Genomic DNA, 144,179 nt, shown 5'->3' with positions numbered 1-144,179 from the left:
TGTTGCGGGGGCAGGGGGGGTCTATTGTAAATGGAATGGCGTTCTTCATTTGGCTCTCAGCTTGAATGTTATTGGTATATAGAAATGCCATTGATTTTCATACATTGATTTTTATATCCTGAAACTTTACTAGAGTTAGTTATCAGTTCCAGGAACCTTCTTGTGGACTCTAGGGATTTTTAGGTATAGAATGATACCATCAGCAAAGAGAGATAGTTTGACTTATTTCCTATTTGGATGCCTTCTATTTCTTTCTCTTGCCTAATTCCTCGTACTATGACTTCCTGACTCAATATTTGGAAATCAGTCAATGTAATCTGCCATATTAACAGGTTAAAGAAGAAAATTACATGATCATATCAATCCATGTGTGAAAAGCATTTGACAATATCTGACACTCGTTTATGATAAAAACTACCAGAAAAATAGGAATAGAGGGGAATATCCTCAATTTAGTAAAGACACTTAACATCAGACTTAATGGTGGAAGGCTGAAATATTTCTGCATAAGATTGGGGAGAAGGCACGGATAACCTCTGCCACAACCGCTATTCAATATAGAACTATGGTACATCCATACCATGGGATACTCATCAGCAATAAAAAAAAGTACAAACCACCAATATATGTGACAATGTAGATGTATCTCAAAAACATTATACTGAGGAAAAAAACCAGATGAATCTCAAGGACATTAAGTTACGTTAAAAAAAAAATCTGAAAATGTCACATGGTCTATGACTTTTTATGCGTATAACATTCTTGAAAAGTGAAAATTATAGAGGTGGAAAACAGGTGAATGGTTGCAGAAGTTAGAGATGGTGGAGGACAGAAGGGAGAGGTAAGTATGACATAGAGAGGTAGCACAAGGAAGGTCTCTGTGCTGATGGAATAGTTCTGTATAGTAATTACTATAGTGGTGGTAACATAAATCTACACATGACAAAATCACGTAGAACTATAAACACAAATGCTACCAATGTCAAATACCCGGTTTTCATATTGTATTATGATTACATAAGATGTATCTTATTGTATTGGGAAAACTGGATGCAGAATACATGAGTCCTCTCTGTACTATCTTTGTAACTTCCCGCAAATTTATGATTATTTCAAAATAAATAGTTTTCATAAAAGGTCATTTTGGATGCGGTACAGAGAAAAGACTGAAAGGATGAAATGGTGGAAAGATGCTGGTGCCAGGAAGGTGACAAGAAACCAATTAGGAGGTTTCCTGCAGCCATTCATGACAGTGCACATTTGCTTTGACCAGAGGAGAAGTGGCAGGAATAAAGAAAGTGAGTGGACGTGAGAAATTTTTAGGTAACAAGATGGAAAGTATCTCCTTGGTGATGGTTGAATATGGAATGAAGGAGAGGAACTTGTCATCCATAACGCCCAGAATCCTGGATGGCAAAGGCAAGTGTGGTGATACCACTATGAGACAGAGTATGGGAAAAAGAACAGGACAGGTGTAGGGATTTGGTGTGAAGGGTGCACTAGTTTTAGACACATCAAATTTGAGGTTTTTTTGAGATAGCCACATAGATCTGTTGAGTTGATAGTTTGGAACTTAAAGTTAAATAATGGGAAGTCCAGACACAGAAATAATAATATTTAATAATAAAAAGTCATGAGTAGAAGGATTGAGGGCCTAGGATCTATTCTTAATAAATTTACAAGATTTCATAGCTAGACAGAGAAGGAGAAGTAGACAAAGAATAACAAGGAGGAGGTGTCAGAGAAATATTAGGTTGGTGCAAAAGTTATTGTGGCTTTGGCCACTATTTTCGGTGGCAAAAACCACAATTACTTTTGCAACAACCAGAAGAAAATCCAGAAATTGGGTAGTATCAGGGAAGCTGAGGAAAGAAAGTATTTCAAGGAGAATGTGACTCACAGTATTCAGTGGTCTGAGAAGTCCAGTCAGATCAGAACTGAAAATGACTGCTGTGTTTTGTGGCATAGATGTTATTGGGTGGCTTCAGTGAATGGTGAAGTAGATTAAGGAGCCAGTGGAAAAGGAAAAAATGAATATAGAAAATATATTAAGTTTTTTCCCAAAGTTTGGCTGTGAAGGGTTAGAGAGAGCTATAAAGGAAGATTTTCATTTGTTTTGTGTTTGTTTGTTGTTTCAAGCTAGGAGTGACTCAAAGATGCGTAAATGCCAATGGAAAAGAATTGAAAATACAGAAGTGAAATGATGTGATCTAGTGCCCAAGAAGCCAAGCGGCCACAGGGTCCAGATCACAGGGATAGAGACATAGCTGGTTATTTTTCCCAACTAGAGAGAGAAGTGCCTCTCATTCAGCAGTACGAAGATGTTGGTTGTAATGGTAATTGTGGCAATTGCCTTTAGTCTGTATTCTTCATTTGAATAATTACTCTTTCATTAAATTATGGCTTAGTAAAGTTAGAAGACACATTGGAGATTACCTAGCTGGACTACTACTTTTACAAGTCGGAAACCCGCGGCCTGGAGAGGATGGGAGGGGTCACTCCTCCCAATGATACATTGGTCTTGGGCTTAAGTCACTGCAACCCCTTGTATCCACTAGCGTCTTCTGCAGGTCAGTAGCTTCTTTAAGTCCATACTTCTTCATGTGAAATAATTGGACCATAATTGTTTTGGAAAGGAACAATCTGCTTTTATGTTGATACTATTTTGAAAAAATATTTTACTTCTCTAGTCACCAGCCTTTGAGTTTGAAGCTTATAGGTCTTAGAGGTAAAACTGGTCAAGCAACATTATTACAGTTCAGCAGCTGAGGCACCCATGCTATACTGAAGTATAAGCATGTAACTGGGTTTTAGGTGTACTTTTTTTTTTTTTTTTGAGGTGGAGTTTCACTCTGTCACCTGATCTGGAGTGCAGTGGTGCAATCTCGGTTCACTGCAACTCCACCTCCCGGGTTCAAGCGATTCTCCTGCCTCAGCCCCCCGGAGTAGTTGAGATTACAGGCACCTGCCACTATGCCCAGCTAATTTGTGTGTGTGTGTGTGTGTGTGTGTGTGTGTGTGTGTATTTTTAGTAGGCAGGGCGTGGTGGCTCACACCTGTAATTCCAGCACTTTCGGAGGCTGAGGAGGGTGAATCACTAGGTCAGGAGTTCGAGATCATCCTGACCAACACGATGAAACCCTGTCTCTACTAAAAATAAGTGTGTATTTAAAAAGGATTAATAGCCCATTTTTACCTGGATAGACAAGCCCTGATGTCCAGAATTTTTGCTAAGACTTAGGCCATCACCCAACTGGCCGCATCAGAATTAGGCTCCTCAGCAAGGCAGGTGCCTGTTCTGTGCTTGATGCTGTTGCATCTGCTGGGACCAGGGTGACGCTTCTGTTCTTCTATAAAATAATGAAGAACTCAATTTTTCTGAGGGTCCATAGGCTAACAGATCAATTCTGTCCTCTCCTCACCCTCTTCTTCATGCTTTGAAACCTGCCTGAAATTTTAAGCCTTTTCTATGCACTTTGCATAAAAATTGTTTATCTTCTTTTTATTTATGTATTTGGGTTTTTGTTTACTTATTTATTTATTTTAGTGGTGTTTTCAACATTTAGTATAGACTTACAGCCAAGTTGTAAAAATAGTCCACAGAGCTTTCATATATACTCACCTCCCAGCTCTTCCATAACTGTAACTGTAGTACAATTGACAGACCTTATTCAAATCTTGCCAGTTGTCACACTAATGTTTTTCCTGTGATCTAGCATCCAAACCAGTATTCCCAAATTGCATTTAGTTGTCATGACTCCAACCCGGGAGGCACTTTTCTCTTTGATGACCTTGACACTTTTGAGAACTGCCTCTCAATTCAAGTTTGTCTGGTGTTTCCTTAAGCATACATTCAGGTTATACATGCTTCTCCCTTGTAAGCACTGGGTCTTTGGGGTCTGGGAGCTGAAGTTCGTGTACTCCCCATTCATCAAGAGCCTGTGTTCTTTGTGAAAAGCACATTCATTTAGAAATAAAGAATGGGTTTCTAGCTCCACATCTAGAGCTATAGCATAGTACTTACTGCAACTAATACAACACTTATGGTTCACCTCCAGGGTTAAGTACTGCATTGTTTAATGTGCTATTTAAAACAGCTGATTACCCGGAGGTGTCTGTTCTAAATCTCTATCACCAGTTATTGTTAATTCACTAGGAACACAGCTGAGTCATTCAAACCTGATGCTTAGACCAATTACTGTATCAACCAGAATTCCTACAGACTAGAGTCACCCATAAATAACTTAATAGTCTAACAACTCCTTAGGCCAAATGCACCAGTAACCAGTCGTGGGCATCAGAGAGGGGCTGACTTTCCAAGAGATGTGCAGGCTGGGGTACCATCACCCCAAAATGGATATGAGAAGAAGTTGGCAGCAGTCAAAACTTTCTTTCAAGCTTCTAATTCAAATGCCACATGAAAACTCTAACTGGGCCAAGAATCAGAGCATGATTCTAATGTCCCAACTTATTACTGTGTCACCTTAGTCAAGAAGCTTATCCTCTCATTCATTCATTCATTCATTCATTCATTCCAACAAATTATAGAATGTCTTCTATATGCTACACTCTATGTCAGGTGCTGAACATCTTATGGTGAGTCAAAATAGATAATATTTTTTCGGCAAAACAGGTAAGGAATGATGTTCTACATGGGGTGGGGGTGGGGGAGGAATAGCGTGAACAAGAGTCATGTGGTAGAAGGGAGCAAGGGTTCTGAAAAAAGACCATTGTAGTGGATGGCAAAAAAAAAAAAAAGAAGAAGAAGCAAGCAGAATAGAAAGTGAAGCTGTGGCGTGTGGAAGGGTGAGACCAGGAGAGCACCATAGGCATGTTAGGGAGTTTTTGTCTCTTCCTAATAGGATGGGGGAAGCCACCAATAGGTGTTAAACACTGCGAACATATAATCAGATGCTGGGTCTGTGCTGCAGACCCTGGCTGACAGATGAAATGATTACTCAGACACAGGTATGCAGTGTAAGAGCAGCTAGGTGATTGCCTGGCTCTAGTGGCCGGAGAGCAGCCCTGAGAAGCTGGAGCAGCTTGCTTTTATTCAGAAAACCTGGAGCCCACACAACCTGTAGGTAATTAACATTTACTGTTCCTCTTTCAGGGAATGTCATGCACAGGGATGATCAAAGGTCAGTTCCTGGTCAACATAAGTAAACAAGCCTGTTGAAGGTAAATTCCCCCACATTCCCTTGTACCTACCCCTTGCCCTTTGCCTCAGGGTTACAGGACAGCTGCCTTCAGGTATTCTCCCCTGGGGCTCTGCAGAACCTTCCGACCTTTCAGAAGGCTTGCATCCTTTCCCTATAGTTTTCCCCACCACTCTGGCGGATCCCCCACAATCAGATTTGGGTTTTGAAAGATTACTCTAACTCTAAAGAAGAAAATGGTTTGGGAAATAGCAACACCAATTACATGGTAGCTCAGGCAAGAGACGATGCTAGCTTGAACTAGAGTGGTTGTGTGGAGACCTAAGTGAAGATGTAAGGGAGTAGAAGTATTTGTAAAAAGGCAGTAGTGTTTCCATAGGATGTGGTTCACACTGCTGGTTTTCAATCACTTACCCTATGACCTTGAAAACTTACTTTACTTCTCCATGCCTGTTTCCTCAGCTGTACAAATGAGATACAATAATGATTTCTATATCATAGGATTATTGAGAGGATTTAATAGAAGTAAAATGCTTAGAAAAGTACCTGGAACACAATAATCACACATACCATATTCTACATATACATACACACATGCATAAACTTACTGCAAGTAAGAAGCTATTTAAAAAATAAAACTGACAAGACTGGGAGATAAGTTGAGTATCTAAAGAAAGGGAAAGGTAGATGTGTATCTGCCAGACCTCTGACTCGCAAACAATAGATATCAACTCTGTTATATAAGTTGAAAGAAACTGATAAGGAAAGGAATTGGCAGACAAAAGGTGCACTTCCTACCAAAATGGAGTAATAGGGAACCATATTTCCCATCCTACTTGGAATGACTAAGAAATTGGACAAAAATATATGAAGAAACAGATTTCAAGATATTGGACATTAGGCAATGAAGGGCAGGTATTTTTAAGAGATGGGGATGCCTTACAATTCCTTCAGTTTATCACCTTGAGAGAATTTCTAGACTGTGGTGCAGCAAGGGTGCACCCAAAAGGAGTCTGCTGCTCACCCTGAGTTGAGGAGGTGGCGCCTCCAGAGAGTTCACCGTAGTTAAAGTTTTCAGGTTACAGCATCAGAGAGGAGAGAGCTGCATGGAGTGATAACTCTGAAGATGTGCATAGGGTCCTTCTTGAGTCCTGAGCACTGAGCCTCTGTACTTCTAGAGAGGTACTCATTCTGAGCAGCACACATGGTAAAGAAAAACTACCTGAGACCAGAGAAAAAACACCTCAAAGGAAGAGAGGGTAGTCAGAGTCAGAGCTCACACAAGGCTGGGAATAGTGTCTGTGCCCGGCTAGACTGGAAAATGGGTCATGGAATAGAATACTTAGGAGGGTAATAATAGTGACAGCAAAATTTCTACTGGAAACAATCTAAGTAAAAGAAGAAAAACAGCTTTAAAATTCTAAAATGAAAAAAATCAACTGCCAATCTATCATTCTATGGTGAAAATATAATTCAAAAACAAAAGTGAAGAAGGACTTTGAAGACGTAAAAAAGGTGAAAATATTCATCACCACTGGATCTATACTACAAAAAAATACTTAAAGATGTTGAAGTAAAATGTATGGTAAACATAGCACAAAGGCTGAGAGAAAGAAAATGGACATATAATATCATATTATATATGAAGTGGTATGAGCATTACTAGAATGCAGACTGTGATAAGTTAGAGATGTATACTGTGTACTATAAATGCTAGAGTAACCAGTAAAATAACAAAACAAAGAGATCTAGCTAAGGAGCTAGGAGATGAAGTGGAATAATAAAAACGTTTGATTAATACAAAGGGCCACAGAAAAAGAAATATGTAACAAAGAACAGATAGAAAACAAACAGCAAAACAGTAGCTTTAAACCTAACTGTATCAATTATCAATTATCACATGAAATGTCTAATTACCTCCATTATAAATTAGAAATTGTCAAATTATATACTGCCTGCAGAAATCTACATTTAATATAATGATATAAATAGGTTAAAAATAAAAGCATGAAAAAAGATATAAAATGCTAACACTAATTAAAAGAAAACTGGGATGACAATATTGCTATCAGATAAAGTATATTTCAAAGTGAAAAAAATTACAAGATAGAGTCATTTTATAATGAAAAAAGTGGTCATTTTATCAAGAGAATATAGCAATCTTAAACTTGTATGCACCTAATAACAAAGTTTCAAAGTAAATAAGCAAAGAGAAATAGACAAGTCCTCATTTTTAATTGCAGATTGTAATATTATCTCTCAGTAATTGATTAAACAAGATAGAAAATTGGCAAAGCTATAGAAAGTTAGAAAATCACTATCATTAAAATGCAACAGGATGCGATACAAGGAAAAAATTTAAAAAATCACTATCAATCAACTTGACAAAATTAGCATTTATAGAGCACACTACACAATAACAGAAGAATAGACATTCCTTTCAATGCATATGGGCTATCTATTATGATAGAACATATTCTGAGCCATAAAACAAGTGCCAATGGATTTAAAAGAATTCAAATCATGGAAACTGTGTGATGTGATCACAATAGAATTAACTTAGAAATCAACAAGAGAAAGATATCTGAAAAGTGCTTAAATATCTGGGGAAAAAAATAATACTTTTAAGCAACTCATGAGCCAGAAAAAAAATCAAACAGGAAATTAGAAAGTGTACTGAAATTAATGAAAATGAAAACAACATATTAAAATCTGTAGAATACTAGAGTAGTACTTAAAAGGAAATTTATAGTACTCCATGTCTCTATATGTAAAGATGAAAGGTCTTTACTTACTTTAAAGCTGGTATGATAACAATTGGCATAAAGATTGACAAATAGGCCATTGAAAGAGAATAGAAAAACCAGACCCATACATATTTGGGCATCTGATTTTCAACACAGAGACTAGAATTGTAGTTCCTGCTACCTCCTGAAACTAGATGCAGCTGCTCTATCTCATCTCCAGAAGGCATCTTGCTTTTCTATTCCTCTAACTTCTGATTCTGGGGCTGAGGCAGGGGGTGTTTCATAGCGGGGCTATGTGCCTATGTCTTATCTGAATTAGAGTCCGGGAAGGTGCGTGCTTGCCGGGTAAGATGGAAGATGCTCCAAATGCTTCAAGAGTAAACAGAGGTCAGGTAGCCAAGAAGAATAACCAACATAAGGAGTCGGTGATGCCCTTAAGCTTACCCTCAATGCCTCAGTTTCCTTAGCTAAGAAAGAAGTATTTCATAAGATTTCCGTGAGAATCAAATAAGATCATATATGTAGAAATACTTTGCAATTTTAAGTATAAATGCAAAATGTTATTTTTAAGACCCATAAAACTTTGCAGCTGAACTCTTTTGAACTAAAGCCTTAATGGGATAAGCAAGAGTTAAGCAACTGACGGAGAAGGCCCAGGAGGAGAGTCCAGGAGACAGAAAAAGGTCTGGATACCAGGTTGTGATGTAACCAGTTGTAGATCAAAAAGAGGGAAAGAATGGTTAAGTAGCTCCCTTAAGGACATTCTTTATATAGATATTTCCATACCTTTAAAATATAATGATTAGTACCTTAGCAAAAGAATTACAGTCAATACATTTATATATCTTGTGCAGGTCTATTACAAATAAGTTAAACAAGAATTCTCTCACAGTTGTCAGGAAGTATTTTTTGTTTATCTGTGTGCATCTGTGTAACATGAATTACTAATTCAAATCTGGGGAAATGCTGTTGCTTTCATTCTAATTTAATTGTTTATTTGACATTATCCTACCACATCTTCTCATCCTCAAAAAACAAAATGAAAACCACAAAGTTTGATTATTCCAATTAAGCTAACTAGATACTTTAAATCCACACATAACTTCTGTCTCTTGGTCTCACCTTTAGTTTGTACTATAATGACCAACATTGAAAAGAAAAGCATTTATTTTATAGAGACACAACTGCATTTAGAAGATTATACAGTCACATGTCACTTAACAAGGGGGATGCATTCTCAGAAATGTGTCAGTAGGCAATTTTGTCATTGTGTGAACATCAGTGTACATCCATAAACCTAGATGGTACAGCCTATGACACACCTAGGCTATGTGGTACAGCCTATTGCTCTTAGGCTGCAAACCTGTACTGCATGTTGCTGTACTGAATACTGTAGGCAATTGTGACATATTTGTAAATATCTGTGTCTTTAAACATAGAAAAGGTAGAGTAAAACTATGGTATTATAATCTTATGGGGACCATCATTGACTGAAACACTGTTAGGTGGCATATGACTGTATATCTAACAACACCTGTAATATTACAAAACAACATTACTTTAGGTAATTATTTGCTGTTTTTAAATGTAGCCTTTTTATTCTAGAACAACTTTAGAATTACAGGAAAATTGTGAAGATAGAACAGAGAGCTCCCATTCCCTCCAAACCCAGTTTCTCCTATTGTTAACATTTTATATTAGAATGGTATAATTGGTCCAACTAATAAACCAGTATAGACATATTATTATCAACTAATATCCATACTTTATTGAAATTTCCTTAGTTTTTACCTGATTACTCTTTCTTTTCCACAATCCTATATAGGATGCCATAACACATTTAATCGTCACATCTCCGTAGGTTCCTCTTAGCTGTGATAGTTTCTGATTTTCCTTAATTTCGATGACTGTTGACAGTTTTAAGGTTTCCTGGTCAGGTGTTTCGCAGAGAGTGCCTCAGTTGGAATTTGTCTGATGTTTTTCTCATGATTAGACAGGGGTTATGGGTTTTTGAAATGAAAATCACAGGATAGTGCCACTCATCCTATCATCTCCAGGGTGCACGCTATCAACATGAGCTATCAACATGACATATTACTGTCGACATTGACCTTGGACACTCGAGTTAGATCTGTTCGGTAATGTATATTGTTTGCTCTGCACTGCTGCCATTCTGTATGACTTTTTTTTTTTTTTCATTTTTTCCCAACATTTTGTTGTGAGAATTTTAAAAAATACTACAAAGTGAACTTTTAGGTTTTTATAATAATGTTTTATACATGCTGCCACTTAGATCCTACCATCCATCTTTTACTACCCTCACTTTGTCACATCCCTGTCCATCTACTCATTTTGCCATCCATCCCACTGAACTATCTTATTGCTTGAGTTCTGTCATTTATTTTGGGTTCTATCTATTTTTCTCTGCAGCAGAAGAGAAAAATAGAACTGGATTTACTGGAAAGAAACAAAGAAGGAGAATCATGGTGAATTTTAGAGTTCACGTTTTATAGATGTGCAGAGAGAGGCACATCTAAGAAAATAGTGAAGGGCAAAAATTAGTCTGCAATTTAGGAACTGGTAGAAGTTATTTGATATTATGAAGTATGTCTAAAATATCACTGCCACTCTGAAAATTGCCAAACAATTGTACAAAAGAAAGCTAGAGGAAACTATGGGCCAAGCACGTATGACCTCAGGGGACTGGAAGGGAATGGAAGAGCATTTGCCAGTTTGGACCAACAGCAGCGTGTCTCTAAAGGGACTATGTCAGAAAGACCCAGAATTGTATTTCCATTTCCAAGAACCCATCCTCAGCACTAACTAAATAGGAATTTCTGGAATACACATTTTGTTTATCCATTCCCCTAATGCAAAGAACTCTTCAATGAATGTCCTTTACACATTTCTTATCTGCAAGTATGAGAGTTTCTCCAGGAGAATTCTCTTTGTATTAGTTTGCTAGGGCGCCACAACAAATTATCACAAACTGGGTGGCTTAGAACAACAAAAATGTATTGTTTTACAGTTCTGGAAGCCAGAAGTCCAAGATCAAGGTGTTGGCAGGGTTGGTTCCTTCTGAGGATTGTGGTAGTAAGATCTGGCCCAAGCCTGTCTACTTGGCCTGTAGATGGCCATCTTCTCCACGTGTCTCTTTACATCATTTTCCCTTTCTGTGTATCTCTGTGTCCAAATTCCCTTATTTAAAAGGATGCCAGTCCTATTGGATTAAAGCCCACTCTAGTGACCTTGTTTTAAGTGGACTGAATAACCTCTGTAAAGACCCTATCTCCAAATAAGGTCACATTCTGAGGTAGTGAATATTAGGACTTCAACATATGAATTTTGGGAGGATGCACTCTAGCCCAGCCTTCAAATTTATTTCTTGTATAACCTTTAAAGGAATTTGTAAAAACTGTCTACTCCTTACATATTTTAATATTGACATTGAACAATTTAGATCATAGATTTAAAGAGTTTCAAAGGATAAAACTTCTGACTTTTTGTAATTATTGATGCTTTAAAATAAAATGGTTATATCACTTTCTAAAATGTATTCAAAGGAATCTAGATACCATAACAATTTAATTCAATTCTCATAATCCATTATAAACATGCATGCATAATCTCTTGTGGAAATCTTATAACTTTTCTTTTTCTCCTTTTCATTCCAATTCTCCCACAGAATTTTATCTTATTGTAATATATTTTTGTGCCAGAAAGTCTCTTTTTTGACCACCCTATCTTACTTCTCTTTGACAAAATTATGGATAGAAATTGAATTTTTAAAATGTCTTATTTCCTGGGGCCATAAGGCAGTAAGTGTTAAACACTTTCTTCTGGCTTGAGTTATTGTAATTGTTACACAGTTGATCAAGACACCAAAACCATAAAACTATAATTAATTTATAGTTTATTAAACAGAAAAAATAAAGTTCCATAGAAAATTCTTCTCTTAATTATAGAAATGGTGCTTCTCTCCCCAGTTAGTTCATGTATCCATTGATGAATGGCTTCATGCTGGAACAATACAGATTTCTGTACTCATTTTTGTCCCTCCCTCACTTTTGTAGAAGTAAGTGCTGAGAAAATATATTCATGATAATAAATAAATGGGAGCAAATGGCATTCGTTTAAAGCAGTTTCCTGCAATTCTATATGTTCCATTCAAGTCAAATACCCAACACCACCTAGTAATTTACTGACAAAATATTTTTAGTGCTCTTGCTAAAAATTCTATTATTTAAATTCATGAAAGTGTCAAAAACCACCTAACGTGCAGACAATCTACTGCCCAATTGTAAGAGTTATTCACATTCTTGAATTCTGAGAGGTACACAAAAAGAGTTTACCAACCCTAATCAAATAACTCTTAAATATACCTGTTGCTCTTTTATTTAAAGGCCCCCTGCGTAGAATGGATTGGTGTCTTAGTTTGGGCTCCCACAAAAAAGCAGACCCTAAGATGAAGTCTTGAGTTGAAGAAGTTTACCTGATAGGTGATTCCAGAAAGTACAGCTGAGTCAGTGAGGAGAGTGAGCCAGAGAGGGAAAAAACAAGATAAAAGTGAGTTAGTGAGTAGGTTGCTACTGTAGGCAACAGAGCCCAGCCCCACCTTCTGCATATCCTGCAGAATGCACTTCAGAACTGTCCCAATAAAGAATAGAGAAGCGGAGAATTCATCCATGGACTTCCATCTTTCATTACTTTCCCTGGCCCTTCCGGTCGCCCTGTACAAGGCGGAAGACTAGAGAGAGCGCGAGTCCTCCTTATGCCAAGAAGCAGAAAGACTTGGGTGTTTAAGACTCTAGAAGGTACAATGAGCTCACAGGTGGCTGCTGGAATAGGCAACAGAACAGCAATAGTGCCTCTAACAGCTGGAAATATAGAAAAATACTAATTTTATTACTGGTAAAGATATTTATCTTATCAAATGCTGTAAAATATATTTTCATCTAAACCTTGAAACAGAAGATTTATCTCACTTAATTTATCAAAAATATCCTCCCTATGTTGGTAAAGCCTATACCTTTTGTTAAACCTATCAGCAAAATAAGACTTTTTTTCTGACAGAAATAGTCTAATTTCATTCTTAATTCAAATAAATATGTTAATATAAGATTTTAAAATGCTATCAAGTAATTCTCGAATTTAATTTGCATTTAATATTGAGTAAATGTTAAATATTGCTGGTCGGGCATGGTGGCTCATGCCTGTAATCCCAGAACTTTGGGAGGCCGAGGCAGGAGGATTGCTTGAGCTCAGGAGTTCGAGACCAGCCCAGGCAGCATAGTGAAACCCCCGTCTCTACAAAAAATACAAAAATTAGCCCAGCGTGGTGGTATGGGCCTGTAGTCCAAGCTACTTGGAGGGTTGAGGTGGGAGGATCGCCTCAGGAAGCGGGGGCTGTAGTGAGCCATGTTCACACCACCATCACACCCCAGAGGCAACAGAGAGACTCTGTCTCAAATAAATAAATAAATAAATAAATAAATAAATAAATAGTGCTAAAACTACTGATAAATAAATTTCAGAATGCATACTGTAAAGAGATTAAAATAATGTAAATATAGTACCATTAATTAATTAATTAATTTTAATTTTTATTTTTTTTTTGAGATGGAGTCTCGCTTTGTCGCCCAGGCTGGAGTGCAGTGGCCGGATCTCGGCTCACTGCAAGCTCCACCTCCCGGGTTTACGCCATTCTCCTGCCTCAGACTCCCGAGTAGCTGGGACTACAGGCGCCCGCCACCTCGCCCGGCTAGTTTTTTGCATTATTTAGTAGAGACGGGGTTTCACCGTGTTAGCCAGGATGGTCTTGATCTCCTGACCTTGTGATCCGCCCGTCTCGGCCTCCCAAAGTGCTGGGATTACAGGCTTGAGCCACCGCGCCCGGCCCCATTAATTTATTCACTTTTTAGTAAGTTAGAAAATCATGATGCTGTTTCTGGGTATGTAATTTATAATAATATACTTTTAAGCTAAAATTGTAAGTTATGTTTGAAGCGAGGTATATGTATTTCTTTGGTAGATGTGTGTGTATATACTTATTGTTGGAGTTCTGCTTTGGTGAATAATTAAATTAGAATCAAATTTAAATATAACACATAACACCATTCATTTGTAGACCTCAGGATAATGCTTTCCCTAGTATTTAAAAGAGGCGAAAACTACCTAATGCTAAAACTCATCAGTCTGGAAGAAAGCATGTAATTTCATTTATTTTTTTGTTTATAGGTATAGAAAGCGTTAATAATTTTATAAGTAAAATTAGATGATGATAAACTTCAATTAGAATACATGTTTAAAGATGTGCTTTAATAATGTGGATTTTAACTGCTTTATCAAAGCGCACACACCAAATCTGAGATAAATTATGAAAGTATTTTATTTGTGGATTTTATCTAATTTACTCTGGGAAATTTGATAATTCCAGAAAACATTTTAGATGTGTTTAGAAGAATCAGAGTCATCAACATACTTCTTTGGCTAGCCCAAGGTGCTTTTCTTTCCAGCTGACAATACTTTTTAGGCATAAACGTTGAGAAAAGTGAAGCAGAATTGCCTACACTTAAAGATAGGAAAAACAGCCATAAAGTATTCAAAACATTTCACCCCTGATTTGCTTTCCTAGGCTCTCTTGCCGCCACCACTATTATAATTTCTGACAGTAGATTGTCATCACCTCCATCTCTCTCTACCATGTATCTGAGTATCTCATTTGATCACAAAGCTTCACTCTTAACAGAAATGTGTGTGATATAGGAAAGACGACTAGAAGCCCACAGGCTTTTTGGGCCCTAAGTAATCATTAAAGGAAGCAGCTTCTTTTTCAGTTACCCAAAGGGTTTTGAACTCAGGAGCAATGCCCTAAAGCAAGATATGGCTGGGTGTGGAGAGGGCTTTTCTGAACATCGGCAGGCTCTTAGGCCAGTCCATAAAATTCTTTATGCTCAGGAACCCCTTGGATAGTGCAGGTGTGAGGCTACCAGACTCTTAGATATGCATGTGTTCAGTTTTATTAAATATTAACTATAGCTCTCCAAAGTGGTTGTGCAAATTTACACTTCCACCGCCCATGAGGGTTCCCATCATGCTAGATCTTTGCCAACTTTTGATGTCATCAGACTTTGAAATTTCTGTCAATTTAGTAGGTAAGAAATGTTATTTCATAGGTTTTACTTTATATTTTCCAAATTATTATTATTATTATTATTATTATTATTATTATTATTGAGACGAAGTCTCGCTCTGTCGCCCAGGCTGGAGTGCAGTGGCCGGATCTCAGCTCACTGCAAGCTCTGCCTCCCGGGTTCCCGCCATTCTCCTGCCTCAGCCTCAGGAGTAGCTGGGACTACAGGCGCCCGCCACCTCACCCAGCTAGTTTTTTTGTAATTTTTTTAGTAGAGACAGGGTTTCACCGTGTTAGCCAGGATGGTCTCGATCTCCTGACCTCGTGATCCACCCGTCTCGGCCTCCCAAAGTCCTGGGATTACAGGCTTGAGCCACCGTGCCCGGCTATATTTTCCAAATTATTAATGAGTTTTTAGCTTATATGTTTGCTAGCTATTTAAGTTTCTACTGCGGTTAATTACCTCATATCTTTTCCTCATTTTTTGGTGTTTTTCAGAAATTAAAATTTTGACTTTTTAATCTATTCTATATGCTAATCCTTTGTTTTATATGCTGTAAAGACTGTCTCACAGTATATCACTGTCATATAACTTCAGTCATGGAGTTGTCACCATCATGATTATCATCATTTTAATACTACTAATGATAACAGTATTATTAAAATATATTGAATATTTACAATGTGCCGGGCCTGTTTTAAGTATCTTACATGTGTTGCTTTATTTAATTCTCACAAGAGCTCTATGAAGCAAGCACTTATATTCCCATTTATACCGACTAAGGTAGAGAAAGGAAATTGATCGAGAGTGTTCACCTGGTAAATGGCAGAGACAAAATTTGAACCTAGAAACTAATTTCAGAGCACTCATCCTTCATCACTATGCTATCTCATATAACTTCATCTTAATACAACATAAAAAATATTACCATTTTCAAATAACTTTACCTTGGTTTTCTGTAAACGGTATTGCATTTTATAGTTAAAAGCTATATTCCACATCACTTTGATAATTGACATTAAGTTCCCACACGGGTCATATATTATGCTATACATGTGGATTTAAAAAAGGACAGTTTCTGCCTTCAAAAGCTTACAGTGTAGGAGGTAAGAGAAACAACTGCAATACCGTGTGATGAACATTTGTAACAGGATTCAGCAAATGATGCTATGAGAACATTTAGAAAGTTTCCCTAACATACAATTGCATGTGATGATATAGATAACTACATCATATGAATGACTTAACTGAACCTACAGTCAACAAAACTGCCAAATCTTTGTAACATATGCCAACCTTCTCTCCTCTTACTCATTAGTTTGGACCTAAGTGATCTAATTAATCTCCTAGGTCTGCTTGTTGAGATCTTTATGGATTCTGATTTGCCCATGGAAAGTTTTAGCTAGCCTTTCACCACCATGTCATTTATAATTATAAACTTGCTCAACCCAGGATCGATGGTATCATTCAAGTCACTGGCATCACCCAGATTGATAAGACTCCTAGGATAGATTTTGCAGACAAGTCCAGGCAACAACCAGGTCACCCATCTGCATTCTCAAGATTGTTCATCCAGCTCCCTATCTGCTCCCAGAACAGAGGAGGGTTGTGGGGATGGGAGGGGGAGTGAGCAGAGGAGGGGGATGGACGGAGTAAGGTCATGATAAACAACTCAGGCAGCAGAGGTGGGGGTGGAGGGCAGTAGTAGTGGTAGCTGTTGCATCTTTGCCTTTTATTTTCTTTTTCATTCTTTTCCCCCCATAAAAGCTGCATAATCTCTTCCACAGATAAATGACTCTTTAAGTTCTTAGGTGAGCTGAAAATGAGATATCACGTAAACTGCCGACACCTCCATTTATTCTTCTTTAAAATGGAAAAGGTAAGGCTGGACACTAAATGAAAGAATTTATCCTTGGTATGTTTTGGAGGTAATAAAGATTAAGAAATGCCAGAGATTAGTTTTGCTTTTAAATCTTTGTGGTACAGAAGGGGAAAAGTGCATCCAGCAGTAAAGCCACTTGTGACTTCATACCAGGGCAGGTGCAGTTTTATCTGGATTTTTCCTATAATGTCATTCCAGATTGGTTATTTTTAAGCACATGAGCACAAATAAGTTATTTCTTGGCTGCTAGTTTTCTATCTCACCTCATTGCTATTTTAGCAATTGTCCTATAAATGGACAGTGCCGTGATCACACAGATGCTGGGAAAGGGAGAGAAAGAGGGCAGAGACAAGCCTATGGATGACATGATGGGAAGGCAGGCAGGGAGTCTGCCATGAGCACTGTTAGCAGGCAGAGGGAGCAGGGAAGCAAGCGTGAAAATGCCAGCCCCCAGGATGGGTTCTTTGCCATTTGGGGAAGAAGAGTGGGGTTCTTTACAATTATGCAGTATAAAAACATATAAAAGCTGCCTAATATTTTCACAAACTGGGGGCTTACTTCTCTGCATGATGCTTTCAGTGAATCCATAAAAGATCTGACTATTATCTGTTCCCCAGGGCAAATTCACTCCAATCAATGACCGCAGATCCCTTTAGAAAAGGTTTGCAGGAAGGTGTATAGTATGTCCTATGCTGCAGGTTCCTTCTTTAAGGGGACATGGTCCTCCCTTCAGCCAAAGGGATCTGGATCTGTGAACTGGTTTGGATCTAGAAACCAGGTGAGAGGTCATGGTCATCTATTGTACATGACTCAAGTCAAGTTTTTAGCTCTCAGACCTGGAGTTACATTATATTGTTCAGGGGTTGGACAAAGGAAAGGGTAGTCCCTGGCCAGATCTGGCCTGCCTTCTGTGTTGTAAAACCCATGACATAAGAATGGCTTTTACATATTTAAATGGTTGGAAAACATCAAAAGGAAAATAGGCTTGGTGACAAATGAAAGTTTTATGAGCAATGTCCATAAATAAAATTGTATTGGAACCCAGCCACCTTCATTTGGTTACTTGTGGTCTATGAATGATTTTACACTACTATGGCAGAGTTGAGCAGATGCATCAGAGACCAGATGTGTCTTCATTGTTTATAAGGTGACACTCAGCACACTATAAGTTAAGGCGATGCGATTATAATGTGATGACATTTTGAGTGCCATATGTATCCCTCCATGGTGAAATATTTTTAACCAGTTCATATAATCATGTCATGACAAAAAAATAATAGTGAACTTTGCATGCGTGCTTTTAAGGTACAGTGAAGGGTGGATTATTTTGTTATCAAATTAAATGGCAAAGCACTATGTTTATTATGCAATGACACAATAGTTTCCAATGGTTCATTTGTTAGCCAAACAAGCAAGGAACGCCGTTTAGTAATGGTGGATTCATTAAATTATGTTTGATCATAGCAGCCAAAGAAATGAGTCCAGAGAAAATAAACTTGTTCAAGACTATTAGCATTTCAGCAAGAACAGTTGCTCGAAGAGTTCAGAACATTGAAAGTAACACCAATGGTCAAATAAAAAACAAAAGAGATGATTTCAAGTGGTATTCTTTGGCTCTTTATGAATTGACAGATGTTTACGATACTGTTCAATTGTTTAATTCAAGGCATCAGTACTTGACTAGTTTGAAGTGACTAAAGAATAAGCCAGTATGAATAGTCTGTGTGGAACGAATGCAGGTAAGCATATGTTCACAGATGTTAAGAAAACACGAATCTAGCATAACATGAAGTAGAATCTGCTATGATGTGTTATAATTGAGGGCAGTAAAAATATAACTGGAGCAGAAAAAGACTCAGACAAATTTGCAATGCTTATAAAGATGTAAAAATTTTTAAGTCTATGTTTATTTGTTGTAGTATCTGTTATAGGTATCTTGTGAAAAGTACATGAATCTGTTATGTATTATTAAACCAGTAGTACCAGTGGTGAACTTCATTCACAACTGCAGATTTTATTGTTGGTTCCATGAATTTTTGTCAGAGATAGAAGCTAAACATTAAACATGGCAATTTTATGGTTTAACAGTGATAAAGTTTTATTGCAATAAAAATTTTAAGCTGAGGGATGACATTGAATTTTTTCTGAAAGAGAAGAACTAGTTTAAACCATTATTATCAAACACTGAATAGCTTTGGAAATTAGCCTTTGCTACAGACTAAATAATGTTTATTAATGAATTCAACCTAAAATCATAAGGCAAATGTCACTTATATATGTGAAGCTTAACTATAGTAAAATTACTTTGACAACTAATGTTTGAACTGCAATTAATGTCAAGCTGCTTTATACACTTTCTAATCTGTCAATGGTTAAAACAAGAATGAGATCTCCATTCCCACATAAATTTGCAGTAGATACATTCTCAAACTCAGACAATGGTTACAGCAATGTTTTTCTGACCTCAATGGAAGTGCAAAGGAAATTTCCGTATTTCAAAATTGATTTAGTTGTACAACTGAGGAACTTCTTGCAATGTAATGACCTGCTAACAGGCAAATATAAGAGAAGAGTCTAGTAAAATTCCATAAACACCTTCTAAGCAATAAGTATACTCAAATAAAAATCCATGCTCCTGAATTTCATGTTAATATTTGGCAATACCTATCTGTATAAAAATGTAGTTTCAAGTATTAGATTAAATATATAAAAGTTCATTAAAGATCAACATGACAGATGATATTAGCAAACACTTTAATGATAGAAAACACTAATTTTGAACCTGAATTAAGTGAAATGTTATCCCCCCAAAAAATTCCTTTTCCTTATTCATAGACCTGTATTACAAAAAAAAATTGTACTCATTTAGTAGTATTATATTTTAAATTTCATCAACAAAAATTTTGTAAAAATTTGTATTATCTTCTGTAATATAGTACCTCATTAATTTTGCCTCTTGAAGTGAAAAGTGTAAAATATTTACTATCTGTACCTTTCCAGGGAGAGTTTGGTAAATCCTGACATAGATTAAGTAACATTTTCATGGGTAGCCCATCTATTTCATTTCCAAGGACACGGTGGTCAGCAATGATCACTGTAAGTCAAAAACTTTCTAATTATCACTTTGTCTCTGCTATACTTTTCTGTAAATGCATTTCATCTTTCTTTGGTAGTAAAAACTACCAAATGACCTATGTCACTCTGGGAGCTCATATTCCCACCAAAATATCAATGTGGATTCCTCACATTGAGGTCATTTGAGGCCTACAGATGACAGCCACCATATAACTAACATTCAAGGATGCTGATGCTCTCTTCACCAGCAAATTTCTCAATTGTGAAGGAAGTATCTTTGGGCCACCTTGGGATGTGGAGAGTAGAGGCAGGGTGTTCAGGCAGCACACAATAAATGTGCTTCAATATTGTTGTATTTCTAAGACTCCAGGTTCCTTCACATTTTGCCAAGGAAATTCAGACATGTCAATCTCATTAAACATAAGCCCATAGTGAGTCAATATATAAACCAGGCAAACTGTTTGAGCCACATCTAGCTTCACGAGATACAATATTAAATCTGGGGTTTCCGGTAAGTGCACTCACATCAATAAGTTCGATAAAATCCAGTCCACTTGTTATATTTCATTCTCCTTGGTCTAATACTCTAGGAATCCACTCCCACATGTATTTTTTTCAGGATTCTGCCATTAAAATTAGCATAACCTTACAACTATTTTAGCATGTAAGTTATTTCCTCCTGGGTCAGACTTTGTACTTGCCATTAGAGAACATGCTGAGATCGAGTCCTCATTATGGGCATAGTGACAAAAGGAATGGTCAGAATGGGTTTTGATGAGAAGAGGTATTTCATGCAAGGCAACTCTCCCATTATTAAAGTTTATTCAGGAAAGAGAAGGCTGATCTCTCCAGATATGTGAGAATAGGCATCTTCTGCTGGCAAAGGAGGTCAGGTGACTCAGGGGTTCAGAATTATGAGCATGCTGTGAATCCATCCTGATGTCCTTCTTTCGAGTCTAAGGGGCGTTATCTTTTCTAGTTGATACCCAACCTTCACTTGAGAAACTTGAGAATCTATAAATTCAACTTTCAGCTCTGAAATCTGCACAATTAACTTTTATGTCTTATTTTCAGCAAATAAGAAAAAGAAATGATATTCTTTTAGGACTGGCCTGGAAACTTCTTAATTATCTAACTGTGACTCAAGCTCAGAACTTAAAGAAGCAGGCTTTTTTTTTTCTTTCCTTGTTTCTTTTCTTTTTTCCTTATGCAAGTGCTTTAGGGCATTCAGAGGGAGCCATTCCATACTACCGTCCATCCGTGTAGTCATCGTTGCTGCCGCAATAGTCAAATGCAGAGGACATTTGGTTCTCCCAAGGCTCTTGCTTTAGTAAGCACTTGAAAAGCAACCATAGGTATAGTTTTGTTAACTGTGATGTCACTGCATGCCATTGGTTACTGGAATTCCATTTGCCATTAGCAGGAAGTTCAGCACTGCATTCAAGATGAGGGACACAACCAAAGCAAACCCTGAATTCCATCGTTGATGTTCTGCTTCCTAGGACCATAAGTGGTATAAATTTCTGGTATAAAAATACATTCCCTTTGAATAGAGATAATTCAATGTAAATAATTATTGACTGGAGAACACTATGGAATCCCAGAAGTATCAACTGCAGGAAACGGTTATCTCTCCTAGGGTTGGGGGAACAAAAGTGGAGGTGGCAATTACTCAAGCATAGAACCTTGGAGTAAGGTACCCACAGCTGTAAAATTCAGACCTCTATGAAGGAGCATTTTTTTTTTTTTAGCTAGTGCTGTTGTCTTTGGGCTTGGAGGAACGGTCCTACTGATTTGGGTTCTAGATCCCCAAGGAAAGGATAGCCACCTGATAGTGTTTCTGAGGGGGCATGAATATTGGAAAACTACAAACTGGAATCTTCTGCTACTTCCCTAACTGTCCCTGACAGGGTGAAGGAGTGAGGCTGGGTGATAATGACAGCAATGGTACGCAAACAAGAAGAGTGAATGCCTTCTTCTGCTCCAGCCTTCTGGTCTTCCTCCACCCACCACTATTAGAAGAGGCACACCTGGGGCCAGGCACATTGGCTCGCGTCTGTAATCCCAGCACTTTGGGAGGCTGAGGTGGGTGGATCACTTGAGGTCAGGAGTTTGAGACCAGCCTGGCCATCATGGTGAAACTCCATCTGTAGTAAAAATACAAAAATTATCCAGGTTTGGTGGTGGGTGCCTGTAATCCCAGCGACTCAGGAGGCTGAGGTGGGAGAACAGGAGAATCGCTTGGACCTGGGAGGCAGAGGTTGCAGTGAGCTGAGATTGCACCACTGCACTGCACTCCAGCCTGGGTGCAGTGAGACTCTGTCTCAAAAAAAAAAAAAAAAAAAAAAAAGGGGAAAGGAAGGCACACTTGGAGGGAGCTGGTAAAGCAGAAATGGGATTTGCAAAGTCAGCCCCAGAATCACAAAGCCAAGTACAGAAGCATGAGTTTGAGTTTGAAACCGAGAGAATAGCTTCATAACTGGCTCACTAATAAAGTGCACTAGGATGAAGTTTTAGCCACTTTTTCATTTAGTACACTTGTAAGACATGGTTAGAGTCCGGGCCGTAATTAAGGATATAGGAGAGGACATGTATTTTCCCTGGAAAAGAAAATATTATTGGTTTCCCTGTGAAAATGTTTCTTTTTAAAGTAGTCTCCGTGGAGTTACTCATTTACACTGTGAACATTATTTATTAGCTCATGGATTTATAGAACACAAGTCAGGATGCACCTTCTAGGCGTATGCTGTTTGCTGCTGGGGGATTCTGTAGAATGGGAAAGAAACCTCATTTAAGCTAAGTTGTGTTTTCAGCTGTGCCAGTAGCCAATTCGTTTGAAGTTGACTAGAGTCTTAGTCAATTTTCTTTTACCACAGTCCATTCTTTATCAACAGAGGTCTGTGTTAAAGAGAGAAAAAAGATGAAAGAAAGAAAAAGAAAGGGGAACATAATTTAAAAATATAAAAACACCTCATCCCTGCTCCTTAATCCATTTTCACAATCTCCCAGGGATTTGGGGAGAGGGAAGGAAGTTTGAGTCCCTTGCTTTAGGCACTGATTATATAAGGTGAGATTAATTTTCCCACATCGTGTACGGAATCCATCTCCTTGCTTGGCAGTCATAGTTCTGCCTCACTTAAATCTATTTGCATCTAGCTAAGCACACAGAGGAGGGTGTAGCTTAGAATAGAATTTTGCCTTTCCAATGCTTCTTTGGGAACTTTTCAGGATGATGATAAAGGAAATAATATGGTTAGCTTCATACGTGCTTATAATTCTTCTGCAACAAAATTTGAAAGCGAAGGGTTGACAGGACGGAAGAGAACTGGCTATCTTCTGGGTCATGCTGGAATGCACTGTTGGTTTTCAAAGTGTGAGGAGTGTTTTAAGATAGTAGGGATCATGGACAGGCCAAATGGACCCTGTGATGGGGGCCTCTCTTATCCTTCCCTGCAGTTAATTAATAGCCTAAGGGAGAAGATAAAGGAGAAGAGAAATGCTTTAGAAAATAAATAAATAAAACATGGGTACAGGGTCAAGTAGTGCTCTCACTGTAGAAGGAGATGATTATTGTAATTAGCAGCAATGCATATGAATTGTGCCAATTTGTGAAAGCTGTGAGGGTGTCGTATTTCTTCTATTCTCTCCTCCTACGATCTCTGCTAACTCGGCTACTCCTGTTAACCTGGTAACTCTGCTGTCTCTGTGTTTCTTCTCTCTCTCTCTCTCTCTCTCTCTCTCTGTGTGTGTGTGTGTGTGTGTGTGTGTGTGTGTCTGTAGGCAGCTAGATACATGGCTGTGGTAAATAGTTCTACAGTAGGCAAATATCCCAAAACAGCCAAACGGGCCAGACAATGTTCTTAGTTGAATGCGACTCAAAATGCAACCAAGTTCATGGTGGCCTGTGATTAATGTGAACTAACCCCCTCCCACTTGAGGATGAGAGAGTGAGAGAGGAGGATTGCGTTGTCTTAATATTCACAATTGCTCATTATCTCGCCTATCAAAGAATGACTGAATTTTAAAGCTGGAAGGGCTTTAGAGATCACATCTTCTGACTTCTTATTTTTAAACATGAGAAAGCTGAGGCAGGATAGGCTGAATTATGTCTCTGAGGTAACACAGCTGGAGGAAAGCTGGGCCAGCATTGGAAAACAAAGGTTTGCCAGTAACTTTATTGCTGCTTCTTACATGTGATATACATATGAATAGAAGAGGGTAAATACAATATGCATGCATAATGTAATATGTAAATACATCCAGCTATATTTGAATATGACTTTTTTTAAAAACTGCTCTTTCTACTTTTTTTTATGTACAGACACGAGTTCAAAGACCTATTGAGTTTTAACGCATACATTCTTAGGTAAAAACATTTATTTGTTGAATATCAAACTATATCCTTGATAACGTCACTCCTTTTATCTTTCTATATTCTGCCTTTGAACAGCTTCTATGAGAACTTTTCAGGATAATGATAAAGGAATTAATGAGGTTAGCTTGACACATGCTTAAGTTCTCTTTGATAAGCCTGTCTAAGGAAAGGTTCCTCGGAGACAGAATGGTCTCTGAACTACGAAGAGAAGAACAGAAAGCAAAGGATACACAGACAGAGGTAGAGGTAACAAGAGAAAACTGTGGACCTGGGCGCTGATCTCTAAGTTCCTGCTTGGTCTCTTTTGGAGACCTTTGCTACTTCGCGTATTCACCTTCGAAACTTTCTCTGGATTGCTTCTTTTAAAAAGGGCAGTCTCTTTTCAAAACAAGACGTACAGACAGCCAACAATCATATGAAAAAAAGCTCAACATCACTGATCATTAGACCAATGCAAATCAAAAACCACAATGAGATACCATCTTACACCAATCAGAATGGTCATTATTAAAAAGTCAAAAAATAATAGATGCTGGTGAGGTTGTGGAGAAAAGAGAACGCTTATACACCGCTGGTGAGAGTATAAATTGCTTCAACTGTTGTGGAAGACAGCGCGGTGATTCCTCAAAGACCTGAAAAACAGAAATACCATTGGACCTAGCAATCCCATTACTGGGTATATACCCAAAGAAATAGAAACCATTCTATTATAAAGACACACACACACGTATGTTCACTGCAGCACTATTCGCAATAGCAAAGACATGGAATCTGCCTAAATGCTCATCAATGATAGACTGGAAAGAAAATGAGGTACATATACACAATGGAATACTATGCAGCCATAAAAAAGAACAAGATCATGTCCTTTGCAGGGACATGGATGGAGCTGGAAGCCATTATCCTCAGCAAACTAACTCAGGAACAGAAGACCAAATACCACATGTTTTCACTTGTAAGTGGGAGCTAAATGATGAGAACACATGGACACAAAGAGGGTAACAGCAGACACCAAGGCCTACTGGAGGGTGAAAGGTGAGAGAAGGGAAAAGATCAGGAAAAGTAACTAATGGGTACTAAGCTTAATACATGGGTAATGAAAAAGTGTGTACAACAAACCCCCATAATGCATGTTTACCTATACAACAAACCTGTACATGTACCCCTGAACTTAAAATAAAAGTTAAAAAAACAAATAAATATAAACAGCAATTGTGTTGTAGATGCAGGTGGTTCTCTCTGACCTCACACAGCTCCTGTGTTTTGTTGATATTGATTCCCATAACTCAAGAACAGCCTTCAGTAGCCGGCATAGGCTCATTAGTCATCATTTCCTATCTTTACTCTTCCTTTCTTGTTTTCTATCAGAACCTGTACCATGATTGTCAAGTCATTTACTTTAACAAATCTTTATATATTTACCTTTGAAAAGAGCACCATCAAAAATCTTAATTTCAAGTTCCACTCAGTCACTTCACTGTATGGCTACAACCAAATCACCCAACTTCTCAGAGCCTTACCTTTTTCCTCTGTAAAACTGAAAAATTTATGCTGGATCTGCTACTCTGATGAGATAAAGGGGGAGGTGCTTGTTATTTTTTGGTAAGTGTGGTAGGCAAAATTCAAAGATGAGCCCCGAGATTCCCAACCCCTGGTATATGCCCTGTGTAATCTTTTCCCTTTGAATTTGGGTGAGACTTTAAGTGAATATGATGGAATCTCACTCCTATGATTTGGTGGGTAATCAATCAGCTGACTATGAGCACAAGGGAGAAAATCCCAGGAAGGCCTGACCTAATGAAAGGAACACTTAAAAAGGAACTGGACCTTACTTGACAAAAGACGTGAAACCAGGGAGATACTCCTGTATCTCTGAAGAAGGAAACTGCCTTCTTGTGAATTACCTACCGAGGGGTGCACCTGTGAATGAGGGACGGGTCTGAGTGTGGAGCTGAGAGTAGCCTCCAGCTGAGAGCTGGCAAGAAAGTGGGGACCTCAGACAGGTAGCTGAGCATGAATAAATTCTACGACCCCTTTATGGAGCTTGGAAAGAGACTCTTCCCCAGTCAAGCCTCCAGATGAGAAAATAGCCCTGCTGAGGTTGTGCTGGAATTCTGACTCACAAGAATTGTGAGATAATAAATTTGTGTTGTTGTAAGCTGCTAAGTTTGTGGCAATTTATTATGCAGCAATATAAAACTAATACACTGAGTGCAGTGGTGGGTGCCTCTAGTCTCAGCTACTTAGGAGGCTGAGGCAGGTGGATCAGTTGAGCCCAGGAGTTGGAGGCTAGCCAGGGAGACATAGCAAGACCTCATCTCAGATAAATAAATAAATACAACTTAAAATATGCACAATAGCCTAAAAATAAACAAATAGAAATCTTATATAGTTATCCAGTACTGCATGCCAAGAGGTGAGGGGTAAAGAAAGTGTATATTCTTTCTTCTCACCTCCCAGCAACTAGAGGACAGACTTGTTCAATGAGATACGCCCAACTAGAACTATGAATCTGGAGGGAGGAACATCCAGACCCAGAGACCAGTGGCAGTGGCAGCAGTGGCAGATGCTAGTGGTGCTGGAGGTTGGGATAGCTTTCAGGTCGGATGTGACTATGGCACGACTTTGTGCCGCACAGGACCAGGTTCCCTTAGTTCCTGAGTGTTCTCTACGCTCTTGGGCTTACATAAATTCTGTGAACTATTCATCATTTTCCCAATACATTTATTTCTGCTGCAATTAATCAGACTTGGCTTCTCTTGTTTGACTCTAAGAACTTGGATTATTATGGACCATATATGTAAGAGTGCCTTGTAAACTGTGACATACTATACTATAAATGTAATGCACTATTTTAATTTTTTCTCTGCTCTTGTTTTCCTTTATGCTCATATGTGTGACCTTAAGCCCTCTCTGAGCTGTTATAATTGTTGGTGTTATCCTGCATGCTGATATTCCCATAAATAAGTGTACCTTTATTCCAATAAATACACGAAAATAACGTGAATTTATGTAAAAATGAAAAGCTTATTGACAGATCAGATAAGTGAGAACATTTAAGGACTCAAAGTAGAGACCACTTCCTGAAGGGCTCGTTTAGGTTTAACAAACTTGCTTTCAGCTGAACTCAAAGGTCAAACAAAGCAACCTCTGTTTCTGTCTTAAACCACTGAGAAAACAAATGTCTGCTACCATGAGTGTCTCCGGGGAAGAGGTCTCCTTGACCATTCTTTAGAATGAACTGGAGTCTCAGGAGTATGTATTCTGACGGGTTTAGATTCACATCTTCACTTGCCAGGAACCAGAACAGAGGTCTGTATGTATCTTTCCAGACCTCTTATAAATTCCTTTTATGAAAGGTGCAGAACAGTGAATAAATGCAATGAAAAGTTTCATCTTTGAAACTTAATTGCAAAGCACAGTTAAAAGCAAGACAAAACAAAAACCGCTGTGTTCATCAGAGCCATCTCAGGAGCCTTGCACGGGGTGGGGGAAAGAAGGAACGAAGCTTTGGCAAGTAACTACACTCAATCCTTGCAGCTGTGCTCTTAGATTTGCATGTTGAGGTTTTGAGCCTCTAAAAACTTTGACAGTACCTGCTAGCAGATCTATTTGTTTTGATTATCTAAACCCAGAGCCATTGGGTAAATTTACATATGGCCACTGTGGCTCTGTAAGGCAAAAGACTATAACGATGACTTCCTCCAGTCACTCCATTTGCATCTAGTCTTCAGCAAGGGGAAATATGTTTTTTGCCTCTGATCCCCGGGAGGAGAGCTCCAGTGAAGCAGAAGGCTGAGGTTCCGTCAGAGAACACGCATTTTCTGAAGCACAGGGAAGGAGGTAGGAAAAAGAGGAATTACAATGGCGTATGGTGCTTTGCTAAATAGCTTCCCCAGGGCAATGATATGAGGACTTCATTTAAGTTCCTAAACACAGAAAAATGCTGTCAACACAACCTCAGTAGAGAAAGTTACAAAAGCTAATGAATACAGCTAATAAATACAAGCAGTTTACTTGTAGCACTTGGAACAGAAACAATGAATGCACCAGAAAGTCAGCTGCCATGTGGCGGTGGGAGGGTCAGAGTGCATTGGTAGTCAAAGCTGCTGCTGCAAGGAGAGGCAGAGCAAGGCCAACTGACCTCATGGGTATCAGAGCCAAACTGGAGAGGACTCCCCTGGGAGCTGTCCCTGGCCTGCCTATGTCTTGGAGGAACCTGTTGCGCTGATGTTCCTTAAGTTGATTTAACTTTAATGGTATATCCTTCAACACGGAGGGCTGAGTGTGGCCAAGGGACTTGGTAGTCTTAGAGTCCTATGTCATCTATGCGGTCTGATATGGCTTGGCTCTTTGTCCCCACCCAAATCTCATGTCGAATGTAATTCACACGTGTTGGGGGAGTGGCCTTGTGGGAGGTGATTGAGTCATGCAGGTGGACTTCCTTCCTGCTGTTTCCTTGATCGAGGTCTCATGAGATCTAGTTGTTTGATAAGTGTCTGGCACTTTCCCCTTCTCTCTCTCTCTGTCTCTCCTGCTGCAGTGTAAGACCTGCTTGCTTCCGCTTTGCCTTCCACCATGATCGTACATTTCCTGAAGCCTCCTACCCATGCTTCCTGTTAAGCCTGTGGAACTGTGAGTCAATTAAACCACTTCTCTTTATAAATTACCCAGTCTCAAGTAGTTCTTTAGAGCAGTGTGAAAAGGCATTTGAGACTTTCATTTCAGAAGCACAGGCTTGGCTGGAAATAAGGATTGTGTACCACTTGATGCAGCAGAATCCACCTGGTAATCAGCCGCTTTTGGTTGATACAAGGCCAGAAAATCTGTGCCTGTGTCCCTTCAGTCTGCATTTATGAACATGGGCTGTGACTTAGTGAGACCTTGTAACTTCTAAATTCCCTGTAGACATGGTGCCTCCAGTGAAGGATAGTATAATTTCAGAATTTCAAGGCTCAAAAATAATAAAGCAGAGCTAAACAAAGTTTAAATTATATCTCCTTGTTCATATAAAAATGAATATGGCTATGAGTGAGGCACTTGATGTTCAGAAAAATTGATCACCAATTTATACACATTGTTTACTTTATTTACATTACTGGAAAATCAGAGCTGCAACTTTTAAACTAAAAGGCTTAAAGTTATATGAGAGAATAAGGAATGCCGATATTTGGAATTTCTTTGACTTACTGCTGGAACCCAGTGTGATCAAGACATTGTCAATGGGCATTCTAATTGGTTGCTTTGGCCAAAGTTTTGATGTGACTGAGAGAATGGGGATGATGAAGCCTAGTTAGGAGCTCTCCTACCTACCAGGGAGTGACAACGTGTCCCGGAGTGAAAATATGAACAAGAACCATGATGTAACAGACCAAGGTCAATAGCAGTGGCAGCTCTGTATGGAGCATTTATTCAATGTTAACTACTGTGCTGGGCTTACCTTCACAACAAGACAGTGAGTATTACCATCACCATTTTACCAGTTAACAGTTACCTACCTAAGGCCATACTGCTAGTAAGTGGTCGAATGATAATGATGATGATATTAACAATCATCATGAGAACTTACCTGGCATTGTGCTTTTCTGTTTACAGAAGGAATTTAAATCAATAATTGCATTTGATCCTTATAGTATGTTGGTGATGTTGGCGTTGCTATTATGATTTTCATTCTTTGTGTGGAAAAACTTGGACTGAAAATTGCCTTAAAAAATAGCACATATTAAAATAGTAAGTCAAAATTCTTTCTTTATATCCATTGGAAGTATACCAACTTTCAGCTGTGTGACACTAAGCAAGTTATTTAACTTATTTAAGCCTTGTTTTCCTTGTATTGACTACTCAAGAGTACAAAGAATGAATGCAATGATTGTCTTAAATTGTTTGGTGTTGTTGGGGCTCAATAAATATTAGCCATTTTAATATTATTATTATGAGAGTTTCCGATTTTCTTGGGAACTTTCCATGGGACTTACTTTACAAAACCATCAAAAGAACTTTTTAATAAGGTGCTCATATCCTTGAAACAGTATCCTAGTGTAACCAAGGACAAACTGGATGGAAGATGTATTGTTTACTTATGTCTTTTTCTTAAAGAATATTTTCTCCTCAATATATTGATTCAAGAAATGTATAGTTAATGCCTCTTGTGTGTCCTTTATTGTGCAAGACATTGAAGATAAGCCAATAAACCAAACCTGGTCCCTGTTTTCAAAGGGCTTTCATTCCAATGGAGCAGCCATTTATATGGATAACACCAACACACTGTGGTGAGTGCATTTCAGTGCAGGTGTTTCACTTCTAGGTATTTCCTCAAGAGAAGAGAAAACATATATCCAGTAAAGGCCTTGTAAAGGAATATTCATAAAAGCTTTATTAATAATGAATTGAACTGAAATTGACCCAAATGTCTAAAAAGAAGGAAATGGATTTACAGATTGTGATGTATCCATACATACTAAAGCAATAAAAATGATGAAACATGAATGCCAAGATATGAATGAGTCTTTAAAACATCATGCCTATACCAAGGTAAAGAAGTCAGACTATGTTTATCCTACACAACTTATATGAAATTCTATAATGACATTAATCTATGGTGAAAGGAATCAGAACAGAAGTTGCCTGGAGTTGGAGGTGAAACAGGGATTTACCAGGAAGTGGCATGGGAGCTTTCTGGAGTGATGAAAGTGTTTCATATCTTGACAAGGAGAAAGGGACATGGCATAGGATACAAGGTGTATGCATTTGTCAAAACTCATCAGACTGAGCACATGAGATCTGTGTATTTCACTGTATGCAAATCCTACCTTAATTTAAAAATTTCTGAATATTTTTTGTTTTTATACTATTGTAAATTGTATTTTTGGACATTTTATTTTCCAAATCTTTGCTATTAATATGAAGCAATACAACTGATTTTTGTATATGAACCTTGCACTTTCAGACACTGATAAATTCACTAATTATTTCTAGCAATTTTTAAAAATATAACTTTTTTTGGATTCTGCATGATAGACCTCCTTCAATCTTTCATGTCTCTTAGCTATTCCCTTATGTTTCCCATCTTTTGTCTCTCTGTGCTACACTTAAAATAATTTCTTTTAATATTTTAGTTCTCTCTATTTTTGTCCTTTCTTCTCTCAAACACATCTGTTAGGTTTTTTATTTCTATATTTGTATTTATTTTATTTATTTATTTTGAGACACAGTTTCACGCTTGTTGCCCAGGCTGGAGTACAATGGCACAATTTTGGCTCACCTCTGCCTCCAGGGTTCAAATGAATCTTCTGCTTTAGCATCCCAAGTAGCTGGGATTATAAGCACGCACCACCACGCTTGCCTAATTTTTGTATTTTTAGTAGAGATGGGGTTTCGCCACGTTGGTCAGGCTGGTCTCAAAAGTCCTGACTTCAGGTGATCCACCCGCCTTGGCCTCCTGAAGTGTTGGGATTACAGGCGTGAGCCACTGCTCCAGGCCTGTATTTGTATTTGTATTTCTAGAAATTTTACTTGGTTATTTTTCATATCTGCTGGGTCCCTTTTTTTTTTTTTTTTTTTACAATTTCCTATTTGCTGCAAATATTTTCAATCTTTATTTCTTTAAACACAGCTATTTTGTAGCTTGCATCTAATTGTTCCTATACCTGAAGTCTTTCAGGGTTTGTTTATGTAGTCTATTATTGCTGCTGTTTCTTTCTCATCATAACTTCCTTTCTTGTGACTTGGTTACCACGAACTGCACTGCTCATTGTCTAGAAGACATGATTTCTGGTAATTCCTGTGACTTGGGTGAAGATATCCTTCTCCAAATAGTTTTGCCTTTGCTTCTGCAAGACATTTAGGAGCACTAACTCTCTGTAACCAATTTATATTAAAGTTATGGCTTGAAGTTTTCTGGTCCACCCTTGGGTTTCAGATTTAGGCTAACAATTCTCAGAAGTTAATCTCTAGACAGACTACTCAGGGACAGGTTATGTGGTGTTGTTGTTTTTCTCCTCTATTTAGCGTTAAGACACTGCTATCTTGGGACTTTTTTAAACAAGAGGAACCGGTACTTTTTACTTACCGAAGGTTTTACCTTTGGGATTCTAGGTTAATGTAAGTGGGGGTCTAATATTAACATTCCAATTTGGGTGGGCTCTAGGCTTTTGACTTCTGTCACTCTTACTTTGTGAGTTCTCCATATATTCTTAGGACAAAAGGCTTTGTTTGCCTGTGTCCCCACCAAAATCTCATATGATGTGGTTTGGCTGTGTCCCCACCCAAATCTCTTCTTGAATTCTCACGTGTTGTGGCAGGTAATTGAATCATGGGGGCAGATCTTTCCTGTGCTGTTTGCGTGGTACTGAATAAGTCTCACAAGATCTGATGATTATATAAGGATATAAGGGTGAAGGATATCTTCACCCAAGTCACAGGAATTACCAGAAATCATGTCTTTCTCTGCATAAGCTCTCTTCTCTTGTCTGCCGCCATGTGAGACATATCTTTCACCTTACACCATGATTTTGAGGCATCCCCAGCCATGTGGAACTCTGAGTCTATTAAACCTTTTTTTCTTCCCAGTCTTGGGTATGTTTTTATCAACAGTGTGAAAATGGACTAATACAGTTTCTCTTCTAGGTAACTGGAATCTCTTAGATCTTGTCTGATAATTCTTTATTATCTTGTCAGTTTCTTGATGCTTTAAAGGATACTGTAAAATTATTGTATTCATTATTTTTAGTTGATTTTGGAAGGAGAGTTGACCAAGGCGGCCTAGCTCTTTATTATTAGAAATGGAGGAAAATAAAATTTGGAATTTTTTATAGTCTCTCTTTCATCATTTCTAAGTATAAAAGTAATCCCTCAAGTTGATAAATTTCACTATGTAAATTTTTTTAAAAATCTGCTTGACAAAAAAGAAAACAAAGAAAAAAAAAAGAAAGAAAAGAAATCACAAAGAGGACTAATGGATACTCAACAAGCAAGAAAAAGCATTTAAAATTCTAATCAAGAAACTCAAACTCAAGAGAAAGAGACCGATTTTCTTTCTTTTTAAAAACTTTACCATTTTATTTATTTAATTCATTCATTCTTAGAGATGAAGTCTCACTATGTTGCCCAGGCCAGACTCGACCTCCTGGGCTCAAGTGATCCTCCTGCCTCAGCCTCCCAAGTAGATAGGACCATAGGCACACATCACTACACTTGACTTAGTTTTCTTAATATATCAAAAACTCTATATTATTATCAAACTATATCATTATCTACTCTATATTATCAATTTACAGTATTTTATCAAGTGTCAAATATTGCCTCAAAACTTAGTACCCTAGGGCAACAAATATTTATAATCTCAAAGTTCCTGCGGGTCAGGAATCTGGGAGCAGATTAACTCAGTGATTCCAGCTCAAGGTCTCTCAGGATGTTGCAGTGGAAACATCAGTCAGGGCTGGGTCCTTCTAAGGCTTGCCCAAGGCTGAAGGACCCCGGCAAAGGTCATTCGTGAGACTCTCAAAAGAGCCTCTGCTTCTCACCACGTGGTCTTCTTTATCCAGGGCTGCTCAAGACCTGGCTACTAGTGTACCCCAGAGCAAGTGAACTTGAGAGAGCCACCAAGACAGAAGCTGATTGCTTTTTATGAACTAATCTTGGGAATGACATACCATCTCTTCTGCCATATTTTATTGGTCACACAGAGCAACCGTGGTACAATGTGGGAGGGGGAGGTATGTCAGCGTGTGAGTACCAGGAGGTGGGTTTAATCTGGGGCCATCTTGGAAGCTGCCTGCCACAAACTCCTACAGTTCAATAAAACAAACCAAAAACAAACCCCAAGCGGAAAAATGAACAGGAGATATACTGAGACACATATAAATAAATACATGTATAGTAAAGATAAAGACAAAGGTATATCTTTATGTTAAAATATATCTTAAACATATAAAGGTGCTTGGCCTCACTCAAATTAAGAATAATGTAACTTAAAACTGTATTGGGACACCATTTCTACCCATAAGATTGGTAAAGATAAAACACAAAGTTCTAACTCACTGTATAGTTGAGAATTTGGGGAAACAGAACCTCATATTTTGTCAGCGAGCGTAGACTTTGGTAAAACCTCTATGAAGAATAACTTGGCAATAACTCTCAAAAGTAAAAATATACATATCCTTTGATCCAATAATTTCACTTCTAGGAATTTATTCTAAGTATATTCTGGCACATGTGCAAAAATGATGTCTGCATGAAGATATTTATTGCAGCACTGACTTGTAATAGCTAAAGATTGGAAACCATCTGAATTTCTATCAATAGAGAATTGATTAAATAAATTATGATAATATACATATAATAGAATTCTACGCATCTCTTGAAAAAGAATGAAGCAGCTCTCTTTACACTGATTTAGAATTTTCTCCAATATGTACTGAAAGATGTAAAAGCAAGGCACGGAACTGCATGTCATCATTTGTGGGAAAAATACGTACATGCTTGTATGTGAACCGAATATCTCTACTAGTATATCCAAAGGGTTGAGACGTGTAGCAGTTTTTGTAGAAGGGAACCAGGTGGTTAGGGTGTAGGAGTGTGAGAGAGACTTACCTGTTATGCATTTGTAATTGTGTATGTTGAATTCTATACTATGCACATGTATTAACCACTCAAAAATAACTTAAAAATACATTTTTAAAAAGCATACTGTAAGCCTGGGCAACACAGGGAGTACCCTGTCTCTACAAAAAATTTAAAAATTAGCCCGGTGTGGGGGCACATGCCTGTAGTCCCAGCTACTGAGGAGGCTGAGGCTAGAGGATTGTTTGAGCCCAGGAGGTTGAGGCTGCAGTGAGCTGTGATTGTCCCACTGCACTCCACAATCAGTGATAGAGAGAGACCTTGTCTCAAAATAAATAAATAAATAATAAATAATAAATAAAATAAATAAAAGGATATAGTAATGTCCTGAAATTTAGGTGCCCTAATCTAAGTTGGCCTCAATAGAAATAAAGAGAAGTAGAGTCGGCAGGACATGGTGAATCATGGGATTGGAGAGTGGGTGAAGGAAGAGGTCAACTTGATGATCCCATTTCTGCTACAGGCACCCGGGAAGATGGAAGATAGGGAGCCCAGGAGAATGCCTCTGATAAGAAAACTTATGTATTTGATAAAATGACTAAAGTTTATAGAAAAAAACCACATTTTTAAAAAGTCCAGACTATTCTTTTTTGTACTCTACTATCAGCTTCTTGCAACTAGATATTATATTATAAATTTTCTTATAGCTCCTACAGTACTTAGAATGGTGTCTTGTTATAGGTGCCCAATAAATATTTGTTAGATGAGTGTCTGAAAATCAAATTTCTAAAACACTGTTTTATCTTTTCAGAACGTGGATTAAATATTTGCTTAAATGCAAAATGTGAGCATCAAAGAGGTTGAAAATGTTATATCTCATTATCTCTTTACTCAAGGGTGAGGGGACATAAGTGGAGAAAAGATGAAGTTTATGCAGCAAATTGCTAACTGGAACAAGGCATAGGATTTTCAAAACACAAGATAATTAGTTTTACTATCTCTTAAAAAAAAAAAGAAGAGCCCATTTAGCCACCAGAGGGCTCTCATCTTCCCATTAAATAGCAGGCCTAGACCCAAACATGAGCTAATGTAAAAATGCAGTTGAAAACCACAAGAGAATATATATATATATGTTCAACTGCATTTTTTCATTTTATATTTTGTATATATATAAAATACACACACATATATAGGTATTTCCTTTCCTCCCCATGAAATGTATACTACAATTGTAAAAACATCCTGCCAAGCCTTCTTATTACAACATAAGAAGATAGACATTCATCAAAAGTGCTTCAAATACTCTACCTCCAAATATCAAGGAGGGCCTCCTTGTCTTTTGTTAATTGCTAAATGAGGCCGGGCGCAGTGGCTCACGCCTACAATCCCAACAATTTGGGAGACCTAGGAGGGTGGATCGCTTGAGGTCAGGAATTTGAAACCAGCCTGACTAACATGACGAAATCCCGTTTCTACTAAAAATACAAAAATTAGCCAGATGTGGTGGCAAGTGCCTGTAATCCCAGCTACTCGGGAGGCTGAGGCATAAGAATTGCTTGAACCCAGGAGGTAGAGGTTGCAGCGAGCTGAGATCGCACCCAGGGTGACAGAGCAATACTCCATCTCAAATAATAATAATAATAAAACAAAAAAGCAAAATGAATTTGTCTCTAGGGCTCTATAAGACCATGACTGCTTGGGAGGCATTCCTATACACCCGTAGGAAGAAGGAGGGCGCTACAATGGACTGCTTTCCCTTTGCGCAAGTCTCCTGAAATTGGGTTATGTGTTGAAATGTTAATGCTTTGCATAGACTTAGAGGGTTCTAAAATCTAGGATTTCTAGACTCCATTGCATTTACAATATTTCATTGCCTTCCTTTATTTTTATTGTGTTTGAACTTCAAGTTGGGGAATGGGTGCTGGAACATGGGATTTGGAACCCTCTTGTTGATGCTGTGAAGCCACGCGGACAGTAAGTGAGCTTCCCTTCCATGAACGCCGTCTGCATCCTAGTGCTGCCATCAGCTCCTCTATACTATAATTTCACACAACATCTCCCAGGCGTTCAAATTATAACCCATAAGTAGCCTCCATTGGATTAGTAGAGGCTTTTAGTTAAGAGAACAGAGAAAGAAATGGGTGTTTATTGGATGCTGACACTGGGTTGAATGTCCTCAGCCTATTATTATTATCAACATCATCATCCTCCTTCTCAGTAGCACTAACACAAAGCAGGTATTGGGTTCCTCCTCTATATATGAGGAAACCAAGCTCTGAAAGGTTGAATGAGTCACCCAAGATGGTAAATGCTGTGGAAATGGGACTAACCGAATTTAGAGTATCTGTAAACTTTGTGTTCTTTCATTCTGATGCTGTAGTACCACCGTGATGTGAACGTATACTTTGGGCTTTCTTTGTCCCTGGGATACCACCCCCTGTCGATGGCATTCCGGGGTCTCTGGGGCCATAGCTTGTAGGTGGAGTTTTGAGGCAGAATGTCCCATGGCTCTGCAATGTCCACTGAGAATGTCTCTTAATGGTGGTTGCAGCAACACGACAGGGGCCCCTCTATATGTGTGGTAGGAGGGGAAAGATAGTGCCGCCTCAATCCTTCATCCTTCACAGGAGGAAGACATGGTGGCCCACAGCTGAGAGAACACACACTCAGAGATTTTCCCTGACTGCTCCTTGCCTTAAGCAATGTCATAAGAACAGGGTGGTGGCATAGGGTTGGTTGTGAAATCTGCAGCCATGCAGGACAGTGGCCTTCAGTAGCTTGTTCAGGAGGCCACGCCCCAGACCACCATCTTGCAGGCATCACTAGCCACATAAGACCACGTGCCAAACGCAGACCTGTGCAGAGCAGAGGGAGCCCTGGAGCCTGTGGAACACCAAGTCCCCTCACTGTCACGCATGGAACAGTCTCCAATATGAATTTTCAAAGGAACACTCACACAGACAGAGTTTTCTTTCTGGAATCTGCTCCACTGAATGGCTTCATCCTAGGGAGGAGAGACTGTTGTTTCCTTGATGGGATGATGTGGGATTTGGGGAGACTCTTGAATGAAGAGAGGAGAGTTTGGCAAGCCGAAGCGGAAGGATTATTATAGGCCTATGAGTCACAGACACTGCAGGCAAACGACGCAGAGAGCGGAGAGTGGGCGGATCCAGAGAAAGGAGGTGAGGCCAGGGGAGCCAAGGAAGAGGAGTGTAGCAGTCAGCGATCTCCAGAGAAGCTGGATCAATGGGATGTGTACATACCTAGAAAGAGATTTATTTTAAGGGCTTGGTTCACGTGATGATGGAGGCTGGCAAGTCCCAAATTATCAGGGCAGGCCAGCAAGCTGGAGACCGAGGGGAGAGCCCAGGCCACAGTTCAAGTCTAAAGGTCATTTGTTGGCACAGTTCCCACAAGGTGCCTTCCCGGTTCCAGCAGTCTGGGCTGTTGCTAGGGAAGTGCACTGAGGCCCCAGGGAGACAGGAGACAGCCCCACCAGAAAGCTTTGCAGAGGCATCTGAGCCATTCCCAGAGTCTGGCTCCACCCTCCACCTCAAAGTCTGTTGCACCCAAAGGGACCAGGCAGTTGGTCAAGCCACAAAATGTGCTGGGCACTTGCATGGCTGGGCAGTGGCTTTGCAAGGAAGCTAGGAGCAAAGGCAGTGGCTCTCTCAGATGATGTTCAAAACAACCTGAAGACCTCAGCTGCTGCCATAGGCAAGGAAAATGGACAAGAATTCCCATACGTCAGGAATCCAGGCGGCCTCCAACCTTGGCTGCACATGGGAATGACCTGGAGGTGGTGCTTTTAAGATTCCCAGTGCCCAATCTGCAGCCCAGACCAATTCAGAATCTCTGGAGGAGACATCTGGGCATAAGTACTTTTAGAAGGTCCCCAGGTGGCTCCGAAACTGCAGGCGAGGCTGAATGGCTCTGCCATATACTCTTAGTAGCAATTCGTATTTCCCCTTTCCCTTCGAGGTCTCCTTCTGTCCGTTTACCCACTCGTATGCCTGTTAAGGCTCAGGCTCAGGAAAGAGGGCGTTTCCACAATAACACTCGTCCCCAAGCCTGTACCCTTCCCACAGTGCCTCGGAAGATTTCAAATGAAAATGTTTAATGTTTTGACCTTGAGGAGACAGAAGGAAGGTCTGGTGTTCCAGACATTGTGAAGGGAACAGAAGCAGGATTTGGTAGAAGTTGTGTGGTTTAATGGAAAGGGGGTAGGTGTCAGAGCCAGCCAGAATGAGCTCTGTGCTGTCACTGGGTAATTCTTTGTTGACAGAAAAATCTGTCAACCTTGCTGAGCTTCAGTTTCTTTATCCTTAATATTGAGAGAATGATGCCTGAATCCCTGAGCATGGTGAGGCCTAGAGATAATGAACTGCAAACGCCTGTCCTGCAGTGGGCACTCAACAGATGGTATAAATTACTGGTGACTCCTTGAACCAGGAAAGACACGTGAGAAGAGTTAAAAGCTGGAATTTAGCATCTCAATCCCCTCATTTGTCAAATAGGGATAATGTATTGGGTTGAATATGGTCTCACCCCTTGCACCCCCAATACGCGTGTCCACCTAAAACCTCAGAATGTGACCTTATTTGGAAATAGGGTATTTGCAGATATGATTAGTTTAGGATTCTGAAATAAATGATCCTAGACTTACAGTAGACTCTAAATCGGTGACTAGCATCCTTATAAGAGAAAGGACAGGGAGATTTGAACACAGATTCCAGATTCTCTGTAAGGTAAGAGGTGCAGAGACACACAGGGAAGAATGCTATGTGGAAACAGGCAGATATTGGAGTGATGTGGCCACAAACCAAAGATTAGTGGGAGCCACCAGGAAGAAAGATACTTCCTCAGAGGCTTCAGAGGAAGCATAGTACTACTGACACCTTGATTTCAGACTGCTGGCTAGCAGAACGGTGAGAGGATACATTTCTATTATTTATTTATTTATTTATCTATCTATTTATTTATTTATTTATTTTTAGACAGAGTCTAGTTCTGTCACCCAGGCTGGAGTGCAGTTGCATGATCTCAGCTCACTGCAACCTCTGCCTCCCGGGTTCAAGCGATTCTGCTGCCTCAGCCTCCCGAGTAGCTGAGATTACAGGTGCCCGCCACCATGCTCAGCTAATTTTTGTAGTTTTAGTAGAGACGTTTCAAGGGGTTTCACTGTGTTGTCCAGGCTGATCTCGAACTCCTGACCTCGTGACCCACCCGCCTTGGCCTCCAAAAGTGCTGGGATTACAGGCGTGAGTCACCACGCCCGGCCACATTTCTATTATTTTTAAGCCACCTAGTTTGTGATACTTGGCTGTAGTAGCTCCAGGAAACTAAAACAGATAATAATCATAACTATACTACTTCTAGGTTATTGTAACTAAAATAAATTTATATTGCAAATATAACTGAATTTAGTAGAAGTGAAATTTTAGTTAAATATGAATTGGAATTATTTAGATGCTAGGTAAGCAGTCTAAGGTGATGATTTCTGTGCTAGGAACAAAGGCCACTGGCGCTTGGAGGGTCTTTCAAGTGTGATGGTGTGAGGGATACAGTGAAATGGCAAGGGTTGAGTTTAGGAAGGGAGAAGGTGAGACGCAATAAGTCAACACCAAAGAGTGCCCTCTCGGGCACCTCCACTCACCAACCAGGGAGGAGCGCCTGGCTATCCTTTGATCTCTATCTCACAAGCACCTCATGCTCAAATAGCTTAGCATCTTCTTGGCTCTCATCTTGGGGATCCCCCTTAAAGTTATGCTTTCAATCCCATCCCCAATAAGCAACTGCAGAACCACGATTCATGCAGCTGTGGCATTTTCGTTAAGCCCTAGAATGAATGGGTAAGTTTACCTTTGTCATTGTGTATATAGTCATGCCAATAATCCCTGTCTTCCACGCTTAGGGTCTAAAATGGTTCCCAAGTGGACTTAGAGGTGTTCACCTGTGAATTGGAAGGACATTTTGGAATGGTTCTTTCCTTTCCCTTGATTTGAGGATTGCATAGAAATCCACATTGCTGAGTGGGAAAACTGAATTGGTGTCCAGCGGTTCTTTTGGCCTCTTCCTCTTAGTTTGGTGATATGTGAGCGTAACAAAAGGTCATGATGGCAGGATGAGTCTGGAAGAGGAAAAATACTGGCAGTGATAATGCAATCTATTTAACAAGAAAGAGAATTTTATTTAACCACATGATTTTAAAAATTGGCAAACTTGCTGGGTGCGGTGCCTCATGCCTGTAACCCCAGCACATTGGGAGGCCAAGGTGGGTGGATCATCTGAAGTCAGGAGTTTGAGACCAGCCTGACCAACACAGTGAAACCCCATCTGTACTAAAAATACAAAATTAGCCAGGCATGGTGGCACACGCCTCTAATCCCAGCTACTCGGGAGGCTGAGGCAGGAGAATCACTTGAACCCAGGAGGCAGAGGTTGCAGTGAGCCGAGATCATGCCATTGTACTCTAGTCTGGGAAAGAAGAGCAAAACTCCATCTCAAAAAAAAAAAAAAAAAAAAAAAAAAAAAAAAAAAATTGGCAAAGTTGAGTTAATGCATATATATAAAATGGCAACATAAGCGCATTTTAGAATGTAGTTAGAAAAATTTTCATAAGGAATAAAACATGTCTAGATTTGGAGTCTTCAGAATCATGCACCAGATTCCTGGCAAGGTATTGTAAAAGTCATACAGTACATATTTTCCTAACTCTACGTCATCTAACTGCATTATTAGAATCTTAATAAAATTTAGTGTTGAGTGAAAACAAATCCCTAAAGTGTAACCAAATATATTTGCTCAGGCCAGACTTAAGCCTCAGCGGAAGGTTTTGTAAGCTCTTATGGTGGAAGGGATCCTTTTCTTCTTCCTGTTAGCATCTCAGAGGAGCTGAGTCTAGCAGAGCAGCTGCTAACAGAGGAAGCTGGGAAAGCCTGGCTTGGCTTCTCAAAGGAGAGGCAAGATGAAAGCATGCGAGCCTCCGACACAGCCCTGCAAACGCCAGGCGATGACCACCATGTCCCTATCCTCAGGCCATGGCATGCATATCGCCAGGGACATACACATAGTAGGCACTTCATAATGATTTGTATAATGAATGAACGAGTCCTACAGTGTGGTGGAGTGTAGTGTTGTCCAACTTACTGAACTAAGTTGAACCCTATTATTATTATTATTGGCTTAAGAAATTCATTATTTTTGGCCAGGCGTGGTGGCTCATGCCTGTAATCCCAGCACTTTGGGAGGCTTAGGCCAGCGGATCACGAGCTCAGGAGATCGAGACCATCCTGACTAACACGGTGAAACCCCGTCTCTACTAAAAATACAAAAAACTAACCGGGCGTGGTGGCGGGCGCCTGTTGTCCCAGCTACTCGGGAGGCTGAGGCAGGAGAATGGCGTGACTCGGGAGGCAGAGCTTGCAGTGAGCCGAGATCGCGCCACTGTACTCCAGCCTGGGCGACAGAGCAAGACTCCGTCCATCTCAAAAAAGAAAAAAAAAAAAAAAAGAAATTCATTATTTTTAATAACACTATTATTGCATTAAGAAATCAATTTCGTGGTCACGACATATTTTAATGGAATAGGAAACAACATCATAGAAAATAAAGTGGCATGTCACCCATATTAAAATCGAGTATGAGTTTATGAAACTTTTCACAGAAGTGTGTGTGTTGTATGTGTGTGTTTCTACTGGATTATTATGTAAAATGTATTTCTGAGCGTATCAGTCAAGAAATACTTCTCTCAGAAGTATTATATGTTAAATCTGGCTCTCCATATGAAATGGGCGGCTTTATTGGTGAAAATATATATATATTTTTTTGTATATTAGCAAGATATTTAGGGTGGCAGTGAGAACAGAGGCCCTTTCCATGGCCCGGAAATAACTACACCATGTAAGAGGCTGACGACATTATGGTGATGATGATGTGCTAGTCAGACTAGACCAGGCCTTAATGATAAGCACTTGCCATCTGTCAGGAAGGGGTGAGAAGTCACCTAAGGTAAAATGAATTCTGATGTAAACAAGGTTTGTCTTCAACATCCCCCCACCTCCTGTTTAAGGATCAGTCTTCTGACTGGGACCCTAGTAGCCTGTAGGCTCGAGTCATCAAGGCCATCTAATCGTCCATTCTAGAGCTTCCCTGCATGCAAGCCATTTATCCTCCAGGCCATTCCTCATCTCTTTCTCCTTTCCATCAAATGTATCTGCTATGCGTCCTATTCTATCAATGTTCGTTCACTACCAGGTCACATAAAACTGTAATTTGCTCGTCACTGTAAATAGATTTGTGGTATGTAAGATGGAGAGAGTATCTGAAATGAAACAATGACTCTAATGTTGAGACTATCAGCTTCCAGGGAAGCCTAGGGTGGAAAATAACTGGTGATGATGCCTGTAAGGTTAAGAAGCTATAAGGAATCCCCAAGTCCGTCTGTATATTTGAGTACTTTCTAATGGTGCAGAGTTAGGCTTTGTGGAGATATAAAGAGGAAGACATGGCCCCTAGTCCCAGGAGTTTGCAATCAAGCAGGTGGGATGGTGAATTAGGCCATTCTTGCATTGCTATAAACAAATACCCAAAGCTAGGTAATTTATAAAGAAAAGAGGTTTGATTGGTACACAGTTCTGCAGGCTTTACAGGAAGAATGGTGCTGGCATCTCCTAGGCTTCTGGGGAGGCCTCAGGAAGCTTACAATCACGGCAGAAGGTGAAGTGGGAGCAGGCACGTTATATAGTGCGAACAGGAGCAAGAGAGATGGGGGAAGGAGGTGCCACACACTTTTAGACAACCAGATCTTGCCAGAACTCACTATGACGAGGCCAGCCCTAAGAAGATGGCATTAAATCATTCATGAGAAATCCACTCCCATGATCCAAACACCTCCCACCAGGCCCCACCTCCAACACTGGGGATCATGATTCAACATGAGGTTTCGAGGAGACAACACCCTAACTATATCAGACGGAGATCTTGGGTGCCAGGCACTTGCATCCACCACTTTAAATTACCTTATTTAATTGTGGTGGTGTCATCATCTAATTTTGCAGACAAGGAACCAAGGCTCAGAGGAGTAAACTATTTTTATCCAAGGTGAGTCCCTCTCCAAGGGGCTGACTAGTGCCCCTCTTAGGACAGTAGCAAGTTGGAATAAAGTTGGGCATGCCTAAGGTCTTTAAGGAACAGGGGATGCTTACTTCCTTTGCATTCCTTTGGCCACTTACATAGCATACTTAAGCTCCTTCTGGATAGACTGTGTCCTCTTATTCACATGCTGAAATTGTTATACATTTTTAAACAATAAGCGAATAATATATTTTTCTAAAAAGTAACTGATTTTCTCTAGGTTCAGTATAGATAGCCAGCCATGGGAGTCAGAATTTGAACTCAGATCTGGTCTGGTTCTGAAGGCTCTGTTCTTTCCAGCTTTGAGACAAAGGAGCAAATGTGAGAAGTGCCTTTTGCTCACTTCTGCTTGCCAGCAGAATTTCCCAAAAGCCCCGGACTGTGAAGATGTGCAGCTCTTTGGAAAGATGCTTTGAAGACGAAACCTTTAACAGGGTTAGTGCCTATGCCTCTGTAATCTACAACCAGATGCACTCTTATACCCAAGCCTTGATGGGATTCTGCTACGATGTAACTTCTGAGCAAATTTGATGTGACTGTGCAGGTCCTGAAACTCCACTTCCTGTCTGTAAGCAGTGGACTGAAATCCTGGGCTGGAGCAGTCTCATAGGATCTCTCTGAAAGGCTGTTCCCAGGCTGTAGGCCTTGGTCTGTAGTCCACAGTAAGACTTCTGAATACAACTAACTTTGATTCTTTAAAAGCTTGACTGTTTTCTTTAGTCGGCATGGCATTCCATACCATTCCAGAAACAGCAGCCAGGGGGATATGTGAAGGAGAGAGCGATGGCGATGGCGTAGTGTGTGGAGCTGCTTAGCTGTTAACTAGTGGAGTTAAGAGAAGGCAGCCGGCCAAATGCCCTGGAGGGGCGAGGCAAAGCTTTTCAGAGAGCTGGGAAGTGGCACTCCAGTGAGGTCTGAAGCCATGAAGGATGACTTATTTATCCCACAGTAGCTAGAAGAAGACGGGTCTTTCCAGGGAGTGTGACCAGTTTAAGCAAAGGCTTAGGGGCAGGAATAAAAATGTGCTGGGCCGGGTGCGGTGGCTCACGCCTGTAATCCCGGCACTTTGGGAGGCTGAGGCGGGCAGATCACGAGGTCAGGAGATCGAGATCATCCTGGCTAACACGGTGAAACCCCGTCTCTAGTAAAAATACAAAAAATTAGCCGGGCGAGGTGGCGGGTGCCTGTAGTCCCAGCTACTTGGGAGGCTGAGGCGGGAGAATGGCATGAACCCGAGAGGCGGAGCTTGCAGTGAGCCTAGATCCCGCCACTGCACTCCAGCCTGGGCCACAGCAAGACTCCATCTCAAAAAAAAAAAAAAAAAAAAAAATGTGCTGGAAGTGGGAAAGGGGAGCTGGTTAAGGGACTAAAAGTTATTCCTTGTGGACCACCTTCTCATCACACGCTCTTTGACCTCATTGTAGTTCAATGGAAGGAAAGAGAGTCAAAAGCTGGAGGGAAGTTTCTCTCCAAGCGGACAGGGGCTCAGCAAACCCAGCCTTCCCCGCAGTCTTACCTGGAGCTATTGCCTGGGGAAGAGGGTGTTCAGGGCACAGTAGCCCAAGGCTGGAGGCACCTTTGCTCAGAAGCGCCTGTGGTGCTGCTCCTCGTGGGCCTCCTGGGAGGAAGGGCCAGGGAGCCAGGCGCTTCTCCCATCCCCTTCTGGAATCCTGGCCAGTTTCCACGTACATAACCCAGCTTAATCCATAGAAACAGGAGCTGCAAGGCATGTTCTTTCTCTTGTTTTCCTCTCCAAGACACGGAAACCTTTATTTTCTCCCTACACCACAAACCGGTACTGTTCAATAATATTGGATAATTGCACCTGTCGCACTCCCCATATTGTGCTGAGGAAAAATAATTGCTGGTTTTCTGCTTTGCCGTTGAGCTGTGACTCCGTCATTTGACTCGGAGCATGTCATTTTCTCCCATTTTAGACTGTGTACAGTCAAACCCTGTGAAAGGACTCACAGACAGCGGCCCTGCGTGTGTGAGTGGGCGCGGGCCTCATTCAGCAACGATTTCTAATTTATACAGCATTGAAAATCCACAGCTATAAATAAACAGTTCTGACTGGCTTTGCTGCCTACTCAAATGCTTTATTAAAAAAAAAAAAAAAAGTCACCAGCAACTGCATGAGAAAGGAAAACAAGAATGTCTGGAGGTGGAGTCTGGCTTCTGAATCCTGGGCTTGGGAGGGGGAACGCCCCACTTTGGGACCGGCTCAGTGCTCAGCCCCTCCAGGTTTTGGAAGGCCTGGCCTCCTCGCTCCTTGCTCAGCCCCTCACGCTCTCCACGTGTGGGTGCAATGTGTTTGGGGATTACAGTCTATGAAACTGGCTTCCTGTTATGACAAGCATTGCAAGTGAGTAGGTGCGGAGGAACTGAAAATAGCTTAAGAAATGTAGGACCCTTCTGGGGAGAGAATGGGGTTAAGGCATTGTTTAGGCAACAAGACAAGTCTTCTACCCAAATTCAGAATTGGTTTCAAATGTGAGACAGCAACACTGGAACAGAAGCATGAGTATAGGCCAGTCCCTGGGGTAGCGGTGGCAGTGTCCTTCCTCCTCCTGTAATGGGGACAGTTTCCACCAATTTGGGATCTCTTGACCACCTTTCTTTTGTCCAGCTCTGCAAGATGTGGACACGTTTTTGTTTTGTTTTTTAAATAAAGGTTTTTGGATGACCCGGTACTGCTTTGCTCTGTAAGAAAGAGGAAGGAAACTGGGCTCAGGAGTCAACTCTCTGTGTGACCTTGGAGTTGTCATTTCCCTGCTCCGAACGAGAGGTGTGCTGGAGCCAGTCTGCACAGGCTCTCGAGGACTGAGTGGTTGTGCACATCTCTTCCCAACTCTACATTCAGCAGCATGCTGCCAGCTTGAAAAAGGCCATGGTGAGAGTGTTTACACCATGGAAATGAGCACACGTTATCAATCAGAGCCTGACATCTTTTCCCCAGAGAGCTGGTTGTTAAACATTTCCCAGCACACCACCATCAGAAACTCAGTTTGCTCATTTGTAAAATGAGAACGTAACTCATCTCCTACTTACAAAGTTTCCGTGGGCTAAAATAAGTGAGAGTGGTGATAAATTACTTGACACTATACAAATATTGCTAGAATCATCATGTGGTTGCTATAGTTGTCATCTTCTATTAAGGGCCTAACATAGTACTATGTAATTTGCAAATACCATGTGCCTTACAGTAAACGTTTAATCAGTGTGTTATTGTTTTGTTGTTGATCCTTTCTTAAGCCACTGCAGCACCCACCATGCTCTTGTGTGCTTAGGTATGTGCTCAATGGGAAATGGTTTCGAGACATTTCGAGTGTTGGAAGAGACACTGCACAATGGCCAGGCGTGCTGCGATCAAGGTTTAATTTGGTCCTAGGTCCGGTAAATCCACAAATAGAAACTTGCAGGCTCGTCCCCACCAAGAGCTTACTGTGACTGCAAGTTTACGCAGCCCGAGTCACCTTTGGGGTGTGGAAAATTTGGGTGATCCCCCGAGGGCCTCATGTTTGGGGAATTTCCACTGTGGCAACTGCTTCTGAGCTCCTGCTGAGACCAGGTGCCTGGAGCAGTGAAGAGGCTGCAGTAGATGTGGGGAAAGAGGTGGTATTCCCAGCTCCATCTGGAAAAGACTCGAGGCCCATATTAACAGAACAGTAGAAAAAGAAGTGGGGATTAAGCAGGTTTCTTGGTGCCTGTCCTGGTCTTCCCTTGGGCTGCCTTCCTCCCTGAGATATTCTGTCCTCTTCTGTAACCCTTCAAGACCACTCTTGCTCATTTTTTACCAAATTTTTCCTATATAATGTTAGGTTGGGAAGTCCAAGTGCAATTTTCTTCAGTATCCACACCCCAACCCATATGAGCCTAGTGACATACTAGTAGACTCAAATATGTTTACCCACCAATAGACATTTGCCATTTGTGCCAGGAAAATAACACTAGGAAAATCACAGGAGGGATCATGAATCCTTGTTAAGCATCTGAAAATCAGCTTTGTTAAAACACACACTCATTCAGAAAACTGCTTTGTAGCAAAGCAATCTCAACAGCTCTCATAATTCTATCACTTCCCATCCAGATTCTTGTGCAAGTAAAAGTATTAATACACCATTTATTTGATGAATTAATCAATGATCAAATGGAAGAGGTTTTGACAATGTCACTAATACCTGCCCTGAACGCTTGCTTAGAAGAGAAACAGATTTCCCAGTATTTTTTATAACTTACTTTCCCATTGTCTCCAATTAATTTGCTATTATCCCAAGTAGACAGACAACTTCAGTAGTAGCTATCACCCTACATTTTTAGATCATTGAAAAAAAATGGATGAGCAATCCACGAAAATAACTAGCTTACTGAAATGCTTGGTTTTTAAAGGAAAATTGGTATTATTAAAAAAAAAAAAAAAAAAAAAAAAAAAAGGCCCAGGACTGGTAGCTAGGAGATCCGGGAGACAGAAGCCATTGCTCTGGTTCTGACACTAAGTAACCCTTTTGCCTTGTGCAGGTAACTTCTTATCTAGGTCCTCAGCATCCTCCTCTGTAAACTGAAGAGTTTAAATGACTCTAAGTTCCTCTCTCTCTCTCTCTAGATGTTCTCTAACACCAAGTTTATGTGAGTTTCTTTGGCCAGGTTTTAACCAGAGACCATCCTCCGTGAAGGTCAAAGGTCATCAATTCTCAGATGGCAGGAGTTGTTTTTGGCATGTACAGTCAACCTTTCAAAAAACCAAGAGTTCTCAAGTTAAGCTCCCTTCACGAACCTCTTTTTAAATTTAAGTATCACTCTCTGTCCCTCCTGATTTCCTATGTTGCTCCACCACCTCCCTCCATCAGAAAAAAAAAAAAAAAGATGAGAAAAATCTCTTGTGTTTTCTTCCTTCTTGGTTCTTGGAAAACGGTGTGCAATCACTTCCTCTTCTTCCGTGGCTGCTTCATGTCACCTGTACAAACAAGAACAGAGACAGACCTCAGGCTTCAGGCTTTCCCTAATGGGTATTTTTGCTGTGGGTAAAGATTCACTCTGATTTGGGGCAGTGGAAAGTCGAACACACTTTTCCCAAGGCGACAAGATACAGTTTAGGGAGTTATGAAAAACAGCTGCCATGACGACAGGGGCAGAGAACAACTCTGCCATCCTCCCTCCGTGCCGGGTTCACAGTTAGCCAGGCACCCATGATGCTGCTTGCCTTCAGGTGCTCTGCATAGCTAAGAGGAAGCATATTGCTGTGGTTCTGCGTGAGTGTTTGCAGGCTACAAACAATCCATCAGCAAACTTTGAGACTTTGCAGATGGAGATGAAGAGACCACATCAAATTAGAGAGGAAATAGAAGGGTGGATGTTCACCTAATTGGGGTCATTCTGTGACCTCTTAGCAAATGAATTCATCAGCCTGGTGGAAAAGTACTGGCATATGGATTAGGTCTGAGTAAGCTCATTAGAGGGGCATTATTCTACTGAAATTATAGCATTAGATTTGTAGAATGACTTCTATTCAGCCAACAAGTTGGTACTCCATATTTAATGATCATAAATCTTTGTGTAAGCTCTGCAATTTATGAAATTTCATTAGCTCATTATCCTTTGCGCTTGTTGCCAAATACTATCAATCCTACTTTAAAAACTTCTCCATTCCAGAACTTAGAGCCCTGGTAGTTCTGGCTTGATATTCCTGTAGCAAATCCATGCTCCTAATTCCACAGTTCACCCTTCAGACCTTGCCACCTTCATCAATTCTATCCTTAACAGTAAACACTAGATACCTTATACTAATTCCATTCTGCTGGAACTCCACTTCTTAAAGGCTATCGTGACTGGTGACTTTTGAAGTCCTGTTTGTGGCCCCTTAATCACACTGATTTCCTAGGATGGCCACCTCTTGATCACGCAGTCCTCATAGCTATCCTTGTATTCATCTCATGCAAGATTTTCAAGATCAAAACTCTCTCTTCTTCATCTGCTTCTCATCAATCTAGACTACCCCAGTCATCAGCCAAGTCTTATTGTTTATCAAGCTTTATGGGTTTCACATTGTTTTCATTGGTGGGTCTACTTTTTTCTCTTCTGTTTTTCTTTCTTTTTCTTTTTCTTTTTTTTTTTGAGACAAAGTCTTTGCCCAGGCTGGAATACGGTGGCATAATCTCAGCTCACTGCGGCCTTGAACTCCTGGGCTGGAGTCCTCCAACCTCAGTCTCCTGACTAGTTGGGACTATAGGTACACATCACCATGCCCAGCTTTTTTTGTTTGTTTGTTTTTTGTTTTGCTTTTTTATTAGATACAAGGTTTCGCTATGTTGCTCAGGATGATCTTGAACTCCTGGCCTCACCACGACAGATCCTCCCATCTCAGCCTCCCAGAGTGCTAGGATTACAGGCAAGAGCCACCACACTCGGCCTTATTTTCCATTTTTGATGTGAATTCTCTCCTCCCTAATTAGGCCTTCTCTTCTCTACATTAGGTCTATAAGTACAAGCACAGTACCACCTCTTTCTGTAGAGTATACTCTGGGCCTTTAATGAATTCTTTTTCAATTAAATAACCAGCTTACATACAACAGGGACAATATAAACTTGGTCAATATAAACTTCTCAAATTTCTACCCCCTGGAGTCACTCCGAGGGTTCCTAAAACTTTTTTTTATCCGTGTTGTTTACCATTCCTCAGGCCCTCAAGCCTAACTGTAATCATAACCTCAGTCCTTCCACGCCAGGTGTCAAGGACTGAAGTCTCCCTTCTCCATTTAAGAAATGCAACAGAACCCGAACGTTTGGAGAAAGGCCACCCAGGAGCGGACATGGTGGTGTGAAGCTCTGCTGGGGGAGGAGAGCAGGTGGCTCCTTCCATTGGATTAGAGTCCTCTGTCCAAAACCAAGTAGCTAGGAGGAACACTAAGAAGTGCCCACATACCCATCCACATGCTAGAGAGAACGGACTGTCCCCAAATGGGTCTTCGTGGTGCTCCCAAAGTCATTTTATTCTGTAGGGACTCACACGGCGTGAACATTGCAAAAATCATGTTTCTTTTCGCTTCTAGCAGCTGGGAATGGCGAGTGGGGCCTTAGTCTTGAATTCTCACAGAGCTAAGCAGTTTCTAGGCTTCTTTAAGTCTTTGGAATTTATCTCTGATGGTGCTTTTTTTTTTTTTTGAGACAAGGTCTTGCTGTCACCAGGCTGGAATGCGGTGGTGTGACCTCGGCTCACTTCAACCTCCGCTTCCCAGATTCAAGCATTTCTGCCACCTCTTAGCCTCCCGAGTAGCCAGGACTACAGATGTGTGCCACCACACCTAGTTTTTTTTTTTTTTTTTTTTTTGTATTTTTAGTAGAGACGGAGTTTCACCATGTTATCGAGGCTGCTCTTGAACTCCTGAGCTCAAGTGATCCACCCGCCTCGGCCTCCCAAAGTGCTGGGATTACAGGTGTGAGCCACTGCGCCTGGCCCTCTGACCATGCTTCTATAATACATAGCTGGAAATAAGGAAACTGTTGACTTAATAATAGATCATATATCTTACCCAAACCAAATTCGCAAAATGGATTTTAAGTTGTAATTGGAAAATTATGTTTATTATAAATATTTTCTTGATTGAGAAGCATTTTTCCCAGTCAAAAGTATCCTAGTTGGCAGACAGTAAGTTAGATTCACCCTGACTTGTTTTATTCCTTTATCCTCTATCAGATAATACCAAGGGCTAGAAATATTTTTATAACCCTGATATTTCGCCTGATATTCTTGACCACTTGGTGCTTGGCTGGTGACTTCCAATCAGGCCACTGGAAGCAGAGATTCCAGCTGTGTCTCAGTATTTCAGAAGCAGAGATTCCAACAGATTCTAGCTTCCATCTTTGCAAGATCTGAACATTTCCTGCAGTCATGGCCAAGAAACTATTGTTTCAATCAACATCACCGTCGGTACCGTATATAATTATATACCTTATTATTCCAATAGTTAGAACTCAGGATAAATAAAAACATACTATTCCCAAAGATTCACACCTATGTATCTACAACCACAGAAATGAATGCCAGGAATTGAAAATTTGAAGAACATTGGCCTGGTTTCAGTGGCCTGACTCAGAAAAGGGCAAGAAGTTTGATTAGCAGGTGTTAGAGAAATGAGGTCTGAGCACTCATAATCCTACGTTCACACTGCAGAAGTCCAGGGAGGAGAGGGAGCTGAGGGCTGGCTGGAGAAACCCCTGTGGGAAACAGGCTGAGGAAGAGGGAGGAATGGTAATCCAGAGCGGGCTCTTTTTGAGTTTAGGGAAATGAAGTTAGGACAAGAAAGGCAAAAGGGAGATAACTTTCTGTCATTGTCCAAATGCTGCCCCAGCGGGACCATGCTTTAAAGTACCTGTGGAGTCATTGCATGATAAAATTCTTCTGTTGTGGAATAAGCAGAGTTAATAAGACAAACCTCATCCAATTCCTTCGTGAATAAAACAAGGAGGTGGGCTAGATGGCCTCTAGGCAGCTTTTATCAAGAAAATCTCCCTTTTAAAAAACCTGGTTTATGGCAAATAATATTAAAAGCAAGCTTCAATATCATTCTTTCCGAGACACAATACCAGCGCCACTTAGCCAGGCTGGAATTTTCAGCTTACAATCTGTCCTTAGGATGAGAAGGACCTATGGTCTTAGGGGCCCTGACAAAGGACAGCCTGACCCGTGGCATGTGTCCATCAGGGGCATAGGGGGAGGGGTCGCAGGCCCTGGGTAAGCTGACTGTCTCTCCAACCACCCCCACATAGCAGAGGCCCTGCCATTTGGGCCTAAGGTGCTTAGCCCCTTTCTGTGCCCCAAGATGATTTTCTCTTCCCAAGGGGCTTGTGTCCTGGTGTCAGCATCCTTGAGTGCTATCAATCATCCAGGAAAAAAAAAAAAAAAAGAAAAAGAAAATTAAGCATGTAAGGGGCAGAGAAGGGAGCCTTTGATAGGATGTCCTGATTGCCTCTTGCCCCCAGTCACTATGGAAGAGAACCTGCCCCGGGCATGCCTGGGTGTTCAGTCATAGCCATGGTGAGCCAAGCTCACAATGTCCTGCCAGAGACAGCTTCCCCTGCCTGCTTCTATCATGGTTTGAAGTTAACATTCCATCTAACTCCTCCCAAAAAGTAGAAATTGAATCTTTCTGGGGGGATGACTGGTCCCAGTAACTGACTCTGTGCTTGCCCAACCCTCTGCCTCATGACACAGAAAGGCTAGCACAGGGCAGGGAGATGGTGACAGGTCAGGCCAGGGAGCCCTGTGGAACCTCTTGTGAGCTTTTTGACCCTCAGTGCGTTCTTGAAGGACCTTCCTGTGGGCCACAACACCTGCCTCCCTGATGCTCAAAGCCAGTTCCCTGTAACTGCGCGCCCTGGGAGGACCTCATCATACACTTTCCAAGTTAAGATGCGATTCTCAGTATTGTTTCCTATTGCTGTCCTTCTTGCTCTCCTGTCCATATTCACCCACTGATGTGGTACAGGAGGAGGGAGAAAGTGAGTAGATATTCAGCTATTGTGACTATCACCACCAACACCCTTCTCAGTCCAGCAGCCCACTCAGGACAGCACCACACTGCACAAGGATGCCGTAGACAGAATTATCCGCACTGGAAGGAGACCAAGGTCCTGAGATGTAATAGAGTCTTGTCCTCACACCAGCAGCATAGGTATGTCTGGAGGATGCGTTAGAAGGGCAGAATCTCAAACTGCACCCCAGATCCACTAAACCAGAATCCACACTTTAACAAGATCTCCGGGTTCCCCAAGATCCTCATTTTGATGAGAATCCGCGGCCCAGGTTTGAGAAGCAATGCTCTGTAACAGCGGCTCTGGATCCTGATTGCAAGTTAAAATAACTGGGAAGCTTTAAAAAATACCCATGTCAAGTCACCATCTCTAGAGATATGGATCTAATTGGTCTAAGGTGGGCCTGAGAATTATTATTTTTCAAACTCCCCTAGTGTTTCTGTGATGTAAAAAGCCAAGGTAGAGAACTACTGCTAGAGAGATCCTGTCACATTGAATGACTCTTGACTGATACTTCGCCTGATATTCTTGACCACGTGGTGCTTGGCTGGTGACTTTCAATTGGGCCACTGGAAGCAGAGATTCCAATTCTGTCTCAGGATTTCAGAAGCAGAGATTCCAACAGATTGTAGCCTCCAATAGCCTGACCTCCTATTCGCTGTAAGTACCTGAGGACGTGCTTCATCTCTGTCCATCTGCTGTCAGGTAGCTGTTAGCTTTATTCACTTTCAGCTGGGAAACTGGTAATTTATACATCAACTCGAAGGGGAGAATGAGGGAGAATAAGATGACCAGCAGCAGTGACTAACGCTGTATGCCAGGTCCTGCTGTAGGCGCTAGATCCTCGGCAAGTCATCTGAGGTTCTCCGTGAGCCCAGGAGGAGGTCACCAGCATTATTTCCACTAGGACAAGAGAAAGCTGGGGCACAGAGACCTTTAGTGACTTACTCAGTCTCACAGGTACAAGTGGCAGGGCCAAGATAGAAACTGAGGCAGTTTGGCACCAGAACTTTTCTTCTAACCACAGCCCCCAACTGCCTCCCTGAAGCATTCATTTGAATTTCTGCTCTCACTGAAGGGGGCTCAGGCTGTGGAAGGAGAGAAAACATAGCTTAGCTCTAGCTTTGGACAGAATATGTGGCTATCTGTAAGTTTCCAGAACTGAAGATCTGGAGAAAGGCTCCCAGGTAGGGGAACCAGACAGCGGAGTGCCCAAGCCAAGATGACATCAAACCTTATGAACACTGGCCCAGCAGGCACAGACAGGGACCATCTCAGGCCTCCTGGGCTTGGTGGCCACTCTACTTAGAGGCTGCCTGATCACGGAGGAATTGAAGTGCATCGCCATAGGATACATGGTTGGTTTGCGGCCAGGTGAGGGACATACCCTGGCTTTCTTGATTCCTACTCCAGTGCTCTTTCCCTTGTTTAATACTTTCTGCCCTAACATGCATGTCTTCAACAACTCTCTAACTGGTACACCTTGTCGTCACCCTCCTATACTCCTTAAACTCCCCGCCCAATACTCTACAGTCATTAGAGTCACTCCTTATCTGCCATCTCCAGAACACCTTTGCAAAAAGTTCTACTTTACACCTAGGGAAAAAAGTCCTTGGATATCCTGTTGTCTGCACGGACTGATGCAATGAGAAAGCTAATGGAAATGAGGAATTTTAAGATGAACAAGATGTATCCCTAATCCGTAAGACACCTGAGGTCTAGTGGAAAAACAAATCCCTAAAGCAGTCATGATAAAGTGGTAAGTCTAGTGATTGGGAGATAAAGGGGGATGCACTGGGAAGGACACGAAGTCCAACCTGGGCTGACCAGGGAAGGCTTCCTGGAAGAGGTGAGTGTTGAAATGAATGACTATGAGCCAGGCAAAGACTGAAGGATAGGAGACACAGAATCCCATGGACATAAGAAACAACATCAATGTGGAGGGAAAACCAGCAGTTTGGTGCCACTGGGGCACAAATATAGAAGAGCAAAAGCCAAAGCAGGGACTGGGTCACAGAGGCACTTGTGTGTCATTCCAAGGATGTGGATTTTCTTCAGTAAATTGAGGAAAGCCTTAAAGTGTTTCCAGTAGAATAGGACATGGGGAAATGTGTTCACATAGGTTGTTTAGCTTTCAGCAATGTAAAAGTGTTCACTGCATTGCAACTTTAACAAATCTAATTTTTCTTTTAAGTCTTATTAAATCATTCATAATTAATAAAGATCTGTTCAAGATTTAATACATTTATGATCTTATTCTGATGTTAAATAGGACCTTTTACTCATTCTCTTCTTTAAAAAGTTAAAAATCTAGAAAGAGCTCGAGAGATGAGCACAGTCATTTACAATTGTCTCTTTCACTTACGTGAAAACTTGCATGCACAGGAGGTAATTGAGGGACTATATGTTGATGCCGGCTTATCTATTTATTGGGACTTAATTATAGTTAAAAATTGGATGCAGTCCTTAAACAATGAGGCTTGTTAAGCACTTTGTGTTGAGAATAGTAATTTCAATAATAACAAATATGATAATTTTGTTTTTTAGTTCAATGGATGTTTAAAATTCACCATAGAGTAACAATTTAAAAATTAACTCAATACATTATTGAACTCAATACATTATTGAACAATTGATTTTAAAAGTTGTTGTTCTCTAAGCTCTAAGTAATCAAGTTTTTCTCTGTACTTCTAATATCTTAAAGCTTCTTTAAATATATATATATATAGAGAGAGAGAGATTTGGGGAAGGCATCAGAAATCTTTACCCAGAACTTCAAGGAGCCAAAACTAGTTAGAATTATATGTCAACACATCTGAAATGTCAACACATTTTTTTTTTTTTTGGCGATAATTTTCTGTGATTTGGAATCCTGATTGGGAAGTAATTTTTAGTATTCCATTTTTTTAAGTGTTTGCTTTCAAAGAGAATTTTGCCCTTGAGAGTTTCTTAAACTAGTCAAATTCTCCAAGAGTAGAAAACACGTGATACATCCAAGTTGCATGCTTATTTCTCCAGGGTCTCAGCTTCCTCTCAGAAACACACACTCTGGTACTGAACCTTCTGAAACTGTCAGGTTTTTTTGCATACACGGGCTTATGTTTTCACACCAGTTCATAGATTGGGCGGAAGATGGCACTTCTGCCATCTCTATTTTGATAGAACAGAATGGCATGTGGGCGAGTGATGTGGGGGATTGGGTGTGACTCTTTGCCTTCCTTATATACAGAATCAGGGTAGAGTTCCTGCGCTTCTCCTGGGGTAGGGAAATAAGTCATGGGTGTTTTGCAGCCTGACTTTCTGGTAGTTACTTTTCCAACAATAAAAAAATATTCTGGGGTGGGGTGGGGAGAGAGGAAGCAGGAAGGAGAATGAAATCTTCCGTTTTAAAAGTAACTAAGATGATTTTTTTTTCCTTAGGAAGAAGCAACAGGATTCTACCCACCTATAATGAGAAAGTTTAACTTACTGACATATTCTCATTGCTGACGACTCTGTCTGAATGAGGATTTCAGTCTCAAGTCTAGGATGTGATTTCATCTGGTCAATGTCTTATGGAAGGCTGAGGAGCAGCCTAATGAGGCACTGCTGAGGTGGGAGGAGGTGGGAGGAGCTGAGAGGACTATCTGGACTTACTTCCTTCAGAATGAAATCTTGATATTTTCAAAGCTTGTGTCCCTGGAACCCTCACTTGGATTAGGGGGAGACCCCTGATTTTATTTGTTCATGCTAGGGATGGTAATACCTTGTTCTCTAGGTCCCGGGCTTTCTAAAGAAGATTATTTTCAGCTTTAAAGTTAAATGATGCATTGTTTGGGGGACAAGAGGAGATCCTTTGATGAGGTCCTTTAAAAGAGTACCCCACCCCCAACGCTGTCCTCTTGCCTGCCTTGGCACAACCTGTCTGAGTCCTTTGGACAAAGATAGTAAGCATCATTGCTTCTGTTTGGGGTTAGTTTTTCTTTCTGTTTCCAGGCGAAGTGGAGATGCGGGCACGGAAGAAGCGTATCTGTAGCTAAGAAAGAAATACACTGACCCCATTTCCAGTGGTTGAGCTTCTCTCCAAGTAGGTAGATGCTGGCGATGAAGATGTGGCTGAGAGAGAAGAAAGCTGCTAGACCCACGAGGCTGAGTTTGGCAAACACAGGATACACCCAGGTACCTGTCTCAAAGTAGAGCCACAGGATCCTGCAGGAAATAAGAAATCATGGTGATTAGAGCAGGAGGAGAAAAACAAGCCATTTTCTCATCAGGATCAACGAGGTACTGGAACCTAGGCAGGGGAAAAGAATCCATATCAGGGACATTTGTCAACAGCTGTAGTATTCCCACAAACCTAAGTAAGTGAGGCTTTTCTGGGTAAATCAACTTGATTCCATAACACATGCTGTTTGATGGGCTGGGCTGGGTTGTTTTACCTAACCCATTAACAGTCAACATTGCTGAAAAAATAGAAGAGAACATAGGGTTGGGCACCGTGGCTCCCACCTGTAATCCGAGCACTTGGGGAGGCTGAGACAAGTGGATCACCTGAAGTCAGGAGTTCAAGACAAGCCTGGCCAACATGACGAAACCCTGTCTCTACTAAAAATACAAAAAATTAACTGGGCATGGTGGCTTGGGCCTGTAGTCCCAGCTGCTTGGGAGGCTGAGGCAGGAGAATCACTTGAACCTGGGAGGAAGAGGTTGCAGTGAGCCAAGATCATGCCACTGCACTTCAGCCTAGGGGACAAGAGTGAAACTTCGTCTCAAAAGAAAGAAAAAAAAGAGAGCGAGAACATAGAACACATTGTAGCTAAAGGGAGTATGTGGGAACATGAATGATCCCTTTCCTTGAGAGGTATGGCCTTCTGAGACATCAAACCTGCTATTAAGGAATTCATTTTGCTGGCTCTGAGCCAGAGAAGTGGGGTTTGCTTTTTTGGATCTAAGAATCAGGTGCAGCTTTCCATTAGCTCTCCAAGTCTGCTGGGATGAGGGAGCAGAGATGGAGCGTTATTGCCCTAATACAACATGCCTAGGATTTAACTGTTGGCCCTGATTTTCACTCATGCATATAGTCGTAAATAGAGTGTTAAGCAGGAATGCATGGATTTGCAGGGAGACTCAGATCTTGCTTATGTGAGGATAGGCTGTAAGTCATTTCTGGAAGCCAAGAGAAGAAAAAGAAATGCTAGGAGAAGAGCCATGATGTCTAAGTGAAGCCTAAAAATGCAGTTTGCTGGAAACCAACTGCACTGGAAGGTGCCAAAGTCTGAAATAACTTTTAAAAATTAAATGTGGGGAAGCTGATGCATCAGCTACAGTTCCTCATTGGTTAGGAGCATAGAATCTGGAACCGGGCTTCTGTGATTCAAATCCTAGCTCTGCCACCTAGTAGCTATGTTACCTCCAGCAATTTCGTCAACCTTTCTGTCCCCATCCCCTCAACGTGTAAAGTGAAGATCCAAATAGCATACACCTTCTAAGGCTGTTGTAAGGATTGCAGGAGTTAACACATGTAAAGGATACAGAACAGTGCTTGGCATATTGTAATATTTGACAAGAGTTCAAAAGCTTCCATCTCCACTGAGGGATGGCACAATGGGAGTGCTCTCAGAAAACCTTCTTTGAAGCTGCTGATCTCTTGTAACAATTAGGATAGGCCGGGTTATGATTCAAAAACAACTTTTAAATTTGAATCTCCCGTGTTATCAAAGGAATTCAGGTGAAAGAATGAAATTCTGTGCTTAAACTTTCAGAAACCCAAGGGTGATCTCTGTCATTTCAAATACTTGAAGTTTGTGAAATGTTTTGTGGAAGAGACAAGGGCTATATTCCGGGCCAGGAGTAGGGTGAAGCAAGAGAGGCCCTAGGGTGTAAAATTTAAGGGATTATCTCTGTGCATCAAAGGACGCAATAAACAGTGTGAAAAGGCAATCCATGGAATGGGAAACAATATTTCTAATAAGGGGTTAATATCCAAAATATGTAAAATATTCCTGTAACTCAACAATAACAACAAACCCAAATAACCCAATTAAAAATGGACAAAGGACTTGAATAGACATTTTACAGAGAAGATACATGAAAGGCCAACAAATGCATGAAAGAATGTTCAACATCACTAATAACTAGAAGAAATGCAAATCAAAATGACAGTGAGATATTGTCTTACACTCATTGGGATGGATACTATATTTTTTTTTAAAAAAAAAAGACAAGATAACAAGTGTTAGTAAGGACAGAGAGAAATTGGAACTCTTGTTCATTGTTGGTAGGAATGGAAGATGGTACATCTGCCTTGGAAAACTATATGGTGGTTCCCCCAAAATTAAAATAGAATTACCATCTGATCCAGCAGTTCCACTTCTGGGTACACACCCAAAAGAACTGAAAACATGGCTAACACGGTGAAACCCCGTCTCTACTAAATATACAAAAAATTAGCCAGGCATGGTGGTGGGCAACCTGTAGTCCCAGCTACTTGGGAGGCTGAGGCAGGAGAATGGTGTGAACCTGGAGGCAGAGCTTGCAGTGAGCGGAGATCACGCCACTGCACTCAAGCCACTCCGGCCTGGGCAACAGAGCGAGACTCCGTCTCAAAAAAGAAAAAAAAGAATTGAAAACAAGGATCTGAAGAGACATTTGTACACCCATGTTTATAGCAGCATTATTCACAATAGCCTAAAAGTGGAAGCTACCCACTGATAGATGAATGGATACATAAAATGTGGCCTATACATAGGCATTAAGAATGAAGAAAATTCTGATGCATTCTACCACACGGATCAACTTTGAAGACATTTTATGCTAAGTGAAATAAACCAGTTGTAAAAAGACAAATACTGCATAATTCCATTTACATGAGAAACCTAGAAGGTCAAATTCATAGAGGGAGAAAGTAGAATGGTGCTTGCCATGTGGTTGGGGGAGGAGGCAGTGGGGAATGCAATGGTTTCAATATGGTTTGTTTGTTCCTACCGCAACTCATGTTGAAATTTGGTCCTGTGTGTGTTGGTGTCGGGAGTGGGAGCCTAGTGGGAGGTGTTTGGGTCATGAGGATGGATCTCCTGAGAATGGTTTGATGCTGTTCTTGTGACAGTAAGCTCTAGAAATGGATTTTTTCCATGAGAATGGCTTGTTATAAATCTAGGATGCCCCTCGGGTTTTGCCCTTTTCACACATGTCCATTTCCCCTTTGACTGTCTCCGCCACATTGTGAGGCAGCAGTGATGCCCTTACCAGGAGCCAGAGCCATGTCCTTGAACTTCTCAGAATATGAGCTAAATAAACTTCTTTTCTTTATAATTTACCCAATATCTGAAATTCTTTTACAGGAACACAAAATGGACTAAGCCAGGGAGTTATTGTTTAACGGGTAGACTTTCAGTTTGGGAAGATGTAAAAGTTCTGGAGATGGATGGTGGTGATGGAGGCACAACAAGGTAAATGTACAACATGCTACAGAGCTTAAAAATGATCAAAATGGTAAATCACTTAAAATGGTTAAAATTGTAAATGTTGTGTACCTTTTACCACGATTTAAATGTATCTAGGGAGGTGTCAATTTTAGGGTCATATAAATGTAGGGTTGGCATTGAGTTCCTCGCTTGGGCCCTGCTGGTATCACTCTGCTTTCCCAAACTTGTCTGGATGTTTCTCCCAGATTGAGAATGAGGTGACTAGAATAAACAATAATTATCATCATTATTACTAATATTAGAATTCTTTTTTTTTTTAGACGGAGTCTCGCTCTGTCCCTCAGGCTGGAGTGCAGTGGTGCAATCTCGCTCACTGCAACCGCCGCTTCCTGGGTTCAAGTATTCTCCTGCCTTGCCCACCACTTCCTGGGTTCAAGTGATTCTCCTGCCTTGCCCTCCTGAGTAGCTGGGATTACAGGCATGTGCCACCATGCCCAGCTAATTTTTGTATTTTTAGTAGAGACAGGCTTTCACCATGTTGGTCAGGATAGTCTCAAACTCCTGATCTTGTGATCCGCCCGCCTCGGCCTCCCAAAGTGCTGGGATTACAAGTGTGAGCCACTGCGCCTGGCCTAGAATTCTTTAAGATATGCATTCCATGGATGCATTACAGGATACCCACAGTGATTCTTACCTGCATGGCGACTTCTCATGGCAGGACAAAGAAGGTATATGGCATAGAAAATAAATAGTTTCGGCCAGGCGCGGTGGCTCAAGCCTGTAATCCCAGCACTTTGGGAGGCCGAGACGGGCGAATCACGAGGTCAGGAAATCGAGACCATCCTGGCTAACACAGTGAAACCCCGTCTCTACTAAAAAATACAAAAAACTAGCCGGGCCAGGTGGCGGGCGCCTGTAGTCCCAGCTACTCAGGAAGGCTGAGGCAGGAGAATGGCGTGAACCCGGGGGATGGAGCTTGCAGTGAGCCGAGATCCGGCCACTGCACTCCAGCCTGGGCGACAGAGCGAGACTCCGTCTCCAGGAAAAAAAAAAAAAAAGAAAATAAATAGTTTCAAGTAGATAGGGCTAGGAGTTTGGAGTCAGTGAGGAGTTCTGAATATACTCCAAACAAGTTGCATCACTTAGTTCACTTTGTTTACTTTATATACTTGAAGTTAGAGCTTCTAAATTCCCATGCACATTTATGTAAGATAGTCTATAAATAAGGACATCCCTCCAGAGGCTTGGAAAATTCCTGTTTACTTCATGTTTGTTTCCTTCAGCATAAGGCTTGTAAAGGAAAGTTCCCGACGTAAGCTAATGAATTGTGTAATTTCCTAGAGAAAGTGCAAGGAAAGTTATAGGTGTGGTACCTGATAGTGGGAAAGTAACAGAGATACAGAGTATGAGGCAAGATGACAGTAATTTACCAAGGGTACTCAGCAGAGAGGCATGAGTGAGGACAGAGTCACACTGTTAGTTGACATCACTTCTTTATGGCTTGCCTGAATATGAGGGGAAGGTGGGAAGAGAGAGGGGAACGAAGAAGAAAGAAAGGAAGGCAGGAAGGAAGGGAGGGAGGGAGGGAAGGAGAGAAGGAGGGAGGAGGGAGGGAGGGAGGGAGGAAACTTTGCATTCAACACGTCTTCTATTTCAGTCAATGTCAGCCCTCCCTTCAATCTTGCCCCCACATTTGAGCCCATGAAATCATATCTATACTAAACTTCCTTATAAATGTTTCCTCAGTCCCCCCATTTCACAATCTTCCTTCAGCCTCCTTCATTCCATCTGGGTTTCTGTCACTGTCTACCAACTAGGCTTTCTTGCTCCTTTCAACCCACTTCCCCTACTGCAAGCCACCAATAATCCAGTAATCTTTCTAAAGGCAGTCTCTGTCCACAGCCCTTGCCTGTCTGCAGTGAATCCCAGGATCCTAGCTGCTTACCCCAGCCGACCTGGCCTGGCCGTGCCCACCCTCCATCCGTAGATCTGCGGTCCCTCCATATTGAACCCCTTTGTTTCTTGAATGAACTGAGCTCTGCAGTTTCTTGGCTTTCACACCTGCTGTTGTCTTTGCTGACCTTTTTGTTTCCTGGAACCTGCTTCTCTTTGCCCTGTGTCTGGCTGAATCTTACTCATGCTTCAAATCTCAGCTTAAAAGTCTATTTCTCGAGAAAAGATTTCCTGAAGCTTTCTCCCCCAACCCTGATTCAGTTAAATGCTTAGGCCAGTTGCTTCCTCCACCCGGGAACTTATCTTTGTTACTCATTTGATTGTTTTTCTCACTAGCTTGAACGCTCTGCAGGGGTAGGGACTGTGTCTGTCATGCACATTTATTTGCCAAGTGCCCAAAAATGCAACAGGTTCTTTGTATTTTGAAATGAATTGCTGTGTTGGGTGGCTCTGTAGGACACTGCTATGGACAGCTCTCAGTTGCCTGACTCACCAAGACCACCACAGGCTCTGAAAATTTGGAAATATACCAGTGGCCTTTCAAGTTTTGGTTAATCTCACTTTTACTAATACTTTGAAGAGGCCAATGACATTGCCCCTCAGTTCAAAGAGCAATTTCACATCCTTCCTGAGCCATCTGCTATGTGAACCTTTGTGAGTTGGACCAGGTGGGCACCAAATGGCAACCAAAAATTAATTTTTTAGGGTCTCCTTATCCTAAATCTTAGAGGATTAAAATGGCTATCAAGAAATTCATAACTTCTGCATCTTATCAGTAGGGAAATGCAGACATCTGAGGGTGGCAGATAAGCAGATAACAGAGTTTTGTGGGCTTTGGGCATATAATTCTTTCTTTTGGTGTTAACCCTCATGTCACATCTTTCCAGCCCAGGAAGAATAAATCAAATAGAAAGAGTCAGGAGAAACTGTAGAGCTAGAGTGTTAGTCAAATAGTTTACCTAGATGATGATATGTCGGCAATGATGAGAGTTATTGGGGTGGCAACCTCATCGTGGCATTTAAAGCTGTGGCCTGACCCCTCCCTGAGGCACCCCCTTCCAGTTTGAAGTCTCTCCACCCTCAGGGCCCATGGTTTTCTATCTTCCTGCCCTTCTACCACCTGGTCATTCCTTGCTACCTTTGCTGCTCCTTCTCCCTCCTGTCCCTGAGAGGAGGGCCTTTCCCTGGTGTTTGCCTCTTACTTATTTATCTTCCCTCTCTTCTCTCTCTTTCCAGCAACCTTGTCACTCCATGAGGGTTCAACTAGCTGCATCTCCTCAGCCCTACCTTTCTTGAAACTACAAGGTCTGAATTTCTGAATGCAAATTCCTCCAGGCAGGTGATTCTCAATCTTGGCTGAAAATTAGAATTGACTTGGGGGACTTAAAAGTTCCAATGCTGAGGGCACATCCAGAACCAATTAAATCAGAATATTTTTGAAATGAGACCCGCTACGGGATATTAAACTCACTGTTTTACTTATACCCAAAACTATTTCTTTCACAATTCATTTTCATCTACTAATGGAATCACCATTTTTCTAGTCTACTAACTTAAAATTTTTAGAATTATCCTAATTTTTTCCTCTTCATTTGTGTGGTACATGTCAATCAATCCATAAAACCTATTCTGTTATTTCAACAATGTGTCTCAGGCATGTCTCTCATTTCTTATTCCACAGTTTTACTCTTTTCATGCTGTCATTATTTCTGATTTCTGTTACAGGCATTTTGGTTGAACAAGAACTAAGGTTTGAACAGGAAAGATAAGAACAGGAGATGAGATACCCTTTCCTCTCCTAGCCCTCCACCTCCATCCCTCTTCAGTTTGGATCCTGGCTGGGCTGGACCCCACATGTTGACAATAAGGGTGTGTTGTGTGGCATCTTTTTTTAAAATTAATTTTCATATAATAATTTACAGGCAGGGTAAGGATTTCTTCTGTGGAAAATGGTGCTGAGATTCCAATCCCTGCTGACAGTTGAGGCTATAAAGCTATGGTTGACCTGGACGGTCCCAGTTGAAGATCATATTTTAGGAAAGGGTAACAGTGGCTCTGGGAGGGAGTTCACCCTAACACACTGGAAAGAGAAAGAGAGAACTGCTGATTCTGGAAATGGCAAGGTGGCTAGTACCGGAATTCAGCTTAGTCCACCCCTTGGCAGCTTTGAATGTATTCTCAGGGTAAGATGTGTACGTGTATTTGTAAATGAGGCATGAATTTAAAGAACTGTTACTTCTGGGAACCCAGGAAGCTTTGCTCAGGGATCTTACCCTGGCGAGCACAGTATAAAAGAAAGTAATTCTCTCTCTTGCCTCATAGGAACTACTTTGGGGAAGCGACTTTCCAAACATCTGCCCCAAGGTTGGGTGATGGCTGCATATCTGTGCAGTGCTGGTACTGGGCATGTAATACCTTATACACTAGCAGAGACACCTGCAGCATCAGTAGGTTTCTGGTCTACCAAGAGCAGTGTGATGATGCACTCTAGGCCAGCTGGGTTGGTTGCTGTGGCGAGTAACATGGTTCATTCTACCAACACAGGGGATTGATGGGTAATGACAATGTTGGCACCCGCAGTGGGTACGGTGTGTTAACCCTTAACACTGTGCCAGGTGGGGATGTTGGGCCTGGTGGGGATTATGGTTTTGCCATCTGTGTGTAAGAACAATGCTCAGAACAGTGTACAGCATGGGTGGTGCAGTGCACAACAGGGGCATGTGTGAGCACTCAGCAGATTACTGGAACTCCTTAGGGATGGAGGTCTTGGAAAATTGGACCAAGACCTCCAAAGCAGAAGGGTGTTTGGGGGTATCACTGGAACTATGAAATAACCATTCATAAAAAATAAGACATTGTGATCAAACTACATAATATGCTGGCTAGTTTTTATTTTTATATTGGTTTATATTTTATTTTGTTTCCCATCTCTTGTCACTCCAAATTATTTGAAGCGCTATTGTCAAGAATGACATGTTAAAGCATAATTTGCTGGCCAAGTTACTAATACTGCTCACCCTTGCTTTCACTCCAAACAAACAAACAAACAACAGCAACAACAAATGCTCCCATTGTCTATACTACGTCCAACCTCCTGTAGTCTGCCATCTGCAAGCCTCCACGAGTGGATAGTTCCAGGGATATTTCTCATTAGTCTCTTTCACAAACAGGTCCAGCAAAGAGAATTACTGACCCCTGCTCTCACACTTTCTGCACTCTCCTGGCCTTGGGACTGTGCTCCTGTTGTTTACTTTCTCTCACTTTTTCTAGCTCTAATCCTGCCGGTCCTTCAGGGCTCAGATCCAATGCATGCCTTCCACAGCGCCCTTCCCACACTGCTCAGCTGGATGCAAACTCTTCCTTTTTTGTCACTCCTTGTTTTCCTTTCTTTCTTTTTTTTTTTAATGATGTTTTACCACTTTCCGTCTTCTGTACTTATAATTTGTATGCATGGGTTACCTCCACTTACTAAGGATAAACCCCCTGCAGGCTGAAGCTTGGTCTTATATAACACTGCTTTTCTGAGCAGGACCAACTATGTGTTAGGGAAAATATTTATTCAATAAAAGAATGATAAAAACCAGCAGAAGAAACATTTCTCTTTTTTTTTTTTGCTCCTCACCACTGCCTCAGGGAGAACTAGGTGAGGTGTTTTGGGGTAAGACAGAAGGGAGGAATAAGCAAGCTACCATATTTAAAGGTGACTAATGCTTTCCAAAGGAAACGAAAGATTTGCAGTCATTACTATTTTGCAAAGCCTTATTTTCCCACTTAAGGGACGGCTCTTCAATTTTGCAATCTGAAAAAGAACTAAAAGCAACCACCACATGTAAGGCGGTCCCCTCGGTCTCAGGGACTATTTTTAGGTCATTGTAACATGGTTTCGGCAGTGAAATGCTTCTCCAGCTCAGCTTCAGTGCCGTTTTCCTGACTCATGTTCATTTCTCACGCTCCCTCTGGCCCGAACCCATGCTATTTACCTCATTCGTGCTATGCTATTTCCCCATTTGACCATCTAAACTGGCACATCTGACAGCGGGCCCATAGCCACTTCCCTAAAACATCTCCATGGGTATCCGCAGTTTGTAGAACTTCATGGCCATCTGTGGCTGTGAGGAGCCAGGGGCCCTGGAACCTGCGTAAGGGTGGGGATGGCAGGCACCAAAGAGTCTCAGCTCCTCTAACCGGGGCGTGGACAGAAATAGAGATGCTTCCATCAACAGGACAACATCAAAAACCCTCCTTTAAGTGTCTATATTTGATTTGTTCTAGCAAAAATGGGGCTTAATGGACCAAACACCAACTTAGTATTTCTCATGAAGGATGAAATCCCAAACCACCTCAGCTCCCCACTGGGCACTGGAGCCTACCCAGTCACATTCCTTCTGGTGACGGGTCTCCATTCCTTCCCTCCACTCCCTTCATTACCAGTACTTTACTGTCTAATCCAAGAATAGAGCTGGGAACAACATGTGAAAGATTTCAGAGGCTGGGCGTGGTGGTTCACGCCTGTAATCCCAGCACTTTGGGAGGCTGAGGTGGGTGGATCACCTAAGGTTGGGAGTTCAAGACCAGCCTGACCAACAAGGAGAAACTCCATCTCCACTAAAAATACAAAACGAGCTGTGCGTGGTGGCGTATGTCCGTAATCCCAGCTACTCCGGAGGTCGAGACAGGAGAATTGCTTGAACCCAGGAGGCAGAGGTTGCGGTGAGCCGAGATTGTGCCATTGCACTCCAGCCTGGGCAACAAGAGCGAAACTCCATCTCAAAAAAAAAAAAAAAAAAAAAAAAAAGAAAGAAAAAGAAAGATTTCAGAGTGCAGAGCTAGGTCAAGTTTTGCGCATGCCCATCCACCCAGCATTTAGCTGAATGGTTTTGCACACACTGGGAACTGAACAAATACCTGGCCATATAAACATAGTGGAAAGACAACTGGATTTGGAAACAGAAGACCTCAGTTTTAGTTGGCTCAAGTACCAGCTTTGCATCTCCACTGCACCTCTGCCATATGACCATGGGCGTGTCATCTACTCTACTGGAGATTTAGTTTTCCAGTGCTAAGTCATCTTTAAGTTGCCTCCCATTGCTCACACTCTCTGACTTTATTTGTGGATTGACTGATGTTTGCATCAGTTGGCTAACATCAACTCCCCTGGGTTACCAGCAATGCCACCAACTGGTCTACCTGTCTTGTTCCTCTTCAGTCTGATGGCCACACTTCAGCCAGAATCGTCTTTCTAATCAGCTTTCTTACATAAACCACATCATTTCATTCCTCTGATTATAATACTTTTCTACAGAAAAGCACTTGGTTTAAAAGTCCAAACTCACTGATGTGGATTTACAACCTGGCTTTACCCTGTCCCCCAATTCAGCCACACCCTCAGCTCCTCCAGCCCTTTGCAGATGCTGTTTCTTCTGCCTGAAGGTCTTTTCCACATCTCTTTTGACCTATTCTTACTCATTACTTGGGCCTCAGCTTAGGCCGTGCTTCCCTTTAAGAAGCCAGTCCTGCACACCTCTCTGTGTGCCCGTAGCATCCTGGGCTTATGCCTATTACAGTCCTATCACCTGTCTCCCACTGTCTGATATGCTCCTCTTTCCCCGGCAGCCTCTAAAGGTAGCAGGTTTCCTGAACATCACTGTATCCTCCGTATTTTAGCATAGTGCCTGGAGCTGGTGAACGACTGAATGGATAAAGGATGCACTTGTACCTGGTTCCCATCTTGTCACATTTCTTTCTTCAACCTCCTAATTAACTGCATCATGGTGACACCTGCCCAGGTACTGACAAACCAGCCTCCTGGCTACTACTTCTCATTATAGCCACTGCAATTTTCCCCAATAACAGCAGTGGCCTTAGGTGCTTTTTATCTTCTTGGTCCCCAAAAAGGGAAAGAACAACAGGGGTCAGATATGTGAACTGATAATCAACTTACAAGTCCTTAGGTAGAAGACATTAGTAAGTAAAAGGTAATAACTTATATATATGAACTACAAAATTTACACTTTGCAATAAAGAGTAAGTTAAACACCACCAAAAAAGATACAGCATACGAATTCATGTGTATAATCAGCTAGCTTCTCCTTTGCTTCTCTTCAACACACGCAAGAACAACAACAACAAAATCTTTATGTGTCTATACTCTTACCCCAATCCAGGTCCCAGATACTCTGTCTTTAGGGATATATTCCTTTGTGTGAAGCCAGATATGGCAAACACATAGCATATATCTTACCACTGTCCATTGTCATGCTATTGAAAGTCATTGCCTAATAATCAAGCAAATTTTTCTTGGTAGTGCCTCAGAATCCTTCTCAACAGAGTGCTCCAGACATCAACTATCAGTAGGTCCCAAGCTTAAGCTTCGTTCTCTGAAAGTTCCTTTGTTAAAATGTAAAGGCTTCAGAGGCTGAAGAACAACATAGAGCACCGGAGTCTTGGGGTAGATTTATTGAGCAAGTGCTTTCTTCAAGATGGGAGAAGAAAGATTTGGGTACTCGGGGAAAGAGGGGCACAGAAGGGTGGGAGGGGTAGACACCACAAAAGGGAAGGAAGGGTTAGGGAGAAAACAGCAGATGAGGTCTGGACACCAAGTTTGTTTGCTCTAAGAAAGAGGCTGGTCGAGTCCATAAAACAGGCACTGCTAGAGCCCAGGTTCTTTGAAATGCACTCTCTCTCGGCTTCCGTCCCTGACAGAGCACTGAACTGAACTAAACTTCCTCGCATATAGGGATCGGAGGGTTGTCCAGATTGTCACACATGAATAGCTTGTGTGAGTCTAGAGAAGGAACACTGATTAGCTTCCAATCTGCAGGTCTTGTGTTCAGCAAGCCTCTTTCTTTCAGTAGGAACAAAAGCATGGTACCAGATGAGAAGGTTATAGAATGGAAGAAAAGTTTCTCAGTCACTGGGTGAAAGGCCAAGCACGTTCCCTTGATTATAGACTATTGGACAGCATTTCTGAAAATGAGTGTTGCCAGGTGGTTGAATGATGAATCTAGGCCAGCTACTGAAATCGTCTCCCATGCATTGCCCAAATGTGTTGTAGGAGCTCTGATGCCAGCTGCTGATGCAAACAAGCCCATAATGAAACAGGCAACAGGAGTGGACAAACCTAGCCCGCTCTGCCCGCTAAATGCCTTTTTAGGTAGAATATAGTTAGACGCCTCAGATCCCTCAGCCATTCGAACATGTTCACTGAAGACAGAACCAAGGAGCAACATTTCCTTGGGAAAGCAAGGTGCGTGGCTTTGCAATGATTAACCCTTCATGAGAGAGAGAGAGGGGAAGTTGTGACTTGCTGTGTGTGTGTGTGCACACCTGCATGTTTCTGTGCATGGGAGGTTTCCATGAGCATTAAAATCAAACAATAAGAATCCTTCTTACCTGGAAATGTAAACATGATTAAATCCTTATTAAACCAAGATAAAGGGATTCTGACAGAAGAGTACACATTTCTGGAACTTCCCTCGGGGCCTTGAATGATAAGCCTGCGTTGACTTTCTCCATGTGATTCTTACCGGATGATGTAAGTAATGCTGGCGGCAGCCAGCAAGGTGAGTCCTGTCTTCTTTGATGGATAGGAGTGAGGCCTGAGGACGACTTCAACCAATGTGATGGGGAATATGAAAGTGTGCTGGAGGAGAGAAAATGGCAAATCAGAATGGCAGGGTGTCCGGGGTGCCCATAGTGCCCATAATTCTCTGTTCCCTTCCAGTCTACCTCTTCCACACTGCTAGATGAATCTTTCCAGGTCATGCTCCCTAGATGCCCAAGGACCGACAGTGGCTCCCTCTTGCCTACCACATTAGTCCAAATTCCTCTGTCTGGCTACCAAGGTCTTTGCAATGTGTCTCACCCTCTCTCTGGTCCTGCTTATTGCCCACTGCCCCCCGTCCCCACTTTTTTTTTGCAGGGTGGGGCAGAGATGCAGTCTTGCTCTGTCACTCACCCAGGCTGGAGTGCAGTGGCATGATCTCGGCTCACTGCAGCCTCTGCCTCCTAGGTTCAAGTGACTCTCCTGCCTCAGCCTCCTGAGTAGCTGGGATTAGTCATGTGCCACCAAGCCCAGCCAATTCCTGACCTCAAGTGATCTGCCTGCCTTGGCCTCCCAAGGCGCTGGGTTTACAGGCATAAGCCACTGTGCCTGGCCCTCTCCTAAAACACACACACGCATGCACACACTCATGCATACTCTCACACACATTCACACATTCATGCACAAACATGCGCACTCACACTCCTGTATACATACATTCATGCACATCCATGCACATGCACACACAGGTTCATGCATATTCTCACAGATATTCACACATTCGTGCACAAACACGCACACTCACGCATATACTTAGGCATATTCTCACACATTTGTGCACACACATGCACATGCACACATCCATACTCTTGCATACTCTCACACACATTCATACATTTGTGCACACATACACACACCCACGTGCACACACGCCCCTCCTCCGTTAGACCGAGGCCGTCTCCTTCACCCTCCGTTGTGTCTCTTTCACCCTTCGTTGTGCTCAGCATGCTCACTCGCACTTCCAGCCTCCTGTGCCTGCTTCCTCTCCCTGTGTGGACTGTGCCTTCTCTCCCTGGGATTCAAATCCTCTATGTTCTTGCAGCCAGTGCAATCTTCCATGATACTGTCTCTGAATTTTCCTCTTGGTAATTTCTCTCACTCAACTCGACTGCATTTATATCCTGTGCCATGTAGTCTAGCACTTATGGTGTATATTCGTAAGCTCTGGGGGGCTGGAGAACACGTTCCACCCATCTTTGCGTTTCCTATTGCATTTAGCATGGTGTAACCGAGTTCAGTCCTGCTGAGGGTGGTGTGTAGGGTATGCGTGAGCCTCCCTCTGAAACCCCTATGTCCTCCCCCTCCTTCCCTGCGTCACCCCCTCCCTATAACCATCTGTTTTCTTACATCCTCCAAACCCTTAACAGTAGATTTTTTTAAATGACATAATCAAGGAAATAACTTTAGGAATGGTGGTGTTTTCACATGCAAGGACTGCTGCAGCCTACTCCCATCTTGATTATAGAAGCTGACCTGGGAAAGGTCACTGGAGTATGTGTGCCATGTCTTTTCATTTATTGATAACATTTATGAAGTCCTTCTGCCATCCTCTGAGCTTATTGAGAACATCTAGTAGTGCTAGTATTTTGTGTTTTTTGTAGTTCCAGCTGTCATTCCTCCTTCACTCCTGCTCGCCAATTTCCTCAGCTCGTGGCTGCCTCTTTCACCCACAGTCTCCACCTGCAAGCTCCAGCCCCATCTTGTTCCTGAGCCCCAGGGCAGCTATGTTGGCCCCTTAGTTAGGGTAGTCTCTGGAGCTTGGGAATGTCACTGTGTTTTCATGCCCAGTAGTGCAGTTGGAACTCTGGGTGCTGGCTCTGGGCAGTCCTTGTGCTGTCATTCACAAAAGTCTTGTGCTCAGGAGGCATCCCCAGGAGGCAGTAGCTTCCTCCCATCTGAGCTGAGCTGGCTACGGCAGTTGGAGATCACGATGACCCACAGATGACCAGAAATGGGTCAAGTTTTGGTGAGGCAGGAGAGGGTGAGAAGGACTAAGCTGTAAGTACAGGGCAGCATGGGGTGAAGAGGACCTCTCAGGGTGTCCTGGTCAAGGCCACAGTGGGGTGGCCCAGAGCACCTGGGCATCTCAAGGGCCCTGGGCACCCTGAATTTTAGTGACAACGCCTAGAGAAACAGCATTGCAGACAAGCCATAGCTTTTACATAATTTGCTCAGGGCTGCTCCTGAACACACTGACTGGTTGGAGAAACAAATGGAAAGGCTCCCAGGCCCTCATCACACCTTGCGTCTTCCTTCAGTCTGATTTTAGGCTGCAGCTTCTGTGTCTCTCCCTCTAATAAAAGAGCACGGCGTCTAAAGGCACACGGTTTCTAATCTAACCCTGGGCTAGTGACCAAATCGCTCTGAACTTCACATTCCCCAGTTATAAAATGGGTTCAATAAATAGTACATATCTCTGGGGAGGCTGCTATGGGGATTGAGGTGAGTGTGTGGAATATGCTTGGTCTCTGGCCCTGGAGAGCTTCCATGAGCATTTGCTAGAGTTGTCACTATTATCAGTGTGACTGCTGTCCTTCATCTCATTGGTGGGCCCAGGGTGGGGTGCAAGCAAGGGTCCGGGATATCCATGGCTTCAGGTGTTTAGATGGACTCTGGCCTGGGTCTGCAAGAGGCTATGGCGTGCCAGCTACTGGAGTATGGTTGTCCCCGGGGCTCCCTCCCCAGCCCACAGCTGGTGCCTACGTTCCCAGCCAAGGCCACCTCAGAGCCCTGCTGATGCTCAGTGACCAACAGGGCTGCTCTCTTCATCCAGAGGCCACCTCAGCAGGCAGGAGATGGAGCTGTCTCCCTGCACAGCCACTTGCCTCTCTCTCCCAGCCTTCACTCTGCTGCAGCCAGGAAGATCCAACCTCTATTAAAAACCATTAACAAGCCCATTATACTGGCCATTGATCTGACGAATTTTATTAACCCTGCCCACAATCAGCAGCTCCCGTCCTCTACATTAACAATCATTTGGAACAGAATTCCTGTGGAATAATGTACTGTGTTTGCGTTAGGAGTAAATGGGTTCGCGGTGATTAATGCTTTTACAACAAACAACTCAGGAATGCATGACTGGTCACCTCTTTCAGGAGGCTGCCCTTTGCAAGTGACATTCAATTGGATTTCCAAATGAATTCTCCCTGATGGCTTCTGGGAAATTTACTTCAGTGATGTCATTAGTGATGGGCCATATACCTCGACTTCATCCTAGCTAAAAGGTCTTTGCAAGAATCACATTTTCCGGTTGGGGCTGGGAGTAGCAATGAGGAAAAGAGCCTTCTAAATATTGAACTGCAGTGAAGAGCCAAACATGATGCAATAAGCCTTCCGGTGTTTCAAACGTATGGGTAGTTCACCTCACTTTGACATAAATCATATGACCTTTGTCAGACAGCACATATTTCAATAAAAAAAGGAAGAACAAATTCAGCAAGAGAAAAATCAAATATGCTTTTTGCTTCCAAAAAATCTAATAATTAGGCTGGGATTGACACAAATTAGAATGCTGCCAAAAATTACTGGAAACACTGACTCATTCTGTATTTCAATTAACAGTTTCTCAGTTTCCCTTATAAACAGTGAAGCTGACAAAAATTAATTATCTCAGAGGGGGTAAAATATTTCCTTCTAAAGCAAACAAAACATCATGGGCTGAAACAATAGCATGTGTAAACAGAGGGGATCTAGTGGAGCTATCTTTCCTTGTCATTAAAGTCATCGTTTTGGTAGATTTTCCTTTAAATGTCTCTTTCCAAATGCAATGGTTATAAGGACAGTGTTGTTCTTCTCCCATCCTTTTCTATTCAATTATACCTTCCCCACCATTCTCCATATAATGCCAACTTTCACCTGAATATCTTGGAGTGAGAACTACAAGCATGAAGTATCGATTTAAGTATTAGTGTAATAATCACACTAGATTTGCTGCTTACAAAGTAGCCTTGCAGATAAGTACTAAGATTTACCAGCCCACAGAAAATTTTTGCAAGGTTGCATGAGTGACAACATGGAAAATAATGATAATGATTTGAGCACTTGTTTGTACTCACCCCATACAGGTAGATAAGTGGCTCTATTAAACAATTTCCCTGCATATGAGGCTAAACTTACAGTAGGATGAAGTTTGCCTGACCTTTGAGAAAGAAGCAAGCCTTAATCACTGAGATAACACATGGAGCCAACAGGTCTTCATCACTGTCATAGAGGCTCCAGAGACTGAATCTTTAAGGCTAGGTTGATCACACTCTTATCCTAAGGTTCTTACAGGGCCCAAGAGCACTTAATTTTCTCCAGTGAAAAAAATTCAGAGAGCCTACATATTATAAAATCAGATGATAACATAAAAAAAATCTAATCTCCACTTCTTTCCTCTATTTCATTTCCCTTCTGGACTATCTCTTGTGTTGAGTTTGAGTTGACCAAGATAAATAAACTGACTTCTACCCTCTCAGATGGGTCATCAAGAGCTTTCTCCTGCAGATGCTGTTTCTATATCACCTGCTGCATATGTGCCTTAATACTCTCTTACTCTCCTCTATTCAAGCCACATTCTGATCTGAGAATTAGTTCCTGATATTGGCTCTTCCCAAAGTGAGGTCCTTTCCTCCAAGTCTCTACAATGACACCTTTGGTTTGCTTATGGTACTAATGGATAAATACTTTTAAGTGAAGTTTTAGTGCTAACAAGATCTCATTTCTGGGTACATTAAGGAGGATTTCTTTTGTTTACAATATATCAAATATATCATTTTTTAATTTTAAAAAATGGAAGCCTTCACAAAATCTCTTTGGGGAAAACACATGACCAAAATATCAATTAAAACATAAACGTAAATACAATAGACATAGAAATGGAGGCAAAACAAACCTTAATCAAATGCCATCACATCCAGGCTTATTATTACACTGCTGTATCACATTTCTTAAGCTTGAAAATTGCATGCAATAAAGGCATGCAGTAATAGTTGTTTTGTAAATTCCAGCAAGGCAATCTCTGGTTTTGATAATACCATCCATTTGCAGGCTAAAAACTTTTACCTCCCTCCTCACTAACTTCTTGTGCTACAATTTCTGCCTCTAACTCCCTACAGGTAGAGACAATGGTGATGGTCCGTGACATTTTTTTAGGAATATTTTGTATCTGAAAGCAGAGACCATTTGTATTCTCTATGTTCCTTACATCATTAAAGGTACAGTTTTGCTTTAAGTAAATCTGATATCTGGAAATCTGGAAACGTGCACATAGGCTATAGAGCTTATATCTCTATGGGACTTAAAAAAACAACTTCCAACTATGCTACCTGTAGAAGTCTTTTCAGTCTCAAAGGCTGAAGTTTTTAAAGAGAATTGGGTTTGTAAAAATTCTCTTTTCTACTTTCTAGGAACTCAAGTGCACAGGCCAGACACCACTGTCATTAAAGAGTCAACATTAAAATTTGTCAGGAGGAAGGGATTGGGAAGATAAACCATCCACAGAAAGAGCCACTGACTTCTCTTTGATCTCCACTGTCAACCTACGTGGGCTAACACACGTTCCCCAGCCTGCAAACGCAAGTTATATGGCAAAGAGTAGTCATGTCTGCAATTTACTCTGAAATGCACCGAAAACAAGATGAATCAATGGATGCACAGGTGGAGAGATCTATGAGAAAGCAAACACAGCAAACTATTAACAGTGGAATCTAAGTGGTGGGTGACCCAGCTATTCACTGTAAAATTCTTTCAACCTTGCTTTATGTTTGAAATTTGTCATAATAAAACGTTGGGGGAAACACGAATAGTCTTTACTGATCCGGAAAGAGAAATGAATGCCCCATTGGGCCAAGGAAGAAAAGCACACTGTTGTTTATGAACCCTTATGTGACTTGAACAGATGGTTAAATGACAACTTCATGAATCTTCTGAAGAGAATTTTTAAGGGATCTTTTACTTACCACACTGCTGTCCTTTGGGTTAATCTGTAGTTTGACCAGTATTTCAAAGCATCATTCTATTACAAAACTAGTTGGCTTGAAGGAATCCAGCCTGGTGAAGAAGTGGCAATTTGGATTCTATCCAGTTAAGGATAAGTTTTTTTTGTTTGTTTTTTTTGTTTTTTAAAAAAGATATGGGATCTTAGGACCCTACAATCAGGAATCAGGAATATATCCGCCTCTTCCTGCCCCCATCCCCTCTCTCTCCAACCCTCTAAAGTATCCAAATCCCTTCTTCCTACTGAGCTCTCTCTGGCAATAATAACACCCTGCACACCTGCTGTCAGTGCTGACTGACTCCTTTACTCCTCACATTCAAACTTCATTCACTTTTCTACCAAACCCTTTCCATAACTGCTTATTCTTTTGTCTTCCCAGGCATCACTTCCTTAGCTTTTCCCTATTTTGGTACATACAATCACTTAGCTTTTCCCTATTTTGGTACATACAATCACTTAGCTTTTCCCTATTTTGGTACATATAATCAGGTGCATAGTCTGGTACATTGCAATCAGGCAAACCTAAAAAACAAGTTTTAATGTTGCTACTCCCCAGCTCAAAAACCTTCGGTGGCTCTCTATTGCCTCTGTCCACTATCTATACACCTTCCCTCATCTCATCTCTTATTTCTCAGAGCATCTCAGCAGGCTCACTCTCTTCTCCTCAGTCTCCTTATTATCCTTTTGTTTCAACCCATTTTTCTTCTCTAGTATTCTTCCTTTTTTTTTTCAGTTTTTAACTCTTTAATTTTTTCTCTCCCAACTAGCCCCATACATCTTTGAGATACCTTACCCAAAAAGCCCATTTATTAACATGAGAAGACAGAAATGAAAATTAGAACTCAGAAGAACACTGAAACACAAATACACCAACCAGAAAGCTTACTGGGCTTCTATTGTTGAGATTCAAGTTTAGCAATATGCTTCCAGACAGATAAAGTAAAAAGAGCAAGATGAAATGTACACACTTCCTATTTTTTGTTTTTTGGAGAAATTAAAGTTTTCCCCTAGGCATTAGGCCTGTAAGAAATTACTACCATTGTATTTTCATTTTAGCGGGACTAAGCCTCATAGTGACCTCAACAGTGTCCTCATAACAAACAGTTTCAGATCTAGATTCCATAAACTGACAACATCTGAAGGCAAAATAACGAAGCTCAATCAAGTGAAGGAGATGCTGCCACTGAGGAGGTAATATTTTATATTTCCGTAGCCTTATGTGATCTGAGCAGTAGAGGAACTCGAGAAGTACCATTTTCCCCACGGGTGTTTTGTCTGTTTTTGTTGCAGTTGTGAATCGGACACCAGCCAGGATTTTATTCTTTGTTTAAAGCCTGTAGTGTAGGCATTACCACTGTTGATAACACAGAGATCTAAACACTTGGAGAAATTAAAGGAGTCAATGCTAATGGTGAATGCTTTTACTGCAAATAAGAAGCCTCACCAAGGAAACCATCCCCAGCCTTTCCGTATTTGTGAGGCTGTGGCCCGTTCTGCCTTCTCATGGGATGCTCAGTCTTCTGTTTGTTCTGCAGCTCCGTTGGTCTGCACTCAATGCTTCACTGCTTAACAACATTCCAATTTGTTTTTTACACTGTCAATGTCATGTGTTTTTTCCCCTTCCTTTTCTCAAAGAGAAGACAAACTCTTTGAGGGCAAAGCTCTCATTTATTTTTTCAGGACTCCCCTCCTGCCTCTCCTTAACATGTATTTTGACTGTTTCTCTTGTGCACCTGTCCACTGTAGGATCGAGTCCTTAATGAGGTCTGCAGAGGTCCCGGGGATCTGTCTTTCTTCCCATGCCCACCCTCCAATTACTCTGCACTCCCATGTGAAGACCAGGTTTCCCCTCTCACTGTGGATACGGCACTCACCTGTGTCTCCTTCACTCAACCCCCTTGGCCTTCACATCACCTTACAGGGCTCAGTGACCCTCAGCTGAACCCTGAAACTCCAGCAGGCACCCTTTCTTGGCAGAACTGAAGGCTCCTGTGCTCATTCCCATCATGATATAACACTCATACATTCACCTAATACTGACCAAAGTCTTCCAGAGATGGAAGCAACTCAAGGCTTGGGGTCACCATTTTCTCTCTAGTGCCTACAGTGTTTAACCTATTCTGGCCACTTAACGTCAGTGACATTAATGAACGAGTCAATGAAACAAAGTGGGGCAGAAAAGGAAGAGAGGCCTTCTGCACAGCCTGGGAAGCCAACCCAGACTTGCTTCACTGGACTCCAGCACCCACATAGCAGGCTGCATCCAGGATGGGAGGGTTGCAGAATCAACCCCACTTCCAGCTGGTGACCTTAAGGCTTTCTCACAGCTGTAAATGGCACCCCAAAGCTTGGAAATGGGTGTTGGGGATCAACATGCTTTGGATATTTGTCCTCTCCAAATCTCATGTTGAAATTTCATCCTCAGTATTGAAGATGGGGCCCAGTGGGAGGTGCTTGGGTCATGGGGGTGGATCCCCTATGAACAGCTTGGTGTGTTTGAGTAATGAGCAAGTTCTCACTCTTAGTTCCCATGAGATCTGGTCCTTAAAAAGAGCCTGGCACCTCCTCCCCTCTCTCTTGCCTCTCTTCCTCTCTTGCCATGTGACATGACATCTCCCTTGCCTTCTGCCATGAGTAAAAGCTCACCAGAAGCCAAGCATGCTTCCGGTACAGTCTGCAGAACTGTCAGCCAAATAAACCTCTTTTCTTTGTAAATTACCCAGTCTCAAGTATTTCTTTACAGCAATGCAAAATGGACTAACATGGGGGCTACAGAAAAGCCTGTGAACAAGTATGACTCTTAGAAACAATCAATGGGTGCCCACTCTATAGTCACTAAATGGTAGACTCAATGAAAAGGCACCACTGAATAGGAGCTGGCAGCCCTGCAGGAAGTCCGAAGATATGGAGCCAGCAGAGACTGTCCTTTGTTCATCTTGAGACTTACTGGTCTGTGGCTCTATGTTCTGAGATGGGGCCAGGTAGAAAGGCCTCCGGGTTTTGCTTGGTATCTCCTCCATGCCCCTCCTCTTCATCAATCTGTAATTCACCCTCCTCCATGCTTCTTTGCCTGGCTTCACATGGTGCACATGGAGACTTGTTTTAAAGACAGAAACAGATGGGCAGCTCTATGGAAAGCTGCTCCAAGTTGGAGGAAGGAGATTGTTCTTTTAAAGAAAGAGGAAGTTTAGGAAGCATGGGGATCTACTCTCACTTTTGGGAAACTGTGTCTCAGGGCACCATCCCTTCCTTTCCGATATCTCATCACAATGTCAAGTAAGGGCTCAGAGTGTGTAAGCAGCTGGTTTCCCTGGGAGATAATAGTGGTTCTGGAAAGCACCCTGTAAGCACAAACTCTGGGGCACAGTTCCAAACCTTCCGCATGACTGATCCCATGACAGATGTTTCCACACTTTCTCCTTCCTGCCTCTGGCCTTCCCTCCCTTGCTGACCTATCAGGGTTTTCTAAAGGGATGTGCAGGCTGTTTTGTGAGAATGGCATCTACTCATTGGTGATTTTCCTAAATGCACATAATCAGTTGATTTAGGGTTAGTCAATCAATCACTCTCTCTCTCTCTCTCTCTCTCTCTCTCTCTCTCTCTCTCTGTCTCTGTGTGTGTGTGTGTACCTCTTGCCAGCGGAGAAGGAAATGGCTAACAAGTAGGGCCTAAAGGTAAAAGATAAGAAGTTGTTTTCCCAGGAAATGCCTTCATTCAACACCTGTCAAATATCTCTTGAGATGCAGGTCTGCTTCAGCATTCTAGGTAACTGAAGGGTATATAAGATATGGTCTTTGAACTAAAAAAAAATTAATGAATTTCAACTTATTAATCTATTGGAACCCTACAGGGTCAATCTAGGACTAGGCTAGTCCTAAGGCATTATGTAAAGGAGGCTCTGAAAGTGTTAGACAACAGTAGGCAGCACCACATCAAGCCTTTGGTGTCCACAATGAAAGACAATAAGTTCTTGTTTAAATCAAAGAAAGAGTTATGGCAAAATCTTCCTATTCTAAAAGACTCAAGGATTTCCCTTCAACAGCTTTTGTGACATTCCCAAGCTGTATCTAAGGATCTCAGAATGTGCCACTATATTGTGTTTTGTTATTTCAAAATAAAAGTTAATTTTAATTCCCTATTATTAAAAACATATAACTACATGTGAGAGGTTGTTTTTTCAATTATGAACATTTTTTTCTTTCTTTCCTTTTTTTTTTTTGAGACAGAGTCTCACTCTGTCACCCAGGCTGGAGCGCAGTGACATGATCTCGGCTCACTGCAACCTCTGCTGCCTGGGTTCAAGCGATTCTCCTGCCTCAACCTCCCGGGTAGCTGGGATTACAGGTGTGCGCCATCACACCTGGCTAATTTTTGTATTTTTAGTAGAGATGAGGTTTTACCATGTTGGCCAGTCTGGTCTTGAACTCCTGACTTTAAGTGATCTGCCTGCCTTGGCCTCCCAAAGTGCTGGGATTATAGGCATGAGTCACCCTGCCCGTCCATGAACTTTTTTTTCTTTCTGAGAATCCAAGAGCAAAACAAAACAAAAGCAGAAGGCCATTTATAGAAGGTCAAGCTAAAGATGTCCAGTAGCTTAGTAGATTTATGAATTTGACACTCAGAGGAGAAATCCAGCTGGAGAACGAAGTTTGGGAGCCATCAGAGTATCGACATCACTGTATTAAGTGGTAGTAGTTGAGATAACCCAAAGAGTGTATGAGTTGGAGGAAGAATAAAGCATATAGGAGAAAGCACTGTGGAGACACACCAGTTGAGTCAGAGTTTCTAAACCTCTGTACTGTGGATGTTTTAGAATCCATAAGTCTTTGTAGTGGGGGGTAGGCCGGCTTGTGCATTGCAGGATGTTAAGCAGCATCCTTGGCTTCTACCTAGTAGCATGCCTTCCCCATCCCCCAAAGTTGTGACAATTAAAGTTGTCTCTAGACATTGCCAAATGTCCCCTGCAGGGCACAATCCATCCTGGTTGAGAATCCTTGATTCGAAAGATAGGCAAAACAAAAACATTTTGCAAGGTTGATTGACAGGAGTGGTCAGAAATTCCGGAGGTAAGGAAAAGAGGGAAAGAACTATTTCAGGAGAGATGTGTCCAATGTTTTGGAGAGGTAGTCAGGCATGAGCACCAAATCTACTGGGTTACCAGACAAGAAGGCTGTTGGTAAGCATGCAGGTCAGGAGCTTGCCCCTTGTGTTTCCAATGAGCCTGTCCTTCCTTCCAGGCTAAGTCCTTCATTTCTTGTTGAGTGTCTGGGACTTTGAGGGTTCAACCTCCTGCTAAGCGGATTCTTGGATGTGGAGCTAGGAGCCTGAACACTGAGGGAAGGTCAGCATAGAGATGTTCCCCAGAGGCCACTGCCATCAATTCCACAACCCTGAGGATGGCTGGGAATCTTAACAAGTTTGTAAGTGTAAAATTTAGGCATCTGCCATGTAGGACCAGTTGGCGACAAGCCCACTTGCTCAGAACCCTTTACACTCCTGAGAACACAAGCCTGGGGCATTGGGACAAACTTCCCATGGCCAAGAAATGTGGCTCACTTCCTTATCATGGTCTTCTTAGGAAAAACTGAAACAAAATTTCTCCAAAGGTCACAAAATTCCTTCTCACCACAGAATAATACAATGTGGCTTTTAGGAGTTCCTACTTGTGTTTAGAGAGAGATGCTGAAAACACACACACGCTTTTATTCGTAACCAATTTGTACCAGGCGAGCTCTCCAGAATATCCCTCTGAAATGATTGTACACTTTTTGGTTTCCAAATTCAGAAGACACAAAAAGCACAAGGGTTTGTTTTGTTTGTTTGTGTAGTGCACTTTAGCTTTCAAGCTGAATTTTCACGGGTTAATTAGTTTCTAATAAAAGGAAGAGAAACGCTGAAATCTTCTCTGCCTTTACGAGGCTTCTCTTTTTACTCTGCCCTCAACATAAGAAGAAACTTGATTACTATTGGACTGTTAAAACTTCAAGTTCCATAGCAGCCACGAAAGAACTTGTTCTATTTGTGGAGTTCCACAGGCATGGATTTACTTTTCACATGCACAACGAATGAACCTCATTCCTAGCTTCTTTGCCCATCAACAGGAACCCCTGGTTTGGTAGTATCAAGTATGTCTCCCAGGGCCAGCAGCAGCCCAGCAATAGTGATGAGGAGGGAAACTGACCTATCACAGGCTTTCATAGAGATAGAAAGGGGCTGTTCCTTTTTTCAACTGTTTCTCCTCTTCCCCTGATGGCCTCTCTTTCATCTGGTTACCGCCATGATCGTGTCCTTATTCCTCTGCTTAATTTCAGACTCTGCCACCTTTTCTCTTTGATTCACTAATTCTTTGGAGACATGAATACACAGTTACCTAATTAACATCTGATCACGGTGGATGTAGAGAGGAAAGGATCAGCCTAGAAAACTTTCTGCCAGATAGTATATGCTTTGAGCTATAGCACCAATCAGAACAGACATTGTTTCTCCTCAAGCAAAATATATGTAATTACGACTCTATGCATCTCTTTGAACATAAGTCAGTCATGATTAGACCACATGTCTCAGATATAACAACCAAAAGCCCTATAGATATTTCAAGGCATCAGTAAGCTTCCTGGCAGTGTCCTCATTTACAACTTTCCGTATAAAAGAACACTCCAAAGTTTCCAAATATATAGTGTCAGCTATAGACACTGACACTGTGGGTCGCTAAAGGCTTTCCCTCTCCCTCTAATGCTCCTTGATCCCAGCACACCCCACTCTACCCCAAAGGAAGAAGAACTCTGGGGTCAGTCAAGGTCACAGAGAAACTACTAAAGTAAGAGACAAAGTCTTCATTCATTCTCTCATGCCATAATCATTAAGTGCCTACTACATGCCAGGCATTGTGTGGGGTGCTAAGGATCGGGAGGTGGACAGAGGTGGTCCCTGGCCTTGCAGACCTTACAGTCAATGGGCAACATTTCCTATGAGCAAGTAAGGAAAGATACCAACCGCAATATGTGCTGTGAAGGAAAACAAACAGGAATCTACGTACCAGAACACAAGTGGAGGAACAAACTTCATGGAAGGCAGTCAGGGAAGGCCATTCTGAGAAGACCATGTCTAAGATGAGACCTAAAGGTGAGCCATGGGAGAGCAGACAGGGAGTGTCTTGGGCAAGGGGGCAGTACGTGCTAAGGTGCGAGACAGAACTTCAAGGGCTGCAGGGCACAGTAAAGCCTGCAATGGCTGGAACATGGAGTGCCAGGGGGAGAGAAGCTCAATCTGTATCTGCAGCATTAAGCAGGGCCCAGGATTACCAGGTTTTGTTGGTCATAGGAAGGAGTTCGGGTTTATTCTAAGTGAAGCAGGAAGCCACTGCTGAGTATCAAAAAGGGAAATAACATTTTCCAATTGATTTTGCTGTGGTCTGTAGAGGCCTGAAAATGAAAGCAAGAGGACCAGTTTGGTGATGTTGTATTTAGGTGAGAAATAAATGTGGCCACGAGGGTGTTGGCGGTGGAGGTAGAAAGTGAACAGATTTGCTACCTATTTTGGAGGTAGAATGGATAAGAGTAGCTAATGGAATGGATAGAGTGGAGGGAGGTGGCAGGGTCAATGCTGGTTTTTGTCTTGGGCAATTGGGAGGATGATGGTTCCATTTCCTGAGATGGAGATGCTCAGAACAGATGAGAATATAATATACTCAGTGAGATTTTATAATATAATATAATATAATATAATATAATATATTCAGTGAGAATATAATATATTCAGCTCTGTACATGTTGATTCAGAGATACCTATGAGATGCCTACTGATGTATACAGTAGCAAGGTCAGGTAGCAGCTGGCTATGCAAATCTGGAACTCAAGGGAGATCTGAGCTGGACACTCAGCACATGGAGAGAACAAAAGCCATGGGAATGAACGGATGCCAGTTACTGGGGAAAGGGCATTAGCAAAGCAGAGGTCCCATGGGAAGCCTGGGAGAACACCATCCTTTAGAGGGCAAGCAGGGGATGCAAGCAGAAACCGAGGTAGGAGAAGAACAAGGGAGTGTGGCATCAAAGGGTTAAGGAAGCAGAGTTTCAAGGAGAGAGAGGTGCCCAGTGCTGCTGAGAGGTCAGGAAGATGGGGGCAAAAACAGGTCCCCGGAATTTGGTGACATGGAGATAATTGGTGACTAGAATATGACGAATGAGCAGAATAAGAATAGATCCTAAGTTCAGGTCTGAAGGCAATACTCTTGGGCTACGTTCCATTCCAAGAAGCGCACTTGTGTGCTCGAGTGACAGTGTCTGCCCCAAAGGAACTCCCAATTAGCCAACTCTCCTCCTACCTCTGAAAATCTTTGTAAGAAACAGTGCAAGGCTCAGGAAAATGAAGCTATGACTTGAGGTTTGCCTCTGCTTTGGGTGGTAGGAGAAGGGTTCTTTCCACTTGCCACATCTTTACTTACATCTTATGGAGCAGTCAGTTCCAAAGACTGAAGGCCAGAGAACAGGACTCAGAAAATTGCTCAAGCAGCAGGTGCCATTCTGCTTCCAGTAAGGCCAAAGGGACAAAAGGCCCCAGTATGATTCACAAGAATAAAAGGGGTTGGAAAATTGGGGGAAAACTTAAAAACAGCCGCTATGTTGGAAGAATTTACACCTCGGTGCATTAGGCAGCCAGTGCAGGCCTGGGGCAGACCTGAGAGTTTGGTTTCTGGTTAAATCCCTGATGGCAGAAAATCCCAGTTAACAAATAGGATTTGCATTTCACCTCTCCCCTCCTGGCGAGGCCCAGGTAGTCCTGCAGGCTTGTGTGCCTAACTTCCATGCTGACACTAACAGCCAAGTAGATCAGGCAATCCTGGGTGCATTAAAACCCAATCCTGAGACTTTAATAATATGCAAACTAGGCCGGGCGCGGTGGCTCAAGCCTGTAATCCCAGCACTTTGGGAGGCCGAGGCGGGCGGATCACAAGGTCAGGAGATCGAGACCACAGTGAAACCCCGTCTCTACTAAAAATACAAAAAAAAAAAAAAAATTAGCCGGGCGCGGTGGCGGGCGCCTGTAGTCCTAGCTACTCAGGAGGCTGAGGCAGGAGAATGGCGTGAACCCAGGAGGCGGAGCTTGCAGTGAGCCGAGATCGCGCCACTGCATTCCAGCCTGGGCAACAGCGTGAGACTCTGTCTCAAAAAAAAAAAAATAATAATAATAATAATATGCAAACTAAATAAACAGCATGCACCAGGAAACAAATACAAACTCATCCTTAATTGTCACATTGCCTAGCCTAAAAGGCAGGCAATTTGAACACCTCAAGCAATCACGTTATGATCAAGAGCCTTTTCTTAATTGCCAGAAACCCTATGGGTCTCTCCTCCAGGAGAGGATCAGAAAGGAACACACTCCAGCAAATTCATCTATAATCACAATTTAGCATTATTACATAGCAGCCTGTCCCTAATAAAGGGATGAACAAAATGAATTCTTTAATCACTAGTTCTCTTTCTTTGCTGATGCCTGTCCCTTTAAAATGAGCGTTCTAGAAACTTTGCATTTTCCTCTGAAATGTACTCTGACCTCCTGCACATGATCCTCCCCAATCTGACTGTGTTATTTAATTTATTTATTTACTTTGAGATAAGAACCTTGCTTAATCGCCCAGGCTGGAGTGCAACGGCACGATCTTGGCTCATTACAACCTCTGCCTCTCAGGCTTAAGTAATTCTCCTGCCTCAAGCTCTCAAGTAGCTGAGACTACGGGCATGCATCACCACACCTGGCTAATTTTTGTATTTTTTGTAGAGATGGGGTTTCGCCATGTTGCCCACGCTGGTCTCGAACTTCTGGGCTCAAGCAATCCACCCGGCTCAGCCTCCCAAAGTGTTGGGATTATAGGCATGAACCACTGATCCTGGTTCTGACTACATTATTAGCTGGAATTAGCGATTAGTTGCATAGTGTAGAAATCCGTGCCTTCAAGAACAGTAGAGATGCTTCCAGCAGGAAGGAACATAAGCTTGCACAAAAGGCCTTTTCACTATGTCGTCTCCCATCTCCCACATGAATTGGTTCTAATCTACCCCATACCACTTCCAATGTATTTCTATATGTCAGGATACTTTCTCATCATGGATTCAAATTCCCATTAATACTTTTTCTAGTCAATATTTCCTCTTCTGCTGACATGGAGGTCATACCCTTCATGCGTACGTATTATAAGAATGGTTATTTTAGAAATTATAACATACATATTTAACCTGGTCATGGCTGACATAGGTCACTGTCTCTAGCCCCTCACCCTCCAACAGTCCAACGGGACCTTAGAATACCTCTATTCCAATCACCCCCTCTCAATTTACATTCTATTTTTGCTCAGCATTTTAGCTCATTTTGGAGGATTTTTTGTATTTTTAATCACTACACATTGGACAAATTCTTTTCCATTGCTTTTAGTATCCAAACCTCCATTCTGAGATCCTATTTCTTCTTTCTAGAGTATTCCCTTTAGCATCTCCTTCAGAGAAGATTTGTGGGTGGGGAAATCTGCTCTAGTGTCTCCGAAAATGTCTTTATCTTGCCTCTATTGTGAAAGACACTTTCAGTGAGTAAATAAAGTTGACAGTTTTTTCCTTCAGCACTTTGGAGCTATTATTCCATCCCTGGCTTTGCTATTGCTATTAAGAAATCAGCTATCAGTTTAACCATAGTTTCTTTTTAGGAAATCCATCCTATTACTCTGGTTAATTTTTGGATCTTCTTTTTTGTCTAAAGTTTCTGTAGTGTCACACAGTAGGTAGATGAGAGTGGTTTCAGTCCAGCCTCAGTCCCGTATGGAATTTATGTTGCAATTCTTGAATCTGAGGATTACTTTTGCATACGTTCTGGGAAATAATCAATGCTTATCTCTTCAAATATTGCCTTTACCTCACTCTTCTTGGTACCTTTTATTCTGCTTTATTTTAGCTTTTGGGAATTTCCGTAACTTTCTTGTTGCTAAGCCAAGCATTTTAAAAAGGTTTTTAAGAAATATTTTTATTCAATGTTTTGGGTGTCTTATGAAATTTTTTTTTCAAGTTACTGTTTCACTATATGGCCAGAAACGAAATCACTCAGGACTTTTTTTCCTTTGAATGAATAACTTTCTCCTCATGTTAAAGATCATAGGCATGATTCAGAAGGAAGCTATTGATCCATGAATTTTAAGGTCATGGATCAACAGGGTTCACTTGGGAAAACAGAAGCCCATCCAGGGATTCCAAAGAGGAAGGGTTTCAAGGCTTAGGAAGCTGTTGAAAAGGGAAGGGCAGTGAAAAATAAAGGAAATTTCAACCAGATGGGGGTGATTCATGGGAGCTCACCAGGAAGCCGCTACAAACGTCAAAAGTCTTCATGAACTGCTACCATTGATCTCAGCTACTTGCAGGATGAAATGTGTGATTCCTAGGTGCTTTTCCAGAAGCCATTACTAGCCTCATGTCTGCAATCTTCCCACATATCTATTTGAAACTGCCACTAGGGAATAATGGCTTCTCTTCCTCCACATCTCATGAGAATGCCTCTCATTGGCTGACTGTTGCCTGGAACCATATGGAGAAAGGGGTTCTAGCAACAGTGGGTGGCTCCGGGTTTATCCCCTGCAATGCAGTTGAGAATGGAGAAGAGGCGATGGTGAGTCCAAGTCAGTAACAGTTTGCGTGGGTCATTAATGTGTCACTGATAGCATTTTATATTGCACATGTAACGTATTTGTTTCTTCTAACAATGCAGAGAATTAAGGATGGTAAACATGCCTTGCCTGTTTAAAGGAACCCAACATCAAGAGAGGTTTATTAATTTTTCTGAAACCACACAGCAAGGCAATGGCAGAAATGGAATCAGAGTTGAGGTTTTCTGGTACTTAATTCTTTTCATGAAGTAAAAAACAAACTTGTCAATTATTTTTACAACTTGGACATACAGCTAAGAAATTTTGCTTCTCCTCATACCAGTCTGACTTTTAGGGATCAAGCTCCAACATTTTCATTTCTAGTAGCCTATACCTTTCAACTTTTTAGCCCAAGTAGACATTTTTAAAATGTGAAGGGGCATTTGTGAATAGGATTTGAGTTATGAGATGGTCCATTTCCTGATGATCTGTACCTGAAGATCATTAGATTATATGCATTGTGCTCTAAAAGTTGCCATCTAAAAAAAAAGAAGCCACTGAATCTAAGGGTCATTCTCATTGGACATGCAACTCAATCTTCCAGTTGTCAAACATTCAACAAATATTTCTGAAGTGCCTTTTTTTTTTTGCCAGACTTACAATTTCTGTGATCCTGATGATATTTTAAAGCTTCTGACTCTGACATTAGGTTAGTGAAGTATTATTTTAAAATATGTCAGTAAGAGTATGCATATTAATTAAAATGTTCCCATATATAAGCCTTAAATTAAACTCTCTGTGCCAATTGGAGACAAAAGACCTTTATTAAATACTATTAGATAGGTTAAGTATTTTACTATTTCTGCCAATCACTGCTAAAAAATAATACTCATTGTCAAGCATGAAATGGGTAAAAAAGGAAATCTCATCTTATGATTGTCTCTTCGAGTCATATATCTTAAGATGATAGCAAAACCAGCATTTGCAAGCAACGGCCACATCCTACTGCCCCTGATCAGTAGGCCTGTTATCATCAGGGTTGAATTCTGTTTCAATGCCATCATAATTCCATTGCTGGTTCTCTGAGCAGGTAGAGGCAGGATGCACCAACACACCTAGAGATTTTTAGTTAATCAAGGTGCTCTGAAATGGCATCTGGGGCCATTTTAGGTGTCAGCCACTGTTAAAAGTTTGCAAGTACACACTCTGCACTCAGCGTAGAATTCCTGAGATCAGTGATCTGAATGAGAATCAACAGAATCCCAAATTTGAGCAGACATTTTACTCACACTTCGATAGATACTGCCGGGTACCCCTGTCTCTCACATGGCTTAACATGCATGAGCTTCCTAGAGACAGAGCTCTTTCTTGTCCTCATTCCTGCACCCCTCTTTCGCTTTACTCCAGTGTAAAGTTTTAGAGGAAATGATAAATCCATCAAATGCATGAGAGTGACAGAAAGGGGATGAAGCCAGGGTAAGCAGGCCGATGATAGGTTGTGAGAGTTGATGAGGTTGAGGAGGGAGATGGCAAAACAAGGACCTTCTATATAAATGGACTTGGATCTTGGATCGGGAGAGAAAGATAAAGGGCAGAGTTGAAAATTCAGAAACTCAAGATGAGAAATATCTAAGAGCTAAGGATCCATGTGACAGACGTGTAATACATGGGCAAGTGTAATTATCACATCAAGAAGACTACCAGGAAATGCCCTGCAGAATTATTCCACTGACTGGTAATCCAAGGACCTGGAGGTGGGAGGAAGACAGAGGAACTGGACAAATTCAAATTTCCAATTAGGCACAAGCGGCTTCTTAGTAGGCAGAGAAGATGATGAGACTAGGAACAAGGTGTGGGGGCTGGTTGAGAACCTGTCAGCAGCTCCCTATTCAAGGCAAGGACGGAACTCCACAGCCTACAGTGTGTCTGCCTCTGGGGTTATTAAGCAACTAGAAGCATGACAGGGCCTTTTCCGTGCTGGCTATTTAATCAGGAAGAGGAGTGTCGGTTCTAACCTGGCAGAGAAGGCGCTCTCATCCGCCCGGCAGGCTGCTCTTGGGGATGTTTCATGTCTGTCTTGAGATCATGGGAGTCTGGCTCTTTCCTTCCACTTAGATTTTTAGTTTTTGCTCTTAGTATTTCAGAGAGAGTTAGGATCTTCTGTTATGAGTTTCTCCAGCCTGGTTATTCTCCAGCATCAAGTCATTCTTCCCGTTGGGGTGTTACACGTGGTTGCCATGGAAGTGAGCACTGGTTGATTCACACAGGAGAGGGACTCACCAGCAAGCCCTCAAGGGCACTGAATAATTTTAATTACTAAAATTCCTAGTAACTTCTCAGAAGACATCTATACTTTTTTGGTCACTAAAAACCTTTGACCTTGAATGAGAAATTAGAATTTTTTTTTTTTTTTTTTTTTTAGTGTTTAAAAAGCAGCCTGTTGATATATGTTGATAATAGGAAATCACGGAATAATGGAATTTTTAAAATATGCTACTCTTGAGCATACATTGGAAGTTCTCTGAATTGGGATTAAAAGGAGGGAAAAAAAATCGCGCTTTCTTCATCCTGGTCCCTGCTCTCCAGAGATGAAGAAAGCAGACACAGTGAGTGCCCAGTTCTAGCTATGGAAAACCACCAATGGACTGGTTGTCCTCTGGAAGTGTTCACTATTAGACTTTCCTCTGTTTAGCTTAAGATTTCTTGAGAGGCAAAATGGCTTTATGGTGGTTATGCAGTTACCTCTGCTTCCTAATCCCAGTTTAGCTTCTGATTTCACCGTGGCATTTAAGGCATTCAACGTCTCAGTGTTTCCCAGGTGAATGACAGAAAAGATTCTAACCTACTCTAGGCTAGGAAGTTAATGGAATGATTTTTTTAAAAAAGGGTGGCTAGAAAGTTGTTTCAAAACAAGGAACCACCCGTCAATAACACTGTAGTGCTAAAACCTGAATTGATATTCAAGTAAACATACAGGTGTGGTTAATGATTCCACTTTATTTCTGCTTGGGAGCTTTGGTACATGTTCAGCAATGCTCTGAACAAGGGCCTTTCTCTCAGGATGCCATGGAGACATTCATACATTGGCTTAATTTATGTGTCTCTACTCTCCCTAGACTCACATGAGAAGTTATTTCCCCATACTATTTCCTGGTCATTGTTGCCAGTCATGTTTTCTCTTTCTCATGTAGACCTGGTCTAGAATATGGCCAGAGCACATTTTAGAATTTAATGGTACAAGGGGGCTGGACACAGTGGCTCACGTCTGTAATCCCAACACTTTGAGAGGCTGAGGCAGGTGGATCACTTGAGCTCAGGAGTTCAACACGGTGAAACCCCATCTCTAATAAAACACAAAAAATTAGCCAGGCATGGCGTGGCCATGTGCCTGTAAGTCCAGTTACTTGGGAGGCTAAGGCTGCAGTGAGTGATTATGCCACTGCACTCCAGCCTAGGTGACAAAGCGAGACTCCGTCTCAAATAATAATAATAAATAATAATAATTTAATGGTACAAGGGATGGAAAATCACAGTTGGGTGACTTGATGTGAAACAGTTGCTTTTGAGATTGTGATTTTAAAGACATTTCATAGGCCCTACCTTGGAAAAGTGTCATTTAAAAAATGCATTGAGAGGTTACCACTGGGGGAAACTGGGCAAAGAGTACACAGGACCACTATGATTTCTTACACTTACATGTAAATCTACAATTATCTCAAAAAAAAAAGTTTAATTAACAGTGAGTTAAGGAATAGAGTAAAGGAAAACTATGCAGATAGTAGATGCTGGATATGTGTTTATACAAAGATTACAGTGGAAGAAATTTATTTTTTTCTGACTAGGGGACTGGACTTGCCTTGAGTAATGGATGTATTAAATACATGAGTATTAGAGAAAACACAGGTTTATGACTTTGGATCATATTCTAGACCCATTTCTATCACTAATCAGTTCTGTGGTCTTGGGAAAGTTGAATAAACTACTCAAACCTCAGTTTCCTCTTCTGTAAGGTGAGCAGTTTGTAGAGATTGAGACATTTCAGCTCTATGATTCTGGGTTGACATTTATGTCTCCAGGAAACAACACAAAGGAAGATGAATTAGGGCTCACTATTTGATAGCAACTAACACTGAACTACTGACACAGATTACAAGCAATTTACAAAGACAGTGAATGTTGTATTAAACAACAGAACCAAAATGGGCATTTTAAGAATGTATTAGAAATATATTTTTACTCTCTTCTTCTTTCACCTGGAAAAAAGAATAAAGGAAAACTAATATACAGTGTAATTCCAGTGTTTCCCTACAAAAGAAATGTAGAGTCTGAAATTCAGGGAGAGCTTTTGATTTTTTCAGTAAATCATGGAAATGATTCCAACGCTAACCCACCCTGTATGACGGCAACATCTCTTAAATTCCCCCAATCTTTTACTCTCTAATCTAATTATGAGCACTTGAAGGTAGAGACTATTCCAAGTTCAAAACCTTCAATCAATTTCCTTTGCCTACAGAACAGAAACAAAATCCTTAGCATTCATGCCCTTCAACATCTGACCCCACGTCTCTTTCCACACGAATCTCCTGCTTTTCCCCTCTTTGATACCTTTGTTCTTGCCAAACTAACTATACTAAGTTAAATAGTGTCCTCAAAATTCATGTCATTCCTGGAATCTCAGAATGTTACCTTATTTGGAAACAAATGCAAATGTAATTAATTAAGATGAAGTCATACTGGAGTAGGGGGCCTTAAACCAACCTGGCTGATATCCTTGTAAAAGAGGAGAAGAGGCACATATCTGCAAGGAGGGAGAGGTAAAGACAGACACACAAACAGGGAAAACGTCATGTGATGACAAGGCAGAGACTGCAGTGATGTGTCTACAAGCCAAGGACTGCTGGCAACACCAGAAACTGAGGAAGGCATGCAGCAGATTCTCCTCTGGAGCCTTCTGAGAGAGTACGGCTCTGCCAGCACCTTGGTTTCGGACATCTAGCCTCCAGAATTGTGTGAGAATACATTTCTGTTAATTTAAATCACCCAATTTGTGGCACTTTGTTATGGCAGCCTAGGAAACAAATACGCTGATCTACTTACTCATGGTGCCCTGAGCCTGCCTTGGGCTCAGACATTTCTCTCCTTTGGCTCATTATTCCTCATACTTGGACATCACTTGCTGTCTTTTCTACCCAACCTTTGCACCCCAGCTCAAATCTCCAACTCATTCATCACCTGTTCTAACCTGTACAGTGGGAAGTGACTTTCCCTTTAGAAGTATGCTCATGGCATTCATTGGACCTTATCCTGCACTCTTTGACAGCACCTTGTGGCTTGTTCTTTGACATTTTACTATTTTCATGATGGGAATATTGTCTTTTATCCCCTGCTAGCCCAAATAGTGCCCATTCTGTGCTCAGCACATGATGAGATTTTAATGAATATTGGCTGTTGTGTTAATGCTTTGGCAGTGATACAGCATCACTCTTTAAAACGAGAATCCCATATGTGTAGCTACATGAAACACACAGTCTCCAGGTTTTCTCCAGGGTCTCTAAAGAAAGTGGCTTTTTAATACCTACATGAAGCACTTCCGGGTGGTGCTGGTACATTGAAAAGGTGGGGCAAGGTGGGGCATTGATTCTGGCTGCAAAAAGGAACATCTGGTCATGATCCATTAGTCTGCTCTGTGATAGTTCAGAAAGCATGTTCTCCCACATCTTGAGGTAAATAAAGCCTTTACTCTCTTGCTTCTCTTCTTCTGATCCACTTGCCCTGCTTATGTTCTAGGCCAGTGTTGCAGAGAATGTAATTGAGGCCAATATTTCTTTAGGCAGTACGGAGGAAGGGCAATCCTGCTCACCCAGCAGGGAGTGAGATGGGGCTGGTGTAGTGACTCATATCATTGACATTTGCAAAGGGAGGCCTACTGTTCACTAGCAAGATGCCAAGCAGAGTCTCTTTGTTGGGCCCCTTGGAAGACTGACATTTAGCCAGCAATTCTCTTTGAGGGAACAGGGGCAGAGAGGGGAAGTGGAAGGAAAGAGGAAGAGAAGAACCTTTTGGAAAAACCTGATTTGACATTGTCAATATTTGGCAATGTGCTGTCACCTTTATCAATATCCTACTGATCACTACTTACTAATATCCTTTGAGATCTGATCTCCTTCTCTGACCAGCCATTCTGAGCTTTACCTTTTCTACTGTTACTACACTTTGTGTCTGTATCATACAATCTCTATCAAATTATATATGTAGTGCCTTACTTTTTCTATTGATAGGTAACTGCACAACATTTTTTTTTAAAAAAAGAAAATACTTAGAATAGAGGTCACTATTACATGAGCTTAAATAATTTATTGCCACTTTTATGCAACAGAACAAATGGAATCTTTTGCTATACCTAGTATAAGAGAGCCTTTTCGAAATTGGGGTGGAAAGGGTTATAATTCAGAGACCTAGGTTTGTATTCAATGGTGTTATCTTATAGCACAGGAGGCTGAATAATGGTCCCCAAAGATGTCTACGTCCTAATCCCTGGACCTGTGAATATGTTAATATGTTACCTTGCATGGCAAAAGAGACATTGAAGATGTAATTAAATTAAGGATTTTAAGATTAAGAGGCTAACTTGAGTTATCTGGATGGGCCCATTGTAATCACAGGGATCCTCATAAGAAGGAAGTGGGAACAGCAAAGGTAGAAAAAAAGGTGATGTGAAGATGGTGGAAGCAGAGGCTGGAGTGATGTGCTCTGGAGGAGGAGGAAAGAGCTATGAGCCAAGGAAGGTAAGTGGTCTGCCTGGAAGAAGTAAGGAAACGGAGTCTCCTCCAGAGACTCTAGAACGAATGCGACTCTGCTAGTACCTGAATTTTCTCCCATACAACCCATTTTGAACTTCTGACCTCCAAACGTTAAGATAACACATTTGTACTGTGTTCAGCTATGAAATTTGCATTAATTTGTAATAGCAACAAGCACACCACTCTGCTCTCTCACCCTGTTTATTTATTGTGTGTTTACTGCTTATCTTCCCCACTGGGATGTGTATATAGTCCATAAGGACAGAGCATAACCAAGGCTCTATCTTCTCCCCACACACTCTCAAAACTGCCCTTGAACAGGTCACAGCAAGTACCAAATTGCCAAGTCCGGTGGAAAGGTCTGACTCGAGTCCTCTTACAAGGTCATCATATTCACCTCTCAGCAGCTTTGGACATAAAATACTTCCTCTTTCTTGAAATATTTTTACACTGAGTTCCCGGAGACTACACGGCATTGGGTTTTTCATCCTAGCTCCCTAGCACCTCCTTCTCGGTGTTCTTCGCTGAGTCCGTCTCCCTTTCCTCCCAACCACTGAAGGCTGGAGTATTCCAAGACTTAGTCTCCTGGAATATCTTATCTAACCATAACTACTCCCCAGGTGATTTTATTAAATTTAACTTTAAAAACAATCTGCATAAGGAAGATAATCAGATGTATGTCACCATCCCAGAAAGCTACCCTACACATGTCCAAGCTAGAGCAGTATGTCCAGCTGCCTGTTCCACATCTTGACATCATTATCTAATAGGTGTCTCAAACTCACATGTCTAAATGGAACAATTGATTTCCTTGTTCATAATCCTTGCACCTCCCTAGCCTCTGTATCCACTTTCCTTCCCTGCGGCTTAGGCTAAACATCTTCTATCTTTCTTTTTGCCATATGGATTATTAAGTATATATATGTATGTTAGGGAGGTACAAAGGCGGCGTCCCTGAAGAGGTGACTTTTTCTATCATACTCAGAATAAAATGCCAACTCCTTGCAAGTCACATGAGGCATAATCTGAACCCTGGCTACACCCTCTCATCTCCTCCCTCCTCATTCTGAACCAGCCACGCTGGCCTTCTTGTTTTTTAGAGATGCTAGTATTTCCTTGGAGGCTTTTTAAACTTGCTGTTCTGCCTGCCTGAGCCTTTCTTCTGCCAGAATGTCCTGTGGCTGTTTCCTTCACTCTATCCAAATTTTTATTAAAATATCAGCTCATCATAGAGGCATCCCTTGGCCACCATGATTTCCCTGTACCCTGTTAAACCTGCTTTTTTTCCACACACACACCCACTCACACACTGCTCTGTTCTCTCACCCTGTTTATTTATTGTGTGTTTACTGCTTATCTTCCCCATTGGGATGTGTGTATAGTCCACAAGGACAGATCTTTTCGACGGTCTTGTTCATTGCTGCGTCTTCAGCTCTTAGAAGAGGGCCTTGTACATAGCAGGCATCTGATAAATACTTTTTAGCACTTTCTTATGTTAAAATCAAATGTCTTGCTTATTATTATACATCTTAGCTATATTGCATATTAGATTAGGTATGTAATATCTCTTTTAAATTTCTTAAGATTAGGGACCATATTTGATGTTTTTCTTGTCACCCACATAAGGACACAACAACACAAAGCACGTACGAGTGATTTTCTTCAAATGCATGATTCTTCATTTTGTCTTTTTGATTTGAACTCAGCAGTGGAAACCATCTGGGGGCCTTCTTTTCAAGTGTACGTTCAGTTATGTCAGGTGTTCTAGGTAAGAGGCCCATAAATGGAATTTGGAGGGCTCATGAGCCTCCTAAAATCGTACACAAAATTTTACGGGTATTTGTGTTTTCCTGGAAAAACAGTCTATAGATCTCTTCAGGTTCACAGAGGAGCCTCTTCCGTAAAGGTTGAAAACCACTGAGTTGGACCAAGATATGCAGACTGGGTGACCTATGCCCAGGGCTGGGGCTGAATTGAGGGTGAGGAATCAGGAAGGGTGGGAGGAGTTTGCAATGCTTGGGATGAAGGGTGGCTGACCTTACTCACCCCTACTTAGCAGCCCAACAATTTCACACCAAGCTTATGGGTGGCAGAGAAAAATCTGTGTTTGGGTCTGAATGCTAATAACAACATCTTGCATGCTATGACTGAGGAAGAAAGTAGAAGATTTTAAGTTTTACTCCCTGGGCATTTTGACTTCCCAGCACATCCCTGGGAGAGGGCTCAAAGGCCATCCAGGCCAACTAGCCATGCCTTGCTCATGAGTTACAGCCAGGCCAGGACACGTGGGGCACAGAAGCCCTCCTGTCCATGTTCTCCCTTCAGCAATAACCATGTCCCTCCGCATAACACCACCTATGCCACCGCCTTGTATTAGCATTAAGTCAGTATTTCAACTTTGTGTGTGTACATTAGACTTAACCAGATTTAAGACTGCCAGATGTCAAAACCCTCATTCAATATCAATCACAGTGTCACACAGGTAGCGGTGCTTAACTACTCTTTTTCAAGTGAATAAATGACAACATATTAAATAACTAGGTGGCTGTATTTGGGACTTTCTCCAATTTTAAGAGCCAGGGAAAGTCCTGTCTCTCAATAGCAGATTGTTTTGAAACCCCCATTAACATCAATGAAACTTTTTTAGTTCTAGGACTCTGTGATCATGGATTGAGAATAAGCCAGTGGATCTTGGCTGGGAGTTCTTAAGTTTTACATGAGAATACCTTATATTCATGCAGTCCTTGACAGTTGTTAAAGTTTGCACACACATTCTCAATAATCATGTACTATTTTCAAAGATAGAAGGGGCTCTGAGGAGTTCTCTGATCTGTTTCACCTCTCCTTTGGGGCAACCCGAACAATTTAGGTTGATTTCCAGAGAAATAAGTCCCCCAGCTCCCCTCCGGTTAGGATCTGATAATTTTCTCAGTTACTGGGAGTCCGCTTACTGCTATTTAAATCTGTCTGCTCTGATTCTATCTTTAGTAAGCATTTAGATAAGACCTGAGGAGTTAATGTTTTCCTGGCAAAACCTGAAGGAATACTTTGCTGTTCTTTCCCTTGTTTTATGAAGATTGGAGAACTGTTTAGCACTAAAACAGTCAGATTGATCTACTTTAATTAAGGTGCCCTGTCCACGGTGGATGCAAATATCTCACTGATGTTTCTATTTAGTCTGAATACACAACAAGGGCAGGAAAATGTCTGTTAGAGACACAATCCGCTTAGAATAGTCCTGCTGCAATGACAAGTTTCCAATGAGCTACAAGGGTTGAGCTGGGAGCGGTCCAAAGACTTGATTACTTATGAAGGTCCTACAACCACACGGTGTCCAAGGGGAGAGTGGTATTTCTTACTTTGACAGATACTACTCATAACAACTGGGGCAGCATCATAAACGGCAATGGGGAAAATATTCCAAAGCTAAGGCTAAAATAGCAAACAAAGGGAGTGTTGAGAAATGAAAGAAGCTTTCAGGACCGCATGGCGCTGGTGATGGAAGGCAATTGTTCTACTGTGGAAAGGAAAAAGGAGCCATACAGGGAACAGGGCCAGCCCCACGCAGAAGCACTTAGTACCAAATGTCCAGCCGGACTGCCCATCATTACTCTGGCTGCCATAGTGGCGATTTCCCAGAATTGTATTCCTTCCTTTGGACCATCATGGACAGGCACTGGCAAAATGTGGGAAGTGTTAACAAACTGACATAGTAGCAGCCATTTCTACCATGAGTTCACACTAGTATTTAAGAACTTGGCAGAGAACATTCCTTGAGGCAATAGGCCAAGAAGATTTAATAGTGAGGACAGAAAATGTCCAGAACAAGGAACACAGTCTAGAAGACAGAGATGAGATATAGTTATTAGGACACTTAATTTGGAGCAGACGTCAAAAGAAGGCAGGAAGTTTGGGGATGACTGCGTTAGGGACACCCAAGGCCAGTTTTGCTGATACCAACATTTTTCCTAGAGATGGATCTGTTGAGAGTTTCTTCAATCAAATTAAGAGAAACACAGAAACGTCTGTACATGACCTAGGGTAGCTTCCTCCTCCTCTTCTCTCCTTGTCACCATTGTTCCACTTCCTTTGACCCTTGCTCCTTTTCTCTGAGGGATTCAGGTTACTTGAATGACCAAAGGGCAAAGGGATAAGGTCCACGGCACCCCTCAGCTTGTGAGGCACAAAAATATTTAAGGATCTCTGTTGCACAGTATTTGCCTTGCTAATTAGCTCATGGATGTGATGTATGTTATCCAGCCCTCTGCTTCCAAAATTATCACAAATCCATATGGCTGTTTACTTAGCAAGGTCACAAATATTGGGTACCATCATCATAACTATTTGAAAGGAATCCAACTTTCTATCAACCCTAAAGTGTTGCGGGGGAGATGGTAGTCATTATGAAAAAAAAAACTACAAGATAAGCACACAAACCTTGAGAAGGTGTTTGACAGGTGCATTTGGCCCCACAGAAAAGATACTTACAAGATTCTGCCTTTTTATTATTTTAGTAACAGCTAGCTCAGCCAGTAGTTTCAAATCCCTTCATTTTCTTAGAATTTTGGCTTAGCAGCATACAGATGAGGATTCGGGATTTTTTTTTTTTTTTAAGTAAGAATTCACACTTTGCTATATTGATCAAGCAAAGCGAGGTCCTTTTGACTGCCTGGTGAATTATGAAACAAAACCAAATCGAATCACAAGTTCTGGACTTAGTGTAGCAAAAGGCAACAAAGGGTGCATTAGCCTCAGATTTCCATCCTAGCTGTGCTTCCTATGAATTCAGTGGCCTCAGGCACATCACTTATCCTCTCCGAGCTTTTATTTTATTTTTTTATTTGTAAAAATCAGGATTATAGTAGTTCTCTAAAGAAGGCTGTGTGAATTAAATGAGCCCATAGCTGAGAAACATGCTTTGTACAATATAAAGTACCATTTCTTATAAAAAAAAAAAAAAAAGGGCAGGAATATTCAGGACATCAGTGTTCAGATTAACATTCATGGGAAACTGGGAAGGTGAAGAGTTTGACAAGAAAAAGTTGAGAGGAGGAGGGTTCCTGAGAGGTCAGACTTAGTTAACGCAGTTCTGGTCCTAAATTCTGAAAGAGTTCAGAGCTGTAGTCTATTAGTCAGTCAATCATCAATAACTCACTGAGCACAAAATTTAGGCTGAAATTAGTTTTTTTCTGGAGACCAGGGCTCGTGGCAGGGGCAGTGTTAGTGGACTGAATTGTTTTTCTGAGTTGGTCATCTTGTGAGTTTTAAGACCATGGAAAGGTGGGCAAGAGTGAGGGTAGAAGAAAGTCTGTGAGTGAACCTTTGAGGAGTCTTGACATGCCACTTCCTTGTGCCTTTCCCCTGTTTTTTTGTTTGTTTCTGTTTTTTTTGGCGGGGGGCGGGGGGGTGGAGTTTCGCTCTTGTCGCCCAGGCTGAAGTGCAATAGTGTGATCTTGGCTCACTGCAACCTTCGCCTCGCGGGTTCAAGCAATTCTCCTGCCTCAGCCTCTTGAGTAGCTGGGATTACAGGCGCCCGCCACCACGCCCGGCTATCCCCTGGGTTTTTAAATGTCATTAGCTTTACAGAATCTGAGACCTTTTTATAATCTCCTGATTGATGTGGAAACACATTTGTAAGTATTGAGAAGCTGAGTTAGGTCTTTGAACAATTACTTTGTTCACATTGTGCCAATGACTCAGTTATCCTCCTCCAACCGAGACCTGGACAACCTCATGCCAACCCTGCTCGTCTGGGTCCCTGTTACTGATATTCAGGTTCTAGTGACCTAAAAATCTGAGAACAGGCTCTGTTTACTATTCAGCCTCTCTAAAACACAAGCCTGAATAAAAAACCAAATGGAAATGTATTCCTAGAAATATGTAAATGCTAATCCCATTTGTGATGCAGAACCATGACAAAGCGTGTTCCTTAAGTAACTGCTGCTCAGCTATGAGATATTCTTTGGATGTTGGGGTGGGCTTTTTTTTAAAGCTTGCTTGATTTCATCCATACATTGGAAGTTTATGACATATTTGCAGAAATCGCTTCTCTTTCAGGCCTGCCCTCTCAGAACTGTGTGTCTTTTCAATGACTTCCTAAGCAACATGGCAGACTCTCGCCTGGACATCTCCTGTGTTCTCAGTAGACTCACTGTAATTATAGCACTGGCTTGTGTTCATTTTGTACCTTCAATATACCCTTTAAATAAATAGTGATGGGGTGGAGAGAGAGGGTGAGTTGGATGCTGAGAATTGAGACATTTGGAAACATAAATAAGGCACTTTGGAGTTTTCAGTACAGAGGCTATTGGTGTTCTATGTTCACTGAATTTTCCCCTCACTCACCATTGCATGATTCAGCCATGCTGGGATGACAGTATCTAGGACCTTGGGGTAAATGAGATCTCGATTGTAGAGAAAGAGGATCCAGAATGCCAAAAATACAAACTGGAAAATAAAACACAAAAAATAGCATCATTAGGCTTGGCTTTCTAAGATAATCAAGGAAACACAGCTAAATAAAAACAGATAACCATTTTAAAGATATCTTACATATACCTTATAGGAATGTAGAACATATACATTATAGAAATTCTACAATAAGCATTCTTCCCTTCATTTCATTGCTATATCTGCTCTTTCTGGGGATTCCTCAATGTGCCAGAGAGTTAGAGATCAATTGTTTGTCATCGTGGCAGGCAGAGAAGATATGAATAAACAGGATTCCCAGACCATTAGTCATTTATTTTAACCAATAACTTCTTTTTCTAAACTTTCACCAGGAATGCTGAGAGTAGGCACATGGAGTGGCTTGAGTCACACGTGTTCCTTGTCCACCCTCTAAATAGGCATGGCTAGGGGAAGCAGGAAGGCTGAGAATCATAAGTGCCAAGTTCCCAGGAAAGTGCACAAGCTAGTTGACTGAGGGCTAGATCTCCCTGGTGCTCAGAACTTTGAATTGATCTCCTCTTGTACTCCTTGACTCTCTTGTCAAAGCATCGATCCTCTATGCTACAAAGTCAACGCAAAGATAAGGAAGTTAAAAACTATTAAACTTCTGATCTTCCTATCTTCTGACATTTCAAAGGCTCCATTTCTAAGCCTTAACAAAATAAACAGACTTCATTGTTGATTTTAAAAACTTGACTATAGCCAGCCTTGGTGGTTCACGCCTGTAATCCCAGCACTTTGGGAGGTCAAGGCGGGCAGATCACTTGAACTCAGGAGTTCGAGATCAGCCTGGGCGACATGGCAAAACCATGTCTCTACCAAAAATACAAAAACGTAGCCAGGTATGATAGCACACACCTGTAGTACCAGCTACTTGGGAAGGTGAGACAGGAGGATTGCTTGAGCCTGGGAGGTTGAGGCTTTAGTGAATCGAGATCACACCACTGCACTCCAGTCTGGTCAACAGAGTGAGACTGCCTCAAAACAAAACAAAACCCCCCAAAACCAAAAAGCTTGGTCATTAGAAGATTTTACATGGGCAGAGGTAGAGGTATCCTGCAAAGTAATAGGTATCCGTGCTGTGTTATCAGAGAACTCATTAGTGCTTGGAGAGTTGCATTTTGCATTTAAGTTTGAAGTCTCCGTACTATAGGAAGCAGGACAGGTAGAAGAAGGTAGTCATTTCTAATTATAGGCCCTGCTGGGCAGCTGGCATGCCTGATCTCTGTTTGTTTCCATTCTAGCTAATGAATGGAAAACATGAACAATGTCATAGAAATGTGGACAGCATCAGCAAACAAGCTTACTGTCCCTGGCATATGTCTCACTTCTTCCTGACATCCATCCACTCAGCAACATCAATGAGGCACCCACTGTGTACCCCATACTAGGCTATCTTTCTCTCCTTGGTTGTCTTTTCCATGTGCCACCTTTGAAGGTCTCATATCTTTTTTCAAAAAAAAAATTACTTGATGGTTTTCCACTTGCAGAAGTAACATATGCTTATTGTAGCAAGTGAAACAAGATGTATAAAAGGGGAAAATTAGTCATCTCCCCTCCTAGGGCTCTCCATTCCCATCACCCTGATGGAACCAAGGTTGTCTCAGTTGTATTTTGATTAAGAAAGGTCTTTCAAACTTCCCCATTAGACAGCAATAAGGACATTGTGCCAAGCCTTTGCAGAGGTACAAAAGCTAGTGATAAATCTGATCACTAATGTGCCCTATTTCCTAAAGACACTGGGCAATGTGGTGCAGTCCTTAGACAGGACATTGTTGTAAATGCAGTGGGTGTGGTTTCCTATTATGAGCTCCCAAACAGCTTGCCTGCCCAGGAGAAGCTTTTGTCCATATGTACATGTCTGTTAGATTATGCACACATCTTTTAACTTACTGTGGATACAGGGAAAGCCAGTATGGCGAAAAGCAGGTCTCTGAAGGCAGTTAGGAACTTAATGTCTTTTCTCCCTTTGATTCTTTTCAGCACATCATCCAGGCAGGTGACCCCGTAGAAAATGGTCTGCAAGAGCTAAATCCATTACAACAAATGAGGGCATTTTCATTTGCTTTAATTAATACCTTCTTCACTGATGGAAAACTCCATCCCTCTGGGAGTAATGTGGCTTTGAGAGGGGGTGGCTGTTGAGTTGTTGAGAGCCAATTCAAAGGTTGGGCTTCCAGCTCATTGGGTCCTGACCCTGCTCGCTAAGACTGATAGAGTAAATTTGTTTAGGGGATAATAATGTGTACAGTATTTAGTGTAATGGACTTGAGCTAACATGGAAACAAAATAAAGAGTCAGCCTAAAAGGGGAACGTAAGGAGATAGATATCTTGGTGGCACAGAGGTTGGAAGAACCAAATAAACAGCTCAAAGGCAAAGAGGCAGATACAGGGTGGACGGAGTCGGAGTCTTCCTGGGAAAGAAAATTAGGAAAAATGCCTGGTGCTGAAATCTCACTAGAGAAACTGGAAACAGGTCAAGAGCACCACCATGAATCTCTCTCTGCGCTCTCCCAAAAAAGACACACAAAATGGTGCCTTGCTTAGCCGAAGAAGAGCCGGTGCACTTTCTTCCTTAAATAGGGCACCTGTAGGCCTCACAAAGGCAATCTGGCCGCGGCAGCAATTTACATCCAATTTACATCCAATTTACATCCAATTTACATCCAAGCCATGAGCTCTGGTGGGTTACTAAGCGCTGTGTGGTCCCCAAAGCCAGGACAAAGAGAAGGAGGGTATTTTTCAAGAAAGTAATATGATATGGAAGGCAAATTTTGTACATTCTTACCGCTTTGCACAATTCTGTGGTTTGTCATTTAAGGACTGGTAGGTCATGAAGATATAGAGTTTGCAGGGGTTTAAGTTAGGCTTTTGACAGAATCCATCCAAATCCTTAAAAGCCCTGGACTGGTACAAGAGGGGTAGTCTGGACTCTGCTTTTAGGGTGTAAGTCAGGAAGGTTCTAGAGTCTGGGATGCTGGGCTGGTGATTGATCAAGGTGGCTGTTGGGGAACAATCTCTGAGCTCTGGACTCTCGGAAAGACCTAGCAAAGTCAGCCACGTGCTGTTCCTGGGCTGAGGGGGTGGGTAGGAGAGGATACGGAGGTGGATCAGACCAGTTGCACCCATCACCCTGGAGCGTGTTAGAAATGCAGGACCTCCATCCCATCCCAGACTACAGAGTCAAGATCTCTGGAAATGGGGACCAAGAGTTTGTTTTTTAATAAGTTTCTCCAGAGCTTGTTAAAGATTGTTTATCCAGGTGGGATGAGGGGAAAAATTGAAAAACTACCTATTGGGTATTAAGCTTATTAGCTGGGTCACAGAATAATCTATACTTATATGACAAACCTGCAAATGTACCCTTGAATGTAAAATAAAAGTTAAAAAAAAAGAAATTTTTGGCCAACCTTATTAACATACACTTTACAGAATATAAAATACAGGTTTTAAATACGGAAAAAGATTATTTAATCTTTACGTAGGCTAAAGTTCTAGAACCATTGAATGAGACACAAGTTTAGCACTCAAAAATCTTACTACTCAAAACCATGAAGCGGCCTTTTATTCATTACTTGGTATGTGCCAGGCACTGAGCTATGTGTTTAATTCTCATAACGACCTTATGAGCCAAGTCCTATCATTAGAACCCCCCGCCCACCACCATTTTACAAATGAGGAAACAAACCTGCCTAAAGCTTCCTGGCTGGTAGATGCCAAACCCAGCAGTCCTGCTCTTGAGCTAGACTTTTAAAAAATAAAAAAAAATTATCAGGTTTCTGAGCATAGTTCAGATAAAGCATTGTGGGAGGTCAGAAGGAGACAATTATCTCCAGGTGGGAGAATGAAAGACAACTTCACAAAACACCGAGGCCTGATTCCCACCCCCAGAGATTCTAATTTAATCAGTCTGGGGCTAGGGCCTAGGCGTTGGGATTTTTAAAATCCTCCCAGGTGATTCTAATCACGGGTGGCTGAGGCTGAGAACCACCTGCCTGGAGGAACTTCCGTTTGGAAATTCAGACCCTGCAGTCTCAAGAGAGGCGGGGTTGGGAGATGCAGGCTGTTGAGCCCTTCTGTGGAACAAGATTGCAGGAAAGGGAGAGAGGAGAGAGGGGAGAACAGAAAAGTAGGCTGCAAACAGCAGGGCAAGGTCCTTGTCTAAGGGACAGGAGAAGAAGGGGACACGAAGGTACTAAAGAATAACTAGGGGGTAGAAGAGCAAGAAGATAGGAAATCATGGGCCCTGGGGTGGAGGAGGTTTCGAACCTGAAGAGGGTGTCTCAGGGAGGGGTGGGGCAACAGCTTTAAATGGCATGAAGAGGTTGCCACCCTAATACTTCTCATTATTGCTGGTGATTTTCACATTCACACCCTCAGGGCTGCAGAATTTGGATGTGCAGTCATTTGCACAGGGAGTTGGGAGAAGCTCCCTCCTCTCTCCCTCCCCCACCAGTAGCCTCACCTCACCCTGGTTTCACTTCCAGCTGCTCAGGTCGCAGCAGGCCAGGCCGCTGCTGTAGTTAGGAAGAGCAGGCATGGGCTTGGGCCCAGGGGAAGAGGCCTGCGCTGTTCTATCAGCAGGGCAATTAATCCTGTCCTGAGCCTGGGCCAGGTCTGCCCTCTCTGGGGAGAGGCCGCCTCCGCCCGGCGTGTGAAGTCCATGTGACCCGCTTTCCTCAGGCTGGAGCTTCCTAGAGTCATCATGAGTCAAGCTCCTCCTCACTTTCTCCTGCCTCTCCCAGTCACAGGATGTGGAAATCGGATTGGGGGAAAGCAGGCATTACTCAGCTCCTCTGGGCCTTCTCCATCAATAAAAACTTGCTTCACACCTCCAACTTGCCAATCCCCTCTCCACCCCAACTCACGAAGGCATATGGCACACGGGCATCTCTGGATGCCCACGGTGTGTGCCATGCTGCCCTGTCGCCATTGAGCTTACTCAACATTGAGGCATCTTTGTCTGAATTCACGAGAAGTGTGTGGAACCGCCGTGTAGGGGCTCAGAGGGAGGCGCTAGGGAGCTGCCAAGGAAAAGAAATCTGCAAGAGCTGGGGTGTGAAGGGGCCTCAAGGAGCAGCTGGGGCACACGGAGAGTGAGAGGCCAGGAGCTCCACGGGGAGGCTTCCAGGAGGGCAGCAGGGACAGGTGTGCCTCAGCCCATCCCACCAGAATGGTCTGCTCATTCTCCAAGGACGATGCAATGTTTATAAAACTCAGGATGAGCTTGACTCACGATGACAGACGGAGCGATCAGGGGAGGCAATGTTAGCCGTTACCGGCTGAGTTACGTCCCTCACCACCCACCACCAAATTCATATGTCAAAATCCCGACCTCTAGGACCTCAGAATATGACTGTATTAAAGCGGTGATGAAGTTAAAATGAGGTCATGATGGCGCACCCTAATTCACTATGACTGGTGTCCTTATCAGAAAAGGAGGTGAGGACTGCGGACACACGCAGAGGGAAGACCACATGAGGACACAGGGAGAAGGTGGCCATCTGCAAGCCAAGGACAGAGGCCTCAGGAGAAACCGACCTTCCCCACATCTCCAAATTCCAGCCTCCAGAACTATCAGAAAATCAATTTCTGTTGTGTAAGCCCAGTCCGTGGTACTTTGTTATGGCAGCCCTAGGAAACTATACAGTAGCATTAAAGTATGACCGCCACAACTGGCCTTCTTTTAAGACTCTTACAACAAAATTACTATCATTTACATTTCGCAACTATTTTGGCACCCAGAAAAGCCCCGACGTAACGGCATCTACTTAGTCAAAGTTTATTTCAGAGCTGCTGCTCCCTGATTTATCCTTTCTCCTGGTTCTTCCCTAATTCTGTTCCCACTGCGTGTTCCGTGCCTTTTCCTGAAATGCTGCTGCTCTGAGTTCGTTAGCTGTCTTTTGTTTCTGTTGCTGGCTGACAAACTAACACCTGCGACAAAGCTGAATTGACACTTTTCAATAACTAATGCAATTCAAGAAACTGCAGTTAAAGGATATTTAGTTTTTACATTCATGTGTCTTCACAAACCCACAAAAATCTTCAAACTGTGGAAGCTTAGCCTTTCTAAGTCATCAAGCTTATTCTCTTGCCTTTAAGCCAGAGCCTCCTCTCTTTAACCTACCTTAGGAAACGAGAATTTCTTCAATTTAAAAAGTAATTCCAGGGAGGGAGATTCCACAAGTTTCCTGAGCAAGACATTACAAGTCTTATTGGATGAGTCAAGTAATCCAACACTGAACTCAGGACTGTGCCTGACTCAGCCAGGCGGGACTTTCTCATTTCTCTCCTTTGAAATGACGCAAGAATTTGCAGTGGGAGATTACACCAGAAGAAAACAGCAATTGGGGGCTGCGATGAGCCCTTTATATAATGGCGGTGGTTGTGTTTGGAGCAGGTACTTTGCCAAGTATATCTGTATTCGTATGGAATATACGATTTCCATCATCATTCATGCACATTTAACTTAAGAAACTGAGATTAAAGGATGAAATAAAGAACAAAGGAGGAGAAAGAATGTGCAGAACACAGTTGGGAATCATGAAGAGAAAAATGAGACCAAGAGCATCGAGGGACAGGTTGGAAAGAAGTACCAGAATGCTTGGCCAGTGTTTCATAGCTGAGGACAACGGGCGTCAGTACAGCAGTCGGGTGGCGGTGGGATAAAATACCTTCATGATGGGATGGTTTCCCTAGAAAGGGGCTCATGCCTGTTAGAACCATGTTCTGGTCCTTCACTCATTCAACCGACATTCACGGAATGTCAGTTAGGTACCAGAAATTGTCGGTTAGGTACCAGAACATAATACAGGCCTGGGAAAGCTCTGTGTTAATGTCTGTCTCTGGAATTAGGAAAAGAAGAAGTGGAAGAAGATGATCGAGAAGGAGAAGGAGGAGGAAGAGGAGAGAGAAACCTTTTCTGTATGTTTGGTATTTTACATGATGCAGGTCAGGTTCCGTGGGAAACAATCTGAGATTCTGAGATGTGCCTGCAGGATGTTCACCGGGGAATGCTCTCGGACATCTACGAGAGGGAAAAAGGGAGCAGGATTGAAGTGGGGAGGCTAAGTGCTGTGCAGTTGCGTGGAATCAGCTGATCCCTTGAGGAGCTCTGAGCTGAGTTTCTCCTTCAGAGCTGTCCTGGAGTGCAGCCTTTGCATCCCATATTGGATGCCAGTTATCGCAGGCAGCAACCCCAGGGAGGGGCCTAAAACTTGGTCAAGGCAGCTCCTTTCTGCTGAGGGCAATTCTGGGAGGGGATCTCAGCTTTGCACCATCGGCAGCGAACACTCCTTCCGAGAGCTGGGGACTGAGTATCTCAGTGCCGGGGAGGTATGAGGATCTGGGTGCCTTATCAGAGTATCCACTACACATGAGAAAACTGAGGCACAGAGAAGTTAGGCAACTCACTCAAAATCACACAGCATGTGAGCACAGCCAGTGTTCTGGCTTCAGAAGCCAGGCCTTCAATCACTCATCTCTATACTGTGTCCAAAGAACCTACCAAAATGCTGTCACAGTTGCTCAATAACTTATAGCTGCTTTATTTTGGGTGCTGGTGGTGACTATCACATAGTTTGATCAGTCCTTACCCTTTCAGCTATCGAAGTGCATCTTTGTGAGGCAGAAATAGTTAAGTGTATTTGACTCTATGGAGCTGAAGAGTGCCATAGGGGCTGGTCGCAGTGACTCACACCTGTAATCCCAGCACTTTGGGAGGCCAAGGCAGGCAGATCACAAGGTCAGGAGTTCGAGACCAGCCTGGCCAACATGGTGCAACCCTATCTCTACTAAAATACAAAAAAAAAAATTAGCCAGGCGTGGTGGCGCATGCCTGTAGTCCCAGCTACTTGGGAGGCTGAGGCAAGAGAATTGCTTGAATCTGGGAGGCAGAGGTTGCAGTGAGCCGAGATCGCGCCACTGCACTCCAGCCTGGGGGAACAGAGTAAGAATCTGTCTCAAAAATAAATAAATAAATAAATAAATAAATAAATAAATAGTGCCATAGATTTCTTAAGGTTGGTCCCCCAAGTGTTGAAGTGGGTGCCATATTGTAAATTCAACCCCATCTTCTCACTGTTCACAGGCTGCCTTGGAGTTTAGACCCATAGAGGCCTCCCAGGTCCTCTGTTCCCCCAGCCCTAGGCCAGCATCCCCAAGGACCTATGTGGTATTGCCACTGTTGTCATCATGAGAGGTTGAGGGTGATGACGATGGAGCTGCCTGGGGCTTGGGCAACTTATGAAAAGGGAGGGAAAGGTCATGCTTCTGTTGTTGAAGGGGGTGTTGGGGGCGTGGGGAGGGAGGGGCCCACTCAGAATCTCCCCTGGAGATCCCAGTTATGTGGCCCCACCTCTCACAATGTTTCAGAAGGAAGTTTGTCTTTAAAAAGAGGAAATCCTATTAAAGTGAATGAATTCTATGAGCCAAGTTGTGGCTGCTGAGCCTTGCCCTAAACCCCCTAGTTCATATTCCTTGGGATTAGGGACAGTCCCTGGATGGAACTGGAGTGGACAGAGAGCAAGGGACACAGCATTTGTGGAGGACTCAGGCACTGGATGATCTGAGCCAACTTGAGCAGCTTGAGGACAGCCATGGCACTGCCTTGGTCTCACGCTCAGCCTCTGGGGTTCCCCATTCTGCATGGCTGGCTGCTGGCTGCTGGAGCCTGCAGACTCTACCACCAGGACTGCCTGGTGCCTGTGGGCAGCTACAACAGGGAGGGCAGTGGCTTGACAGTGGCCTTCTCCAGCTGGGAAGATGGGGCATGCAGCTCGGGGAGGCAGAAACAGGAGCTATGAAGGGGAAGGGGGTGGATGACTCCTGCTGGCCTCCACTCCCTGCCAACCTAGGTGCTCAGTGAGGAGACTGATGTTCTACTAAGTCACCCCCCTACATCACTTTCTCTAGCCAGAGAAGTTCACCATCACCTCCCCATGTTCTCTCCCCTCTGTCCACCGCCTAACACCATGCTGATGCCATTCTGAGTGCCACCTGTCAGATCATTTCTTCCCCATGGCTACCCTATGGTTAGGTACTATTTTTATTTCTGTTTGACAGATGTGGAAATGAAAGACACAAAGAAGTGCCTAGCCCAGGGTCTCAGGGCCAGTAAGCAGCAGGACTGAGGTACCACCCAGAGATCACAATTGTAACCATTGTGAAATATCACCTCTCCCTCCCAGCAGATAATCAGTGGCCCCTTCAGAGTTTGGTTACTCCCTTATTAGGCAGAGACTCCTATCTGTCCTCTCCTACCTTAGTCAGAGATGGGTCACCCTGACCAATTCCCAATGTCACCTTAGCTACTACCACCAACCCCAGGGGAGTAGCGCAGTGCAACTCCTGTCTGCCTCCCCTTCCAGTCCCCTGGGATAGCTTCAAGGGGAACTGGGGCAATGCTCAAAATGCCAGCTGGCACCAAAGGGGGCTTTGCTCTTATGAAGGGGACACAACTGATACTCAGACAATTAGAAATTCAAGCTGTTTACGAGGAGGTGTGTAAATTTCCCGGTAAGCAGGATTGGATACTAACTTCCCCAAGCTGAGGTAAAATAAATAGAAGAATGTGAGAGCAAGTTGTGAGACCTTTATGACTTAATAAACACAACCACCAATTAATTGGTCACGAATGAACACTAATTAATCCTTAGGAAACACAACCATTAATCAGCCCTTGAGATCTCGAGAGCCAGACATTTTCAGGTCCAATATTTCACCTTAAGCAACATATTTGAAATCTACATTAAATGGATCCTCTGAAATACACTCAACCCATCTTCACCAGTTGGGAAGCATTTCATTAGGTCGCACTTTCAAGATGACTCCTAACGGAGCTCAGAAAGAAAATGACCACAGGTAAGCCCCTCTCCGCTTATTTATGAGGGCCAGAAAATACCAGAAGAGAGGGACTGCTCGATGATGCAGAAAGGCTGAGGTCACGTCAACGTACCAAGTTGCACCTTTATAATATGTGGGTATCCTGTGCCAGTCACTGTGCTGAATTCAAGGTAGAAATACAGACAGGGTTGGCAAGGACCTAGGAGAAAAAAACTTCTGTTTTGGAGCCAAAGTTTGATTGGAATGTTAAGACTCACATGGCAGGGAGAGAGGGAATTAGAAAACAATACTGTACAGGAATCAGCAGAGACTGAGAGATGCTGTGACAATCAGAGAAAGGAAAAGGAAATTTGGGCTGGAGTTGGTCAGCAAAGATTTGGGGGGAGTATATGTGATTCCCAATGTTCTATGAAAGAAGCAATGTGGTGAAGAGGGGTAAGTAGGCCTCTCTTCTAAGGATAGAGAGAACATTGGGCAGAGAAATGACAGCAGGAAGCCCAGGGACCAATACTAGTAAGATGCAGTCCCTACTGCAGAAGAGACCAGCCTCCCAGGGAGAGGGAACCTGAAGGCTGGTTGGGCAGGTGAGCCCTTGAATGGGAGTTTGACATTGGGTCCACGAGGCAGGAGGGAGCCACTGTGGTTTCCTGAGCAGCAGACCACACGCTTCGATCCAGGTCATGGTATAAAAAACAAACCAAAACCAGTGCTTTGAGAAGATTAATTTGGAATCTGAGTGGCTGGATTGGACCGTGAAAGGACAGTAAAGAGATGATATGGTCATCCAGGTAGGCTTAATATGAGCCTGGAATGAGAGAGACAGTAAGGTTGAAGAAGAAAGGATGAACTTAGTAAAAGGAGAAACTAATAGGATTTGGTAGCGGATCAATTAGGGAAGCAACATTGGGATTAACACTAGGAAATGACAGTATCATTGACAAGATAAGAGACTTTTCTCACTCTTGGAAAATGAGGGCTCTCGGAAATGTAGGTGAGCTAGAATTAAAAAGTCAGGATCAGGCCGGGCGTGGTGGTTCACACCTGTAATCCCATCACTTTGGGAGGCCGAGGCAGGGTGGATCATGAGGTCAGGAGATCAAGACCATCCTGGCTAACACGGTGAAACCCCGTCTCTACTTTAAAAAAAAAAAAAATTAGCTAGGCGTGGTGGCAGGCGCCTGTAGTCTCAGCTACTTGGGAGGCTAAGGCAGGAGAATGGCGTGAACCCGGGAGGCGGAGCTTGCAGTGAGCCAAGATTGCATCACTGCACTCCAGCCTGGGTGACAGAGCAAGACTCCATCTTAAAAAAACAAAACCAAAAAAAAAGTCAGTATCAGTTGTGTATGTGTGTGTGTGTGTGCATACAAAGAAGTAAGGGAGCTGGTTAATGAGTGCGGTGATAAATCTATTCTTAGCCGCACGTAGTGTGAGGCAGGACATTCATACTGGAATTGGATTTGATTAGAAAGTCAGTCCTGACTACAGACACGTGTCTCTTCTAGTTGACTGTTTTTCACAGAAAGCCAATAGAGACACAGAACTTAAGGGTGTGTGTGTGTGTTTTTTGTTATTGTTGTTGTTTACTGTGGTACTCCTAGTTCTACAAAAAACATTTTTTGTTTTGTTTCTGTTTTTCGTTTTGTTTTTTTTTTCATAAAATTCCATGATTGAAACAGGCAGTCACCTTGAAATTTTCAAACACACTAGAGCTGTGTTCAGGGTTCCAATTTTTCAGGCCAAAACCAAGAGGCCACTAACCAACCAGTGAGGAGGAAGCAGCCCCTTCGGGCCTCTTTGATTTTAACTCTCTCCACTTCCACCTCCTTAGCATTTCAGAGTGTCACAGTTTCTGATCACATACATTCTCTGCTTGTCAAATGAGGATTATGATTCTGAAAACAGATGTTTATGTGGCACCCAAGATTTTAGTCAAAAACCTCATATATTAATTCACATCCCCAAATGATTCCCCATTCTTAGTTTTTAACTTTAAAAGTATTTTTTTTTTCCTATTCCTTAAATATTTTTCGTAATCCGCTTTTCTCCCATTCATTCACACTTCATCAGAATGCAGTCAGCCGGGTTAGGAAGACAAGAAAGGATTAAGTCATAAGCTTGGTTTTTAAATAGTTGAAAATGTGTATTTGCCATTCGGTTGGGTGATTTGTCCTTTAAGATGGAGCCTGAACCTATAAAAAATTGAGGTGGGAGCTGAACATGGCAAAATGTGTTTGCTTTTCTTAGATAAATCTGTTAGTCTGTGTGTGCTGTAAAATGGCATTATTCCTTCATTGGAAATTACACTTCCTACACAACATACGCCACTCTGCCTTCTCTTCACAGACTTCCCCAAGCAAAGTTCAAAATGCCTCCTGCATTTGTGGTTAATCCCACGGTGAAACCATTAGCATGGTCCCCAATTTTGAGCACATCTGAAAAGAGCTCCAAGATGAGATTTTTTTTTTTCAAGAGAGCATTTAACAATGAGAAAGCACAGAAATGTAAGTATAGATCATTTCCAAACTGGGTTTATCAGAGTCAATTGTTAAGTAAACGAAAAACCCAAAACTCACAAATGGTGAAGAAGGAAGACAGATAACAAAATTGTGTATTTAATCAAATCCAAAGATGTTATGTGTAGCAGCCCTGATATTCTAGAGAAGTGGATCGGTTCCTGGTACGGCCATATGGACTTACCAGATTAAGCAGCGTCAGGTATTTCCACCTTGCACCATTTGCAAAGACTTTGGGTTTCACCTTGTCTTTTCCTTCCTGTGAGATGTAATAATTGAGGAAAGTATACCAGCTCAGAACAAGGAAGTGGTATATGCATGTAGAAGTCTTCGTCATGGCTAGTGCTGACCGGCGCACGGTGAATGTCTTGAGTAGTTTCTGGCGTCCTTCTGTGGGTCAGAGCTGAAGTCCAACAGCAGGCCTGTGAGCTATAAACCACACCCCTCTGGAACTGAGAGTTCCAACACCGGCTGAATTTGGTTCTGTTTTAAGCTTCTTTCCTGAAAAACTTCAGAGACAGGGTTACTGCTGTTTTTCAGATGCCTGCATTTAGATAATGATAGATAATCTGTAGATTTGCATAAAATACAACATGTGGGCTTTGAGAAGGGCAGGTAGCAATCAATGCAAGAGCTGCACATTGTACCGTTTGACTAGGGCCCTGGGGCAGGGGCATGGTTAAATGAAGTAATCATGAAATAGTAGGAAAATCTAACAAAATACCACCACGGCTGTATTCTCTTTTCTTTTCATTTGCATATAACAAGGAAGTTGCGGCCGGGCGCGGTGGCTCAAGCCTGTAATCCCAGCACTTTGGGAGGCCGAGACGGGCGGATCACAAGGTCAGGAGATCGAGACCATCCTGGCTAACCCGGTGAAACCCCGTCTCTACTAAAAAATACAAAAAACTAGCCGGGCGAGGTGGCGGGCGCCTGTAGTCCCAGCTACTCCGGAGGCTGAGGCAGGAGAATGGCGTGAACCCGGGAGGCGGAGCTTGCAGTGAGCTGAAATCCGGCCACTGCACTCCAGCCTGGGTGACAGAGCGAGACTCAAAAAAAAAAAAAAAAAAAAAACAAGGAAGTTGCAACCTTATCTCTTGAGAAAAGGAGGAGCAGGTTGATAAAACAGATCATGGGTGTGTTTAGGGCATGAACAGTAGAAAGGAAAAGTGTGTTGTAATTTTGCTCCTGAGGTCTCTGAGATTCTAGAAAGTCTGCAACAACCTTTGATCCCCCAGGGAGCAGTTCCAACGGTTTCTTTTCTTTTCTTTCTTTCCCTTCCTTCTTTCCTTCCTTCCTCTTCCCCTTCCCCTTCCCCTCCCTTCCTTCCTTCCTTCCTTCCTTCCTTCCTTCCTTCCTTCCTTCCTTCTTTCCTTCCTCTCTTTCTCTCTTTCTCTCTTTCTTTCTCTTTCTGTTTTGTATCTATACTCTGGAGAACCAAGAGTAACCCAGGGCTGTCCCAGACACTCCATTTGGACAGGCATTTCTGTGCCCTGGGAGGGAAGAAGCAGCTTAGGAGGTGATCGGTACTGTGGCTACCACACCAACATACCTGACTTTAGACGTTGCTGGGAGAGGGTAAGAGTTCCTGCTCTGCCATGATTAGGATGAGACATGGCTGGGCGAGTCAGCGTGCAGGACTGGGCTCTGACTCAGGCTCTACAGAAGGGAACTTAGGAAGTGGATGCCTTGTGACATCGCCAGCTTGTTTCCCTGGGCAACTGACTCCGAGGGGTGAGCAAATCCCTCAGAGAAATGCTCCTGACACAGTTATGTAAGTCTGTAATTGGTGCTTTTTAATGACTTAACCAGGGCTTAAAAGTACTAGCAGAAAGAACTGTAGGCTGGACAAGGGGACAAAACATAAACAAACCCAACTCCTAAGAGTCAACAGACTCCCAACATCAGGAATGGGAGATGGGAGGAGAGCAAACCCGAGCCCGCCATGGAGGTCTGCATTGTAACCATGTTTTTTTCATATGTTGGGGCTGCTATAACAACATACTGTAAACTGGGAAGCCTGGAAACCACAGAAATTTATTTCTCAGTTCTGAAGGCTGGAAGTCCAACATTAAGGTGCTGACAGAGTGCCTGGTGTTTAATGTGGGTCGTTTTCCTGGTTCATAAATAGTGCCTTCTGTCTAAGTCCTCATGTGGTAGAAGGGGCAAACAAGCTCCCTGGGGCCTGTTTTATAAACCACTAATCCCATTCATGAAGACTTTGCCCTCATGACCTAATCACCTCCCAAAGCTCCCCTCTCCTAATGCCATCACCCTGGGCGTTAGGATTTCAACACAGGAATTTGCAGGGAACACAAACATAGACCATAGCAAACCATTCTCAAAGGACAGGGTGATCTGGGAAATGGGTACATAAAACTCTGTACAAAACTCCATAGCCTGGGCTAAATTGCAAATTATAACAAAAGCTAATACTTTTATAGTACTTACTGTTTGCCAAGCATTGTTCCAGTTGTTTTACACATATTAGCTGATTAACACTCTAAATAACACTATGAGGTCAGTACTATTATGTATTAAGTACATTTTCAGATGAGGACATTGAAGTCCGGTCGGCTAAAAGGATGTGTTCAACACTTTGTAAGAGGCAGAGCTGCCATCTGAACTCAGTATGATGGTTCATATTGAGTGTCGACTTGATTGGATTGAAGGATGCAAAGTATTGCCCCTGGGTGTGTCCATGAGGGTGTTGCCGAAGGAGATTAACATTTGAGTCAATGGATCAGGAGAAGCAAACCCACCCTCAATCTGGGTGGGCACCATCTAATCAGCTGCCAGCGTGGCTAGGATAAAGCAGGCAGAGGAACGAACATGGAAGGACTAGACTTGCTGAGTCTTCCGGACTTCATCTTTCTACTGTGCTCTCAGGATGCTTCCCGCCCTCGAACATCGGACTCCAAGTTCTTCAGCTTTTGGACTCCTAGACGTATACCAGTGGTTTGCCAGGGACTTTTGGGCCTTTGGTCACGGACTGAAGGCTGCACTGTTGGCTTCCCTAATTTTGAGGTTTTGAGACTCGGACTGATCCACCACTGGCTTTCTTGCTCCTCAACTTGTAGACGGCCTGTTGTTGTGATTGTGTGTCAATTCTCTTAAATAAATTCCCTTTCTTATATACATACATCCTTTTAGTTTTGCCCCTCTAGAGAACCCTAATACAACCAGTGTACCTGCCTACAAAGGAACAATGTTGCTCTGTACACTGTCAGACTCCCACTTTGATATTTCTCCTCCCGACGGAGTCCCTTTTATTATTCTCTCCTCCCATCAGAAAATTATCTCGGAAAAGGATCCATATGTTTTGAAACTTGATGGTGCACATATGAATGAATGAATGTCTCCAAGAGTGTTTTCATTTTAGACACCATTGTTTAGAGGTCTTATTCCTTTATACAAAAAAAAAATCTCAAGCCTAAGTCTGCAGATGGGTAAGGATTGAGGTGAAAGTAGGAAAGGAGGGGAAGACAAAGACCCGAATCTCTGAAATGTGTGTGCCCAAACCTGGACACTGGTCCTTCACCGCCTAGATGGTTTTTTCCTTTGCGTCAGCCTCAATGCTCACAGATGAGGCCTCTCATAAATACTGATACAATTGTTTAAATTTATTTGTAAGAGTTTTAGTGTTTTACATTGGGATCCAATGAATTGTTAGCATTTTTTATTTTTATTTTTATTTTATTTTATTTTTTTGAGACGGAGTCTCGCTCTGTCACCCAGGCTGGAGTGCAGTGGCGCGATCTCGGCTCACTGCAAGCTCCGCCTCCCGGGTTCACGCCATTCTCCTGCCTCAGCCTCCCGAGTAGCTGGGACTACAGGCGCCCGCCACCGCGCCCGGCTAATTTTTTGTATTTTTAGTAGAGACGGGGTTTCACCGTGGTCTCGACCTCCTGACCTTGTGATCCGCCCGCCTCGGCCTCCCAAAGTGCTGGGATTACAGGCGTGAGCCACCGCGCCCGGCCAGCATTTTAATAAAGAATAACATGTAATACATGTATATCAGGATTTAATAACATGTAATGTCATTTTAATACATACTAATAATTTAATAAAATGGTATTATTTTAATAAATAACATGTAATATATGTATATAAGGATTTAATCATTACATGTAATACATGTATATAAGGATTATGTTATGAATTGAGGATTATTTTAGTTCTGTCCCTCTAGAGAACCCTAATACAACCAGTGTACCTGCCTACAAAGGAACAATGTTGCTCTGTACACTGTCAGACTCCCACTTTGATATTTCTCCTCCCGATGGAGTCCCTTTTATTATTCTCTCCTCCCATCAGAAAATTTCTTAATTCAACATCTGCCTTTTCTTATAAAACTTCTCACAAAATTGTGGCCAAGGAAAAATTTACATTGCAACCATATTCACATCATAATTTGTGTTCCTGGTTCAATAACCAGATCCATTTTCATGAAGCAGCCTGACCATCCGTCCCCCACCATGAGACCAGGGCTGGAGCTTTGGAGAGCAATGAATGCCATCTCTTAGCTACACATTACAAACTAATACATACCAAATGTGCTGTTTGTCCGCCTTTTCCTCTCTCCAAGTATCTGGAGGCTTCACATCATATCCAGGAGAAGTGGCAGGGAATTGTTCAAAAATTTTACTATTTTACAAAGGAAATTTTAAACATTTAAAAATATGCATATTTCATAATTTGATTTGGATATGACACAGGCCACTTGTTACTAAGAGTGACTTTCTTTGAAACTCTCTACACACTGGGAGTCTGCAACATGATTCTTTAATTTCACAAATACTTATTAAGCAACAACTATTTGCCAGGCACCTGCGAGGCCCTGAGGATTCCCTGAGGAAGAAGATAGATGCAATCCCTGCCCTCGTGGAGCTTATATTCTAGCAGGAAAGACGGACATTAAGCAACAACAAAAACAGGTGTTAATCTATAATTAGGGCAACTCCTGTGAAGAACAAACACAGAGCACTTATTAGAGGTGATTGCGGTGTCAGACCTGGTGTGGGTAGGGTGTCAGGGAAGCTAGCCCTGAGGAAGCCACATGTGAGCAAGGCTTATTCTCCCAATATGCTCTTACTATCCTTCTCATTCTGTTTCATGAGCTCCTGTTCCTCCACCAGCCCCTTCTGTGTTGGCATTCCCCAGAGAGCTGGTCCGGCTCACCGTTCGTTTCCCAACACATACTCACCCTAGTGATTTTATCCATGATCGTAATTTCTACCACTGCCTTCTAGTTTATGACCACATATTTTATACCTCTAGTCCAGGCCCTCTCCCTATCCCCACCAAGCTTCAAACACATCTTTGACTACCTGTCAGAATCTCCTGAAGGAGAAAGCCACACCTCCAACTCCATGTGTCTAAAACGAGTTCACTGCCTTCTGCCAAGCCAGGCTTTTCTTCTCTAGTCTCTGTCTTGTGACCGTGGCCTCATCATCGACCTGGGAGCTTGCCATGTCCTCCCTCTTTTTCACTCCTCAAATCCAATTAACCACCAAATCCTGCCTAGTTCATTTCCCACATCAGGGTCAAATCAGTCCCTTTCTTTCCATTTCTTCTGCAACTGCCCTCGTTCAAGTGGCCGCCATCTCTTGCCACCACCAAAGCAACTGTCTCCTAGCTGGTTTTCCTGAATCTAGTTTGATGCCCTAGCTCTGTTTTTCACAAGGTCAGTGAGTGATTCTCTCTGAAATGCCACATCCCCCACCAGCTCATGTCCCTTTACTACATCAGCATCACCCACAGCATCACATCCAAGTTTCATAGCTTTTAATAACCTGCCCACTCCCCGCTGTCTCTCCAGCCTCGTGTTGCATCCCACATTCGATGTCACTCCAACAACACTGCATTGACAGAGCTTCTCACCCACACCTGGCTATGTCACATACCAGTGCCTTTACTCCTACTGTCTCCTCTCCATGATGCCTCCTCTCAACATATCTTTGACTGGTTACGTCATAACCCTCATTTAATATGAGCTCAGCAGCTTCCTTCTCCAGGAACCCTTCATTGACAGCCACCGCAACCTGGCCACCTTAAACAGCCCCCTCCTATCTTCTTTAACCTGCTATGCATCCCTGCATATTGCATAACGACTAAGAATTAGTCTGTTTTATATGTCATTATCTCCTAGGGTTCACATATAATGTGTTTGAATTCCTAGAGGTTAGCATAATGCCGGACACACAGTAAGTACTTAATAAATATCTGCTGAATAAGAAAACAAATAACCCAGTTTTAAAAATGGGCAAAACACCCAAATAGACATCAAAAGACGACATACAAATGGCCAATAGATATATAAAAGATGTTCGACATCACTAAATATCAGGGAAATGCAAATTAAAACCACAATGAGGTATATCGCCTTACACCTGTCAGAATCGCTGTTATAAAAAAGAAAGAGAAAGAAAGAAAGAAAGAAAGAAAGAAAGAAGAAAGAAAGAAAGAAAGAAAGAAAGAAAGAAAGAGAAAGAAAGAAAGAAAGAGAAAGAAAGAAAGAAAGAAAGAAAGAAAAGAAAGAAAGAAAGAAAGAAAGAAAGAAGAAAACGAGTGTTGGCAAAGATGTGGAGAAAAGAAAACTGATATACTGATGGTGGGAAATAAATTAGCACAGATATTATGGAAAATGGTATGAAACTTCCTCAGAAAATTAAAAATAGACATATAATATCATCCAGCAATCCCACCACTGGGTATATATCCAAAGGAAAATGAATCAGTATGTCAAAGAAACACCTGCACTACCACAGTCATTGCAACACTCTTATTTACAACAGTCATGACAGGGACTCACTGTTAAGTGTTCATCCATGGATAAATGAATGAAGAAAGTATGGTACAGATATACAGTGGAATAATACTTAGTCTTCAGAGAGAGGAAGCTTCTATTTGTGACGACACAGATGGACCTGGAGGATATTAGGTTAAGTGAAATAGGCCAGGCACAGAAAGATAAATACTACTTGACCTCACTTATATGTGCAATTTAAAGAAGCAGAGAGTAGAATGGAGGTCACCAGGGGCCTGGGGCGGAGGTGGGAGTGGAGGTTGGGGAAAGTTGGTCAAAGGATATACAATTTCAGTTAGGAAGAGTAAGTGTAAGAGATGTATTGTAAAACATGGTGACTATAATTAATAACAATGTATTGTATGCTTGAAAATTGCTGACAGAGTAGAATAAGTATTCTCGGCCAGGCATGGTGGCTCACACCTGTAATCTCAGCACTTTGAGAGGCCTAGGTGGGCAGATCACTTGAACGCAGGAGCTTGAGACCAGCCTGGGCAACATAGCGAGACCCCCATCTCTACTAAAAACACAAAAATTAGCTGGGTGTGGTGATGTGCACCTGTAGTCCCAGCTACTTGGGAGGCTGAGGTGGGAGGATTGCTTGAGTGTGGGAGGTGGAGGTTGCAGTGAGCCGGCATCACACCACTGCACTCCAGCCAGGACAATAGAACCAGATCTTGTGGGGGAAAAAAAAAAAAAGTATTATCACTGCAAAAAGAGGATAAGTATGTGAGGTCATGCATGTGTTAATTAGCCTGAGTTAGCCATTCCACAATGCATGCAGATTTCAAAACATCATGTTGTGCACCACAAATGTATACAATTTTTACTTGGCAATTTAAAAAATAGTAACAATTATGAAAATATTTGCTGAATAAATGAATATGTGGAATACCAGGTGTACCAGTCTACCGAGTCTTACCCTAAAGCCGGCTCATTCATTAAAAACCTACTGTGTTCAGCGTGTTCAGCTGCTGGGTTGTGGGGAGGAGGTGGAATACAGAAATAAGTAAGACAGGCTGAGCCCCGGAGGAACTCACTGCCAAGTGGCAGAGACAGGTATGTAAACAAAAAATTAGCGCACGATGTGATAAGTACTATAATAGAGGTATGCATAAAGTACTAATGGAGCTTAAATTATCCTGCACATTATTCTGTCATTCTAAATATATGGAAGATTGAGCTAACGATTAATGCATTGAGTAAGTCATGGGAAGCTCCAGACACCTTGTAGGAGAAGATAGGGATGAGGGGAGTCCCACAGTAAAGTAGTCATGGCCACGAGCACAAATAACAGTTTTTCCTGGTAGAGATATAACCCATTTCTTATCCAGTCACCAAGGGATGAGGTACAAAACACAGAGAGTCAGGGCACGTAGGCTTGAGTCCAAGCTTGTACATGCTTCAGGACCTGGAGCTGACCAGCCATCAGCCTCACTGGGGTGTTAATTTCCTTCAGTATGAAATGGGGTTCAGAGAACCTGCAACAGTGACTATCTCACTTTCCAAAGCTGAGACACCAACTGGACTAAGGGAGCAACTGACCAGGGCTGGCCTCTGAAGAAATGCCCCAACCCCACACAGATTCACAAACACCCACACATACCATGGCGCCAGCTGCAGTGGGAGGGGTCGGACAACACTCCTAGGTGACGTCTGCAGGTCGAGCAGTGATGAGCAGGAAATAGGGACACAGGGCACAGAGTTCTTGAGATGATGGTGAACAAGCCTGCTGATGTGTGGTTTCATTTTGACACAAGAGAGGGCTTCTCCAGCTGCTGTTGCTAAACAAACAGCTAACCAACATAGCTCTCAAATGTTAAGCTTGAAGACAAGGTAAGTTGGCGGGACTTGTATTTGTTCCACCTACCCTCATAATCTGCAGAGTCCGTCTGAGATGGCTCGTTACCCTTACAGCTGATCTGTATGTCCAAGTTCTTACAGAACTGTCTTACCTTTGCCCATCCTTGGGGTAATAGTCCCATCATTAAACTCTCAGCTGGGGGAACTGCCTTTTCCTGTTGGAACCCTCACTGATGCAGCCAATCACTACGAGCTCCTCCAGGGGTGTCTGATACATCGCTGTGCCCTCAGCACTATTCATGGTAGAAGGTAAATTCTAAATGCTAATAGAGATTTGTTGTTAGCCAAACTGTCTACCCCAACAGTAACATACGTAGGAGTCCAACTCTCCCCCGGGGCCCGAGCCATGACCCCAGCACGAGCAACCTTAAGAAACAGCTTGCCTCTGCCTTCCTCAAAAAGTGAAATTCTCTCTTTCTTAGGACTGGCATGTTTCTTTAGGATATGGATTCCCAACTTTGCCCTCCTGGCTCGGCCCCTCTATGAAGCAGCCAGAGGCCCTCTCAATGAACCCCTAAGCCCCACACACAACATATTTCCCAATTTTCGTAGACTCCAAACTGCTCTCATCACTGCACCTGCCCTGTCCTTACCAGATATCTCCCAACCCTTCATTCTCTATACTGCTGAAAACCAAGGAATAGCTCTCGGGGTCTTAGGGCAACAGAAGGGAAGTCCTTCTTCCTTTGCCGCTGTGGCATATCTCCCTAAACAGTTAGACAACACTGTCAGAGGGTGGCCAACATGTCTTAGAGCATTAGCAGCAGCAGCTGTTTTAGCTCTGGAAAGTAAAAAACTAACATTCGGCCAAAGCACCACCGTCCACAGCTCTCACAACTTAAAGGATCTTCTCTCCTCCCGGGCTTTGAGCTCCCTCTCTCCTTCCCGAATTCAGTCACTCCATGCCCTCTTTATCTAAAATCCCAAATTCAGCCTTGCCAAAAGAGCCCCCCTCAAGCCGGCATCGCTAGTTCCAATATCCTCTTCCCCTCTTATTCATTCTTGCACTGACATTCTGGATCACCTGCAGCCACACTTCCCTAACGCCTCCTCTGAGCCTCTCACTAACCCAGATGACCAACTATTCGCAGACGGTTCATCTTCCGGAGCCCCTGGCTCTCCCAAAATTGCTGGGTATGCAGTAGTTACCTTAAACCATGTAATTGAGGCTAAATTCCTACTCCCAAGGAACCTCCTCCCAGAAGGCAGAACTCATAGCTCTCACCAGAGCCCTAACCCTCTCCAAAGACAAACAGGTCAACATATACACAGACTCCAAGTATGCCGATCACATTCTTCATCCCCATGCCACCATCTGGCAAGAGACAGGATTCCTTATCGCCAAAAGAACCCCCACTACTAACGGCCCCTTATTTACCAACTCCTTCAGGCTGCACACCTCCCCACTGAAGCAGGAGTCATACACTGTGGAGGACATCAAGCAGGATCAGATGAAATCTCAAAAGGAAATAGGAAGGCTGATGAGGCAGCAAAACAGGGCTCCCTTTCTCCTCTCCCTGCGCCCATCCTCCTTGTCACCCCAGCAGTCCCACCCAAATACCCTCCCACCGAAAAGGCTTCGATACTACAGCAAGGAACCTCCCTTCAAGGGGACTAGATAACCAAACATCAAAAGCTCGTTCTTCCCCAAGAGCAAAGCAAGGAAATTCTAACATCTCTTCACCAGTCCTTCCATATTGGTGCACACCCTCTGTGCCTACCCCTTCGCCCTTATTTCTCCTCCCCCCATCTATTCATCTCACTAAAGGACATAACCTCAAACTGTCATATATTCCTCCCAAGGGGCCATCTGCCCTCTCCTCATCCCTACACACCAGCTCAGAGGAACACTCCCAGGGGAGCACTGGCAAGTCAACTTCACCCACATGCCTCCTGTCAAAAAAACTAAATACCCTCTTACCCTCGTAGACACTTTTTCAGGTTGAGTAGAAGCATTTCCTACCCTTCAGAAAAAGCTGCAGAAGTCTCCCAAATTCGCATAACAGAAATCATCCCTAGATTTGGTCTCTCTCGCTCCATACATTCAGACAATGGGCCTAGCTTCATCTCCCAAATTACCCAACAAGTCTCCCAATCCCTTGGTGTTCAGTGGTGCCTCCATATCCCATACCAGCCCCAGTCATCTGGAAAAGTCGAGGGGGCAAATGGAATTCTCAAAACTCAGTTAACCAAACTCACACCTAAAGTCAAAAAACCTTGGACCTCCCTTTTACCTATAGCACTGGCTCACATCAGAGCCAGTCCAAAAGTTCCCTCCTTCCACAGTCCATTTGAGTTAATGTATGGATGCCCTTTCCTCTTACAAAACAGACCCCCTCCTAACTCTCAATTAGGAGAGTACCTCCCAACACTCTCCTTCATTTGTCATATTCTCCATGAACAAGCTGAGCAGGCCTTCCCAAAACCCCACCAAGGCCCCACCGACCAAACACTCCTTCCAGGAGAATATGTCTTTCTAAAAAATCTTACTCCAACGAGTCTCAAACCGAAGAGGGGAAGGCCCTTCCTTCTCACTACCCCCATCGCAGCCAAACTTTCAGGACACAACTTTTGGTACCATCTTTCCAGCTTAAAAAGGGTCCCTGGAGCTGACCCGCCACCAACTAACCAACCAGCTGTTCCTTGCAAATACTCCAGCACCCTTCTCAGACCAACTCGACTCTGTCTAACACCCATCCCAGAAGACCCCACTCTTCCCCCATGAACCATAACAGATAAGTTGTCACCCCTTACCATTAAGTATCTAAACCCTTATTAATGGAAATCATCCATTATGCTGCCCTTGCAGGAATCACCCTACTTACTCTACTCTTTGCCATAGGACTATATACTGTCTTGCCTCCTGGGTGGAGTTTCAAACAAAAAATCTCAATATCCGTAACCTTTTGCCTCATAATCCTGCTTAGAGCAGGTGTAACAGCCACCAACAAATAGTTGCCCCTCCCTAATGTCCTGTCTTTGCCCGTCCTGCCGTTTCACCCTCTTCCTTCACTGCATCACAGAAAACATCTCATTGTCCTACGCAGAACATCCCACCCTCACGGCATTCCTGGATTGGATCACCGATCTTCTATTTCAAGGGGATTTACAGGAATTTACTCCAGATGAAGCCGAATTCTTTACCTTTACACTTGCTCTCTGTCTATCTACTCCTTCTCCCCTCCTCCTTCTCACTACCACTCCACCTTCAGCGCACCATTCAACAGGCACATACGATACTCAATCAAACTAACCCCTCCCTGGCCAAGGCCTGCTGGTTGTGTACACACCTCAGAAACCACATCAAAGGATGCCTTCCCAGTTCCCCTCAAACACTGGGTTCTCACCAGTATAACCCTCCACCCCCGCTACCAAAGTTTCAGAGGAGTAAATGCACTCAAAGGTCACAAACTCAATCTTCCCGCACATACTTCAAAACACAAGGTTATCTTAGGAGCACTTACTAAAACTCAGCCAACACGCATCCCTATGCATAAAACGCGAACTTTCCTCAGGAGTCCCCCTAGGCACCCTCTCCTCTAGCTTATGCAACTGTAGCCTAACACTCACTCCTCCAACAGGCATCCGAACAACAGTAACAAACTCCACACAAGTTCTCAAACTTTCCAACCCCCTTCAGACCCAAGTCACGGGAAAAACATCAGGATTCTGCAATAACCGACACAGGCCCTGCTCAGAAATCGCAGGGTGGAGCGCTTGTCTAGACCCCGTCCCCACTTCCGAATGCATGGAAATCCCACTGCCTAACACACCCTCAAACGAACTACTTATTAACACAAAACTCTTCTTTCTACACTTAGAAAACTCAGCAGTAGGAGCCAGCCAGCTCACCTCAACACACCCTCTTCAACCCCTAACCGAGTGGCTCTAGCCTCCTCCCTCCACACCTGGCGCTCAGAGAACAACCTTTTACACTCCCTTTTTGCCATACATTTCCAATTCAGCCTCCCTAGCCAAGGTGTATTCTTTCTATGCAGCACCTCCACCTACCTCTGTCTCCCGACCAACTGGACAGGCACCTGTACACTGGTCTTCCTCAGCCCTAAAACAGGCATAGCTCCAGAAGGAAACCTGCCCCTCCAAACCCTAAATACTCAACTCTGACACCACAGGTGCCGGGTCATATAGCTTATCCCACTACTCGTAGGCCTAGGCATCACAGTGGCTGCAGGCACAGGAGTAGCAGGAATCACAGCCTCCTCTTATCACCATAAAACCTTATCAAAAGGCCTTTCAGATGGTATAGATGACCTTGCAACTTCCATATCCACCTTACAAGCTCAGCCAGACTCCCTAGCGGCAGTCGTCTTACAAAATCACAGAGGTCTCAACCTACTGACCGCTGACAAAGGAGGACTCTGCATTTTCCTAGACGAAGAATGCTGCTTTTATTTTAACCAGTCAGGCTTAGTTCAGGATGCAGTAAAAAAAAACTCAAAGATCGAGCCCAAAAGATCAGAGAAAGCAGCTCCTCTACCCGGCCTTCTTGGCCCTCTTGGTCTCTTAGCACCTGTGCCCCCTGGCTACTCCCTCTCCTTGTACCCACTATAATCCTTTTTCTCCTCCTAATCTTCATGCCTTGCTTAATACGCCTCTTCACCCAGTTTTTGCAGAATCACATCCAAGCCTTTACCCATGGAACCATATACGACATGATGTTACTCCAGGAGTATCAACAATTTCAAAACCAAAACCAACACCACCTTTCAGCCTTTCCCCTAGTTACCGCCCCCTCTCAGCCTGAAGCAGCCAGGGTGCCCGAAGCGCCCCCTTTCCTATCATCTATTAAAAGGCTGGAATGTTAGGGTCACCCCGACCAGACTGTTTCCCCTCCCTTCCCATGGGTCTTACAATGTAGTCCTTTGTGACCTCCGCACAGCTCTCCCTGGGCTAAAGACAATCCCCCACTTCACTGGCCCCTCCAGTAACTGTCCAGACAGTTACGGGATGCAGTTACCATGTCTGTTCACCTTCAGTTTTATGCAAAACTGGCAAAAAACATCTCCAGGATGCGGTCAAGACACCTACACCCCCGACTCAGCCCCCTCACCCTGACTCAGCCCTCCTGCACACCCAGCTCAGCTCCCCCACCCTGACTCAGCCCTCCTGCACACCCAGCTCAGCTCCCCCACCCTGACTTAGCCCTCCTACACACCCAACTCAGCTCCCCCACCCTGACCCAGTTCCTCGCCCTATAAAGCCCTGCGGTACTCTGTAAGCAGAGCTGCCTCCTCTGCTTTTGTCAGGAGATAGCCTGGCAGGACTGACAACAAATCAGCTTGCCTGAACTTGGGTCTATGGGCCTCATTCCTTTCTCGGCTGTCCTTCTAATGATCCCTTAGAGTGGGTTGATTCTTTTATTATTATGTAACATTGCTCTTTGTTTCTAGAAGTTTCTTTGCTTGGATAAAATCTACTTTATCTGATATTAATATGGCTATTCCTTCTTTTATAAAAAATAATTAATGCTTACACAGTATTTTTAGTCCTTTGATTAACCTATTTATTTCACTGAAATTAAAATGAGTTACTTGTATATAGCATATAGTTGAATTATGGTTTGTTTGGGTTTGTTTTGTTTTTTATCCACTGTGCTAATATTTGCCTTATAATTGGTGTATTTAAACCATTTACATTTAAAGTAGTTGTTATTAGGGCTCAAGTCTTCCGTTTAATTATTGGTTTTCTCTTTGTTTCCTCTGTTTCTTATGCCTCTGGTCCTTTCTTCTTCCTGTGTGTTACATGAACACTTTTTAGGATTCCATCTTGATTTACTTATAGTATTTTTGAATGTACCTTTTTGTGTAATTTTCTTAGCAGTTGCTCTGGGTGTGACAATATACAAATGTAACTTATTACAGTCTACTGGCATTGATATTTTACCACTTCAAATTAAGTATGGAATCTTTACTTCTGTTTTAATCCCTTTATCTTTTCCCACTGTTAAACATCATAGTCTTGACTCTCAGATGCTGTTATAATTTTTTGTTCTAATCATTAAACATGATTTTTAAAATTCCTGAGAAGAGCTAGTCTATTGCCTATCTGTATTCCTGACTTTTACATTGTTCTTTCGTCTTTCCCAATGCTTCAGGTTTCCTTCTTTGATCATTGTCATTCAGTTTGAGTCGCTTCTTTTCCACTTCCTTTAGGTAGGTCTGCTTGCAACAAATCCTTTAAATTTACCTTCATCAGAGAATGTCTTTATTTCCCCTGTATTCCTGAAGAATCGTTTTGTAAGAGATAGAATTCACTGTTGACAGTCCTTCTTTCAGCACTTAAGAAATGCTGTGCCACTTATTGTAGCCTCTGTGGTTTCAGAGGAGGAATGTGCTAGGATTTGAATTTGGATTCCCCCGTGGTAAATGTGTCATTATGCTCTGGCTGCTTTCAAGATTTTATCTTTAGTTTTCAGGAGTTTAATTATGGTGTGTCAAGGCATGGATTTCTTTCAGCTTTCCTATTTTAAGATTGTTCCACTTCTTAAATCTATAGGTCTATGTATTTTACCAAATTTGGGGAGGTTTCAACTTTTTTTTTTTCTTTTTTTCAAATACACTTTCAATACCACTCATTTCCTGCTCTCCTTCTGGGACGCTAAGGATATGAAGTTTTGATCTTTTGTTACTGTCCTACAGTTCCTTGAAGATCCGTGCATTTTTTTTTTTCAGGATATTTTCTCTCTGTTTTTCAGATTGGGTAAATTCTATTCATCTATTTTGAAGTTCTTTGATTCTATCCTCTGTCATCTCCATTCTATTATTGAGCTCATCCAGTGAATTTTTATTTCTGTTATTGTATTTTTCAGTTCTATAATTTCCATTGGTTCTTTTTAAATAACTCCAATTTCTTTGCTGACATTTTCTATTTTTGTTTCAATAATTCATAATTGTTCATTAAAGCATTTTTATAATAACTGCCTTAAAATCTTTATCAGATAATTCCAGTATCTGATTCACCTCCGTGTCAGTGATTATCTTGTTTTCATTAGAGTTGTGATATCCCTGATTCTTGGTGTAACTATTACTTTTCAGTTGTATCCAGAATAATTCCTTTTAACCAAATGAGTGTGAGCAACACTGCAATGAGTAATCGCCAACTTCATTATTTATTCTGCTTTTAACCTGGACATTTTGTATTTTGATTATTAGGAGACTCTAAGTCATATTTAAATATTTTATTTTAGTAGTCAGACACCCTGCTTCAGTTTGGCACATGGGTCCTGGCCTGACTTTTGTACACTATGATTCTGATGACAATTTAATTTTCTGGACCTTTGTGATGCTAGATTCATCTGTTTGGTTTATCTAGTACCATGGGGGCTTCCAGTGTGACAACCAAAAATGTCTCTAGACATTACTAAAAGTTGCCTTGGGGAGAAAATCACCTCCAGTGGAGGACCACTGCTCTCAAAACCAGAAAAACTCAGTGTCCCCAGTGTGGGGCATGGCATGATCCTGTGAGGAGAGGCAGATAGAAACTCTTCTAAAGCCTTATAGAAACACATTAGGACCTTATCCAGTGTTTTTATGAACCAACTCCTTTCCCTGGCAAGAGGAAAAGGCTTTATTTGCTTCTTTCTATATCTGCCCATGTTTGCACTCATGGAAGATGTCAATGATGGCTCCTATAATAGACCAGGATTTGATTTCCTGTATAACACAGCTCAAAGATTAATCTAGCCCTTGATGAACAAGTGGCCTTTATCAAGGCATTACAGTGATCAAATTTCAAAGTGAAATCCTTTCAGAATTACACATGTATGTGTACATACTTCTATTCTGCTTTAAAACATGCTGTCAGGCTGGGCACGGTGGCTGACGCCTGTAATCCCAGCACTTTGGGAGGCTGAGGAAGGTGGGTCATGAGGTCAGGAGTTGGAGACCAGGCTGGCCAATATGGTGAAACCCCCATCTCTACTAAAAATACAAAAATTAGCTGGGCATGGTGGCGAGCGCCTGTAGTCCTAGCTACTCAGGAGGCTGAGGCAGAAGAATCACTTGAACTCGGGAAGCAGAGGTGGCAGTGAGCCAAGATTGCACCACTGCACTCCAGCCTAGGCAACAGAGCGAGCATTCTATCTAAAAAGAAACACACACACACACACACACACACACACACACACACACACAAAACATGCTGTCAAAGTTCATTATTTTTTTTGGTTGTTAGTTGATTCTTTTTTTTTTTTTTCTACATTGCTGAAATGACATCACATGACCTTTTGAAAGTTTTTGCTTTTCTGCCTGGAAACATAGGACAGAGTTTCATAAAAGCAAGAAAAAGGTTGCTGTGCTTTTTAAAATCTCCTTATCTTGGGGAAAAAAAAAAAAAAAAAAAAAAGCTGCCAGATTGCTCACCACAGAGTTCCTCACACTCATTTGGTTAAAAGGAGCTCTTTTGGTTAATCGTTTACTGCCCTGTGGATAGAAAGCCATCCTCAAACTGTGTGAAAATAAAATGAAACCTCATAGAACACTTGTTTACAAAACGGCTGAAGTTGAAGGTCACACCCATTGGCTTCCGTGGTATTTTCTCCTTGCCAAACAAGCCTGCATTATTGCATATTAATAAATCATCTGGGATCGCTTCACATTATCTAGTTGGTTGAGGCTCATGGACACTAACCATTTTCCACCAATCTCCTCTAGAATGTTCATGGTGTTTTAGGCTACTCAGCATGAGTCCAATTTGTTTTGTGGGAGCCCAAAATAAATGACATGCCAGTGTAAAATAAAATTAGCTTCTCCCTTTTACTTTCAGAGAAAGATTTATTTGAACCCTGGTCTGCTGAGGATAAGAATGTTTTATAGACGTGAGCTCCGTGGACAGAAGTACAGCTGATTATCGGCTGGGTAGAGCAACCGTCTCCTGACCGTAGACTCCAGTAACTGTTCCCTTGTATACTTTCACTTGAACGATGTCGAAATCTCTTTCCGCCATGTTTTGCCCTTTCCCTTCCTGTGTTTGCCTTCTAAGATTCAGAGGGAGTGATGTCAAAATGATTTGGAAAAGGCCTACATAGGTCGTAGATGGAGTACAGCCATTTATCTTCAAGGCTATCCTCAAACCATGAGGCTGCTTTCTCAATGAACTTGCTTGAAGTGCTGGGGAGGTAGTTTTTTTTTGTTTTTTTTTTTTTTGTTTTCTTTTTCTGTTCTGGAAAGCAATAATTACTGCACTTCATCTAGTAACCTCATTTCAGGGATTCATTGCATGACAATACCCTACCCACCGCTGTGGTAACATAGAACAGTTTTTATGTTTTTATGTAGTCCTTAGCCCTTTAATGGGGCAAGTGTGACAATCCCTGTTTTCATCAATCTGGCTGTAACTTTCAAAAGGAGCACTGGATCAGGAGCAAAAAGAGAACACAGAGTCCAGAAGCCATCAGGCTACGTGGCCAAGTAGGAAAGTCTAACCTGCAGCCTGGGCTGTTGCTGTTCAAGGATCTGTTGTCTACCACTAGAGTCATCCTTAGGATGCCACGAATGAGAGGATGCCTGAGGAAATGTCTGACAGCTACCAGTTGACTTGAGGGGCTCTCAAATCACTTTCTGTTATTGTCATGAGGCTGCTATCCTGCAGTAAAAGGCTGGCTTCTGGAGAAGTGTGAATTCCAAAGCTAATCGAGGCAAAAGATTTTCACATAGTGGCTGAGAGTGTGAGTCCTAAATGCTAAGTTACCTACCTCAGATCCTGGCTTCGGCTGGGCGTGGTGGCTCATGCCTGTAATCTTAGCACTTTGGGAGGCCAAGGTGGGTGGATTGCCTGAGCTCAGGAGTTCGAGACCAGCCTGGGCAACACGGTGAAACCCCCTTTCTATCAAAATACAAAATAAATTAGCTGGGCATGGCGGTGTGCACCTGTAGTCCCAGCTGTTTGGGAGGCTGAGGCAGGAGAATTGCTTGAACCCGGGAGGCAGAGGTTGTGGTGAGCCGAGATCATGCCACTGCACTCTAGCCTGGTCAACAGAGCAAGACTCCGTCTCTACAAAAACGAACAAACAAAAACCGTGGCTTCATTTGTTCCCAACCCTGTGGCCATGGGCATGTTCATGAAACTCTCTGTGTCTCAGTTTCCTCAACTATGAAATGGGGATGATGATAATAATACCCAACTTACAGCATTGCTGTGTGGATTGGAGGAGACAGTGCTTGTGGAGTACTAAGGACAGAGCCTCTGAGGTCATAAGCTCTCAGTAAGCATTAGCTTTTAGGATTGGAAGCCCTTGGAGAATGTGTCCTGACAGCCAAAACCTGGCCAGAATACCCATGTGGCCCACAACAAGTACCCCATTGCTAGAAAATGTGTTTGCCGGAACAACTTTTGCAGTGTTTCTTCAGCATGGCCGAGGTGCTAAATCTATCACTAGGCTTTCAGTTGCTAGCAGCCGGAATTCTTTCCAGAAAACATTTGGTGGGAACAATTTCCAAACATATTTCACAGTTGTCTTAAGGCCAACATTAGCTTTTAAACTGAAGAAGAGTCTTCACTTTTGACCTGGGGCTTTCCATGAAGACTGTAACAACTCAGAATTTCCCACTGGCCCCTGCAGTTTCTTAGGAATTGAAAAGAGCAACTGCAATTGACCTGAAGTGGCAAGTTGGTGAATTATCATTACCTCTCTTTTTGAGGCAGGGTGGTGAAGAGAGAAGGAATGTTTGTATGTAATTAGTAGACATCGGCCCATTTAAAATTATTGTAACATAATATTTTCTTTATTTTTTATTAACGAATATACTTTCTATATAAATAAAAATAAGTGCTAATGTTTATTAGGCACGTCAATGGCTTAAGCACGTGCACACACTTCACACACATTCTCTCATTTTTTGTTTCCTACAACCCTCTAAAGCAAGTGTTATTGTGCTATATTACAATCAAGGAAGCCACATCTGAGGATATGAGTGTTTAAATAACTGGTCCAAGGACACACAGTGCATAAACAGCAGAACTGGGACTTTAGGCCATGGCTGTCTGACTCAAAAATCCATCATCATATGGCGACTCTCTGTACTATCTTTGCAACAGTTCTGTAAATCTAAAATTATTCCAAAATAAAAAGGTCATTTAAAAAAATAAAACGTATTGCCGAAATGGCTCTACTACGCTATTTCTCTAAATGACTTATAAAAGGATTTTGCTTTGTTTATATACTACATTTCGGAGAAATCTTGAAAAACAGAATGCTATATTTTTACCTGAGGATCCTTCTAGCAACTATATTCCCAGAGTATTGTCTTGTACTCCTTCATGTAAAGCACTTAGAATAGAGCTTGACACCTGGAAAGCTCCCAATAAATGTTACTCATTATCATCATCACCATCACTATCATCATCATCACTATCATTGCCATCTTCATAAATCGTCCTTTGTTACATTAAATCTTATAGTTTTAAAATTAGGAAATACTTTAGAGTCCCCACTAGACTATGAATGACTGAAGAGCAAGGACAGACTTCTGCAGGTCTTCAATAAAATGTTATGAAACAGATAACCCCTGTGCTCACAACTAGATTCTTCAGCACTGAATCTTTAAACAGACAAGCAGTTTGTCTCTGTCTCTGTTTCTAATTTGCCTTTGCCCTGGGGGAGGACAGATGTTGCCAAACATCTCCCCATGACTCTGACCACTTTGTAGCTCCCATCCAACTTTATAGCCCATTGCTTGGGTTAGGGATGAAATGGACTTAAAAGCTCTTCATTCCAAAGGCGGTTTTCCTTGTGCCTGAGCTCCTTTAGCTCTAACTCAATTTGACCCAGCTATCCTCTCTGCTGTGCTGCATGTCAAGGAAAAAAATCTATAAATGGGAACAAAATTAGCGTGACCCTCATGCCTCATGCCCAATTTAAAAGAGCCAAATTATCTTTTCTTGCTGTCATGTTAAATGTTTCTCCTGCCATGTCCCCGATTTCCACTAAATGCCAACAACTGTTTATAAATTCCTGGGCTCTAAGAAGATGAGGGCATAGTCCGAGACGCCTGATGCATCAGGATATGCAAACTCTAAAAAACAAAAGTTTTCACTGCAGCTTTGCTGACCCAGTACACTCGGCGCATTCACTGAGGTGCCAGCCGTGTCACATGAGATTGCTTAACACTTGACTGGGGCACTGTTTTAAAGGCTGTTGGTTCTAGGCGATTGCGGGAAATACCCTCTAGCTCAGCACTATCCGACAGAACTGTCTGCAATGATGGAAATTTCTATCTCTGCGTTGTCCCGTGAGGTTCTCATGGGTAGTCATAGAGCCCTTGAAATGTGGCTAATGCAACAGAGAAACCAAATTTTTAATTTTATTCTATTTTAAATTTTGGAGACTTAAACAGTCCCATGGGGCTAGTGGCTACCTCAGCCATCCTGGTTTACCCAGGACAGAGGGTTTCTTTGGAATGTGAGAGTTTTAGTACTAAAACCAGAACTGTTCTGGGCAAACTAAGACATTTGATCACCCTAAACTGGATCCCTTTTCAAAATACGTTTGGCGTTTTGGGAAGTATGAAATAGACATGTACCAGCTACAGTGCAGATTCAAAAAGAAATGAGGAGATAGGTAAATAACTGAGCTTTCCTTCCCAAGCAAAGAACAAATAAATGTTTTCTGAAAATTATTGAATTGGTGAGACCACAGGGTTGACCCTTACAAGTGAAGCAGTCTATATAAAATCTCAGTAAAAAGCTGAGCTGGGCCAGGCGCGGTGCCTCACGCCTGAAATCCCAACACTTTGGGAGGCCGAGGTGGGTGGATCACTTGAGACCAGGAGTTCAAGACAAGCCTGGCTGACATGGTGAAACCCCATCTCTACTAAAAGACTACAAAAAGTTAGCTGGGTGTGGTGGTGGGCACCTGTAATCCCAGCTACTCAGGAGTCTGAGGCAGGAGAATTGCTTGAACCTGGGAGGTGGAGGCTGCAGTGAGCTCAGATCACACCACTGCACTCCAGGTTGGGCAACGAGAGAAACTCTGTCTCCAAAATATATATACATATATTTTATACATATAAAATATGTATATAAAAATATATATATTCATATATATGAATGCCAAAAACCACACATAACAGTGTGGAAAAATAACCTGACTTTGTTAGAGAACAACATCATTTCCATTAACTCAGAAAATTCTTCTCAGGGGGGTTAAGAAAGTGAATGTCGCAGATACGTTCTGCTGGGTTGCACTTTATCCTGTGTGTATATGTATATTTAGATTAATACAAGTCATGTGCTGTATTCCCTATGTAATTTATAAAGTTACACAAAATATAAAGAGGAATAAACCTGTCTGAAAGTTTTTGGCGAAGGAAGTTAACCTAAATGTAATAGTTTTACAGTGTACATGAAAATTTGCATTCTATAATGAACTGGATTCATTCTACAATAATGCATTCTATAATAAACTTGTCCTCAAACTACCTGCAGAGCCCGCCAGTAACTGACTTGACTGCATTTTGAATTCCACTGGAGAGGGAAAGGTGATTGGGTGACCATGGAAAAATCATGACTGCCTTGAATTCCTGATCCCAGCCAAGGGTCTGGTTAAGAACCACTAGAAGTTTCTTATTTAGTGTAATTATCCTGGTAAAAGCTCCACTGCCTCATAACTCATCTACCTGCCAACCAGAGAGCCCAAAATTCACCATCAAAGAGGGAGTCCTTTGGACTAAGCCTCATCTTCTATTAAAACACAGATATCTTCTAAGATTGGTCATATATGACCATATATTAGCACCATATTGTAATTAATTTTTTTATCTTTCAAATCGATCTCCACTATCAAGGTCCTGAACACTTTTGACTATGCATCCTTATTAGTAACAAATTTTGAGGTGTGTCCCCAATATATGTATATTTAATGGTAATTATTGTCAATCCATGCATTAATATAGCATATTTATTTGAAGAAGAATCCCACTGTTACTTTTTATTTTGTTTCATTTTGCTGTTCTCATGGTTCATCTGATTTAAGTCAGCATCCACATTAGATTATATATGTATGTCAATACTACTGGCTACCCGAACCACAATTGCTCTGCAAGTAATGATGGCTTGGATGTCTTTGAGTCACTGAGGACAGTTAAAAACCATTCTACTTTCAGCAGTCTAGCATTTGTTAATTGGATTTTTCTCTCGCCTATTCTGTTGCTTCCCATTTAATCACGTTTTTGTGCATTTCTTTTCTTGTCATTGGGCTGTTGGAGGACGGTGGTAGAGACTACAGCCCAGTTGCTGAGACATATACCAGCCTGAAGTCAAGGCCTTGGGTCCAGTTCCTTTACAAACCAATTTTTTTGCAATCTTCTGGAAGTAGTTACCAAACATTATTGTGCAGAAGAATTACTTGGGGATCTTGTTAAAAAAACAGGATTCCGGCTGGGCGCGGTGGTTCACGCCTGTAATCCCAGCACTTTGGGAGGCCGAGGCAGGCGGATCATGAGGTCAGGAGATCTAGACCATCCTGGCCAACACAGTGAAACCCCGTCTATACTAAAAATACAAAAAAATTAGCTGGGCGTGGTGGCAGGCTCCTATAGTCCCAGCTACGCAGGAGGCTGAGGCAGGAGAATGGCATGAACCCAGGAGGTGGCAGAGCTTGCAGTGAGCAGAGATCGTGCCACTGCACTCCAGCCTGGGCAACAGAGTGAGACTCTGTCTCAAAAACAACAACAACAACAACAACAACAAAAAAAACAAGATTCCTAGCCAGGTGCAGTGGCTCACAACTATAATCCCAGCACTTTGGAGGCCTAGGCAGGAGGATCACTTGAGGACGGGAGTTCAAGACCAGCCTGAGCAATATAGTGAGATCCCATCTTTGCAAAAAAAAAAAAAAAAAAGAAAAATTAATTTTTAAAATTAGCCGAGCATGGTGGTACACACCTGGAGTCCCAGCTACTCAGGAGGCTCAGGTAAGAAGATCACTTGAGCCCAGGAACTTGAAACTGTAGTGAGCTGTGATGACACCACTGTACTCCAGCCTGGGTGACAGAGCAAGACTCTGTCTCAACAGTAATAACAACAACAAAAAACACAAAATGAGATTTCTGATCCCTCCCCAAGAGATTCTGATTTAATAGGTCTGAGGACCTATTAATAATCGCCATTTGTAATAAGACCCCCTGTCCCCCAGTGCTACCCACACAGGCAGTCCGGGGTCAGGCTGTGCTTATACCCCAGGAAATATTGGAGGAGTGAGAATGGTGGCAAAGCAAACCTTGCATTGGGTGAAATAGTCCAGACTTTATCACATGGTGACCATGCTCAAAAGCTTGACCTTTGTCACAGAATTGGTATGGATAGGGCAATGGAAGGAGGGTGTGTGGGTGTGGGAGTGGGTGTGCAAACATGAGGTCAGGTTTCTATCAAAGGTGCCAAACAGAATTGGTTTTCCTTTTCTCTCTCTCAAAGTGGAAGCTTGTTTTGAATGTACATATGTTAATAAACTAAATGACACTTTATAAATTACACCTTTTCTATCTTACGCCTCCAAAGAATTATTTCTAAATTCATGTCTTGTTAACAAATGTGCCATTTGTGCCCCCTCAAAAGAGAATGTTTTAAATTGCACGTCTTGGTTCCTGGTTCACAATGAGATTTAGGTCAAGTGTGAATTACGATCAAAAGGTAAACATATTACTGTGGCACCGAAAGAATGCAGGGATCACATGACAGACTTCCACGTGTACGTTTTGCTACTTGCTACAGATGAGTTTCTTAATTTGGGTTGCGGGGCGAGGTTGGATAATTTATTTACTAAAAAGCTCTTAAGCCCCAGCAAATAGACCCCAAATCAGTAAGCCTATTCCTCAGATCCTAAACATACCCAGATCTGTCCGTATCCCAGTGTGAACACACAACACACCTTCTACCTAAAAGTGAGACTCTGGATCTACTCATAGATAAAGTGAGTGACAGTTATTGCTGAAGTAGATATAAAACCATATTTCAAATACAATTTCTTCATAAAGTCATATGGCAATTTTCACTCTTTCTGCATTTTTCTTTGAGGCCTGACCTTGAAAAATCAATAAGCATAATTGGTTAGAAAATTGAATTTCTTTCTCTTTGCTTCCAGGAATTAATTTGGCAAGCCATAGTTAATTTAGTGAGCATGTTTGCACTAACCATATTTTGCATGTCTAACACAAGGTATACAACTGTGCGCTGTGATCATTGTGAAATGCTGCCTGTGGCCCATGTTACAGAAGTTCAGAGCTGCAGCAAAGCTTTAAGGAGACTCACACGATGTGAGTGGAGGGCGGTTCTAGCTTCTTGGTTTCTTGTAGGGCATACCCTCAAGCGTAAATCTATTATTTGCTGCCGGTTGAAATCTTGTTAGTCCTCAGGGAACCGTTTTCTGGAGATCATTCTAAATCAAATCCATGGGATTTCTAGCCCAGGATCCCTGAGATTTGTCAGTTTGGTTCAATAGGAAGGCCTAACAGCTAGGACATTCCCAAAAATCATGATATAGATGGTTTACTTTCAGTGCTTTGACCTACTGTCATGGACCGCTCTGCCACTTCGCCCTGCTGTCTCTACCTTCTGGGACTTCCATGTACCCCCAGGAAAACTCATTTTCCCCCTTTCTTGTGTCTGGGGATGGTTTTCGGTGTTTGTCAGTGTGAAAGGAAAATAAATCTCGGGACCCCACAATCACTAAGCCAAAGGGAAGTCAAGCTGCTACAATGAGATAGCTGCTTCATGATTAGCTAACAAGAAAATTCCTTGTGGACAAAGGACAGACAGACCTCAAAGTCATCCCTCTGCCCACGTGAGACAAATGCATATCTGATGGCTTCCTTTGTCCTGTTGTTTCCAGACTAAGGCATAGTGATTATTCCTCTCTTCTCCTCTCACAGGTAAATTGTGTATTCAGTGAAAGGCTAATCAGAGACTCAAAATAATGCAACCGTTTGTCTTTTAGCTACCTGTGCCCTGGAAGCCCCCTCCCCTGCTTCAACTTGTCCTGCCATTCTGGACCAAACCAATGTACAACTTACGCATATTGATTGATGTCTCATGTCTCCCCAAAATGTATAAAACCAGGCGTGGGTGCCCTGACTACCTTGGGCACACGTTGTCAGGACCTTCTGAGGCTGTGTCACGGGTGCATCCTTAAACTTGGCAAAATAAACTTTCTAAATTGATTGAGATCTGTCTCAGATACGTATGGGTTCACACCAGGCGCCTATGGGCTGATTTCATCCCTAGTGAGTGAAGAGGAGCTGTGGCAAGGGTAGCAGAGGGATGTCAGGCTTTGCTGAGTGGCAGGGGGAGCAGCCAATAGTGTGGGGATGTGGGGGCGGGAGAGATGTCCTCCTCTCCCCTCCTCCACCACTCCCTGCTGGATCAGGCCACCAAAAGACTAGACGCCACCACATGTATGAATATCTGAGATGCTGGGAAACCATGCAGGCTGGGCTGAGCTAAAACCCTTCGCTCCTTCGCTTTATTCTGTATCAGGGGATAGGGAAAACTTTTCCTGATTGTAAAGAAAAACTCAATTACAATTGGACCCCTAGGCTTCTAAAGGAAAATAGGTGAGAGAGGGAAAGGGGCGTTTCCTCAACTTCATGGCATCCAGTGTTCCACAACTGTGGAACATTGCAAGTGGCCTGTGCCCGGGGCTGCCGCTGCTCATCTGGATAGGTGAGTCAGGTGTAGCCAGGCGTGGGTGTGCGCACCAAGCCAGCACAGGGCAGGACAAAGCCCGGCTTGCTCTCATCTGTGTCTCATTGGATTTGCATTATCTAGGTCTTCAGAGGGGAGATCTCTCAGCCTCTGAGCCTGCAATGCTATCCGTATCTTACCAGTGGCCTGTGGTAGCAGGAGCCCCATATTGGGTGGTGAATCTACTAGTGACTTCAGTGGTTGGAAACTTGGGAAAGTTTAGGAAATTAGAGAAGGAGTGGTTCATAGGCAAGCCACTAGGGGGTTAAGAGGTGAGAAGCACCTGCCGGTGCTTTGGAAAACACAACTTGCTGGCACCTGCCTGCTCAGCAGTTTCTTCCTGCAGGTTGCAAGCCCCTTTTGTCATCGTCAGTGCCTAAGGATCCAGGAAGCACTGTCTACACTAGGAGTTTGTTAATACATCGCCATGGTGGGTTGGGTAATGTTTGAGAGCAAAAGAAAATAAAATATCCTATATGTGTTTAAGTTGTAGAAAACTAGGAATGGAAGATAAAAAGGCTTTCTGCCCTTGGATCCCAATTTACCTAGTGAGCAGGAAGCCTCCCCAGCACCCCTTCCTCATTTCTGACTAAAGCAGTTAATGGCATTAAATATCTTCATGTGATCTCACGCTAGAACTGTATTGGAGCAGACATCTGGCAACAATTTACTGGCGCACAGGATAAATGTTCAGAAAACCAAGTTGCAGTTCTGAGAAACTTCACAAATTCACCTTCCTGCCCACCCACTTCAAAGCCCCTCACTCTCTCGGCAACTGTTCACCCTCCCACGCCGGCACCTCAGACGCCTGCGATAACCTCCGACAAACTCGTCGGACAGCCCTAATCTCCTAACAAGGGAAATGCAGAGAGCTCGAGACAGAGATCAACACTCTGGACGGGGATTTCCAGGCCCAGATCAGCACCCTGCTGAGACATGCTGTCTGGAAAATCAGACATGTCATGTGGGAGCGCGCAGCCCCGTGGCCCCCTCACCTGGTCACGCAGCCGCCTCTCCATCCAAGCCAGTGGTACAGGCAGGGAGGAAGGACACTCACCTGTTAGCTAGTTAGATGTGGCCTCACCTTGTGGGGCTTCCACACAATGGATCTCTTCCTGAGTATCATCATCATCATGACTGGCGATGAGGAGGAGCTAAGGATCTCCTTCTTGGGTGGGTGGGAACTCACTTTGCAAGAAAGGTGGCTCAGTTTGGAGACTCTCTGGGCTGGCTGGCAGATGGGAAGGCTGTCAAAGGTGAGCAGGCAGCATCATACCTGACCAATGAATGGCAACAGCCAGGGCTGCTGGGAAGTGTGGGTGCAATTGCTGGCAAGAGCCACCTTTTTTCTTTCTTTTTTTTTTTTTTTTTTGTGAGTGGGCGTTCAGAGGCAATTTCCCCTAGAGCTGGCATCCTCTGTCTGGAGTAGGGAATAGGAATGCGCAGGAATTGGGGAGTGGAGGGAGGTTGTGTGTGTGTGTGTGCACGTGCACATGTGTGACTGCAGGTGTGTACAAATGCAATACCGCATTTCTATCTGTAAGGTTTAGAAAAAGCCTTCCTTTAATGAAACCTCTATTTTACAAGAGGCTACAAGAGCTTTGGGATTTTCTTCCATGAAGTAACATGATTTCGCAGTGGATTTCAAACACGTTTTAAGGCACCAGAAACCTCTCTCTCTCTCTTTTTTTTCCTCCCCAAACACAATCATATACAAAAGTCACAGATTAGAAAAGAGATCAAAGCAGAGTTGCCCTGATTAAAGTGTACGCTGGCCCCAGAGACCCAAAACCTCTGCTGGTCCTCCTCTCTATGGCCAGAAAGGCCCCAAATGAACTCATGGAGGCCTTAAGTGCCCCAGAGCAAAATGTACCAAACTGGTGAGTGAGTAGGATAAGTTCTAGCTTTCAAATCAGACAGACCTGACTTTGGGTCCTGACTCTGCCACTTGTGAGCAGTGAGGTCTTTGTCCACTCATTAACATATCTGCTTCTCAGTTTCCTCATCTATGCAATAGAAATAATAACCCTTATATTGCAAGGTATCTACAAGAACAGGAGAGAAATACATGTAAGGCATGTGTTACTAAATCCCCATACCTATGTGCCGTGGCTGGCACATAGAATCTTTACACAATGTATTGCTGCCATATGACGTAGTTTGGATGTGTGTCCCTGCCTAAATCTCATGTTGAAATGTGATCCGCAATATTGGCTGTGGGGCCTGGCCAGGGAGGTGACTGGATCATGGGGGTGGATGTCTCAAGAATGGTTTAGCACCATCCCCTTCGTACTGCCTTGCAAGTGTAACTGAGTTATTGTGAGGTCTGATCATTTAAACATGTGTGGCACCTTCCTGCTCTTGCTCTTGCTCCTTCTTCTCCTTCCACCATGATTGTAAGCTTCCAGAGGGCTCCCCGAAGCCAGGTGACATCAGTGCCATTCTTGTACAGCCTGCAGAACCATAAGCCAATTAAACTTTGTTTCTTTATAAATTGCCCAGCCTCCGGTATTTATTTATAGCAGTGCAAGAATGACCTAATACACTGTGGTTAGTTCAAGGAAACTTTGGATATGAGCCATCTATTGATAGCCAGGAGAGAAAACAAATGACAGTGAGGAGACTTCCCTTAACTCAAAACTTTTGTGCCTGTTACTACCCTATTTGGTATTCTTTTCCTAATGGCACCTAAGTGCTTTGTTCAGTATCTTTTCTTTAAAAACAGGACAATCAAGACAGTAAATACATAACCTACAGAATGAGACAGAATATTTATAAATCTCATGTCTGGTAAGGTTCCAGTATCCAGAATATACAAAAAGAACTCAGCCAGGTGAGGTGGCTCACGCCTGTAATCCCAGCACTTTGGGAGTCCAAGGTGGGCGGATCATGAGATCAAGACATCAAGACCATCCTGGCCAAAATGGTGAAACCCCATCTCTACTAAAAATACAAGAATTAACTGGGCATGGTGGTGCACGCCTGTAGTCCCATCTCCTTGGGAGGCTGAGGCAGAAGAATCGCCTGAACCCAGGAGGCGGAGGTTGCAGTGAGCCCAGATCGTGCCATTGCACTCCAGCCTGGCAACAGAGCGAGACTCCGTCTAAAAAACAAACAAACAAACAAAAAAATCTCTGACAACAACAACTACAACAACAAATCCAATTTAAGAATGGGCAAAGGACTTGAAAAGTCATTTCTCCAAAGAAGATATACAAGTGGCCAACAAGCACGTGAAAAGATGCTCAGCATCCTTAGTCATTAGAGAAATGCAAATCAAACCCACAATGGACACCACTTCATATTCACTGGGATGACAATAATAATTAAGAATGCAGAAAACACCAAGTGTTGGCAAGGATCTGGGGAAATTGGAATCCTCATGTACTGCTGGTGAGTGTGTACAATAGTACAGCCTCTATGGAAAACAGTTTGGGAGTTCATTAATAAGTTGAACACCAAATTATCATACAACCCAGCAATTCTACTCCTAGGTATATACTTAAAATAACTGAAAACAGACAATCAAACAAAAATCTTCACATGAATGTTTACAACAACACTATTCACAATTTCCAAAAGGCATAAACAACTCAAATGTCCATTTACTGATGACTGGGTAAACCAAATGAGTTATCTACATAAAAAGAAATATTATTCAACCATTAAAGGAATGAAGTACTGATACATGCTGCATTTTCTGTGACTCTTAGAAACATGCTAAATGAAAGAAGTCAGACACAAAGGGCTACATACTGTATGATTCCACTTAAATGAAATATCCAAAACAGGCAAATCCATAGAGACAGAAAGTAGATTCGTGGTTACCGGGGGCTAGGGGGCTGTGGGAATGGAAAGTGACTGCTAATGGATAACAAGTTCTTTTTTAAGTTAATGCAAGTGTCCTGGAATTGGATGACGGCGATTCGTATACAATATTATGGGTTTACTTGTTGCCACTGAACTGCACACCCTAGAATGATTAAAATATGTTTTATGTTGTGTGTATTTTATTGCAACAAATAAAAGGCAGAACAAGTGTCCATCTAGCCAAA

At 42.4% G+C, this 144,179-nt stretch overlaps 1 protein-coding gene and 1 non-coding gene across 4 annotated transcripts; one reads left to right on the top strand and one right to left on the bottom strand.

Moving 5' to 3' along the window:
* Positions 1 to 44,026: 44,026 nt before the first annotated feature.
* Positions 44,027 to 44,168, top strand: LOC123573220 (small nucleolar RNA SNORA67). The gene has a single exon (XR_006697950.2). It is a non-coding gene; the product is annotated as a small nucleolar RNA SNORA67 (small nucleolar RNA).
* A 3,256-nt stretch (positions 44,169 to 47,424) lies between these two features.
* Positions 47,425 to 115,408, bottom strand: ADTRP (androgen dependent TFPI regulating protein). 3 transcript variants are annotated; one of them, XM_005554034.5, is made up of 7 exons: positions 115,312 to 115,408; positions 113,944 to 114,268; positions 103,296 to 103,430; positions 101,298 to 101,399; positions 70,477 to 70,592; positions 57,631 to 57,782; positions 47,425 to 49,020 (listed from the first exon to the last, which is right to left on the bottom strand). In XM_005554034.5, exons 2-7 carry the CDS (start codon positions 114,094 to 114,096, stop codon positions 48,986 to 48,988), a joined length of 693 nt encoding a protein of 230 aa, XP_005554091.3. In that variant the 5' UTR covers positions 114,097 to 114,268; positions 115,312 to 115,408; the 3' UTR covers positions 47,425 to 48,985. The 3 variants fall into 3 exon arrangements, with proteins under 3 accessions (XP_005554091.3, XP_073895187.1, XP_073895188.1); XM_074039086.1 differs by lacking the exons at positions 47,425 to 49,020; positions 57,631 to 57,782; positions 70,477 to 70,592; positions 115,312 to 115,408 and adding an exon at positions 72,138 to 76,200 and having other exon boundaries at positions 113,944 to 114,140; XM_074039087.1 differs by lacking the exons at positions 47,425 to 49,020; positions 57,631 to 57,782; positions 70,477 to 70,592; positions 115,312 to 115,408 and adding an exon at positions 91,859 to 92,405 and having other exon boundaries at positions 113,944 to 114,140.
* Between the last annotated feature and the right edge of the window lie 28,771 nt (positions 115,409 to 144,179).

This window comes from Macaca fascicularis, chromosome 4 (genome assembly GCF_037993035.2).
Source record: "Macaca fascicularis isolate 582-1 chromosome 4, T2T-MFA8v1.1".
NCBI lineage: Eukaryota > Metazoa > Chordata > Mammalia > Primates > Cercopithecidae > Macaca > Macaca fascicularis.
This window is presented reverse-complemented; position numbering and strand designations above follow the sequence as displayed.

What these genes read in the sequence shown, in the direction of transcription:
- ADTRP (XM_005554034.5), bottom strand. Translation starts at nt 114,096, where the DNA reads ATGACGAAGACTTCTACATGCATATACCACTTCCTTGTTCTGAGCTGG. An exon ending in TGGCTTTCCCTGTATCCACA is followed by an intron (nt 101,400 to 103,295) that starts GTAAGTTAAAAG and finishes TTTATTTTCCAG; the next exon opens with TTTGTATTTTTGGCATTCTG. An exon ending in AGCATTACTTACATCATCCG is followed by an intron (nt 57,783 to 70,476) that starts GTAAGAATCACA and finishes TATTTCCTGCAG; the next exon opens with GATCCTGTGGCTCTACTTTG.